The sequence below is a fragment of the Petaurus breviceps genome, unplaced genomic scaffold (assembly GCF_028583685.1).
Source record: "Petaurus breviceps papuanus isolate PSGF00001 unplaced genomic scaffold, PetGlider_PUasm1.0 84, whole genome shotgun sequence".
NCBI classification, from domain to species: domain Eukaryota; kingdom Metazoa; phylum Chordata; class Mammalia; order Diprotodontia; family Petauridae; genus Petaurus; species Petaurus breviceps.
The window spans coordinates 141061-285239 of NW_027186645.1; the positions used below are offsets into that span (position 1 = coordinate 141061).

The following is a 144179-nucleotide window of genomic DNA, read 5'->3' on the forward strand; positions in this document are numbered from 1 at the left end:
TATTCTATTCAGCTCTGGTCTTTTCATTAAGAATGTCTGAAAGTATTCTATTTCATTGAATGTCCATTTTTCCTCTGAGGGATTATATTCAGTTTTGCTGGGTAAGTGATTCTTGGTTTCAATCCCAGCTCCTCTGAACTCCAGAAGATCATATTGCAAACTCTCCTATCCATTAAGCTGCTAAATCTTTTGTTATTCTAATTGTGTTTCCACAATACCTGAACTGTTTCTTTCTGGTTGCTTGCAATATTTTCTCCTTAACCTGGGAACTCTGGAATTTGACTATAATATTCCTAGGAGTTTTCCTTTTGGGATCTCTTTCAGGAGGTGATTGGTGGATTCTTTCAATTTCTATTTTATACTCTGGTTCTAGAATATCAGGACAGTTTTCCTTGATAATTTCTTGAAAGATGATATGTCTAGGCTCTTTTTTTTATCATGGCTTTCAGGTAATCCAATAAATTTTTAATTATTTCCCATGGGTCTATATTCCAGGTCAGTTTTTTTTTCCCAATGAGATATTTAACATTCTTTTTCTTTTCTTTTTTCTCTTTCTTTTTGCTATTTTTTAGAGAGGGGAAGGTAGAGCAATTGGGGTTAAGTGACTTGCCCAAGGTCACATGGATAGTTTTGTGTTAAGTGTCTGAGGCCACATTTGAACTCAGGTCTTCCTGACTCCAGGGATGGTGCTCTATTGACTGCACCACCTGGCTGACCCCTCTTTTTCTATTTTTTCATTCTTTTGGTTTTATTTTATAATTTCTTGATTTCTCTTAATGTCATTAGCTTCCATTTGCTCTATTCTGATTTTTAAGGAATTATTTTCTCCAGTGAGCTTTTGGATCTCCTTTTCCATTTGGCCAATTTGGTTTTTTAAGGCATTCTTCTCCTCATTGGCTTTTTGGGCCTCTTTTGCCATTTGGGTTAGTCTATTTTTTTTAAGGTGTTATTTCCTTCAGTATTTTTTTAAGTCTCCTTTAGCAAGCTGTTGTCTCATTTTTCATGACTTTCCTGCATCACTCTCATTTCTCTTCCCAATTTTTCCTCTGCTTCTCTTACTTGATTTTCAAAATCCTTTTTGAGCTCTTCCATGGCCTGTAACCAATTCATATTTTTCTTGGAGGCTTTTGATGTAGGAGCTTTGACTTTTTTGTCTTTTTATGGTTGTATATTTTGATCTTTTCTGTCACCAAAGTAAGATTCTAGAGTCTGAGTTTTTTTTCTGCTGTTTGGTCATTTTCCCAGACAATTACTTGACTTTTTAACTCTTGTTAAGGTAGGACTCTGCTTCCAGTGTGAGTTTGGTTCCGGCCTCAGACACTTAACACCCACACCCACACACACACACACACTAGCTATGTAACCTTGGGCAAGTTACTTAACCCCAATTGCCCTCCAAAAGGCAAAACAAACAAACAAACAAAAAAACAACAACACCTCTTTGCAAAATCTTTTACATTTTTCTTTTATCTATTATCCTTCCACTCTCATCCTTAAATGCTTCTGAAATGACTTTGTTTAGGAGGGTCTCTTGCTAAGCTTTCTTTAAACTAGTTTGATTCTTCTCTGCTTGTCTCCATTTAAGGAGGTGACACTACTCATAATCTTCCAGTATCCTTCTGTATAAGATGCTACCAATGAATCTATGTTCTGAACTGGTGTTGTCACTGACTGCCATCTCTCTCTCTGCTTTCTCTGTATACCAAGGTGGCTAAATATTTGGTGACTAAGGCATTTTTGACCTCCTTATCATAACAATAGTTTAAATGTATTATGAAATCATCATAATCTATATTTATGTCCTTTCTTTCATCCATGACCCATTTTGCATTTTCAATAACTTGTTTGAACAGGTAAAGATTGAGTTGTTTCAGCTGCACACTCTATCTTCTTATTTTCATTCTTCTAGTTTCATACTAATTTTGATCTTTGCTTTAACAAATGTGATACCCACATTTGTAATGAGCATTTTCTTGTCTGTTAGAATGTAATCTATCTCATTTTTTTGTGATGTTATTTGGTGGTCTCCATACTGAGTGCCTACCTATTTATTCTCATCTTGAATTAAGTATTCATGATATATAGGCTATAGTTTCTGTGTAACTTGTTGGTCTTTGACCTGTTTTTCCTAATCCATATTTTTCAACATATTTCTTGCCATTTTCTCCTATTTTTAAAATCACAGGCATTTTACTGACCATTAGAAAAATAACCACAGTAATCACTTTTAGTTCATTCCTCTAATAAGTCTGTTCATCTGGACTTTCCTGTTACCAGCATCTCCACTTTTCACAAAATATTCATTCTTTTTTTCCTATCCACCCATGGAGAAAATTAATTTGAAGGGCCACAGGAAGTTGTTCACAGCTTTGGAGTGCTTGCCAAAAGTATAACTCTCATGGGTCAAGGCCTCCATGGAGATTTACCATGAGATTTCACGATATTTACTGTGAGATTTTGCAATACAGGTATTATCATTCAGGACCATTCTGTTTTTCAATCTTGACATAATCACATTTGTAAATCTTTAGTCATTCATAGATTTCTATTTTGGATAATCCCATGAAATGTATGATTCCACAATCCTTAGCAGGTTAATTGAAGCCTTTTTGAGTTTAACATGCCATTGAAGATTTTTGGAAAGATGTAAAAACTGCAATACCTTACAGACCTTTGTACTGATACTGTTGGTACATCTAATTCTAACCACCCTGACTAATGTGGATTATGTCACTTCCTCTGGTATCATTCGGCAGCATCATGGGGATAGTAAGTCATACGCAGTGATAGAATAAGGGAGCAAGGAATTTAAGAGTAGAAGACAGTGTGTGGTTGGACTAAGTAACCATAGGGCCAAAGTTGTGAAGGACGGAAAATGAAGCCAGAGCAGGAGCGACAGCCTGGCACAACACTGCAGGGTAAAAGGTGTGGAGGGCAGGTTTTGGAGGAGTGAGGTGTGTAAAGGGGTGGAATAAGATGATATGGTCAAAGGAAAGAATTTCAGATTTCTTTATAACAAAAATAGAATAACTGGCAATGGTGGTGATTCCTGTGGGAGAGTGAGGTACAAGGAAGGATTAGGTCAGACAGGCAGTGGAAATTGATGAACTGGGAAGTGAGGGTGATTGAGGAAATGTCAACTTGTATAACGGCATCCCTTAGTATAAGGGCAAGAGGAATGAGCTAAGTACTGAAATCCTTGAAAAAGGAAGAATGATGGGGAGTCAGAGAGCCTACCCATAATATTTTTGGGTTAGCTGCCTCATCCATTTAATTGGTATGTGCTTAGGAAATACAAACTCATTTCAATATCTGTGTAAGCAAAAGTAATTAGAAAAGTAAATATGTAGCAAAAAAGTTAATTTATTGCATTATGAAGCTTTACATATACACACAAATTATGTATATTTCCATTGTTCATTGTAAGTTTATCTGGACTAATGCTCCCTTCTATTAGCACAGATAATTAAGAGTTACCAGTAAATCTAATTTTACTGGGGGAAAAGTGAAAATTTTTAGTGTGCCCTAGAAAGCAATAGTTTTAAAATATACCTTTACCTTAAGTTTTTTGGTCCTTACTAGCAGCTTATAATGGCATTGTGAGGTTTAAAAGATGCATTCCTTGTAAGAATCCTGTGAGTTTGCCAAACGTCATGTTTAGGTTTGATGTAAGAAAATTCCAAACAATTAAAGTTATTCAAAAGTGGAAAGTGCTATAGGAGGTAGGGGGTGCCCTCACTAGAGATGTTCAAAGTAGATGACTAGATGATTACTTATCAAAGATATTCTAGAGGGAATTCTTATGTAGGTATGGATTGGAATAGACAACATCTAAGGTCCCTTCCTCCTCTGAGGTACTGATTCTATATTATCCCCATTTTGCAGATGAGGAAACTGAAGTTCAAGGTAAGGAAATCTGCATGGTCACTACTAACGTCACAGTGGAAAGGTGGACCTCTTGACCCCAAGTCCAGAGTTCCTTCTACCACATAGCATAGGACTGGGAAAATGCCATTAAATCCCACAGTACTTTGTATTTAGAGAATATGCGATTTAATTGGTGGTAGTGCTCCCTTCATCAGTGTAGGCCATCACTTGTCCCTGCCTTAGTAGATAACTTTTGAGTTTCTGGGGACAGGAAAATAAAGTAGCATCTGGTCACCAATCTAGAGTAATTCATCAATCTAGAGTAATGCTTTATCACGATAACATCAGAAAAATACACAGTGAAAATTTTTTTTGTCAAGTTTGTCGGCTCTAGTCAGGAGAGGCAGTGTTAAGGTTCTGAGTGTGACTTCTGGCAGCAGAAGAGAGAATTAGCCCTGGAAGTTGGGAGGAGTCAAATTTCAGAGAGGACCAAGCCTAGGTAAGGTAATCTAGGAATCTATCTAGGATAGATGCTGCACCCTGGCCAAAACAGCTGGAGAACACCAGCCGGTAAGAAGGAACATGGGGGCCCTCCAGTGCTGAAGACGTGAGTTGCCTTGTCCCATGTTGCCTCAAAACCAGGCAACTCTATGTGTGTACCCATTCTTCTCATTGATAATGTGTGTTGTTGTGGGAAAGTGAACTCTAGGCATTATTAGTATTATTCTTAAGCCATCCCAGTAAATGCCTTTGCTTTAAACTAAAAAAAAAAAAACACACACACACAGTAAACTCATTCATTATTCATAAAATTAATATGGTAGGTGAGTTGATTAAACAAGGTGAACAATGTCATTTAAACAAAAACTTTACTGTAGTGAAAATTAGATGGCTCATGTGTCCGGGTCTGAATGGGGCAGGGGAAGATTGCACATGTTAAAAATGGTCTTTGTGAATAGTAAGTAAAGAATGTAGAAAACTGATTAGCCTGGCCTAGAAAGAACAGGGGTGGGTGGGTGGGTGTCAGTCTGAGAAGAAAGTGGGGGTATTGTTCTCCACACAGTCACCGTTTGTGTGAAAGCAATGCTAACTGGTTGTAGTTGGAGTTGTTCCAAGGAAAGAAAGAAAGCAGCCCCACGTGAACTAAAAGCCTTTTGCCTTTCTCAGTCATTACTGCTCAGTAATGATCTCCACCCTATTCAGCTCCTGTTCTCAACTGATGACATTCCTATGCTTCACAAGCCTCACTTGCCATGGAAATCAAGACCTGGCTTGGATTCTCACTCTGGACTGTTGCATTGTGGGCTTTATATAAGCTAGTTTACACATGATTTCATAAAGATTAGCTGTTAAGCTTTCACTCCTTCTCAAGGCTGCCTAGCTCATGAGTCTGGAAATTTGTTTGCCTACTCAAACGAAACAAAGGAAGATGAAAGTTAGATAGGAAACAAGGAAGACAGGACAAATCGCTTAAAAAAAAAATTTATGGCTCAAAGTCTCCTTTATGGGAGTATGGTAGCTGAATGAACGATAACTGAACAGTAACTAGGAAGAACTTCTAAACTGTATCCTGAATCATCTGGGTGAGCTCTATATAGAGACTAACCGTACACTACACCCAGAAGCTGCAGCATGTGTTAGTGGATAAAAGGCTGTCCTCAGTCAGAATGACCTGGGTTCAAGTCCTACCTCTAAGGCATACTGCCTGGGTGACCATGGGCAACTCACTCACTTAACTTCTCTGTGACTCCACAACTTTCTTAGGATGCAAATTCCTGATGAGTCCCCAATCTGCACTGGTGAAGGAAGTTACCACTTGAGAAGTTCCTCAAATAAAACCACAGGTCCAGGCCAAAAACCTCTCAAAAACATATGCATTAATAATGCATCAAATGAAGTTGATCTGCCCCATAAATGGGGATTTAACGGTATTTCAGTCACCTTTGACCAGTCACCAGAAAAATCTACTTGATCAATGTAAATTTTCCTTTATTAGAAAGGATGATAGAGAACCACACAAAAATCTATACTTACCTATGGGCTTTGTTGATTTGTCTCATCTTCCCTTTGTCCTGTTTTCTATGATTTGTTCCCAAGTTCCTAAGGTTAATGGTAGCATGTAGGGTATGACCTGAATTATTATGTATCAGCAGCGATTAGAGTAGAATAAGCTATTCATTATTTCATACCACCATAAAATGAGATCATAGTTACTTGGTCTTGCTTGGGGACCAAAGGATCATATACTACTTGGTCTCCAAGTAGGTCCAAGTAAATGTATGATTTCATTTTATGGAGGTACAGATTCTACTCTGTATGGGTATACACATACTTAAATGTTATGTAAACATGCGTACATGTCTGTGCACACATATGCACATATACATACATGTGTATACATATATTTATATCCTCACAAAAAAATGTTAAGACTGCCTTAGATTCTTAATTTCCTTCCCTACAAATTTAGATTTGCATGAGTACTGACACATTTTACTATAGATAAAATACTTAAGTTCTTTTAGACGATACAGCTAAGAGAACCCCAAAGTTAAAATACAGTGTAATGAACAATGGACCCAGAGTCAGAAGGTGAGCCAGCTAGGGAAACAGGCTTGACTTTTCTGCTTAGCTACGTGACCATGGTTGTTGCATAATTTTTCTGCACTTTAGTTCTCCATCTGCAAAATGGGAATAAATACTTGTACTACGTCTTTTGTAGAATGGTTTTGAGCAAAATACTTTGCAATCTGTGAAAAGCAGGGCATATGGGGAGCTAGGCATTATAGTGGATAGAAATGGGTCTGGAATCAGGAAGACTTGAGTTCAAATGTGACATCAGATACTTCCTAGCTATGTGACCCTGAGAAAGTTACTTAACCTCTGTTTGTCTCAGTTTACTCATCTGTAAAATGAGGATAATAGCAGCATCTACCTCCCAGGGTTGCAGTGAAGAACAAATGAGATAATTGCAAAGGCCACAAAGTGGCCTGGCACATAGTAGGTGCTATTTAAATGTTAGTTTTTATTGTTGTTAAGCTAGAAAATCATAGGCTATTACTATAGATAAATACTTGATTAGTAAGTCCAAAGAAGGAAGGAAAACCTGTTATCATTGCTAAGTGCAGTCTGAACTCTTCAGGACAACAGATTTTCCAAAAAGGAAACAAAGATAACAAAGATAGTTCAACACGAGGTATTTTTGCTTCACTGATTTCTCATCATGTGCTCATTATTGGGGGGGCAGGAACAAAAGAGACCTTCAATTTACTTCAACAAACATAAAATCATAGAGCCCATTTCCCTGTCATTATATAGCACACAAACTTCTCATCCATACTCCATTTCAGTTAATCACATGGTTCATTAACACAACTGAAAAAGAAACAGGCATTGACCCATTTGCTTAATTTTAGAAATGACAGAAAAATCAAACTGGAACATAAATGCAACATGATGCTAGCACAGCTAATTTATTCCTTCGTGTCTTTTCATGTCAGAAAACATGTTATTTTCCATTGCCAGCCATGGCAACATCAAAGTCACTGGTGACCAAAAATACAACCGTTGGTATGGACTCTTGGTATTTCTAGTTTTTTCTACCTTTCCCACCCTTTATCTTTCTAAAAGTACCTGTCTCTAGGGAAAGATTCCTCAACATAAAAATACCTGTTATAAAAATTTTACCTTAAACTTGTAAAAAAAAAAAAAACAGCTACCCATTTACATCAAGCTAAAAAGACCAGTCATGGGGTGGCTAGGTGGCACAGTGAATAGAGCACCAGCCCTGGAGTCAGGAGGACCTGAGCTCAAATCCCGCCTCAAACACTTAACACTTACTAGACGTGTGACTTTGGGCAAGTCACTTAACCCAAAATGCCCTGCCTTCCCCCCTCCAAAAAAAAAGCCCTGTCACTGTAGAATTCTCTAGCATACTGTTACAGAAGCTTTTGTACAAATAAGGAGTGATTCAAAAGCCCTTTATGCTGAAAATGTCTTACTTGTCTGCTGAACCTTACTTGACTTTTGACAAACAGGTGATTCTAGATGATGGAATCATTGCTGTACTTAACACTTCCCAAGGGTCATTCATTGTGACTTAAATACAAATGAATTTATATTTTATGTGTAAAGCCTCTCGAATTACAGGGGATGAGGGACTTTGGACTCATTCTTCATGTATCCCACCTGTGTTAGTTGTCATTACAAACAGTCTAAATAGTTCTTCACTTTATTGCTTCTGGTACTTAAATGTTTTCAACTCCTATGGGTAGTAAAAATCCTTGCTGTTTCTTTAAGGAAATACTAAATCCCTAAAATCACTAACTTAATCCAAGACAATTTCTCTTACTGAAACCGAATATAACTGCCATTTTACCTTTTTGTCCCATCCAGACCAGTAATTTCATCTATGCATGGAACTCTCTGCAAGGAAACCTCCTCTACCAACAGTAACTATTCTAAAATTAAAGTGTCTGCAGAGAGTTGTCAGAGGGCACTGAGAAGTTATGGGGCTTGCTCTGGGTGACACAGCCAGTACATACCAGGGTGGGGCTGGAAACCATGTCTCTATTCAGTCAGGCAATAAACATGAAGTGCCTACCTACTGTGTGCCAGTCACTGTGCGGATACAAAAATAGACAAAGACAAGCCCTGTCCTCAAGGGGCTCACAGTCTAAGGGAAGACAAGATACAAATAATCATCTCCAAACAAGATATATATAGGGTAAATTGGAGATAATTAACAGAGAGAAGGCACTAGAATTAAGGAGGTTCAGGAAAGGCTTTCCATAGAAGGTGGGATTTTTAGATAAGACTTGAAAGAAGCCAGGAGGTGGATGGGGATAAGGATGGAGAACATTCCAGGCATGGGGGACAGTCAGTGAAAACACCCAGAGTCAGGAAAAGGAAGATCTGGAGACCCAGCAAGGTCATTGACACTGGACTTCAGAGTACTTGGGGGGTGGAGGATGGACATGGGTGGGTGGAGGGAGGCTCGAAAGGTGGGAACGGCACCTGATCTTGGCTCTGAAAGAAAAATGAAGGTCTTCTTGATTCTGAGACCAGCATCAGACTCACTATTCCTCAGACAGCAGTGCTCTTCCCCCCATGCCTATAATACTTTTTCCTTCCTCATTACTGGTTTCTTTCAAGATTCAAGAGGCCAGTCACTTGTCTTCCCCCTCTAAGCCTTCCTTCTACTCTGTATGAATCCTTGTGGTTAACTACTTACTGACATGTTGTCTCCCTTGTTTTTATCTAAACTCCTGAAGGTAGGGACTCTTCATTTTTGCCTTTCTTTGTACTCCAAGGGTTAGACACAATGCCTGGTATACAGGAAGCACTTAATAAGTGTTTGTGGGTTTACTGACTACTCCTCTCGGATGTCTGTGTATCAGTATGAGTGTGTATGTATGTGTGTGTTGTAAAGACACACACACACACACAAAATAAACCAACCAATTTTTTGTTTTCAATTTTAGTTAGGATCTCCAGAATTTGTACATTTGTACAAACATTGCAAATTATTGATTTAAAGCTAATAAAATCTTAAAAAAAATACAAACAGTCTTTTGCTACAAATGATCAAAACCCACATGGGATTTGCACAGTGAGCCAGGCTGCTGCCACTTTCCCCCACATTTGGATCTTCAGAGAGAACATCAGCGGAGCCAAGTAGTATTCAGCTGTGTCTGGTTCTTGATACTCGTATCCATTTTTAGTACTTCTCGAATGGCCATTGTTGCATATGTGGAAGGAGGGAGTGAGAAATCCATCTTCAGGGCCCTGTATTTGCCTTCTGTTACCCAAGAAAGAAGAGAAGAGTCAGGCAAACAAAGGCAGCTGTAAATGAGCTGGAGGGTCATATAATCTCTACACACAGACAAACAAAAAATGGTAGCCATTCCCTACTCTTCCAACCATCAGAATGCCTTATTGTACTGGGGCAGCCCTCTGGTGCTTCTGTATGAAAGAGAAGCATGGAGAAGAGATCTGTAAATGTATACTCTTAGGTAAGTATCTACAGTAATTCTACCTCTGAACTTTCTTGGCACCTTATAGTGCCAGAAGATCACGGAATAAGTAGAAAACAAGAGTGTGAAGATGATCTTTAAGTGAAATAAGTTTTTCTTTTAACTGGGGCATAACAAAAAAACAAAAAATTAATTCAAAAGGGAGAGGTTCAAAGAGAGTAAATTTTGATGTCAAGAAATTGAAAACCTGTGTTCCTGACCTCCCACAAACACCTGTTGCTTTCTAGGGTAGATAGAATTCTACCTCCTGTATCACTTATTTGTCCGATGCTACTCAACTCCTTTCTCACTGGGTTTTGTGTTCATTCCAAACAACTGCCTACTGGTCCAACTCAGAGATGCAAGCTGCCCTCACACATGAAGTACTGAACAAAAGGCCCTGAGAGAATATGACCCTGCTGACTATACTTACAGGATGTTGTGGAGATTCTGACTCAAGAGTGTTATGAGTTAAATCAGAAACTTGGTCCGTGAACATACTATGGCAACTTTGTTCTTTGTTTTGCCATGACGGCCCATTATGAGCTAATGGCTAAGCAGTATAAAGATGGAGAAAGAGCTTCCCAGTGATATTCACACCCACATCAATCGCTTATTATTCCCCATACTTGGCACTCATCACTATTTTTTGCTTTGTGTTTCTAAACCACCAGAAAAGAGCCCCCTATTTTCAAAATGGTGACTTCATCTAGATAAGCACGCACCTGGGTCCAAATGACTCCATCATAGATAAAATGCTTTTGCATCTTTTTGTTTAGTAGCACAAGCAGCAAACATTCCAGGCTTTGGCAAATCCAACTCTGAAAACTTGCGTTCCTAAGCCTCCCACCGCTCAAAGATTCTAAAATACAGATCTAGGAGTGGTGGTAAAAGATAACTTTACTTCTGCTCCACTGCTTCAGAAGCCCTGGAACAGCAAATACAGCTGGCTGGCACACTTCAGAAAATGGATTCATCCCACGTAAAAGGGGAAATGTGGGAAAGCCATTTTCAGAATTGTTACATGCTTAAACGTCCCAATAAGTTGCAATCAACTCTGACTCTGAAATTTGCATTATCTACATTTTAAGCCCTCTTGAGGCCTCGTTCAGCTGTAAATAATATCCTTCAAGAAATCTTATCTGGATATAAGGCACAAGTTTTGCACATGGGTTCATTGTCCTCTTCGCTCCATCGTATAATATGTAGCTTGACCTGAGGATCACTCATTCAGAGAGGGATTTGCCATTTAGTGTATGAAAGAAAATCGTACAAATCTAGAAAAAAAATCACTAAATCAATTCTGTGTTTCAGTTACTGATGTCTGGCCAGAATTATGACATCAAAATAGAAAACTGCAGAAGAGAAGCTATCACACAGGCTGACAAAAGCAGGAGACATCTTGATCATTTCACAGACACTTTCTAAACTTGGCATGGAGAAAGGAGAGGCACCATTTTAAGGAAGGTAACCATGACACTGAGAGGCAGCTTAGGAGAGTGGAAACAGCCAGGGACTTGGGTGTGAAAAGACCTGCATTCAAGTCCTGGCTCCAATAATGTATGACTAATGTCAAGTTAATTAACTTCCCTGAGCCTCTGTCTCCCCATCCATAAAATAAGGATAACTCTGCTATGGCATGAGGGTCACCAAGGGAAAAGGCTTTGTAAATGTTAAAGTTTTAATATAAACAGGGGTTCTAATAGAGACATTCTGTATCCAGCATAGCCAGACTGTAAGCAGAGAAGGTGTAAAGTAGAAACCTAAAATTAAAAGCCTTAAGCCACCAACATAGAGAGCTAAAAAGGGGATGTTGGTAAGAGGAAAAGAATTTGAGCAAAGCTCCTTGATTTAGAACTGCAAGGGCCCTCAGAGAGGGATTCTGCACTCTGGTGACAAACGGCCAGACTTGCAGAACATTGTGCTGGCAGGTGGGCTCCAGTGAAGTGCCCCAGGAGTCTATGCTCAGCCCTGTGCTGCTTAACACTTTTTATCAATCATTTGGATAAAGGCATAGATGACAAGCTGATCAAATAAGCAGGAGACACAAGGCTGGGAAGGCTGACAGAGTGAGGCACCAACAAGTGATAGGGTACAGCACTGGCCGGATCCAATAAGATGAAATTCATTGGAGGTGTAAATGTAAAAGTCTTATTACTCTTTAGTTAAAAAAAAAACTTCCAAATTTTGGGAGAGAATGGGTAGACAGTAATTTGTATGAAAATGATCTAAGGGTTTTAGTCGATTGCACATCCAACAAGTCAGCAGTATGATACAGCACCAAAAAAGAAAAAGAAAAAAAAATTCTGGTGGGGCAGCTAGGTGGTGCAGTGGATAGAGCACCTGCCCTACAGTCTGGAGGACCTGAGTTCAAGTCCAGCCTCAGACACTTGACACTTATTAGCTGTGTAACCCTGGGCACTTAATCCTGATTACCTCAAAATTAAAAAAAAAAAATTCTGGGCCGCATTAAGTGAAGCATAACTTTTAGAATGGTGAGAGTTCTTCTGCTCCCTGCCTTGGTCAGACCATATCTAGAGTATTATGTTGGGTTCTGTGCAATACAGTTTAAGGACAATGATAAACTGGAGAATACCCACAGGAGGTCAATGAGAAAGAGGAAGGGGTCTTAGTTCATGTCATATGAGGCCACGTTGAAGGAAAGAGATGCTTATTCCGGAGAAGATGAGACTGGGGGGACATGCTAACTCTCTTCCCATACCTGAAGGGCTACCGTGTGTCAGAGGGATTAGACTTATTTTGTTTGGCTTCAGGAGTAGAATCAGTGGCAATGGGTGGAATATGCAGAGACCAAATTAGGCTTGATGAGGAAAAAACTTCCTAATCCAAAAAAATGGACAGGCTGCCTTGGAGCTAGGGGTGGAGGTGGGGGGATGCTCAGAGTTATCCTCTCACTGGAGGTCTTCAGGCAGAACCCAGATGACCATTTGTCTGGGATGTTGTTGCAGGAGAGGTTTGACTACATGGCCAATGAGATTCTTAAAAGGCTGCAATTCTGTGAAATTCCTGTGGTTCAACTCCTAAATTTTGTGAATGAGAAATTATGTCAAGACACATTAAGTGACTTGCCCCAAGTCACAAAGAGTAACTGCAACAGGGGTATTGAGAGGTTTAACTACACTTTTTCAGACTGCTATTTGTTAAAAGAAAGAGAGTGCTTTGTATTCAATGCTAGTATTGATGCTGTTTATTAGATGTGGGTGCTATTATTATTATTACTGTTTAATGGGATCTAAGATCTTTCCCAACACATACACACACACACACACACACTCTCTCTCTCTCTCTCTCTGATTAGCATTTTGCTTTGGGGCTCACTCATTAGAGAAGTGTTCTTGTGATTTGACCAGATGAGACTCTGGGTAGCTGTTAAAGAGCCCCCTGCCTTGAAAAACCCAGATGTTGGTACGTCTCTCTCTGGTAACTATGTATGTATTGCCTTGGTCAGACAGTTGGATGTGTCTGTTGGTCTTAATATTTCTCTCGTATTTCTATATTTTCTTTGTTTGGATTTTCTCTGTTCAAGTTCAAGGTGCTGACTCTTCCCCTGAACTAATGAATTAAATTAAAAAAGACTGCTGACCTCTTGAACAGCTATCTTTCCTAGTAAAGCAGATCTAAGAACTTGTGCTAGTAGCCATCCTGGGTATGCCAATGGGGTTGCTGCTATATGCAGTTTTCATTTACAAAGCCATAACAAGAATATTAAATGTATGGGGAGGCAGGAGTTGGCATCAGAGTTAGGAAGACCTAGGTTTAAGTCTCGACTATGACACATACTGGCTGTATGACCCTAGCAAATCACCTAACTTATTATTCTCAGGTCCTTGGGACTTTGAAGATGCACAATAACTGCTGATTGGTACCTGCAAAGTGAGTTTTTTGCCAGAAGTTCCTATGCAGACGAAATCAGGTTCAGACGAAGTAAGTATATAATTTATTGGTCTTTTGATTTGGTCTCTTTCAATTTATATCATTTAAATCAAGCCTTCCCATATTTCTTTGAATTTTCTTACATTGTTCCTTATGGTTTATAATGATAATACAATTTACAGAGTACTTTCAAGTTTGCAAAGTACTTTAAATGTTATCTCATGGAACCCTCACAACAACCCTATGAGGCAGGTCCCATGATCATCAGCTTTTTACATAAGGTACGTAGTGAGCACCAAGGCAGTATTCAAACACAGGTCTTTCTCACTCTCTACCCACTTTTTGGCTCTCTACCCACTAGGTCAGCTTAAGTCATATATCACCAACTAGTCAGTCCTTTTCTAATCACTAGGAAAATAGTTTCCAACCTTTTGCTGTTACAAGTAGTGCCATTATTGACTCTTTATATAGAAAGGTATTTTCTTTCTGTCAAACTCCCTGGGTATAAACCTAGTACTCATATTGCTAAGTCAAAAGGTAGTAAGAATGTTGAATCTTTTCTTGTACAATTCCAAACTGTTTCCAAAATGGCCGGACTCTTCTTTCAACCGATAACCCTGGATTTGTCTAGGAGAGGGAGTGAGAACGTTTTCTTTATCCCCACCGGCGCCTTCAGACCTTTTTACCACCATCATATCACTGAGCACTCTCTTCTGTGAAGTTCACAGTATCTTAATTCTCCATCCAAACTAGCCTTCAGGGAGGTCAGCACCTGACCCACCATTTTGCTCTCCTTTCCCTCATACTATATGATTTCAGCTTCCATATTATGTTCCCTTACCCACAGTAAGCTCTCAATTCTTCATTCTCTATGACCTACTGCTTTACTCCACCCCAACCACAGATGGGGATGGTCACATACTGGATGACACTATTACTTAGAAGTGTAACTCCTCCCTAATGAAAAACTCTAACACTCCTTTTTCTGACCCTAATTCTGTCTTTTGTTATGTCTCACTCACCCCAAAACCACTCTTTGTCCTCACTGGGATCTTCAATCGCAAGTCCCCCCACTTAGCTCCTTTTCAAGACATTACCTCTGCTCTGACTTACTAATCTTGAACATGTAGTTGACCCGTTCAATTCAACACTTTCCTTTATGCTTAAATCCCTCACTCCTTTATCCTATCTCCTCTTCAAACCTCAGCCCTGAATTACTCCTACCATTTGCCTCCTCTGCTCCTCCTCATGGCATACTGAATGGAACCAGAGGAATAAACTGATACTATCTGACTTCAAATGGGCCCTCACTACAGCAAGACAATTCTTCTCTTCTTCCCCGATTCCCTCATTCCCCGAAAAAGCTTTTTCAAACGTTCTCTTCACTCAAGTCTTCTATATTTCCCCAACTTTCTTCTCTCTCAGCTAAAGACCTTTCCTCTTATTTTTTGAAAAAAAAAAATTGAAGCCATTGAACACAAGCTCTCTCTTCTTCCATTCCACTCATCTCTCCTTTCCCACAATCTCTAACTATGAGGTAGCCCTTCCCTTTGCCAAGGCCAACTCCTCCATCTTTTATCTCTTTTCCTCCTGCTTTCTCTATAAGACTTGAAACCTCAATAATCTTTCCCCTCCCCCCTTTTAATCTTCAGCTTTTCCTTATCTACTACTGCCAAATCATGCTCAAGTCTCTCCCATCCTTAAACATCTTTCATTAGTTACTATGATCTACTAAGCCATCGTCCTTATATCTTTTCTCTCTTTCTCAACCAAACTACTAGAAAAAGATGCCCATACTCACTGCATCCACCCCCTCTCCTTCCACTCCATTTGTAGTCTGGCTTCTGACCTCACTGCCTTTGCTGAAGCCATAAGTGATCCCTTAATTACCAAATCTCCTCCCAAAGCCCTAAGTAATCCCTTAATGGCTAAAATCTGGTGCTCTTTTTTTATTAGTCCTCTTCCCTCTAGGCCTCTCTGCTGCATTTGACACTGCCGGCCATCCTTTCTTCCTGGGCTTTCCTCTGATTATGCTCTCCTGGTTCTGTTACCTAACCATTCTTTCTCAGTCTCTTCGGCTGGTTCATTATCCCAACCACACCCTTAAGCTGTGGGTATCCCCCAAGGCTCTGCTCTAGGTTCCCTATTCTTTCTTTACACTTTCTCTCAGTGACCTCATCAACTTCCACCCGCTTGATTACCCTCCATAGGCCATTAACTCTCAGATTTGATTTCAGCATAGAGGACAGTGTTGAGTTGAACTGGCTAACTACAGACTGAAGATAAGAGAAAGTGGGAAGGAAAATCAGAGCAGGGGTAAAGGCTTGAGAAGGAACTAAGGGGAAGACTCAGGACTGAAGGTGAGGGCAAAGAATGGGTTTGGGGTGAGTGAGATGGAATGACAGGAAGTTAGTGACAAAAAAAGGAATGATAGTTTTTCATCAGAGAGGAGTGGAGCATTTATTTGTAGGTATTAGTGAGATCCATATCAATATATCTTGTACAGTCTCTCCCCTGAACTTCAGTCCCACAACAACAAATGCCTAATTGACATTTCCAACTGGTGTCCCAGGGACAACTCAACATGTGTAAGATAAAATTCACTGTCTTTCTCCCTGAACCTACCCTGCTCCCAAACTTCCCTAGGTACCCTCGATCTTCCAGCATCCCAAGTTTGTACTCCCTTTACCCCACACAGCCAATCGCTCGCTGAGCAGTCTCTTCTACCTCCGTGTGTCTCTCATATCCAATCCTGTTCCTTCATTCACAAGCTGGCACCTTGTGCTTCTGCAATGGAATCCTACTTGGGTTCCCTAACTTAAGTTCATCCTCCTCCACACAGCTCCCAGTGAGATTTTCCTCATGCAAAAATCTGCCATGTTATTTTCCCCTACTCAATAAACTCTAGTAGTTTCTTATTGCCTCTAGAATCAAACAGAACCTCTTCATTATAGAGTTTAAAGCCCTTCATAACAGTGCCAATACATCTTTCCAGTCTCTCTGCAATCCAGTCAAACTAGCCTCATCTCTGTTCCTTACTCATGACACCTCATCTCCCACATCTGGGTCTTTTTACCTCATCATGTTCCATGCCTGAAATGCAAACTCCTTAAGGGCAGGCATTACAGTGCCTGGGTCCATAGCAAGAACTTAAAAAAATACTTGCTAACTGCCTGAATTAACATGCCTGTTTCCTTTCAGCACTGGTTTTTCCATCAATCACCTTTTCCAACTTGACTAGAACAAAGGGAGACCTCAAAACTGTATTAATTTTATTTCTTAAATGAAATTCAATAGCCTTTTCTTAGTCCTTGACTCCTCTACAATTTATGAATACCTATCACCCATTTTTCCCTTGCCTTTCATGACAGTAGTCTCCCCTAGTTCTCTTCTGTACCTGACTACTCCTCAGTCTCCTTTCGTGATTCAACATCTGTTTCCCACCCCACTTAGTGTGGATGTCCCCCTAGACTCTGTCCTGTAATATCTCCTCTGAGGACAGCATGAGCTCCCACGGGTTCAACCACCATATCCAGAAAGTTCCCAAATCTACACATGCAGCTATACTCTCTGTCTTGAATATTAGTCCCATATCATCAACTACATAATGGACATAAAATAATAGCTTTAGAGCTTTCGTAAGGGACCACAGAGGCAATCTTGTCTAAGTCCTTCACTTTATAAATTAAGAAAGGGGCCCAAGAGAATTTAGGTGATTGGCCAGAGTCACACAGCTCCTAAGGGTGTGAGGCAGGATTTTAACCCAGCTCTTCCTTGTCTTAAATCCAGCACTCCTTCCAATACACTATGATGTCCTGGATGACTAGCTCTTCAAATCTAACATGCTCCACACCCAGATTTCACTACTTCCACCCCCTCCTGGCCCTCCTCCAAACTTCCCTATTTCTATTGAGAATCACATCCTTTTCCTGGTCACCCAGATCCCAAACCTTTAAGTCTATCTGACGCTTCCTTCTCTCTCGCCTCCCAAATCTAATCATTGCCAAGTCTTGTTATGGAGGCAGAATTGCTGTCTTTTGCATTCATCCTCTCTACTCACACAGCCACTACTCTAGTTCAAAGTCTTTGATTACTTTTCCAAGACAGCCTGTGAGCTATTTTGGCATCCAGCTCTACCTTGCTTAGGCTTCTGCTCTAATTTATAAGAACCTCGATGTTAAAACAGTTTACTTCCTTTAGCTAGAGACCTGTTGGTCTCTGAACAAGGACCTTTTATTTAGAGTTTGTTTCGTCATATCAATATGTATCCTATTCTTTGTGGGGTTTTCCTGGCAAAGATACTGGAATGGTTTGTCATTTCCTTCTTCAGCTCATTTTGCAGATAAGGAAACTGAGGCAAACAGGGTTATGTGACTTGCCAGGGCCACACAGCTATTAAGTGTGTGAGGCCAGATTTGAACTCATGAAGATGAGTCTGCCTACCTCCAGGCCTGGAGTTCTATCCACTGTGCCACCTAGCTACCCCTAATATTTTGAGTACCAAATATTAATGATATTTACAAGTGGTTTAATAAAACTGTGTTATTCATATCACTCTTTTTCTCCTTTTATGTCACTTCTGTCACCATCACTGCACAAAGAATGGTCTAAATCAGGGGTGGGGAATCCGAGGCCTTGAGGCCACAGGTTCCCCACCCCTGGTCTAAATAGAACCGAGGGCCATTTTGTCTTTTTCTTTTTTCCATTTGCTGCCAAGAGTTCATCACCATCTACAGGTGATAAGCCACTTAGCGGAACTTACGAAAGGCTTCAGGAACACAAGATGGCCTCCATATCACAAGCAAAGAGAAAAGGAGGATTTTTGTATGGAAATAAATTTATAATTGGAAGAATTCCAGTCAATAAAAAGTAAATTTTGGGGGGGGGGGTAAGGAGGGAAATGGTAGAGGGGAGAGGAAGAGTCTTCCCAGAATACTATCAAAGAAGCAGCCAGTCTGAACACATATTTTCTCTTCTCCTCTACCCTCTATCCTCACTGGGTTTTGGGCAACATTCAGAACAGCTGCCTCCTTCCTTCTCCACCTCTCTGGATATTCCCAATCACAGATCCCCAGCCCTTGTCTACTGGCTCAGCTGTCACTCTGTTCTGCTACCCTCTGGGTGATTTTAGTTCCAGGAACACTACTTCTAGTCCTAGTCCCACTCAAGGTCAGCCTCACCTAAGCCACAGCATTTATCCCTTGGGAGCTCAGGTGGGACAAGATGAGTTGTGCTTTTAGCATAGTGAATGCCCACCTCGGAGCCACTAAGTAATTTCTATTCACATATGAAGCTGACCTCATAATTTGCAGCAACAATAATAAAGCAACTGTTATCAAAATGCTCACGATTTAAAAGTGGAGGTAACCCTACTTACCAGCAGCAAATACAGGTGGTGGTTTTCCTTCTAGGTTGTCCAAATCTGTGTTGAAAAGTGGAATTCTAGGATCATCGTATGAAACAACCTCCCTTCAAAAATACATACACAAGGTCATTAATTTGAATACAGTCTTATCTGGGATAAGAAGTACCTTAAATCTTCAAAGTAACCTAGTGGCTGAATTTAAAATACAACATGAAATTATAGATTTTCAATAACAGAACTGGGCTAAGTTTCAAATATATCTCCATTAAACAACTAGCTGGATAATGACAGGCATTAAAGTATTTTAAAATGAATTAAAATACAAGAGGCATCTTCTACCCCCTCTGTCCCCTCTCACCCACCAGTCTATGAAAATATGTTCTAAGAAATAAAATCCTCCTCCAGGTTTCAAGTTCTTGCATCTAGATCACATTACTTAATTACCAAGATACAACTGCTGAATGTTAAGTTGCATTTTTAAATGTCTGAGATAAAATTTAACCTAAGCATTTAAAATTTTCTTCAATGGGGAAAACCTCACTGGAGAGTACCTCTCTCTGAAACAGCACAGGAGGAAGTAGGCCTTAAACAGTGGCATGATCTGGACATTAGTATTAGGTCTTTGACCTCAAACTTTCAATAGGCAATATGGAGAAAGTAGAAATAGCCAGTGTTTTTTGAAAAAGTAGGAAGCACTGCTTTATTCTATCTAGTCAATCCCAAATTTCTAGTGACCCGGAAACTAGAAATTCAAGATTTCAATATGCCAATTACTTGAAATATAGCTTTTGACAATAACAGGCATTTAAGCATTTTTAAATGTATTAAAATACAAAAGGCATATTCCTGATTCTGTCCCTTCCAACAAGGGGTACCTAACATGAAAACTACTAGATGAGTTCTTAAAACTGTTTTAACCAATCTGGAATAAGAGGATTCTTTTTCTTATAAATTATTAAATCAAATTTAGGTTTTCCACAACAGGGAAAGACTTTATGCTCTATACACCTCTCTTACACATAATTTAATAATGTCATTCTATTAAGTAAGTCTCCTTTGCATCTGTCTGTCATTCCAAATAAGTTTGTTTCTAGGTTTATGTAGAAACATTAAATCACAAAAAATATGAAAAATTCTTCCAAGTACTGTCAACATTACAAACTGGACACAATTCAATTCCATTCCACTCCAAAATATTACTCACCAGCTGACATCTTGAGGGCGAATGATGATCTTTCGGTAGGCACCTGATAAGGAATAATCTCTGATTTTATGTTTCATGTTGTCAATATTTAGATGGTCTGCAGCCAGCATTTCCTTATAAGTCTCACTAACTAAAGAAAACAGAAAAGTATCAAATGGAAAGTGGAGTAACACGTTAAACCAGTATGTGTAGGATTAAAAATAAGTTTTGTTGGACCCCCACTTTGGACAAAATCCACCTCCTTATTCTGTAAACATTAACATATTCTTAGTATTGCATAAAAACGTGTCTTCAAACTACCAGAATGAGAACACCTAGAATCACACCACTCCAAAGCAAGAAGAATGAAAAACTTATTATTGGTTTATATTCAAAAGATGGTTGTTGGTGAATTTGTTGGAAATTAGAACACATTTTCTCATCCACATGCAGGTTGAACTAGATGGCTTCTGAGTCAGTCTAGGTCAGAGCTGCGGCTTGAACCCACATGTTGTTGGTTTCCAGACTAACTCTCTTAGACCCTAGAGCACATTCCCTCTCAACCAGGTTTATCATAGCTGTGTATTTGGGCCTAATAAGCCACCACTGATCATATCTGATGCCCTATGCATATGCTGGCAGATCCATATCCTCCAAACTAAAAAAATTCAGCAGTGCTATCAAAGAGTCAATATTGGGACCTAGCCAATAAAGTGAGTAGGAAGCTGGCCACCACCTTTTCTCCTCTGTTCCCCTCTAGTTTGATGGTACATTAGCTAAAACTCCATTAGACGGAAGATGGAAGGGCTGTCAAATGAGCTTTTGGTCTTTTTTTCAAACTAGAGTACCTTGTGGTCATGGAGGGACAAAGGATGGGGAGGCTTTTCTGTATAACCAGAAGCAAAAGTAAGGCTTTCTGACCTTGAAAATAAAACAGCATCCTCAGCAAGCAGCATTAAGCTTGTGACTGTTATTTCAATCATTTAAATGGCATTTATAAAAACGACAGTTTGCATAGAGAGATTCCTGAAGATATTATAACAGTATAATCAATAGCAAAGGAAGACAACTTCCATTAGGAGTAGGGAATATGCACTCTGGAATATAGCAAACAGTCATGTTTTATTCATCTTCTATCACTATCCGGGGTATCCCAGAAGTCTTCGTGCAGTTTCAATCTTTAATAGCATTAAGACTTCTGGAATATCTTGTATATGCTAGCAGAACCCCCTAGTGGTGAAACTACCAAGTATAAATTCCTGTGTCACTTGTATTGCTTTAGAGAACAATAGTTATTCAATATTTTGTTCAAATTCCTTTTGTTTTTTAAAAACTCTTTTTCTTCCATGTTAATGGAATCATAGAAGGGACAAGGAAATTAAGACTACAGAGCACCAGGGATGCAGGCTGAGGTATTTAGGACTGAAACTCAGCTCTGCCCTTGCAGATCAAATCCCATGTCCAAGAACTCCAAACACTTCAGTGGCACCCAAGTTTAGTCACATACTAAGCCTCTGGGGTAAAGGATTAAAGTAGATCAGCAGTTTCCATTTAGTGGTTCTGAGTCCCCTTGGGGTTTTCTCAATAATGGTCCAAGGGGTTCGTGCTAAAAGTCTTTAATAACACCTTAAGCAGTAAATTATTACACAATATTATAAGCAGCACGTTGAATATTCCCAGGGTTTCATTGAACAAAAAACAACTGGGATCCAGTGAGGTAGTTATAACATGTTGACTCTTAGAAGTAACATGCTCAGATCTCTACATTTATTCCCTCCTACTTATCCTGTGGATTGCTTGGTTAGTCTATATTTGTTTGCACCCTTGAGGGTGACTGTCTTTTGCCTCTTTTTCTATGGAACCCCAGCATTCAGCACAGTGCCTGGCACATAATGTCACTTAATGAATGTTTTTTAAAGGAATGAATGAATTCTACAGAGGAATAGGTTAGGGGAGCACTTTATTTCTAAATAAAGACATATTTTAATGACTTTAATTCATATTTCAGCAGAAGCTATCTTGTGATAATTCTCTCTGCCCTTAAAAAAAAAGTCCTTGAAATGTAACACATTAAAGAAAATCACATGAGGATTATTTGCTTAGTCCTTAATAATTACTTTTTTAAAATACAAATTTTCCTACTCTTAATCTGCTCTGGTAAACTACAAGAATTAGAAAATCCCCATTAGCTAGTTTCTGATTAACTTTACTTAACTGAAAATCGAATCTGTAACATAAAGGTCACAAACATGCTGGTACTTAATAAATACTTCATTCATTCATTCCCACAAATATTTACTTAGTAACTTTGTAAACAATGTTATCTTAGGTCTATTTGAGTTTGAAAGAGATACTAATCTGGGTCCCCAAATCAGCATATTAAAGTTAAAAAAAAAAAAAACAAAGGCAAGTGAATTTCTTTTGCCCTTAGTTTCTGAAAATGCTGCAAGTGAGTAAGAACTAAGAAAGCCTAATCATTTCTAAACACATATTTTTAATTTCTTAAAAATTAAACAAAAGAAGAGCTTACTTTTATGTTTAGGGTAAAGAACATCAAAACCAGGTAAAGGCATCACCACATCGTGGATGGAGTAGGAATTAACATCTGCTTCCTCAATGTATGTGGCTGTAGCTACAAATTCACAAATATTCAATAATTTAAGCAAACAAGAAATATTCTCATCTCAGGATGAAATTAGCTATTTTATGGGTAAGCTTGGGAAAGGGTGTTTTGCGAAAGAGGATCAGAGCTACTTTTCTTTTTTTTTTAAAAGAACCCATCTGGAGACTGGTTAATGATTACAAGGCATCATAAAAGCTTCAGGAGGAAAGGAATGTTTTTGTGGCATTTGTTCAATGGCAGTTTTAAATGACTACTCTTTTAAATCAGTAATTTTAAAATAGAATCAAATTGACCAAAAATCTGTCACAGAATTCTGAAATCATTAAAATGAAGTTTGATAATAAGTAAATAATATAAAAGGGCCCTATATGTAAAGTTGTACCAGATGAATGTAATGGGGGAGCAAAGGAGGGGCTAAAGGAAAGTCAGCTTGTCTTTAAAGGATAAAATAAGAACCTGCCTCCACATTCTAAAATCATTTTACATAAGAATAAATCACTTCATTGAGTAGGACTTGAAATTTGGCTCTTTACTAGTTATGTGGAGATAAAATGTCTATCTTAACAGAAAGGGGTGTCTGATGTTGTATAGATCAGAGGTCTCTGCTGCCCCCCATACCTGCAGCCATCATGAGATGAGCAACATGAAGGGAACGCTCCAGCCTGAGTTAGTCTACAAGTCAAATCTAGAACCAGAGACTGTGCCACAGTCATTATTAGTCAGAAAAAGTCAAAGTGTTTGATACTTACACAAACCTGCACTGCATAAAATAGTCTGCACACCATCAGACTTCGTGTTTTTAAATACCAGACTCATGCCTCCTTAACTCAGTTGCCAGGCTCAACCTAAAGCTACTTAGTGGTAACCTAGCAACGGTATATTCCAAGGCCAGGAGCAAAAGAATGAAGCTGACAGCTCTGCCTTTTTACCTCCTTTAAGCACAAGATCTCCAGGAACAGGTTTCAGTCCATATTCTTCAATTCTTTTGCTCACCATGTTATTCCACACATAACTCTGATAACTATGAATATACATCAAACGATTATTTCTTGGTATCTGTAGAGAGGAAGAAATCAGCAAGACACAAAAATGGGTGAAGAAATCAGACATGGAAGGCATCTTTCAAATCATCTTAAAGGTTTTTAAACCTTTTTTTATGTCATGGACCCCTCTGACAGACTGGTGAAGCTCAGGGACCCTTTCTCAGAAAAATGTATTTAAATCCATAAAATAAAATTAATAAGTTTAAAAGTAAGCCTATTATCCTGAAGTAGTTACCAGGATAGTTAAAGAAATAAGTTCAGAGACTACAGATTAAGAACTTTTGAGAGATGATCATAATCATTCATTGTTTATTGTTTGCTGTTCCTTATATACTAAATTCTTCAGGCTGAAAAAAGTTCTCAAATTCCCAATTCTCACTACACCCTACAGAAGTCTGCAAACAATGAACATTAATCTTTTCATAGATGGAGATGTAGCAAAGCTGAAATTTTACAATAGTCATTCTTATCAACTAATGATAAGGATGATGAATTGTTTGTAGATTACATTCAAATATACCAAAGGCTAGAGTGATTCTTAAAAAAATTTTATTTATTTTAATTTAGTGATTTTAAGAAAAAGAACTTGTAAATGTATGGGAAACCTAACAGGGCTTTCATCTCCACATTCTAAGGTGTTCCTAAGTGAAAAAACACAAGCAATTTCACAAATAATGAGTTCGGTGAGGCAACCAAATGGTTTTCTGTTTGCCATGCAGGGAAAAGAAACACCACTACTCAAATAAGTCTAGTCTGGATTAGAGAACTCTCAATGTCAGGTGAAGTTTCATCTCATAAAGCTCTCATAATTATACCAGATGCTTAACATACAAAGCAAGAAGGGGGAAAAAATATGCCTTTAGCTTCATTCATGACAAATATCAATTTGTTTAGTTTCAGGCATATGTTTTTAGTCTACCAACCATCCCTCCCCTTTTTTTGTTCTAATAAAGGAAACATAAATGCCAGGGACCCATCCCCTCAATGAGAGAATGTCTGGATTTTGCAACTTTTTTTTTCTAAATTGCCAAGAAATTCTAATAGTAGAAAGCACATGAAATTAATTAGCTGTAAAATGTCCATTAGTATAGACTGTTTATCTATACTATAAGTCCCATGAAGCCAAATGGTACTCTGTTTAGCCCCTGTATACCTAGTTCCTAGTACACTACATTTTATACAGTAATATTCTTAAAGTGTTTACTGAATTGAATTACTGCTTTCTCCTGTTAAAATCATTTTAATTATTTGTATTTATAACTAAAAATAAGTCATATAAATTCACCTCCAGTGAATTTTTCTTCTTTACCTCTTGTCCATAAAAAAAAAACAAACAAACCTGCCCCCCCAAACACCAAAAAAAAAAAAAAATCCTGACAGTCAGCACCTAAAAGATTTGTTATACCTCTTAAAGTCATCACCTAACTTCACAAATCACACTCACTATGCCAAATGCAGACACAATATTCTTCAGTCCATATTTTGAAAGTCCACGGAGCAGCTGCCCTTCCACACACCTTTTGACAGGTAGTTTTTTGAGGGCAGCATCAGGATCTTTGGTCTTGGCCCATTCTTCTCGGCATTTGACCAAGTACCCCTTTTCAGCTGCAAAAACATGTGAACAGTAAACAATTTAATCGATATGAATCTTTCTGAATTCTAAAACAAAATGCTCATCACAAAAAAATATATTTAGGAATTTCAACCCAAAATAGAGTCCTATGGAAACATACCCATTTTACAGGACTAGTAAACGGAAGTATATGGATTTTCTTAAGTGGCTGAGCAGACCACTGTTCTGAGAGCTAAAAGAAACTGGTACTCATACCCTACCTGACTAAACAGTGATGTCTGCTTTTCCTTCTCTCTCTGCTCTTTTAATTCAGTACTATTGAACTCCATAGGGCAAGTTTTCTTCTAATGAAGTGACTAAGCCTTCACAGGATCTATGCCCAAAGTTCAAAGGAGACTCAGAGGTTTTCTAGTCCAACCCTCTCATTTGGCAGATGAGGAAAGCAGAGTCCAGAGAGGTTAAAATCTGGTCACGCTTATATAGGTTATAGTAGCAAGTTGGCAGAGCCAGAATTTTAACTCGTCTTTATCATTCCAAGTACCAAGATCTTCCATCTTCTTTAGACCAGTACTTGAACAAGCAGCAAAAACGTTAGCACTGTCAAAGTAATTGTAAATTCAATCCTTTTTTACAAAGCTAGTTTTAGGAACATTTTTTTTTACAAAAATATTTTGAGATATTCTTTTTAAAAAATCCCCAGGCTTTACAGAACCACAAGGAGTCAAAATAATGAAGTTTCTCTGTATTTTTTCTTTTTTCTTTTTTGGAGGGGTTAAGTGACTTCCCCAAGGTCACACAGCTAGTAAGTGTTAAGTGTCTGAGGCCGGATTTGAATTCGGGTCCTCCTGACTCCAGGGCTGGTGCAAGTTTCTCTGAATTTTTAATAAATGTTTGTTAATTGACCTATTGATTTTAAGACTTTTTGTTGTTCTTAGATCTCTTTGTGCCTGAAAATGGACAGGCAGGTTTCACAGTTGATGCCTAACTATTCCTTCAAGATGGCGGCCAAATTTGTCCGAGAGTCTTTGGCTAGAGGTATAGAGGGATGAAACACTTCTCAGTAAGCAGGCCTTCAAGTTCATCAGCACTGAATTGTGAAATTCTCCCAAATGAGTGTACCATTGTGCTCAGAGCTAAAACAAACTTGACCTTCTGAAAGCAAGGGAACATATAAAGGGAGTTCTGCATATAGAGGCTTTATGTAGCTCTTCATTGTTCTAGATGTTGGCCCAAATGGCCACCGTGATTTGGCCAATGAACATGCAGTACACAAGGACTTCTCAAATAAATTCCAGGTGCCTTGTCTGTAACCCATGGAAGAGAAGGTGGGGAAAGGCACAGAAGTCATAGCAGGGTAAGCAAAAGGGGTCTGACCCAAGTTTGGGAAATATCTCCAAGATCCCTTACAGAATCCCATATAAAGAACAAGGTATATACACAACCAAAAAGAGCTGTTTTCTACAATCACTGGCTATTGATTGAAATAGAGCCAGTCAGCTTAATTAGATATGAGGATTCCAGTACTAAAAAAGTTCTTCTACATAGCATATGGTTAAAAGGAGACAGACTGAACAGTATTTTATAGGAAACCATGAACTCCTACAGAAAAGTCCTACTCTAAAGCATCATCATGGCATGGGATGACCTGAAAAGCTAGGCCTGTTGAGTTGTGAGCTGTGAGAAGTCCTAACCAAGCTGGAAATGCTTCAATAATAGCAAAACTCCAGTGACAAACTACCTTTGTCACCTAAAGGATAGCCTGGCTAAGTTTGGAGAGGTTCATCACCAGACTGGTTGACTATAGAAACTCTTGGAGATCACGTGCTAAGTCTCAGAAGGGTTTCAATCTGTGATAACAGAAAGAGTATATAAAATCATAGATCTTTCCATTTTAACTATGAATGGTAATGCTTATATAAATGGATATATAATGAAATAAAGTAGTTGCTTTTTTTAAAATAACAAAAGCTTATTTGCAAAAATGCCTTACCTCCAGGACGAGGTTTCAATATTAAATCTACGACTTCATCCCAGCAGTTTTGTAAAATGGCTCTGAAATTAAGCAGATCATTTACTTAACTAAATTTTGTATTATAATAAATTTCTTTGCATTCAGATTATGTGAGTGTTGAGGTATTTTATTTCCTTTGTTATAATATATAACAGTATGATAAAGGATAAACATGTAATGACAGATTCTAACAAAAAAAGGAAAAGAATAAAATAAAGGAAGAAATGGTTCTAGCTGTTTAGTTTTCACATTTGGCTTAGTTCTCATTAGTATATCATAGATTTAAAAATTAAAGAACATTTATAGCATGCATCACAATTATTTGATATCAGTAGCTACATGAAACTTTCTGAATAAATGGGAGGAATCAGTGCTGACTGTAAGACATACTCTTAAATTTATTTATTTCCTGGTGATGTAACCATGATTTCTTGCCATTTACTTCATTCTCATCAAAGACGTCTACAGAATATGCAAAGTAACATGACTCCTTTCTGGGAAATTAGTCATTAAATTAAAGGATGAAAACAGCTTTCTCACAAATTTTTTTTCTTAAAAAAAATCACCACCTCCACTTTTCCTTATTAGTGTGCTCTGACATTTTAGCACATGTTTCAAATGTTCTTTTTCAGTAATCCCTGCATCCTCTTAGTCTGTTTCAATTCATTCTTTACTTATGTTGAATAAACTTCATGAGAAAGACTGACTACATACAACATTTTATGATATTGCCACTAAAAACCATTAAAGCCAGATTTTGTTTTTTTACAACCAAAAGAAAAAACTGTATTCTGTATCTTTAACGTCTTAAGCACCTGTGACTGGATATGAAGAGATCTGGCCTTAAATCCTAGTTCTGCTACTAACTAGCTCATTTCTAAAGTGAAAAGGTTACCCTTACATCTAATAGTAACACTACTAGGCCTATAACCCTGAAGAGAGGGGAAAAAAAGTAAAAAGATAAATTTTGTGCTATACGCACAAATATATTTATAGCAACTCTTTTTGTAGTGGCAAAGAACTGGAAACTAAAGAGAGATACATCAGCTGTAAAATGGCTGTATAAATTATGTATACAATGTAATGGGATACTTGTATAATAAGAAATTATGAAAGGGATAGTTTTAGAGAAGAAACCTTGGAAGATTTGTATGAACTGATGCAGCATGAAGTAAGCAGAACCAGGAGAACAATTTATACCATAACAATAATGTTATAAAAATGAACAATTGTTTGGAGGTGGCCAGGTGGCTCAGGGGGGCGGCCAGGTGGCTCAGTGAGTAAGTGCACCGGCTCCAGTGTCGGGATGACCTGGGATCAAATCTGGGCTCAGACACTTAGCACCCACCCAGAAACACCTGGCCGTGTAACCTTGAGCAAGTTACTTAACCCCAATTGCTTGGGGGCAGCCAGGTGGCTCAGCTGGTAAGAGCACTGGCTCCAGTGTTGGGATGACCTGGGGATCAAATCTGGGCTCAGATACTTAGCACCACACCCAGAAATAACTGCCTGTTGTAATAGTAACGGCATTTAAAGATTCCCCTGTATTGGCTTGGTTTTTGGTTTGATTGTGTTAAAACCCAGAGCTTGTTAATCCCACCTGTGGGATGGACTTGTTGACGTGAAAAGAGAATGCTGAACTGGGAGGAGCTGGTGACGTAGATTTGGAGAGACACAAGACAGAGGCAGAAAAATTTTTTGGAAGCAGCACCCTCGTGGAGGCAGAGAGAGACTGAGAGGATTGCTGAAGGCCACTTTGAATTGCCCTGGACTTTTGAGACCTGTCCCCGGAGCTGCCAAGGACTGAGGAGACATGGCTGTTTTGCTGGTACTTTGTCTGTCTGTTTTGATGTTGTTTTGCCAGATTTGTCCACTGGTGAAAGACAGTCCTGTTGTTGCAGAAGTTCTGGAACCTGGCTGTTGGTTAAGAGCTCCTGAGACTGTTCTGCAGACAGAGAGTGAATACTGTCCACTGGTGAAGGACAGTGCTGTTGTTGCTGAAGTCTTGGAACCTTGCTATTGGTTCAGAAGCCCTGAAGAAGGATTTTCTTGTTGTATGTTTACAGAAATCCTGGAAGAGGGTTTTGCTAATGTTTTCAGGGGTCCTAGGACTGTTCTGCAGACAGAGGATGAATTAATGAAGAAACTGGCAATGTATCTTGTGGCCTTGCTAAGCCTTGTCTCCCCAGGAACAAAGATTGCTGAGAACTTGCCTCTTGTCAAGATGAAGAAAAGACCTCCATTTGGGTATTAAGTGCTGTGCTTGAACTTGTTGTAACTCTGGGGTAGATTCAATTGTGATCCAGGGGTGGGGAACTTTTGACCTTTTTGTGTTCTATGATTGAACAAATGAATGTACTTTTACTTATGATTGGAAACTGAATCTCCATTTGAGAAGAGGGGCTTTGTGATGGACTAAATGAAGGTACAGCCTAGGGGTGAAGTAGTATTTAGAACAGGGACTTGTAATTGATTGAATGAATATAAGGTCCTGGGGTGGGGTAGTTCTTGGAGATTATTTAATCACATTTAGTAAATGCTGTATTTTGAATGATGTCATATTTTGATCTTCTCTGTTCTTAATTTGTCACTGAATAAAATGGAGAGCACCTATGCTAGTATTTTGAACCTTGGGAAGTTGCCTTTCCTTGGCATTACATTACAGCCGTGTAACCTTGAGCAAGTTACTTAACCCTGATTGCTCATAAAAAAAAAAAATGAACAACTGTGAAAGACTTAAGAGCTCTGATTAATGCAACAATCTATGATGAGTACATGAGTACAGAAGGACCCATGATGAAGCATGCTTACCCACCTCCTGATAGAGGACTGATACATTAACCATGCAAAATGGGACATGCCTTTTTAGATATGGTTAATACAGGATTTTGTTTTGTCTAACTATGCATATCTGTAACAAAGATTTTATTTTTTGGGGGGAGGAGGGGTTGAGAGGGAGAAAATAATACTTAATAATTTTTTTAAATTTAATTTAAAAAAAACACTAAGAGACTATAAGAGGTCCCTTCCAGTTCAAAAATTCTGTGATTTTCAACAGTTGTCCCATGTAATGTATTATTCTCATTTTTTTTTAACTAATGAAGAATCATGAGTCAAAGTATAAAAAGGATTCTCAATCCTGGTATTGCCATATTCTTAGCTGTCAAAAATTATTTCGAGGGCTGTATCCCAAAGAGATCATACAAGTGGGAGGAGGACCTGTATGTACAAAAATATTTGTAGCAGCTCTTTTTATGTGGTGGCAAAGAATTGGAAATCAAGGGAATGCCCTTCAACTGGGGAATGGCTAAAAAAGTTGTGGTATATGAATATAATGGAATACTAGCATGCTACAAGAAATGAGGAGCAGACAGACTTCATAATAATTTGGACTTATATAAATTGATGCTGAGTGAGAGGAGCAGATCCAGAAGAGCTTTGTACACAATTACAAACACATTGTATCTGTGGAGACTAACTTTGATAGACTAGGCTCCTCTCAACAATGCAAGGTTATAAGACAAATCCAAAAGACTCAAGATAAAAAAGGATATCCATCCATATCCAGAGAAAGAATTACAGAGTCTGAATGCAGATTGAAGCAAACTACTTGCTCACTTTCTCTTCGTTTTGTGTTGTTTCTTCTTTCTCACAGTTTATTCCATTTGTTATAATTCTTCTTTACAACTTGCCTAATGTTTAATGTGAAGGTATATATAGAAACTATATTGGATGGCATGCCGCGATAGGGGGGAAGGGAGGAGGAGGAGGAGAAAATTCAGAACTCCAAAGCTTGTGGAACTGAATGTTGTAAACTAAAAGTAAATAAGTTTAAAAGGAAAAAAAAAGAATACAAACCGATTCAAGTCTAAAAAAAATTATTAAAAAAATTTCTATATAGCTATTTCCCAAATGATAAATGGTCAAAGGATATGAACAGGCAGTTTACAGAAAAAGATATCAAAGCACTGAATAGTCATATGAAAAAATGCTCTTTCACTATTGATTAGAGAAATGCAAATTAAAACAACTCTGAGATACTACCTCACACCTATCAGAGGGTCTAACATCACAGAAAAGGAAAATGACAAATGCTGGAGGTGATGTGGAAAAACAGATGCATTGTTGAGGGAATTGTGAATTGGTCCTACCATTCTGGAGAACAATTTGAAACTATGCCCAAAGGATTATAAAACTGTCATACCCTTTGACCCAGCAGTATCACTACTAGGTCTGTATTCCAAAGAGAGTAAAGAAAAAAAGGAAGGGTTCTGTATGTACAAAAATATTTATAGCAATTCTTTTTTGTGGTGGCAAATAACTGGAAATCAGCTGGGGAACGGCTGAATAAGATGAGACACATGATTGTGATGGAATACTAATCTGCTAAAAAAAAAAAAGGCAAAGGGCATAGTTTCAGAAACATCTGGGAAGATTTATAAGAACTGATGCAAAGTGAAGTGAGCAGAACCAGGAGACTATTGTAAATAGCAACATCAATATTGTAATGATGAACTAACTGAAAGACTCGGCTGCTTTGATCAATACAATTCATGATAATTCCAAAGGACTCATGAAATATGCTATCCTCCTCTAGACATAGAATTAATGAACTCTTAGTACAGAGTAAAGCACATTTTTTCACTCTATTAAGAAAATTTTTTTTGTAACATGGCTAATATGAGAATATGTTTTGCATGACTTGGCATGTATAACAGGTATCATATTACTTTCTCAATGGGTAGGAGAGGGGCTATAGGGAAGGAGAGAATTTGGAACTCAAAAATGTAAAAAAGGAATGCTTTAAAAATAATTTTGGGGGTGTCTAGGTGGCACAGTGAATAGAGCACTGGCCCTGGAGTCAGTATGACCTCAGTTTAAATCTACCCTCAGACACTTAACACTTACTAGTCACTTAACCCCAATTGCCTTCCCTTCCCCCCTCCAAAAAGCAAAAGAAAAACAAAACAAAATTCTTTTTTTTTAATGTCCTAAGCATCTAAAAATAAATTTTGATTCATTTAGGAAAAAAAAAACCACATGTATTCCATATAACACTTTTAGGGAAGGAGAGGGGACAAAGAAAAGATTTGTCAAAACTCTAAAATAGTTGGCATTTTTTTGATTTGATTGTTTGATAAGAGTGTGTAGGCTACAGAGGCAAAGACCTCCGACAAATGAGAACGCTATTCAAGATCAGGCTTGGGGAGATCAAACAGTTAAGTGAAGTGACCAAGGTGACAACGAAAACACGAAGCAGATCCATGAGAAACATCAGAAGTTTCTATCATTTCCTCTTTCTAATATTTTCCAAAAGGACATTAAAACACATTTTACAACAAAGTACCTTTTAAGATAAACAATGCGAAACAAATGAATATGAATCACAGACCTTCCAACCTGATATGTAGGGACAGCCGTAGTCCCAAACCGCTGCATCCCATAATAGTTAATGAATCCAATTTCTTTGAGAGAGTTCATTGCTTGCTGTACTTGATGGTCAGTTCCCGTTATATTTCTGCAAGGATTTGAATTACCCAAAGTTTTATTCCAAGAACAGCTTCCAAGACCAGTTCACCATAAAAGTCCTGATCTGGTCACTATTTCTCTCCTTTCCTTCAATTCTTTTCTTACTTTCTGACTTTTTATTCTAACTTCTTCCTTACTTAATATATTATTAAAAATATGTTAAGTAGTTCTAAATTTTGTACAGAAACTATAATTTCTACTGAAATCTTGTTTGCTTTTTTTACAGGAAGGGCATGATGGCAATTTTTAAAACAGCACCAACTTTTCTGGGTCATTTCCCTCCTTATTATTCCTTTTTTCCCCCTTGAATCTCTTTGTACCAGTTAACCTAAATATGAGTCATTTTTTCTATCACTCATTGAACACAATGACCAGGTAAGTATCTCTCTTCCTCCTGACAAGAGCTTTTTACCTGAGGACAACAGTGAACTGATTTCCTTGGAGTTCTCCCAACTTCAGAGGGTTTTTTTGATAGCTGAAGTTGCCCAGCTTGAAGTTCATTAAGCATTTGTTCAAATGGGCAAGTCTTTGAGCAGTTATTCTAAAAAAAGAAAAGTGAAGAGAAAGTCCTTGTTTCATCAGGAAATTCTAGGACAGATGATGGGGAACTGAAGCCTAACCAATGTGATCATAGAAGGAAGAGCAACACAGAATGAAAGAGAGGTTAGATTTTTATTTGGGATATAGACCTCCCTGTAAATTACAAGGCCTATAGCCCAGGAGACTTAATTAAACTGCTGTCTGTACTAAAAACCCTGGGCTTCAGCTATAAACTGAAATATACTGAAATAATCCCCAAATATTTTTCTAAATAATCCATTTAGATCATCTGGATCTAAACCTAAATGTATCATTCAGAAAAATATTGGAGGATTATTTTAAGGAACAGTTTGTCATGACTGAAGAAAATGTAAAAGAAAATGATTGATTTCTTTCCACAGAGAATATGATTTAATGACCAACTGATTACAGAAGACCAGTAATAATGCATGATAACTGCTGCCTGACAGAGAGGTGGGAGAGTTGAGGGGTAAATCTGATATACATTTTTAAACATGTACAATGTATGGATTTGTTCTGCTTCAATATACCTGTGTAGGAATTTTGGAGGGGGGGAAGAGACAAGAGACAGAGATGCCAAAAATAAAAAAGAAATGGAAGGTAGCATAAAAAAAAATCATACAAGAGAACAGTAGGAGATTTAAAATCAAGTCAGATAGCTCTGAAACAAGAATATTGAATTGATTATATTGTTGAAAATTATGCAAGCTGTGTATTAGAGATTTGTGGTTTCATGTACAATCCTGTTTCTGTTCTGTGTATGTGGAAATGCTCATGTTTGTATGACTGTCAAAGTCAGAATAACCAAGAAAAAAATTTAAAATGCAAGTAATACAACAACAACAAAGAAAATGCTTCATTATTTGCCAATGTCCAATCCATCCAAGTCAGTATTTTCAAGTTGCTGTTCCTGATGTTTACTCCTTATGGTTCACGATAGCAGGTGCAGCAATATCCCAACTCTACCTGAGGGCACAGATCTCAAAAGACATTTTATCAAATGTGTTTTCTCTATTTGGCAGATGTCCAATTCTGCCCCCCAAAGCTCTAATGCAGAGTCAGGAAAGCTCAAAAAGGCAGATGGAAAAACAGAACGAGACTCATGAAAGTATGTATAACCCTGCTCTGAAGGGCCCTAATCTCAACATTTCACACCAAAAAAGTATGAAATTTGTAATATGAATTTGCCAATATGTAATATATAAAATCAAACCCTAAGTATGTTGTTGTTCAGTTGTTTCAGTCCTGTCCAACTCTTCATGACTCCATTTGGGGTTTTCTTGGCAAAAGTACTGAAGTGGCTTGCCATATCTTTCTCCAGCTCTTTTTTCAGATGAGGAAACTAAGGCAAACAGGATTAAGTGACTTGCCCAGGGTGACACACAGCTAGAAAACATCTGAGTTTCTTTTTAAACATAGTCTTCCTGACCTCCAGCCCAGAGCTCTATCCACTGAGCCACCTAGCTGCCCCTATGCTTGAAGAAAATAACTTTGGCATCTATGTGCAGGGAAGATGGATTGAAGAGGGGAAAGACTTGAGGTTGGGAAAACAATTACTCCAATAATCCAGATGAGAGGTGATGAGGGCAATTTGGTGAAGATAAGCAAAGACAGGATGGAAGATACATGTAGAGGGGTTGACCTAGGCAAGGGGAAGGGTCACCTCTTCATCAGAGACTAGAGGGATAGTGGAAATAATGGGGGATGATGTCAGAGGGGTACAAAATGAGAAAGGGAAAAGAGGGATTCACAGTGAATTGCTTTAATTTTTTCTTAATTATATGAGGCAAAATTGAATTATTTTATATTTAATGAAAAATAAAGAGAACCCTTTCCTTTTTTTTTTTCCTGCTTAGGGGCCAAGAATCATAATTTATGCCAACAGTGGCAGCAATTATGCAGAACATCAGCTACCATCCCTTTCTTCCTGCCCAGGAGAGGATGGGGCTGCCACCTGCACAAAGGAAAAACAGGAGGAAATCTAAATTCAAAGCCCAGGTGGAATGGGAATAGGAATTTAAAGATTTTTTCCTGTCCCTTAATAGACCTAGGGGGGAGTTTGAAGACCTCCACTGCTTTGAAAGTAAACTCTGCCCCATAATAGGCTGAATGTAATCACGTGGAGTCTGTGATGGAGGGAGTTTGCTGAAGGGAAGCAGAGCCCATAGGAAGCTCATTCAGAGCTAGCCAGACATTGGGGGAAAGAGAGGATGCTCATTAAGGAGACAGAGAGGTTTGTGAGTAAATACTGATCTCGTATTGGTTTGTGGGAAGGCTGAAGGATGCTGCGGTTCTCAGCGTTATTATGGCTTCTGAATATCTTTGGTACTATGATGGAATCGGCTTACTGGTTTGGGGATTCGGTTTTATGGTGTCTAAATAAATCCTTCAGTTCTATCCTCTATCTAGACAATCTGGTACATTTTGCGATCGAAAATCATGAGATACTTATAGTCATAGTCTTTATCATAATCATGGGCACTGTAAATATTGCATTGGTGCTACACCAGGAAAAATTCCTTTGGAATCAGTGAAAGAGGAAGGAAAAGAGAAGAGAAACAGAAAATATAAAAGGACCCTAAGAAGCCTGTATGTAAAGATATATTACTCAACCACCACAAAATATGAGAATAAATCAATGAGAGAGTAAAGGAAAACTACAGAACAATAGCAGAGGGTAAATCTGAAAAAAAAGCATCAAGTAGTCTACATTTAACAATTATTTACCACAAAAATATAAGCATCATTAATCTACACTTACTTAAGAACAGCAATCTCTTGAACAGTTATAGCTCTTTTGTCTTTGGTTCCCATGTAGGAAAATATGTTTGGTTTAACTCTGTTCAAAAACAAACAAAAAAATTAGTTAAATAACCAATATTCATGCTAAAAATTATATGCATATGTTCCAAAATTTGTCTAATCATTGCGCAGTTAACTTATAGACATCTATACTTTTGTAGTTGTTTACCACCACAAAAAAAATGTTGCTATGAATGTAAGACCAATCTTTCTTTCTCTGGCTTCTAGCAGTGGGATCTCCAGGTCCAATTCCGAACTGCTCTCCCGACTGGCTGGACCAATTCACAACTCCACTAACAGTGTATTTCCATGCCTCTCTTCACAGCTCTTCCAACAATGACTTTCCATCTTTGCCAATTTGTCTGGTAATAGGTGAAACCTCAGTGTTGTTTTAATTTGTAATTCCCTCATTATTAGTGATTTGGAGATAGGTTTTATATAACTTGTAATATTTGGAATTCTTTTGAGAACAGAATATTCATTCATGTTAATTCTCTATAAAGCTTGTCTATATGGCTCTTATCAGAGATATGCTATAAAGCTTCCTCTCCTTCCCCCCCAATCAATAGCTATATTTTTATTTACGTTGTGTTGATTTTGTTCATGCAAAGGCTTTTTAATTTTACGTAAGTGAAATTTATCTATTTATCTTCCATGACTGCCTCTAGCCCTTTTTTGTTAATAACTTTCCCTCCAGTCATAGGTATGAAAGGGTACTTCTAATTTTGTTAGAACTGGATCTTTTCTATTCTGTTCCTCCATCTACTGTATAAGATTTACTACAGTTTTCTCCATAAGGTATTGGTCTGAACCTAAATTGTGTCAAACTGCTTTCCCATACTTTTAGCAATTTTTGCCAAATAAGGAGGTCTTCCTCAAGTAAATTATATTTTAAGGTTTATCACACAATGAATTATTTAGTTTAAATGTCTTATTCTTCCATATTTGGTCTGTTTGCTGATCTGCTATTCTATTTTTTGAAACCAATACCAAATTAAATTATATTATAAAGCAGCAATTATCAAAATTAATTCCACAACTGTGATTTCTCCCTTGAAATTCTAAATCTTTTGTTCCTAAAATGAATTGTTGTTATTTTTCATTGTAGCTCTAAAAAGTATTCCCTCAATTTCGAATTCTTTTCCCCCAGAAAAGTGCTGCTATAAATGTTTTCTGGGGGCAAAGAATCAGAAACTGAGGGGATACCCATTAATTGGGGAATGGTTGAACAGGTTGTTGGTATGTGGTTATGATGGAATATTATTGTACTATAAGAAATGGTGAGCAGGAAGCTCTCAGAAAACCTGGAAATACTTGCATGGGCTGATACAAAGTGAAATGTACTGTGTACAAAGTAATAGCAATATTATAAGATGATTGTCTGTGAATGACTTAGCTGTTTTGTGCAATACAATGATCCAAGACTCTGAAGGAATTATGATGAAAAATTTTATCCATCCCCAGAGAAAGAACTGATGGTGTCTGTATACAGATTGAAGCGTACTTTTTTTTAACTTTCTTTTTCTTGAGTTTTTTTTTGTCTATGTTTTCTTTCACAACATGACTATTATGGACATGTTTTGCATGACTACACATGTATAATCTATATTGAATTGTTTGCCTCCTCAATGAGGGGAAGTGGGAAGGGAGGAAGGGAGAGAATTTGGAATTCAAAGTTTTAAAAATTAATGTTTAAAATTGTTTTTACATGTAACTGGCGAAAAATAAAATACTAAATAAAAAAGGAAAAAAGTATTCCCTTAGTAGCTCAATGGCTGGCACTAAATCTGTAAATTAGCTGTAGCATCTTTTTAATTATACTGACAAAGCTCAACCAGGAACAATGACTATCCTTCCAATTATTAAAATCATTCTTTATTTCTTTAAAGAATGTTTTTAAATTATGCTATAGGGGAGGCTAGGTGGCGCAGTGAGTAAGAGCACCGGATCGGTTCCAGACTCAGATACTTAATACCCACACAGAATAACTGGCCATGTAACCTTGGGCAAGTTACTTAACCCCAATTGCTTTAAAAAAAAAATTATGCTATAACATTGCTTCTAGGTAAGAATGAATTTTAATTTTTTCAAGAATGTTATCAGCAAAAAATTTGAGAGTTTAAGAAATTAAATTTCTACAATGTGAGTCATCTAAATAGAGATTTTTTTTGGGGGGGGTAAGGTTAATTCATATCATAAGTGGTATGGTAATGCTTAGTAGATTATCCATTTTCTGAGAGAGTTTTTATATCAAATATATGGCATCTACTACAAACTATATGACCTTGGGCAAGTCATTTAACATCTCTGGGTATCTGGTGGAAGTTAAGTGACTTCCCCAAACTCACAAATGTAGTTAGAGTCAGAATAGGATCTGAACCCAGGTCCTCCAACTCCAAAGTCAGTGCTCTTTTTTTTCTATTATACCTCAATGATATAGATGTGAATGTACTGTTCAAAAAGCTAAGTTTTCATTCCAAATCAAAAGAGAAATGATTTTTCTATTATCTATTATCGGACTGCCCCAACATATCCCCTTCATAACGTCAGCTTAATTTAAAATTATGCACATTTTGACAGTAGATAAGAACTAGATTAAAAAAAAAACTAACCTCAAAAATTTGGAAAGTACATTAATAGCATCCATGGTGTCCTTGTTTTCCTTGTATAATACAAAGTGGCAGTAACTTCCCCTAGATTTTGGCCAAGAATGTTTTCTTGGATCTTTAAAAGCAAACAAACAAAAATAAACATATTTAACCATAGCATGGACAGGCACTATTGCTTTGAGTTTTCTTTTTTTTTTTATGATACTATGAATGCTCAATTACTTGCTCCTGAATCTTGGAAGTAAGAAATAGATCTAAATAGCCAGCTAACATAGGCTGTTGGTTATAGTTTAAACTGATCTCCTGGGATCTTCAAAGGATTGTTTAGTGGCTTTGGACAATCACTTAACTTGCCATAAATGCTATGAAATACGAGTGCTGGGAAGAGGTCTCTAAAATGATCAGTGACCTCCATCTGCAGGGTACTTTTAGAGGCAGCATAAATTCTGGGAGAGTCACTTTATACAAAGTGTTTCTGGCATCTGAGTACTAACACCCTCAGTTCCATAGGAAGCCACAGTTAAGATGGAATATGTAACAACAGGCTTTCCTAACATCCACTGGTCTGTGTATTTTCACAAGGGCTCAATTAAGTCTTATACTTTGTAATAACAAAAGAAATAATTCAAAAATGATGTAATACTGGCTTTTTAAAAGACATCTCCTTCCCTTTCAAAAGTTTAACACCATTACCAGATAGATATGCTGTATGTCAATCTGGACCTCACAGAGAAATCTTTTTGGCACATGAGGTCTGTTTACCATTTCTGGAGAAAAAGAAAGGCTGAGAATGAAACATGTCTAAATACACTTTCAGGAGCTGCTGCTCTAAATGTTCAAGACATTTTTTCTTACCAGAGTGACATACATTTCATGAACTGCTAGAGCCCAGTTTTTGAAACACTCAAGCAATAAAACTGTATTAAGCTACGTTTAAACCCATCTTAAGATCTAGGATTAAATATTTACAGGTTCTGGTTTGAGCTGTGCCTCAAAGCCGAAATTTCAACAGTACAGAAAAGGTATACTGAAGTCTGGAAAAAATCAACCAATGAACAGGCTACACCTATATATAACAAATGTTGTATAATATACATTGGTCTTATGTAATATTTTATTATCTATGTTCCCAGAGGAATCAGGAAAAATGTAAAAGGATGTAAAGTAAATAATCACTTACTAATGGTTATTCTTAAAAATGTCACTCATTTGCATGTTGTTATAGATTTGTGTTCTTCCAAAAGTCAGATGCTTCTGTTTGCTAAAGTTATAAAAACTATTCTGCCAAAGAAACAAATTCTTACAGACTTGTGGTTTTAGCTGAGAAATCAGGAACACAGGAATTATCAAATAAATGTCCTGAATACTACCCTAGAAATTAAATGAAGGGATTTATTAACTAAAAGCAACTACATGAATATAGTAATACCAGCATGAAATGTTGCCTTATTGAGAAGTATTTAAGAACATTTTTCTACAGGTCTGCCACTCTTCAATATTAGTTCCTGGTCTGGGTTCTCCTCCAAAGCTTTCTCTTCCCAATCCCTCCCCAACCCAAAAATCCCTCTGAAAATCTGAGATAGAAACATTGTCTTAGTCTTTTCCTTCTGACTTAATGTTACTGAAGAAGAAATTTCTCTGCTTTTTATTAGCTTTCTAGCCAGCAGATCTGTGCATGAGAATCATTGGCATTTCATTTTATCTGCATGGAATGCCAACATCTCTTACCTGTGGCGGTTCTGACCTCTGTCCAAACGCACAGCAAAAAGAGCATAAGAGAGCAACATTTAATTTACAGACATATTAAAGTGCTTTAGAGGTGAACATGCAAAAGTTATGTTTGGATGTAGATTTCTGCAGCACCTAGCAGTGGTAGTGATAGCACGTCAGACCACAATGCAATGCAATAACACAGCAGCGGCAACAGTAAATGTGTGTGGGGCGAAATAAATTACAGGCATAACAAACCTCCCTGAGGACAAAATAAATTGGGCCTCAGTAGCTTATTGACACTCAAACCCTTCACAAAAAGCTTGTGTGTACTTGAGGGTGCGTGTGTTCCTGGCCACAAAAACAAGGAACTCTTCCTAAGCTACAGTAAAAAGTTTAAGATGTAAAATAAAATAAAATGATCCATAGTTTTGCTTTCTTGCAAATAATTATCATATAATTATCAATTTTTAAAGTGATCAGTGAGGAGAATTCCTGAAATTTAATTGAATGGTCTCTTCCCTAGAAATTCTACATTTCCACTTAGCTGTAAGGAATGAATACAAAGGGAGAACCAAGAGATAATACTATATATGTCAAAAGAAAATTAACCTATTGGGATTTAAGTTTTCATTTATACACCTGCATGCTCTAATTAATGTAATGGAAATGCAAACTTAAAGATCTTCCCTGCCCCTAGGCCCTTTGATAGGCTTAAAGACTCTGAGAACCTTCCTTGATTTGAAAATATATTCCGCCTCCTAATAGGCTGAATGTGGTCACATGGAGCCTGTGGCAGGAGGCCTGGTTTTCAGGAGTGTCCACACCTTGATGCTGTGTGATTGGGCAGTGGGTCAAGAGGGTGGTTACATTCTCTGAGCCAGGAGAAGGCTATATAAACCCTGATTTGAGGCTTTGTTTTGGGACTCACTTTGAGAAGTGTTATATGATTTGATCAGATGAGACTCTGGGAAGCCGTTGTTGAGAGCCCCCCAGCTTTGAAAAACCCAGATGTTGATTTGGTATAGATGTAATGGTTGGACAGTTTGGAAACCTGTCTACTTGATCTGTTTCTCTGTCTTGATAATTCTGTCTGTATACTCTGAAGTTCGGGGTGATGACCTTTTTCCCCTGAACTAGGTAAACAATATAGATACTTGACTGATTAAAGTAAGCTTGTTAACCCATTTTGAGTTGCTTTCCTTTAGCAAAGCAGATCTAAGAACCTGTGTTGGCAGCCACCCTGGGGACGCTGGGGTGCTTGCTACACAGGCATCATAGTCGAAATAAATACTATATATAGAAATTAAACTTTATAAAATTGTGTAGGAATTTAATCTAATAACTTCAAGTTATTTAGAGTTAAGAAATATACTTAATATGCATTTTGTCTTCATGACATTCCAATACCTCCTTCTAAAAGTGACAAGGAATTTCTAAATCCAAGAATAAATTATTATTACTATTTGCTTAATTATTTTATATTGGTAACTAAGAATTGCTAGTGCATAACACTTACTATGTGCCAGGGTACTGTGCTAAGCCCTTTACAATTATTATCTCATTTGCTTGTCATACAACAACCCTGGGAGGTAAGGTTCTTATGCCCACTTTACAGATGAGGAAACTGAGGCCAAAAGGGAATTAAATGACTTGCCCAACATCACCACCCTAGCATTTGGAATTCAAGCCTTCCTGACCCTAGGCCCAGTACTCTGTGAACTATGGCGCCATCTAGCTGCCTCTGTTCTCAATTCAAGAAAGAGGTATGGGAATGTGACAGTCCCATGATTTCATTTCATTCATACTGTGTTTTCCCAGATAATAAGACCTATCCTGAAAATAAGCCCTCCCCTTACTGTGTAAGATTCCTCTAAAATAAGCCCTCCCCCGAAAATAAGCCCTACACACGCTACATTACGGTACCCTCTGTATGCACCATTCCCCTCCCCCCGTGAAACACACGCCATGCTCTGAGCTGCAGCAGTGAGCGCGTCATCCTGTTCTTCCCCAGTTATTTGCTTATTAAATAAAGGTACATTTTTTTGTTCACATTTACCTGTTTATTAAAATTGCTGTCAATGTTCATTAAAATAAGCCCTCCCCTGAAAATAAGCCCTCTGGTGTTTTTCTGTCCAAAAAAAAATAAGACAGTGTCTTATTATCGGGGAAACACGGTAGGGGTTCTCAGGTACAAAAAGGCCCTCTGTCAATTCGGGGTCTGCACCTCCTCATCAACTTGAAGTATTAGAGAATCGCTTTGAACACTGGGAGGTTAAATACAAACACTATATATCAGGTGGGACTTGAACCCAGTTCTCCCTGATTTCAAGACCAAAGTTCAAGCAAATAAAAAAATTTTCCCCAGGGTTTTAGGGAAATTTCTATGACACCTCTTCTACATTAAGGGCACCCTTTGGGATCCATTAGACAGTATGGCATAAAAAGAATAATTAATGAATGACCTAAAAGCTAATCTGAGTTCAAGCCCCTAGCTTGGACTTTCAAGACGTACACTGTCACTTAACCTGTCTAAATTCCAGTTTCCTCATGTGTAAAATAGGAGTGATCCTTGTACTTGTGTTGGAGAGGTATGGGTATCAGAGTGCTTTCTAAGCACATACAAAATAATACTATAGGTTATTATTAACTGAACTCTGCATACTTCTTGTTGTTCAGGACACAGCAGCTCTATTTAAAATTAGTTTTTCTTAGAGATAATATATACTACAGATTTACTAAGTAATGTATTTATATGGACAGAAAATGCTTTAGTTTTTTGTTGAATTTTTCAGGACTTAGAAATAAGTGCAGTTCTGGGACCATAGTAAAGGCTTACTTAGTTTTGCAAAAAAAAGAAGGGGGACAGTAAGGTGAAAAATATTTACATGGGGGCCTACTATGTACCAGGCACTAAGTTAAGCACTCATTAAAATGTCACTGAAAATGTACAGGGTTATCCCCCCCGCCTTTGGGGTTATGGAGGTACTGCCATTTGTAAATCTATTATGACCACAAGCCTACTGCTAACCAGCTTTTACTACCCCCATATTTCTGCTTCTATTACACATATGGTATGATATCCAATCTTGTGTTACTAGTTTCTACTACCTTCTGATAGCACTGCTTTTCTGTTCCTAGACGTGTAAGACATAACATTTTGAATGAAAGAAAATCAGAACCTGTACTCGGGGAGTGGCAGAGGGATTAAAAAAAGGACAGAGGCAAGAGATGCTGCTGAGGAATAATGGATATGAATTGTTCAATTATTTGGTGTGACCACTAATTAGCTATGGTAAAAAGCAGTGATTTGTTGGGAGTACTAGTTGGACTAGACAGCCACCAAAGTCCCTTCCAACTATGAAATAATTCTGTGATTCTCTGTGAAATGAAGAGATGGATTTGGAGTTAAAAGACCATGGTTCAAATCCATCCACTGATACTTATTACCTATATGACCATCCATGGTCAAGCCACTTAAATTTCTTGGCCCTCAGTTTCCTCATCTGTAAAATGAGAGGACTGGACCAGATGACTTCTGAGGTCTCTACCAGCTCTAGATTAAAAGATACTATGAAATGAAACAAAAAACAAAGCTATGGGTTATGTAAGAACTTCTGGAAATGCATGAAAGGCAGAAGAAATACAAAGGGAATGGAGAGAAAATTAATTTGACTTAAGCAAAGGAAATGGGTAAAAAAGGTGCAATGACAGTTACATGTAGCACAATTCAAGACTAGATATACTTTCCTAAGGAAATGCTCATTTCTAAGAAACAATCATAAAAATACCAAGGGTTTGATAGGTTTTTTTTCTTGGTGCTTTAACAGTTAGACTAAGACACCCTTTATTGATACTTTTGTTTTTTTTTCCCTGTTAAGTGTCTGAGGCCGAATTTGAACTCAGGTACTCCTGACTCCAGGGCCAGTGCTCTATTCACTGCGTCACCTAGCCGCCCCTTACTGATACCTTTTTCTAATTTTATTACTGGAGAAGGGTGCTATTGACTAAAAATACAATGAACTAACCTCAATTTTAGATCTATCTCTTAAAAAAAATATCTAAAATGTCTCATTTTGATCCAGAAATTTCTCAAAATACTATCTAAACAATTTGCTTATGGACAGGAGAAAAGTCAACATTTGTCTTTTTTTTTTCACCAGACACATATTTCATTTTCTCAGCACATTATTTCATTACCTCCTTTTAATACACATTATCTTGTGCTAAGACAGTTTATCACTTTCACATGAATTCCCTTAGTACAGAGAAACACCCCTCCTACTTTTTTATGTAAAAGGAGATTCAAAATATATAAGAACAAATTTTCATTTCAAGAAAGCCTGTATAATAAATACTATGCATTGCGTTCAGAGCTACCTATCTTTTCTTTGCTTCCTTTTAAGTTATCTTTTATTCTCTGCCATGCACTTTCTACTTTGTTCTTTTTTTTCTCTTCTCTCCCTCCCTGCCCAAGAAGGCATTTTCTTAATAGACTGATGCCCAACCCTCTTCAGATTATATTTACCAAAAATTATTCTAGAAAATACTAAGAATTTTATAAATTCTTTGTCCAAAAAGACAAGGATCTTGGCAAAGAAGATCATTTATTTCTAGCATTCTGACTCTGAGTAACAATCCACACAATGCTGTGCCTCCTACAGGACAATAGTCACCTTCTCCGAAGGACTGACATCTTGAATATCATTCACTGAATAAAAATTAAATAGTCATACAGATGAATGAAAAATGAACAAGTATCAATCGCCCCTTCCCTGGAAAACTTAAGTGTCAAGGTTGAACATACACACACACAATCACACACTCACTTACTTGCCAAAGCCTTTTTTCCAGCTGCATGGTAAGCCACGATATATTTTTTTCCATCTCTTTCCTCTGTTTTTGTCTCTAATCCGGGAAACAAAGATTTCACTGCTTGATGTATAATAGTTCTTTTCTCTTTGGTGTCTTCAAAAACCTACAACAAAAATATTAATCTATAAGAATTTCTTTTTTTCCTTGATAGTTTAATATTTTTATTTAAACCTATACTCTTGTTTTAGGATTGTAATGAATTAAAGAAATGACAGATGACCGGCCATGAACACACACACACACACACACACACACACACACACACACACACACATCCTGCAGTTATAAAGTGCAAAGGCAGTAGTAAAGCGGAAAAGAAGGCATCATAGCAAATACTCATGTTCTTTAGACATGATTCCAATTTCTGTTTTCAACTGCAAATTCAGGCCAGAAATGGGAAGTACACATTTCATGTTCTGAGTGATGAAGTGACAAAATAAGAATTTCTTAAACACCTAGAATAACAGCAGATACTGCATAAATGCAACCTATTATCATCCTCATATTTTAATGAACTTTCCACCCAAACTGGAAGTGTTCAAAATACTAATAATATAATAACATAGCATTTGTAATAATAATAATAATATAGATAGCTAACATTTAGATAGCACCTACAATGTTCCAAGCACTGTGCTAAGTACTTTACAAATATTATTTCATTTGATACTATAATAACCCTGAAAGACAGATGATATTATCATCCCCATTTTCCATATGAGGAAACTAAGGCAGACAGGTTAAGTGATTTGCCCATAGTCACACAGCTAAGAAATGGGAAGACAAAAGAAAAAAGACAAAAAAAGAAAGTCACTATCATCAAGAAGTTTACATTCTGTTGGGAGGAAACAACATATATATGGTCAAGGAAATATACACTATATAATACATGCAATTTTTGGAGGGGGGAGACAATAGTCACTAAGGGGTTTGGGGAAAGGCTTCATTTGGAATTGGCATGTGAGCTTATATTTGAAAGAAGATAAGGATTTTAAGAGGCAGAGGTGAAGAGAACATACATTCCAGGCATGGGAGATAGAGATGGAAGATGGAACGTTACATAAGGAAGAACAAGACAGCCAGTTTGACTGGCAGGTCAAATGAAGAGGAATAATGGAGAAGCCTAGAAATGGAAGCAAGAGCCCATTAAGCAACCAATCTTAATTAAGTGGCTAGTGCGTGCCGGGCAATGTGCTAAGCACTGGGGTAAGTCTGGAAAGGGACACTGAATGCCAAGCAGAAGAATTCATATTTTTACTAGAAGCAAAAGGGAGTGATTGGGAGCTTTGTAAGTAGGGAAGGAGCATGATAAGAGGCGTGTGCTCTATGAATGTCATTTTGGCAGCTGCTGGGAGTGGGGAAATAGTGGAGTCTGGTAGGCCAATTAGGAAATTATACAAAATAGTTCAAGGAAGAGCTGATGCAATGTTTTTGTTATATACTTTTTTTCTTGCGTGAACAGCAAGGCAAATTTCTTCCAAACAACTAAGGATTTTATTGAAAAGGGTTTGTAGTATTCCAAGGTTTGATCTCAGGGCTTCTTAAACTTTTTCCACTCTTAACCCCTTTTCAGTTTGGGCAACATTCATTGACACTGTATGGCCTGAGGGCATGGACGGTGCAAAGTGTGAAGCTGCATGATGCAACACAGCCAAGCACTGCCAGAAATACCCTGGATTCATTACCTTTGATTTTTAATTAATTTTTGGTCACTGCATGTTCAGAAACCTTTTACTCTTGCCAGATTTTTCCAGACCCACAGTTTAAGAAGCACTGAATTCTAAATTAATATAACTTTAGCTGAAAATAGCATTCAGAAGATTTGATGATGATGATGATTATAATAGCTTGCATTTATAGTGTGTAGTATGTATCAGGCACTGTGCTAAGTGCTTTAAAAATGTCATCTCATTTGAGCCTCACAGCAACCCTAAGAGGTAGGTACTATTATTATCCCCAATTTACAGTAAAGGAAACTGAGGTAGAGGTTAAGTGACTTGCCCAAGGTCATACAGCTAATAAGAGTCTGAAGCTGGATTTAAACTCGGGTATTCCCGATTCCAGGCCCAGTGCTGTAACCACTGAGCCATCTAGCTGCCTCTACATAAATATATAAAAATAAAATAACAATATAAATATCAGCTAATATTTACACAGCAATTAAAAGGTTTGCAAAATGCTTTTACACATTCTTTTCCTTGATGTTAGAGACAAAAAGCTTCAATAAAATGTATTTTTAAAAGTCATTACAAAATTTAAAAAGCAGTGAAATGGGCAAACAGTTCCAGATGTCTTCCAAGTCATTCTTTTTGGTTAAACTGCCATGCATGAGCACTTCCCAAATGCAAAAAGACGAGGCAGTTGGACTATAGAACTTCAAGAAGAGACTTCTGTTTCTAAATTATATGACTCGCTTTCTCCAATATCTGAATTCTCCCCCTTTTTGAGATATCTTGCAAACTGGTCCCTGGATGCCTTTAAAATTATATCCCATGCCCATCCATTGGGGAATGTCTGAACAAGCTGTGGTATATGAATGTAAAGGAATACTACTGTTCCATAAGAAACGAGGAGCAGGTGGACTTCAGAAAAACCTGGAAAGACTTGTACGAACTGATGTGGAGTTCAGAAAACCAGGAGAACATTGTACACAGCAAGGGCAGCATTGTACTTTCTAACGAACTCTCACAGACTTGGCTCTTCTCAGCAATGCAAGGTTCTGAGACACCTCCACAAGATCCATGATGGAAAATGCTGACCACATTCAGAGAAAGAACGACAGAGTCTGAGTGCAGACGGAAGCACACTATTCACTCTTTTGTTGTTTTGTTTTGTTTCTCCTTTCTCATGGCTCCTCCTAATTGGTCCTAAGTCCTCTAATGTGAAAAGATGTTCAACATGAATGCATATGTAGAACCTATATCACACGGCACGCCACCTTGGGGAGGTGGGAGAAGAGGGAGGGAGAGAAAATTTAAAACTCAAAAACGTGAGGAAGTGAATGCCGAAAACTAAAAACAAATAAATTTTCAAAAAATACACACACACACACACACACACACACACACACACACACACATCCCACCCCCAGCACACATTTCATATGTATTTATTTGGCCAGGTCTAGCTATTCCTAACTTCATTTTAAGATCAAAGACTTAGATCTGAAAGGAACCTAAGAGATCACCTACTACAACGACTTCATTTTTATAGATGAGGAAGGAGAAGTAACAGAAAAGTTAAGTGCCCAAAGGTCATATAATAATAACTAACATTTACAGAGCATCTGCTATGTGCTGGACACCAAGATAAGTGTTTGACAATTATTATCTCACTTGATTCTCACAACAACCCTGAGAGGTAGGTGTTATTATGCCCATTTTACATATGAGGAAACTGAGGCAAACAGGGTTAAGTGACTTGCCGGGGGTCACACAGTTACTAAGTGTCTTAAAGCTGGACTTGAACTCAGGCATTCTTGACGCCAGGCAGCTAAGTGGCTCAGTGGAAGGAGCACCAGGCCTGCTCCAAGTCAAGAAGATCTGAGTTCAAATTCAGTCTCAAACTGTGTGACCCTGGGCAAGTCACTTAACCTCTGTTTGTCTCAGTTTCCTTAATTGTAAAATGAGCTGGAGAAAGAAATGGCAAACCACTTTGCCAATAAAACCTCAAATGGGGTCACAAAGGGTCAGACACGACTGAAACAACCCAATAAGAACAATAAAAGAACTGACCCCAAGCCTGGTGCCTCATTCACCACTCCACCCAGATGCCTCATGTAAGTATAGCAAGCAGCAGAGCCAGAATTTGAACTCAGTTCTCCTTCCATTGCACCATGATTTTAAACACCATTCCAGTTTTTGCTCACAGTCTATGACATGCTTAGGTGGCAAGGATGAAAAATGCTAATCTCATTATCGTCACCAATGAGAACAGATCACTATAGAAACACTGGCAGACTTGTTTTACTTCCTGCCATTTGAGCTATAAATGCTCATGGGTTGCTCTGGCTCAGCTAGGTCTCACGCCAGGCTCTCTGTAGGCTTGTTTTCACTTCTATCTGTTTTAATTGTTTCCAAAGCAATGCTGCTCATAACCTTCCATCTTTCTCGGCTATAATATTTTGCACAAGTACTCTAAACTGCTACCAGTGGCTGCTATGTTTCTCAGTTTAGCAAAGAAATCATATTTGCTGGCTGATGCTGTTTTAGATTTCTCCATGGTAACTATTTTCCACTGGTGAAAAGGGATGGAGACAGGGACCTGTGATTTTATCGGTAGAGGGAATTCCCAAGTGAGGCAACTATCTCACTGCAGGTCAGTACCTCCACTGTAAATCACAGACTTAGAAAATCACCCCAGCGCACTGAGAGGTTAAGCAATTTGTCCAGGGTCACAAAGCCAGGGTGTGTCACAGGCGAGACTTGAACTGGGTCTTCCTAGCTTTGATGCCAGCTTTATGCCGCGCCTCGGTTAAAAATTTCTAAGAAGTGATTAGGTTAACATTTTTATTTCTGTCTATTCCTCCACTTGCACTTTCAGAGTTGACACCTTGTCTGAATAGACCAGACTAAAAACAGCTCTCTTCAAGCACAATCTCTTCTCAAATATATTCTTCTAATTTGTTACTGATTTTGACCTTTGCTCTAACCATTTAAAACTAAACACAGACTGTACTCAACTCTGGGACACAAGGATAAAATCAATTTCATTTTCTGTGTTCACTATGTCCATTAACTTCTGATTCTGTCCTTGAAGGAAACAGACATATCACAAAGGCATGAATGAAGGAGGCAGCCTCTGAATTACCTATAGGCCTTCAGTCTAAGTTCTTGATCCTAAAGCATATCTCTTTCTAGAAAGTTCACTCTTTTACCTTGTACCCTACCTGCACACTGAAGTCACTAGGTACAAAGGTGTATATTGACCGAGTTTACGGAACTTCATTAAATCCTTCAAAAAATTTCTCCATTTTCATCTTCTGCAACATCTGTTGGCATGGAAGTTACCATTTTCATGACAGAGTGTTTGGTAATACACGCCATTAGCCCTCTGAGATAATATTACCAACTGTCCCACGAAATACATACTATAGGGGGTGGCTAGATGGTGCAGTGAATAGAGCACCAGCCCTGGAGTCAGGAGGACCTGAGTTCAAATCTGGCCTCAGACATGTAACACTTACTAGCAGTGTGACCTTGGGCAAGTCACTTAACCACAATTGCCCTGTCTGCCCCCCCCAAAAGCCAAAACAAAACAAAACAAAAAACAACCCAAATACATATATTAAAAAAATACATATATTTGTATTATTTTATATTTCTATATTTTATTTGATATCAAAAATAAAATCTTGTTTTATTTTTAGCAAGAATGTCAATGTGGCTATGGTTCAGTATATCCAGTAATGGAAGTGTGGTGTACAAGGCAACAGTAAAAAGACCTGGGCTCAGGCACCAACACTCAGCACTCCTACTTATTAGCTCTGTAATACTGGGCAAAAAAGTCACCCCTCTGGGACCGACACTGGGTCTTCCATCTCGAGGTGCCCTCCACTTAAATTCATTGTATCCATTCACCAGTTGCTGAATAGATTGCACACTAACTTTACCAATAGGTTAATCAATGCTTGTAGATAATCTGAGAATTCCAGGACTCAATGTTTTCAGTCATTTAGAAATAAAGGGAGGGAGGGAAACAAGGTGAGGAGGAGCCACACCCCAAAGCATGCTGTTTTCTTAAGTCTCCACGGCTGAAAACAAATTCACCATGCACTGGCCAAATGAAGGCTGAAACCACCAACACAGCCTGTCCCTGAGCCCAGACCTGAGGCCTTTCTAGCTTGGTAGAAACTGTTAGAAAATTTGAACTTAGGAAGATGAATCTTCCTAACTTCAGGCCTGGCCCTCTATTCACTGAACCATTTAGCTGCCCCAAAGAACATTTAAGGAATCTAAAAGGAAATAAGTCCAAAGGGTCAAAGATTTTTGTTTTGTTTTCAAATCAAGGAATGTCCTTAAAATTTCAAGGTGAACATAAAGTAACTTTAACACTCACATAAACATTTGAAAATAGCTAGCATTTACATGAGTACTTTACAATTTGTAAATCAATTTACAAATATCTCATTTTATCTTCACAATGATTCTGGATTTAAGGGTGTGGGAGGAGGGGCAGCTAGGGGGCACAGTGAATAGAGCTCCAGCCCTGGAGTCAGGAGGACCTGAGTGCAAATCCAGCCTCAGACAGTTAACATTTACTAGCTGTGTGACCTTGGGCAAGTCACTTAACCCCAATTGCACTGACTTCCCCCCTCCAAAAAGCAAAAAAAAAAAAGGGTGTGGGAGGAACACAAGCATTTATTAAAAGCCTACTATGTGCCAGGCACCATGTCTTCACAAATATTATCTCACTTGATCCTCACAACAACCTTGGGAAATAGTGCTATAATAATTATCCCCATTTTACAGATGAGGTAGCTGGACAGAAAGAGGTTAAGTAACTTTCCCAGTTAGTGTCTAAGTTCACATCTGAACTCAGGTCTTTCTGAGTTCTAGACCAAAGCTCTATTCACTATACCACTGAGGGCCAAAACATATTCATAAAGAGAAACTGCCAGAAATTCCAATGATGCTTCATTGTAAAGTGGTTATGCTGATGATTTACAAATAACATGATTTATGTTAGCTATATTAAACTCAATGGAGCCCTAATCACATTCTACGCCAAAAAGATAATACAAAAACAATGGTAAACTTTTTCACATTTTTTTCTGTTACTTACCTCAAGAGCTACACTAGTTTCTTTATTCTTAAAAAGCTGAAGTTCTTCCAAACGCTGCTTATTTTCTTCTGTCAGAACTGTAAATACATCGTCAGAAGAATCCTTTAAAATGACCAAAAATAAAAGATAAATTAAAAAAAAAAAACAGTACTCACAAACAGAATTCCAAACAGGAAAATAACATGATCTTATTGAAATCGGTAACTTTATTAAAGAATTCTACAGCTACCTCATCATCCACGGGCACAGATAAGTTATCCAAATAGCTTATACGGCCATCTTTCCCTATTTCGTGAACAATGAAGTCGGAGTATCTAATAAAAAGAAAATAGGTAAATAAGCATTCAATTTTTCATTAAATGTCAAGATTGCACTTGCAAGCAGTTAAGAATGTCAATAAAAGCCTTGAACAGGCTAAAACTGTTCATTTTTTCCCCACCTTCATTATTAAGCTACAAGGAATCATTATTATGATAGTGGTGTTGTTTTTTAATGAATGCTGTCTTGTGTAAGGTATGAGCCTGGCACCATACTTAACAGAGAGGTTTTGTGGACTTTTAAGGTAATTCTGCAGAGAAGTACAAAAACAACAGTTCATGATTTTTTTCCTGGCCTATACAAGTAAGAATCAGCATTAAATAAAAGGTGAAATAGAGTAAAACTATATTAATTTAGGTCACTCTTTTTTTGAAAAAATCACAATAATTTCAACAAGAAGTAGTGTAGCTAGGAGTAATGGCCACAGGTCCAGTCTTGGAGTCGGGAAACCTGAGTTCATTTGAGTCTTTGCCTCTGACACCCATCAGCTCTGGGATCTTGGGCAAGCCATAAACTTTTAGTGCCATAGTCAACCTTCTAAAGCTACAAAGCTACATATTCATTACTGAGTTGAATTCATGTAAAGAATTTTCACACCCAGAATTCTCTAAGAACAATTAAATGAAAGATCCCAATCAAAAAGGAAAAAAAATTCCAACAGGCTGAAATTTGCCTCAGTATTCTCTGTGAAAACATGGGACAAGAGGAGCTAAAGAAATGCAGTTATAAAATTCCAGAAGAAAACTTTAACCTATTTAATAAAATAAATTATTACAGAAATTATCAGCAGCAGTATTTGCATATTAATTACAAATTACGTAGTTTGTAACAGGACTTCTACTTGACAGAACAACCCAGAGCATGTAAACGAAGCCACCAAGCAAGCAATCAAAAAGCACTTACTAAGCACTCACTATGTGCCAAGAACCATACTAAGAACTGGGCATACAAAGAAGGAACTCCAGGGGCTTAAATACTATCACGAATAGACAGGTACACACAGAAACAAGACGATATAAGAACTGAGGGTACAAGCAGCTGGGGGACTGGGGTTTGAGTGGGTTGAAGGGGTGATAACACTTGGGTTAAGTCTTTTTTTTTTTCTAAAGCAATTGGGGTTAAGTAACTTGCTCAAAGTTACACGGCCAGGTGTTTCTGGGTGGGTGCTAAGTATCTGAGCCCGGATTCGATCCCAGGTCATCCCGACTCTGGGGTCAGTGCTCTTACTCACTGTGCTACCTGGCCACCCCTTGAGTTAAGTCTTGAAGGAACTAGGGATTCTAAGAAGCAGAAGTAAGGCAATCTGTTCTAGGCATGAAAGCCGGTACAAAGGCCTGGCTTGCCACTATAATGGCTTGGTTTACCATTTCAATGAGAGTGTCACATACGAGGAACAGCAAAAAATTCAGTTTAATAGGGCCACAGGGTATATGAAGGGGAATAATGTATGACTAGATTGGAAAGATAATTTGGGTCCAGGTTAGTGAAAGTTTAAATGTGCCAGAGGAGTTTACAATTAATCCTAGCAGTAACAAAGAACCATTGGAATTTACATAGGAACCAGATTAAATTAGGGTGGTGGTTACATGGGTGGAGAGACAGGGGCATATGAGACAGAGTTACAGAGGCTGAAATGTCAAGATTTGGCCAAATGTAGATATGTGGGTTAAGGGAGAGGGAACAACCAAGGATGCCACTGAGGTTGCAGACCTAGGTAACTGGAAGGACAATGGTGCCCTTGACAAAAAATAAGGAAATTATAAGGATGGGGTACATTTGGTGGGAAAGATCATGAGTTTTGTTTTGGACATTTTGAGACTGAGATGCCGACAGGGTAATCCAGATTAAAATATCCAACAGACATACAAACAACAGTTGGTGATATGAGATTGGAACACAGGGGAGAAACTAGGGCTGGCTATTTAGAAATGGGAGATCCTAATTAAATCCAACTAACAAAATACCATTTCCTTAACTAATATTCTACAGTACAGACTGGCTGACTTCTCTCTTTCCCTCCTCCAAAAATGTTCAAACATTTCAATCTTAAAACTGTCACATTAAACAGAAACAGAGTGCTTCAGAGATGAATTTCAGCTCTGCACACAGCCTTTACAAATAAACTATATAAAAAATGAAGATACCTCTCCTTTAAGATTCCTGAGAAGCCTTGATGAGAACTCACAAACTTTGTGATGCCAACATCAACCTCGGTGAGTCCATGCTTCATCATATCAGCAAAGCTCTCTCCATCCTCCTCCTCCTCCTCCTCCTCCTCCTCTTCCTCTTCCAAAAGTCCATCTTCCTCCTCCTCTTCTTCCACAATCTGGGCCTCAAGGTTGTTCCTACCTTCTCTCATAGTTGTGGTTTCTGTCTCTGTGGTCACAGTCTCATTGCTCAGGACACAAGCATTATCCAGAGTCCCTTGATCTTTGGCCAAACAGCATTCCAAGACCTTCTGTCTTTTAGCTTCATCAGCTTGGGCCAGATCATTTTCATCAATGGAAAGAGAACGTTTCATAGATACTCCAGTCACTTCCACTGTCTCCATTTTTAAGGTCCCAAAAGAGCATCTAAGGTAGTCTTTGGAGAAGGGAAAGAGAATAAGAAAAAAGATAAATATTTTAGGAGATATGCTTCAATTCAATTCAATCAGCATGTCTTAAGAAGCTACTATGTACCAGGCATCATAATAGGAGCTTCAGTTACAATAACAACAAAGTAGTCCCTGTCCTCAAAAAGGTCATATTCTATACAGGAAAAATGCACATAGAAAATTAGATACAAATTTTAGAGAAAGGTGGCACTTGAGCTGAATTCTGAATAAAACTAGGCTATTCTCTCACGTGAGAAGTTTTCATTCCAAATATGGGGGCAAGTCTGTGCAAAGGCATGTGGATGGGAGATGGAATATTATGTATGGAGAACAGCAAACAGGCTGGTTTGTGAAAAAGTAATCTGCAATAGGTCTGAAAAAGCAGGCTTGTGGCAGGCTGTAAAGAATTTCAAATAGTTTGTAATCTGTCCTAGAAACAATAGGGAGTCACTGAAGTTTACTGAGTAGGAGAATGATACAGTCAGAACTGTGCTTTAGGAAGTCACTTTGGTAGGTGCTGGAAGATGGATTGTAGTGGGGAGAGTAGAGGGAGAGAGACCTCTTAGGAAGCTATTTCACTAGCCCAGAGGAGAGATGATGAGGACCTGTGTGAAAGGACAGAGAGGGACGTATGCTAGAGATGCTGTCTCAGTCGAGGCTGTTTTTCTCTTCCTTTCCTTTTTGTTCTTGGTAAAAAGCATACAAACAGCTTTTCTGGAGAGAGAGAAGGAGAAGGTTTTTAAAAAGGTATTGTTTTCATCTGTTCACCTAGCACAAACTCTGATTAGTGCTAGAGTCTGAATGATTGTAGCCAAATAAACTGTACAATTTGATTGTGCCCCACACACCCAGAAGCTAAACATGTGTTCCTTTACCAGAACTGGACAGTCAACTCTTCATTTTCTACCAGCTGCTCTGCTTGGAAACATCATACCCCAAGTTCAGGGTAGCCTCTAGTGGCCTTCCCACACCCACCCAATTTCCAGCTTCCCTTAAGGTACCGTCTTGCCCCCCTAGATTCTAAGCTCCTCAAGGGCAGGAACCATCTTTTTTCTTATCTGTATCCCTAGCACTCAGCATAGTGTCGGGCACAGAGTAGGTGCTAAATAAATGACTATGGAAAGAGCACTTTGGAGTCAGAGGACCTGAGCTCAAATCCTGCTTCTGTCTCTTACTGCCTGGGTTACCAGGGAGATGTGATTTCTCTCTCTGGATTCAATTTAACCACCTTTAAAAAGAAAGATTGGACTAGATGGCTTCTAAGGTTCTTTGTAGTTCTAAATCTGCAATCACTGATACATCCTCCTCCCAGGAATCACACATGGGTTTTACATGGCCCTAGCTAGTCTACTGCCTGTTCAATGAAAACAATACTAAAATAAGCCACTAGTATTTATTTCTTAGTATTGTACTCGTATCTCCACAAAGTGTTCCTCCTTCTCTTCTGACCTGTTACACTGACCTCAGGTTCTTGAAGGTGACCTCTAAGTGGAGCAAAAACTCTTTCAGGTTGAGGAAAGGGTTCAAGGTATAGTTCGGGGAAAGAGATTCTATTTTCTAAGGTCAACAGCAGGTCCAATGAGACTTTATCAGTTGGTTAGCCCACTTGACAAATTCTTTGGCCATGGAAAATCAAATCAAAACAAAATACAAAATAGCCCTTAGTCCTATGCAAAATGGCCCACAGTAGTCAAGTGGCAAAGAAGGAGGGAAAGTTTTGCTACGCATCACTTCATTTTCACATTATATCTATCAACATTAACTTAGCTTCTTGTACTCTAAATGTGAGGTTCTTGTTCAGTAACCAAATCTTCAACATACATCTCTCTTGATGTTATAATAAAAGAAAGACTAAAGAAAGTTGGAGGGATGATTCACAGGTTTTCCTTGAAGAGGCAAATAAAAGAGTTGGTTTTATCATGTATCCACAGGCAATAAGAAACATTTCGTAAGACATGGTCACTTCAAATCGCAATGTTCCTGGTTAACATTTGCAAAAAAAGACCACCACAAGAAAACTGTAGCTTGTAGACCATATCTGTTGCTGAGAATAAGGAGGTAGAGAAATTCCAGAAAGAACTCAGTAAGACCTTCTAAATTAAGCCAACATATACTTTAATACTTGGTCAATTTGATGCAAAGGTGGGTATGGTGTAGTAAAAAAATATGCTGAAAGCATAGTTCATCAGTAAGAAACAGAGTATGGGGCTAAAGACTTCTAGACCCACATCTGAGAGGCAGCTTGCTGTGGAGAAAACTGATCCTGGAGTCAAGAATATGTAGGCTACAGTCTTACTTCTGACACATATTGGCTGTGTGACTCTGAGCAAGTAACTTCTCAGTGCCCCGAGGGTCCTGAAAATTAGTGTCTAGGGTCTGAACTGAGGTCTCAGAGATTTCAAGTCCAATCCACTGCTTCCTAAGGCTAAGTGGCAAAGCAAGTATGAGCAGGGAGAGGAAGTTGCCTTATTGAGATTTCCCTATGAGAATAAAATCATGGGTCCAGTCTTTAAAAAAAGAAAAAGGCCTTTAACCTAGGATCACAGAATTATAGATCTGGAGTGGAAAGGAACCTTAGAAACCATCTTGTGACAAGCTGTGGCATGTGAATATAATGGAATACTATTGTGCTACAAGAAATGATGAGCAGGCAGATTTCAGAAAAACTCGGAAAGACTTACATGAACTGATGCTGAGTGAAGTGGGCTGAACAAGGAGAACACTGTACACAGTAACAGCAACATTGTGGGATGACCAACTTTGACAGATCTAGCTCTTCTCAATCTAAGACAATTCCAAAAGGCTCATGATAGAAAATGCCATACACTGCCAGAGAAAGAACTATGGAGTCTGAATGCAGATTGAAGCATACTATTTTCTCTTTTTTGTGTTTTTTTTCCTGTCATTCTGATTCTTCTTTCACAGCATGACTAATGTGGAAATCAGTTTAATATGACTGTACATGTATAGACTATATCAAATTGCTTGCCATCTTGCGAAGGGGAGATGAAGGGAGAAAAAAAATTGGAACTCAAAATCTTATAAAAGTGAATGTTGATGGGGTGGCTAGATGGTGCAGTGAATAGAGCACCAGCCCTGGAATCAGGAGGAGCTGAGTTTAAATCCAGCCTCAGACACTTAACACTTACTAGCCCTGTGACCCTTGGGCAAGTCACTTAACCCCAACTGCCCTGCCTTCCCCCCTCCAAAAAAGCAAAAAAAAAAAAAAAGTGAATGTTGAAAACTATCTTTACAATGTAAATGGAAAAAAATAAACTGCTATTAAGTGGGAAAAAAAGAAACCATCTCATTAAACTTTCTCATTTTACAGGAGAAGAGGCCCAAAGAGATTCCCTAAGGTCACACAAATAAAAAGTGTTGGAGTGAGACTTGAACCCATGTCCTCTAAGACCTATATAAGTATGAATATTTTCTTTTTTTTTTGTAGGGGGGAAGCTAAGGCAATTAGGGTTATTGGGGTAAAATGACAGGGTCACACAGCTAGTAAGTGTGTCAAGTGTCTGAGAACACATTTGAACTCAGGTCCTCCTGATTCCAGGGCCAGTGCACCACCAAGCTGCCCTGAATGAATATTTTCTTTTTCTTTCTTTCTTTTTTTTTTTTTTTTACTATTTTCTTAAGGAAGAGTCAAGAGGCACTGACACATGGTGAGTACCAAATAACACCATAAAAAAGTGAAAGTGATACTTAATATTCAGAAAATGACTGTTTACTGATATCTGTTATTTTCAAATCATCTTGTGAAAGTTCAGTCAGACCACTAAATTGTTAGAACAGAGGTTAGAACCAATATCAAAATAGAATAAAAATGAGATATGAATTGCATTGAATATGCATTCAATCCAGGTAACTTCAGCTAGACTTGATATAAAATGCACAAAAGAACAATGACATAAACTATGACTATTCCCTAAGGAAATTCACTTATATAAATCAATTGCCATAATAAGGAAACCAAAAGAGTCTAGAAACTACCTCAGTCAGAAAAGATGTGATCTCCTTGCCAGGTGAAGAGAAATGACAGACAAAGATAACAATGGTTTTAGAATATAAATTCATTTCTAAGATTTTACAGAGGATAGAATGTAAGCTCCCTGAGGGTAGGATTATTTCTTTCACTTTCGTCTTTATATTTTCAGCATTTAGCATAATGCCTGGTACACAGTAGGGAATTAATTGCCGACTGACTGAGAAGATAGTGTAAGATTATGAGCACTACTGCCTCCTAAAACATCTAAAAACAGCAGAGAGAAAATACAAATTTACAGAAAGCTTGGCATGAAGCCCATCGGAGTAAGAGCATTTAAATGGTATTTAAAGATGAAACTAGAAGGAAGACAACAAACATGAAAAAAGGACATAGATTCTAGTCTAACAAACTCTTCTCCATCATTGACAACTACACAAAGATTTTTGGGACAAAAAGCCCCTAGTGTGACAACTGGGAGGACATTGAGAAATTACAGGCTCATAGATTCTGAACTAGAACTATCCTTAGGTGTCATCTCATCCAACAACCTCATTTACAGATATGATTTTATCAGTGAAAGTGACTTTTAAGAAGTATTTTGCTGCTGCAACCTATGGACCAAGGGATTTTCTATCTTATTTTTAGGTGAAACCTTCCATATATGTTCTCTCCCCCATTAGAAGAACTCCCAGAGGGCAGCCACTGTATTATTATTATTATTTTTTACTTTTTGGAGGGCAATTGGGGTTAAGTAACTTGCCCAAGGTCACACGGCTAGTTTTTGTGTTAAGTGTCTGAGGCCAAATTTGAACTCAGGTCCTCCTGACTCCAGGGCTGGTCCTCTACTAACTGCGCCACCTAGCTGCCCCAAAATGATCTTTTTTTTTTTTTGCTTTTTTTTCGGAGGGCAATTAGGGTTAAGTGACTTGCCCAAGGTCACAGGACAACTATTATTTTCTATTTGTGTCTCCATGGTTTAGAACAGGGCTCTGCATATACCAAGCTTAAAAAATTTTTTATTCATTCATTAATATGATAATGAGGATGACAAAGAAGAAAGAGGAACAGAGAGGTTAAGAAACTTGACTAGGGTCACAAAGGTGAACTAGAGCAATAGCTCAGGTTCTCTGACTCCAAATCCAGAACTCACCAGTCAACCTGACCTATATGTCTTGCCACTGGAGAGTGAGGCTGATGACTTTTCACAGTTCTGCCTCACTTAAATCCAATTCACTTGCAAGTCAAGACATCACCCTCCTGAGGTCATTGGTCATCTTTGAGAAGGAAGGATGAACAGTGACATGCAGTTAGATGAATAGTTCATATTATCAAGATGTGTATTTTAAACAGATATTCCTGATGGACAATGACTTGGGTCAAAAATTGACTAAAAGGAAAACCACCTGGATTACCTTAGAAAAACTATGCAATGCTTTTTAAAGACCCTAACCTTCTTTCTGAAACACTCTTTTTTTAACATCAATATTCATCTGGAGATGCTATATCACCCTCAGTAATTAAATATCACATTCTCCCAAGGACTAAAGCTACACGGTGCCCAAAGGACTAAAAGGTGACACACAGCATTTATGAATATGCTGCAACATGTTACCAACAAAGAAGCATGAAAACAGAAATAAGATGCATATTATATATGTACATAAATACATATATTCACATACATGTGTATATACTGGAAATTGGAAAAGGACAAATGTGCTACCTAGAGAGTAAGAATGAGTAATATACTAGTGAACAGCCCATGTATTCTTTATTACTATCCATGTAAAAGTGAAGAGATCTATCAGAAGGTCACCCAAAAGTTACAGAGGATTTACAGGATATGGACAAGAGGTCTCCAGGACAGACAGGTCAAGGATGAGTGGCGATCTTCATTAGGAGGGAATACCTACAGCTCCATTAAAGTATATCCTCCATTCATCCAGAAGATAAATGTTTGGTCATGAAGCAAAAGTAGGGGTAACAAGGTCACACGCCAAGTGTCACCTGGTTACTCAGAGTATGTTAAAGTACCTTGACTTCCAACATACTGGTGATTACCCTATGGCAGCTCAGCATACACATAGATCAGATTCCCAGATCCATTCCTATACACTTCAGGCCTGAGTCCAATTAGAAGACTAAACCATACAATTCTATTACCAACACTATGTAACTTTATCCATGTATTCCTCCTGCACAGTGGTAAATAGTAAATTAGGCTATATCTATTGTTTTTCTTTCTTTTTTTAATGAGGAGGAAGTGGGAAAGAGGAAATAATGTCTGTTGATGGAAAAAAATTAATTTCTTTAAAAAAAGTAAATCACACACAGTTCACAGAATCACAGAATCTTGAGAGTTGGAAGGACAGAAAGCATCTTGTCCAACTCCCATCTAGAGCATGTACTTTCTATAGAATTATTGACTAGAGGCTTGTCAAGTCTTCTCTAATCACCTTTCTGTTGTTGGTGTTCAGTGGTGTTCGACTTGTTCTGATCTCATTTGGGTTTTTCTTGGCAAATACCGGAGTAGTTTGCCATTTCCTTCTCCAGCTCATTTTACACAGGAAGCAACTGCGGCAAGTAGGGTGAAGTGACTCATCCAGGGTCACACAGATATTAAGTGTCTGAGGCTGGATTTGAATTTAAGAATATGAGTCTTCTTATCTATCTATGCAGTGCTCTATCCACTGTGCCAGCTAGCTGCCCTTAATCACCTTTAGTGAATTCACTTCGATGAAACTGCTAATCTAGAGGGGAAAACCTATTCCACTTTTACATTGCTTTTAACAGTTAAAAAGCTCTTCCTCATTTTGCGCATTTCACCTGACACTTGAAGAAACAGGAAAGTTTGGAAACCGAAACCGTTTAAGGAATACTTAGGGAAATAAGGTCCTAAAAATCCTGATTATTTACTGACTGCCAGCCTCAAGGCCTAAACATAACCATTCAGGAGTGGGTGCTCCTGCCAAGAGATTCAAAAGACTGCTCAAATCCTTTTCAAAGGAGAGATGCCAAGTCAGGGCTTTGGAACACAGGACTAATAGTTAGCACTCATATAGTTGCAAACACCTCATTTTGTCCTCACAACGACTCGGGAGGTGGGTGTTATTATCAACCCCATTTACAGATAAGGAAAAGCAGACCTGTTAAGACACCGTTAAGTGACCTGTCCAGGGCCACAAGGCTAATATGAGTCAGAGGTCACATTTGAACTGGGCCTTCTGGACTCCTGGTCCGACCCCAACCTGGGCTTCCCATTAGAGGGACATAATCCGTTTTCATTTCTGATCGATGCTTTTTTCTCGGGCGGATTCAGAAACCATTCGGCGATGCACCCCGCTCCCCAAAGACGGAGCAACGACGTGCCCCCACCACAATTCCTTCCTTGTCCATATTTATTTCTGCAAATAATAACATAAGAATGTTTCCAGGAAGCGCCAGCAGTCTCCTGCCAAGCACATGGAAGGGGGAAGGACCGGGCCGAGCTGTCAGGCAAGAGAGAGGGGTGCGTGGGGAGGCACGCACCGGGCCGAGCCCAGAGAAGGGCGGGGCGGGCGGACCCCAAAGCCGAGAGGAAAGCCCAGAGGAGGGTGGGGAGGTGCCGGAATGACTCAGGACACGCTCCCGCCGACATAATAGCTAATGGAGGCAAACAGGCCGAGGAGCCGGAGCCGGCGGCGCGCGTAGAGCCTACTCACCAGACGGCGCGGGCCCGGGGCTCTGGGCTCGGGGGCTGCGGCCCGAAGGCCGGTGCGAGGAGAGAGACTCGGGAAGCGCGCCGGCTGAGGCCCGAGCCCTTCCTGGGGGCCCGGAGAGGCGGAGGAAGCGCCGCCTGAGGCCGGGAGGAGCGGCGAAGCAGGACCGCAGGAGCCGGCGGCCGAGGGCGCAGAACATCTACTAGCGCCGCCGCCGTCGCCGTCTGCACCTCCCCCCCTCCCCGACGGACACCAAGCCTGCCGCCTGAGCTCGCACACGTGCGGCGGCGCAAGCGACGCGCCGAGGAGGCGGACCCTGCGCAGGGCACGGCCCCGCTCCTCCGCGCCGGCGGCTCTGCTCGCGCCCGGGCTTGAACGGCACAGGCGGCTTCTGGCCCAGAGCGCGCGTCGGGATAGCCCGGACACACCGAGGCCGGCCCCGAGCCCCCGGCGGACCGGCCCGCCCGAGACCTTGCACTTGTGCGAGCGTGGCTGGAAGGCCTCCCCTCCCCCACCAAAGCAAGCCAAACCCGAGAGCATCTGTAAAATGCTTCCAAACGTACCTAAAAGCACCATATTAATGCTAGCTCTTTATTAGTCATAATTATTTTCTCTCTTTCGGCTTTACATGACATGTGCATTACATATGTTTACAGAGGACCCCCATCTCACGGGAGGTCTCTGGTAACGAAGTCAAAACAGTTCATTACAACTGATCATCCAGTGACCTCATATAATAGTAATGGAAGGGTAATGGGAATTTATGCAGAGATAAGTAGCCGAGGCAGCCTGACTCAGCGGGCATCGCGGTGGAATGGGAAAAAGTCGGATAATTTCTAAGGGGCTGCTGCGACTCTTGCAGTAGCCCCGGCGAGGGGGCAACTGGCTAGACTTTTGGGAGCTGTTAAGGGAAACCCAGGTTCAAACCCAGCTGCGCGATCCCGGCGAGGCTAGTGGTTTAAGCTCTATGAGTCTCCAGGGAAGCTCCCCAGGACTTATTAAGCTACTTGGGGGCATTGACGAAGTGTATTGCAACTGAATTATGAACCTTTAGTCTTACCTCCTCCACACCGCGCTGGAAGTGAGAATTTATTCAATAATAAAAAATATTTACTGTAATGGGGATTGTGTTTAAATGGAATGGGAAAAGGGGGGCAAGATTGTGGATCTGAAAAGAAAAATTTGTTTTAATTTTTAAAACTAATCCTGTTATTACTTATATTGAAGATGTAATTCCTTTATATATCATAGGGACAAGAGGTGGATTCTTCCATGTTTCCACCCTTCTTAACAGATAAAACAGCCATACCAAGTAGGGCTTTTGTCAGAAGCACATTTGTGGCAGGTCTAGACTCAGTGCTCAGCACTGAACAGTGTGTAGAGAGACATTTTTAAAAATATGAATTCCTCCATCATCCCATATTTTTCAAGAAACACACATTTTCTCAAAGCCATGGATGGTCAGATTTTAAATTCAATTCTGCAAACTGACTATTGACTGACTGCAAATATGTGTATGGCACTGTTAGGCCCAGGTCTGATTATTGTTCTCATTTCAAAACCAAACAAGGATTTATTACCCTTAATTTTCTAGCTGTTGCATTACTTGCAGGGATTCTTCAGTTGATTAATACCTAAATTATTCACACTTGAGAAAGGAAAGGGCAACTAATTAAAATTAAAAGTAGTTTTTGTCTCTAATACTACAAGGGAGGAGAATGTCACAGCTCCAGTTTTATTAAGATTAAAACACGGGTATCATAGCACTTTTCCTAGGGCTATTGTTGATTCATAGATAATGTCACAATGAGATAGATTGCAGTATGTTTGGAGCCAAAAGGACCTGAATTCAAATTCTAGTTATATGTTACTTAACTTGTGTGACCTTAGGCAAGTTATTATTTAACCTTCCTGGCTTTGGTTTTCTCATCTAAAATAAGTGGGCTGGACTATACTATCACTCAGGCCCTTTAAAACTTTAAATCTATGAAAACAGGGGAGCAGGTTGAGAAGTGACTGCAAACTATAGTCAGGGTACCCTTTGACCCAGCAATACCACTTCTAGGTCTGTATCCCAAAAAGATCATAAAAAACAGGAGGGAGGACCCCCATGTACAAAAATATTTATAGCAGCCCTTTTTGTGATGACCAAGAATTGGAAATTAAGAGGATGCCCATCAATTGGGAAATGGCCAAACAAGTTGTGGTATAGGAATGTAATGGAATACTATTAGGCTATAAGAAATGATGAGCAGGCAGACTTCAGAAAATCCTGGAAAGACTTACATGAACTAATGTTGTGTGAAATGAGCAGAACCAGGAAAACATTGTACACAGTAACAGCCACATTGTACAATGACTAACTTTGATAGACATCTCTTTTTAGCAATGCAAGGATCCAAGACAACTCCAAAAGACTCATGAAGGAAAATGCTCTCCACATCCAGAAAAAGAACTGTGGCATCTCAATGCGGATTAAAGTATATTATTTGCTCTCTCTTTTTTTCTTTTTTTGTTCGTTTCTTCTTTCTTGTGGTTTCTCCCATTGATTCTAATTCTTCTTTACAGCATGACCAATGTGAAAATAGATTTAATATGAATGTATAAGTAGAGCCTATATCAAATTGCATGCCATGGTAGGGAGGGGAGGAGAGATGGGGAGAAGATTTGGAACTCAAATCTTATGGAAGTAAATATTGAAAACTAAAAATTAATTAATTAATGAAAAGAAAAGGAAAATATAGTCAGGGTGGCAGTTCAGGAATAACCTCAAATTCCAATATTAATTTGCCCTGAAAAGCACATCTTTCCCTAGCACAACAATCAATAGAACAACTCTTTGTTTTAAGAGAGGTTCACATATATTTCTTCCCAATGGTCAAGACTATGAAAGAAGAAAAAATAAGATGATGGTTGATAAGGGCGACATATTGAAAGAGCAGGTAGGGTCAGAGTGACTAGAAGATACAATTTCTGTTTTGGAGGAGAAGGAGAGGAGAGGAGCATAGGCTCAAACCGGCATACCTGTGGACTACCAGATAACCCTCATCTCTTTCTTTCATTCTCATCACCTTCTTCATCAAGCCATCTGACAACCTTCTCCATTCATCATCTTATTCTTGTTCTTTACTCCCAAAGTACTTGTAATGTACTCTGGTAAATCATGCATCCATTCTGTTGTTTCACTCTGATTTAACTTTAATCCAAGGGGAGACTTGCTAACCTAGTTCCCAACTTGCTGCTGGTAGCTGGAAATTTCACTCTGGCCAAAGGAAGAATGAGGAGTGAAGCTAAGCAGTATATTGATTACACTTTTACTGTTGGATGGAAAATGGCAGCTAGAGGATAATAGATCTAGAGAAAAGGTCACCTATTCTAATCCCTAATTTTACATATCAGGAAACTGAGACCCAGGGATATTGTCCAAGGTTGCACAAATAGTAATCTTCAGGGTGGGACTGATCTCTTGTATTACTTCTGGAGATTGAATTAAATAATTCAGCATGGTTTGAGTTCTTAAAATTTTGTCATTGACATGTAACACAAGACACATTGATGGCATATATTCTTGCATCAACACACTGGTTAAAAATATACGAAAAGTTCATTCACATTGAAGCAATATAGCATAATTAGTTTGATTCAAAGTCTGGAGCAAGTGATGCAAAATAATTATACATAATGACCTACATGTGAACCAGGAAACCATTTTTTTTTGTTCGTGTCTTAAATTTTCCTGCATATTATTAAAATGCATTCTTTAAGGCTCCTCTGACTTCATCCTCATGGGTAGACTCCGCCACCTATGATGATTTCAACCCCTGCTAGACCTTGGTAGTTTCATGAGTCTGTAATCAGCCTTCCCCTGTTGATTATCTCTAAATCTGATAAAATAGTTCTGTAATGCAACAGACTCAGTCTATCAATTTATTAAAATTCAAGTAATTTATAGTACTACTGGTTTACGTCCTTAAATGGAGAAGAAAAAAGAGTACATTTTCTTGCCTCTTCACTTTATTTTTTTAAGTATTACACTACCAAAATCATAGTAGTTGTTAGGTGTCAGTAACTGAGATCTGAATAAATGATAGATGAAAATGACTAGGGGAAGGAGTGAATTAAGTCAAGATTTCAAATGCACATTTTAGAAAACAAATAAATCCCAGCAACTGAATAAACCCCCACTCATTCATCCCTTGCCTTGTGTTCACTTTTTTTTAAACAAAGCAGTTAAAAGTAAGATCCTAAATAAAAAGTCTTTTTAAAAAAACCCCACTTTTCTAGCCGTTATTTGATAACAGGAACTTCAAATGCTGATAACCTCAGATGATGTTTCTATCATTGCACAGGAACTGAACTTTTCCTAGTTCCTAACATTCCTCTTCCTAACCTCTATTCCTTTGGAATTCCTAGTTAATCTTGAGCCCATCTTTCTTGCTGAAGAGTATCCAAGAGAATCACTGCAGGCAAAATTAGACAGCAGAAAATTTGGGAAAGATGGCATAAGAAATTGTGTTTGCCTTGGGACTGTCAAAGTCTCAGATATAATACTTTCCTTCAGAGAAATGTGGGAGGGGCTGCGAATATTTTAGTTGTCCTAATCAAGTATTGAAGGAGGTAGAGGGAGAGTCATGGAGTTATACATCACTAAAGTTGGACCTCAAGAGTTTCAAAATGCTTTCCATGTTATACTGGATCTTCCCCACAACCCTGTGAGATAGATGCTACTATTATGTCCATTTTACAGATGAGGAAACTGAGGATGAGAGAGGTAAAATGACTTATTCAGCAAGGTTCAAATTCAGGTCAGCCTGACTCTCCACTTTGTCACTTCCATTTGACTTCATACAATATGAAGGCTTATAATTAGTAAATATAAATGTTATATATAATGCTACATAAAGGTTAGTTAGTATTGTTATTGTTTAGTGCTGCTACTCCTCCACCTCCTCCTCCTCCTCCTACTTTTTAGGGACATCTCTACTTTAAATGTCCTTTTGTGCTGGACCTGTCATGGAGACTTCCAAGTTCCTATTGGTCTGATCAGCCACAGTACACACTGTCCCTTGATCTTGACATAGTGATGTCATTTTGGTCTTTTTCAAGCATAAAGAACAACAACCAACCAACTACTACTAGTACTATTACTACTACTATTACCCAGGTTCCTAGGAAGTGCTTAGAGCATCAGGACCACAATCAGTTTAGATATCAAAACAAGATCCGGGCTCTGGCCTCACAGTATGTAGGAACTGCAGCACGGCCTCCAGCCAGGTGATGGCGCCACAGCTTAGTTTTCGGGGCCGGGGAAAGCGAGGAATGTGTTCCTCTGGGAGCGAGGGGAAGAAGTCAGCGAGTTCGGGAAAGGAAGTGGCGTTGGCAGCCACCTCGGCATTCTCCGGGGTGAAACGCCCGTCTCTGCCTCTGCGAGTCCGGCCCTGCAGAGGCTCTCTCCGCGTACCGCACGGGCTGCTCCAGGCAGGCGGGCTGCGCATGGAGCCGAGAAGACGGAGAGCAGGAGGCGGCCGGAGCTGAGCTGAGGTCAGGGAGAGCTCGGGAGCACAGACAGCCTCCTCCGGGCGGGGACGAGGGACGGGACCTTTAACCGCCCTCCTCCCCCCCCCCCAAAAGAGGAAAGAAGCCCGAGAGAGCAGCACCGGCGGGTTACACTCTGGAGGGTTAGGGGTGTGGTGTCCTGGGTTCGAGTTCCGGCTATGCCACTTATTATCTTTTCTTCCCGGGGCAAGTCTCTTGACCTCCCTCAGCAGCGGTTTTCCAGTCTGCACGATCGAGGAGGACAGGGCTGTTTCTTGGGGTCCACGGAGCCCATCCGCGGTTAAATTTCTAGGGAGTGAAACTTACTACTTTAATTGAGTTTTTAGAAATTGTAATAGCTATTGTTAATAACTGAAAATTGTGATAGTTTTCTATGTAATTGTTTTCCCGTAAAGTCCTATGTACGAAAAAAGACCAAAAAAAGTGTTCTCAGTCCAATGGGGGCGGGGCGGGGAGAGAGAACATGCAAACAGCTTTGTAAAAACAAGATGATTTCTTAAAAAGTGTTTAAGTAATGAGAACAAACACGACCGGATAAATTGGAGATAAATTAACAGATGAATAAATAATTCCTAATGGAGGGAAAACACCATGATTAAGGAGAATTGATAAAGGCTTCTTGCAGCAAGTGGCACTTTAACGGAGACTTGAAGAAAGCCAGGGAAGCTAGGAGGCTGTGAGAAGGGACAAAGCTCCATGCATGAAGGAGAGCCAGTGAAAATGCTAGAGAGAGAGAGTGTTGGGTGTGAGGAAGAGCAAGAAAGGCAATGTGTCCTGGGGGTGGAATACAGGTGGAAGGGTAGGAGGGAGTCACGTTTAACTGATGATTTTCTGTTTAATCCTGTGTTTCAGACAGCTGCTGGAGTTAATTGAAGGAAGGAAAGAAGAGGTTGCCATATACTTAGGGAAAATCAGTTTGACAGTTGAGTGGAAGGTGGACCAGAGTGGAGAGAGACTAGTCAGGAGACCAATCAGGAGCCTGTTGCAATAGCTAAGGCTTAAGTTTCATGAAAGGAAAAAAAACAATGATCTCCAACATTATTTACCCTGTCTGGTGATGATCCTTTTCCCATATAGTCTTTTGTGTATGATGAATCTTTGTTAACCCACCTATGATTTAGTAGCCGAATCTTATAGTTACTTGAAGCACGTAGAGGTTAAGGGACTTAGAGCCCATAGTCTTACCAAAGTGTCAGCTTAATAAATACTTGTGGATTGTTTGAGTGATTCCAGCATGCTGTCTTGTGTATGTTCTGTAGCATACAGTTGTTGTCATTGAGTGAATATTGTAACTTTTTGCTGTACAATTTAAAAAATTAGGTGATCTAAGAATGGCAGCTCTCGTCAGAAAAGAACAAAATAACCAAGATGTAGATACCTGTGATATTCCTTCCTACGTGTCCGAATTTGTAGAAAAGGAAATTGGAAATGATCTTAAGTCTTTAAAGAAACTTGGAAAACTCATAGAACAGCTGACAGAAAATAAAGCAAAATTAGAAGAGCAAGTAAGTATTAAACTATGTTTTTATTTAAACTATGCAAATTTGTATAGAATGAGTAACTGTAGATAAAGAGAGGAAAAACTGTTCCTGGCATTTTGTCTTTGGGATCAGGGAGAGTTAGGTAATGGTTGTATAACTCTTAAATTTATTAAGCATCCACCATCTATTAAATGTTTTGCAAAATAAATAAAAGACAAATTTCCTACTTGAATGACATGTAAGTGGAAAAATGATGTTGGTAATGTTAGTATGTTATAATTATTTTAAAGTGCTTTTACACTTAATTTTATTATTGTTTCTTTTGCAAAGATTAAGAGATTTTCTTTTCTGACTACCAAATTGGTAAAAAAAAAAAAAATAAATTTTGTGTCTATATTCTTCCTTCCCTGAACAAGGTATGCTCTTTTTAATGTATTGTTGCTTAAAATGTATTTTTACCTATACCACTGGGAAAATAGATGTAAGAATTACCATTCCTAATCTCTATATTTCCATAATATGGGAATCTGTAGTAAAGCTTTAATAAGTTAATTCCTGTTCCAACTTGGGTTCAACTTCTGGACCCTCTACTTCTCACCTGTATGACCTTGGCAAAGTAGCTGGGCCCAGTTTCTCATCTGCAACATGATAGGGGTTAGCATAAAGTATTGTTAAGATTCTTACCAGCCCTAAACCCATAATTCTGAAAACCTGTTAACTCATGGTGCCATTCTATGTTGTCTTTTTTTTTTTTTGAGGGGGGGAGGCAAGGCAATTGGGGTTAAGTGACTTGCCCAAATCACACAGCCAGTGTGTCAAGTGTCTGAGGCCACATTTGAACTCAGGTCCTCCTGACTCCAGGACTGGTGCTCTATTCACTTCACCACCTAGCTGTCTCTCATGGTACCATTCTAAATATAGGAAGAACTCTTCTCTCTTCTTTTCTCTTCTCTTCTTTTACAAGTTTACAGCTAGGGATGACAAAGCTAGTACAGAGCTGTTTCATTTCACCTTTCTATCTTGTTGGAATTGGGGGAGGCGGTAAAATTTGAAGAACTGCAGTGATGTGCAGCAATACCTTTTTGCTGATTTCCCTCTAGTCTTCTTAGATTCTTACATTTTACATATAAACAAACACAGTCCAGAGTGGGTGATTTACTGGTTCTGTGTGACACAGAGAATTTGGTTGAGTCTTTCAATCCCTAGTTTAGTTGTTCACAGGGCTTTCTCTAGAATCCCAAAGTCCCTTGTCCTTATTCTGTTTTTTGAAAAGCCACAGTTAAAGTGAACTGTGTTTTAAGTGCCTCATAGGTTATTGAGGGTTAAAACATTAGCATGATAAGAACTTTTAGAAGTGATAAAATCTAAGTAAAAGTTTGAAATTATGAGTTTGGTGTACATAGGTTATTTTTCTGATTTTTTAGTTCAGTACCATGTTAGGATAATATGAAATTGTATTATTTTCTACAAGTAATAAAGAACTTAAAATATTTTGGATATAAAAAGTAAGATTGCAGGGGCAACTAGGTGGAGCATTGAGTAAAGCGCCAGCCCTGGAGTCAGGAGAACCTGAGTTCAGTTTCAGCCTCAGACACTTAACACCCACACACAAAAACTAGCCATGTAACCTTGGGCAAGTTACTTAACCCCAATTGCCCTCCAAAAAAAAAAAAAAGTAAGATTGCAAATATTTTTACATTAATCTCCCTTTTTGTAATTTTGTGTCTGTGTTTTCAGGTACTTACAATTTCATCAGAAGTCCCTAAAAGAATTCAGAATGCCTTAAAAAATGCTGAAGATTCAAAGAAATTTCTTAGTCAGCTTCTAGAAAAAGAAACTCTTCTCTTTAGTTCAATCAACAGCCATTTGTTGACAGCACAGCCATGGATGGATGAACTTGGAGTATCGATTAGCCAAATAGAAGAGATTGAGCGGCATCTCGCCTATCTAAAGTGGATTTCACAAATAGAAGAACTAAGGTAAAAAATGCTTCATTTATTATATTCTTACTTATCATTTCCCTGGAAGCTTCTCTTTTGGTTGTCATTAAGATAGTATAATGGTAATTTTTTCATGTATTGTGAATTAATGTTAATTTTTTAGGGAGCTTTATTTCTATTTGAAAGAAAATTAGAGTTAAATAGTTAAAAATTATTTAGTATAGACAGTTTTCTTTCAATAGACATTTATTAAGGGCCTACTATAGAAGGTACTAAACACTAGTGATGCAAAGGCAAAAAATGAAATAGTTCCTTCACAGCCCTTACATTCTAATGATGGAAACAATATGCACTCATGTAGACAGATATAAAAGTCATACAAAGCAAATACAAAGTAAGCAGGTACATTGTAGGAGGTAAGACACTAGCAGACAGAAAACCCCAGAAAGACTTCATTTAGAAGTTATCTTTTGAGCTGAAGCTTGAAGGAAACCCAAGGATTCTTTGAGGCAGAGGTGAGGAAGGAGTTTTTGGAGAATAAAGGATAGCCAGTACAAAGGCCTGAAGATAGAAGATGGAGTGTTGTGTATGAGGAATGACCAGTATGTCAGTGTGTGTAATGTAATGCCAAAAGAAAGGCAACTTCCCAAGGTTCAGAATACCAGCATAGGTGCTCTCCATTTTATTCAGTGACCAACCAAGAACAGAGAAGATCAAAACATGACATCATTCCAAATACAGCATTTACTAAATGTGATTAAATAATCTCCAAGGACTACCCCACCCCAGGACCTTCCAATCATTCAATCAATTACAAAGTCTCTGTTCTAAATACTTCTCCACCCCTAGGCTATACCTTAATTAAGTCCACCACAAAGCCCCTCTTCTCAAATGGAGATTAGTTTCCAAACATAAGGTCAAAAGTTCCCCACCCCTGGATCACAATTGAATCTACCCCAGAGTTACATCAAGTTTAAACACAGCACTTAATACCCAAATGGAGGTCTTTTCTTCATCTTGACACAAGGCAAGTTCTCAGCAATCTTAGTTCCTGGGGAGACAAGGCTTAGCAAGGCCATAAGATACATTGCCAGTCCCTTCATGAATTCATCCTCTGTCTGTAGAACAGTCCTAGAACCCCTGAACACATTAGCAAAGCCCTCTCCCAGGATTTCTGTAAACATACAACAAGAAAATCCTTCAGGGCTTCTGAACCAACAGAAAGATTCCCAGACCCCTGCAACAACAGCACTGTCCTTCACCAGTGGACAGTATTCATTCTGTCTGCAGGACAGTCTCCAGACCCCTGCAACAACAGCACTGTCCTTCACCAGTGGACAGTATTCACTCTCTGTCTGCAGGACAGTCTCAGGACTTCTTAGTGAACAGCCAGGTTCCAGGACTTCTTCAACAAAAGGACTGTCTTTCACCAGTGGACAAATCTGGCAAAACAACATCAAAACAGACAGACAAAGTACCAGCAAAACAGCCATGTCTCCTCAGTCCTTGGCAGCTCAGAGGGGCAGGTCTCAAAAGTCCAGGGCAATTCAAAGCGGCCACCAGCAATTCTCTTAGTCTCTCTCTCTCTCCACGAGGTGCTGCTTCTAAAAAAGATCTTCCTCCTCTCTCTTGTCTCTCCAAATCTACATCACCAGCTCCTCCCAGTTCAGGACTTTCTTTTCACATCAACAAGTCCATCCCACAGGTGGGATTAACAAGCTCTGGGTTTTAACACAATCAGTTTGAAAACCAAGCCAATACAGGGGAATCTTTAATTGCCATTACTATCACAGTGTGCTAGCCTGTGGAGTTGTGGAGAGGAATAACACTTAAGAACTCTAGGAAAGTGAGAAGGAACCCACTTGTTAAGAGTTTTAAATACCAAACACAGGAATTTACATTTGATTCTAGAGGTTGCAGGAAGCTTCTTGTTCAGTTCTTTCAGCTGTGTCCGACTCTTTGTGACCCCATTTTGGGTTTCCCGGCAAAGATACTGCAGTGTTTTGCCATTTCCTTCTCCAGTTCATTTTACAGATGAGGAAACAGGCAAACAGGGTGAAATGACTTGCACACAGCTACTAAGTGTCTGAGCTGGTGTTTGAATTCAGGTCCTCCTGATTTCAGCCAGGGACTCTAACCACTGCAGTAGCTAGTTACCATATAAGGGAGCTATGGGAGTTTATTGAGTAGGAGAGTAACATGATTTTACATATGCTGTATGGAGGAGCACCAGGCACATGTATATCCTCTGTTTAAGTGTCTTCTGAATTTTGGTACTATCTATAGAAGAATAAAGATAAAGATTTTTTTATGGTCTGTGTCACCTGCCCAGTACTTAGTGGGCAAATTTCTTGACTTGAGACCTACTCAGTCCTGCACACTTAATGTTTCAATTCAGTTTCCTTGATCCTTAACTCTTTAGCTTTTCTACCTCATCCTCTGCCTTATCTTTGCTGTTTATTGATGTTTGCTGCAATTGCCTCAAATTAATTAGTGGTGTATATACTGTTGCTAGGAAATATTACAGTGTCTGAAAGGCTAAAGAAAAAAATAATCAAGAGGGGAAAAATAGCATTTCAAATGGAATAAAGTTAAAGTATACATTCTGCTTCAATTGAAAAACTGTCTCAATGACTATAAGTTGCTCATATTTTTCAAAAAAAAGGAAGTTATTTTATATAGTATCAATCATCAGGCTTGTATTAAAGCACCTATAATGGCCCAGCACTTTCCTGGGTGTATAAGTAGAAAGAATGAAACAATCCCTGCTCACAAGGAACTAGCATTCTAATGGGGCAGACAAGTACACATGGAAATCTGCAGCACAAATGTAAAAGCAATAAATGCAAAAACATATTAAAGTAGTTGAATATAAGATTGATTTGAGGGAGAGCACAAGCATTTGGAGGAATCAAAGGCTTCATTCAGAAGACAGTACTATCTTAAAGGAAGTGAGGGCCACAGGAGTAAGGAGGGAGTGTGTTCCAGGCATGTGGAAGGCTAGTACAGAGGAATGGAGATGGGAAATGGAATATTGCATCTGGGGAACAGAGAGAAGGCCAGTTTGACTGGATTAGGAGTGGGGGGAGGGGGAGGGAAGTACGGTATGAAGATATTTGCTTTGTAGGGTTTCAATTGATAGAGCTAGTAATAAGCCAGTGGTAAAGTTGAGGGTTCCAAAACATCTCATTCCTGTTTAAATTATATAAACTGAGATGATCAGAATTCCTCTTTTACCTATTTTGCCACATACTTGTTTTCTAGGAGGACGCCAATAAGATTCTGGTGAACGGTTTATAGGAAATGTCTCTCTTAAAATAGTATTATCCTGTATCTGGTTTTTGCAATAATCCTTGAAAGAGAAATGTATCCTAATGAAAGACTGTGACCTCTTCTTGTCAGTTGACTACAAGAATCAAAGTGACAATGAAATGGACCCTGGACTTTTAAAAAAAAGCTTTATTGAGGCGCTTTGTCTTTATATTACAAACATTTCCAGATTGCCCTTGATCTGTGAAAGCCTTCTTCTAGCAAAGTAAATTTGTTAACTAACAATAATATAGTGGCCTCATCTGAAAGTGTGGCACCCCATTACTATTTTTTTAAATGTTCTTTTTAAATAATAGGAATATTTTTTTGTCTCTCTCTTACCCAATACCTTATGGAAAAAAGAGAACAGAAAAAACAAATTCATTGTAACAGAGATGCATAGTCAAGCAGAACAACATTCTTTCATTGACTGCATATAAAAATACCCTTGTCTCATTCTGTACCTACACCTATCACTTTTCTAACAGGAAGTGGGTCATAGGTTTTCCTCAATGATACTCTAGAATCATTGATGGTCATGTTATTGATAACAATTCTTAAAGCTTTCAAAGTTGTTTGTCTTCCCAGTGTTGTGACTGATAAATTGTTTTCCAGGTTTTGCCCATGCCATTGTTCATAATTTCATTGGTCTTCAAAACAGTGTTACAGAATTGAATAATATAATTCTTTCTTCTGGTTATGCTTATTTTACTCTGCATCAGTTTATCTAAGTAATAAATATTTTTGTACATATGGAACCTTTTCCCATTTCTTTGATGTCTTTTGCGTATAGACCTAGCAGTGGTATATAGCACTGTTTAGTAACTTTTTATATGTAATTCTTGGGAGTCCCTGAAATTGAGACTTTTATAATATGAAATAGCTTTTAAATATTACATTCTTTTTAAGTAAATGAGAATGCATTTATTTTAAAACTCAAAAATTTGAATTCAGTAGTAGATGGTATTGAATTTGAGGTTGTGCTTTTTGTCTCTGTTGGGTCCCTTTCTTTCCCACTTTTTTTTTCATTATTATCCTTGAAATTCATAACCCTTTTGACTCTATATGACTTTTGTTATCATTTCTTTTTTGTTGTTGTTTTTGCTTTTTGGAGGGCAATTGGGATTAAGTGACTTGCCCAAGGTCACACGGCTAGTTTTTTTGTGTTAAGTATCTGAGGCCGGATTTGAACTCAGGACCTCCTGACTCCAGGGCCGGTGCTCTATTTACTGCGCCACCTAGCCGCCCCTGTTATCATTTCTTCTAGTTCTATAAAATAATCCTTTGGTAGTTCAGTTAGCATGACAGTGAATAACTAAATTGCTCTAAGTAGTATTGTTATTTTTATTACATTTTCTGGTCTTATTCTTGAGAAATTAGTGTCTTGGCACTTTGGGGACTAAGCTGCAGTTATCTGGAAATCTTACTTAACTGGAACACCACACAAATAATAACTCAACCATGTGAGGTAATGGAGCTGTTAATGTAGAATCTTGTTATCCAATTATAGAGTTACAGTTGAAAAGAACTTTACAGGTAATCTAGTACGACTTCCTCATTTTACAGATGAGGAAATGGAGTCCCAGAGAGGTTATGACTTGCCCAAGGTTACACAAGTAGTAAGTAGCAGAACCAAGATTCAAACATGGGTCTTCTTGACTCCAAAGTCTGTGTTGCTTCTACTCTGCCACTAGGTGACATATAATCAGGGTCTGCCAGACATAGTAGGCAGTAGGTTACCTATGTGGTAAGACTGAAGGATTGCTTTGTATTGCAACAGTGTTTGAAATTCTGCATTGCTTTGATTAATAACATTGAAGGCCTCTGATAAAACAGAAGGAAGAGTAAAGCATTATGGTATTAGCACTATATCTAGAATCAGTCAGAAAGGTTGGCTAGTCACCTAACAGGGTCCTGAAAAAAATGGGACGTGGGTCAGGTAAGTTTTAATGGTGGAGGAGAGGGACAATGACATTGGGCAATGGAGAAAGAGATCTGGAACTTGAGGTTCAAGTAAGGAAGATCCTGCCTTGGTGGGAGGATGGGGAGAGGGTTTGGGGCAGCAGATGGGTATTAGATAGTAATTAAAGGATTACAAATGAGAATGGAGGAAAGGTAAATGTTGCCTATATCATTATTTTGTTTAATCTAGGGCTATATTCAGTTTTATCTAAAAGTCAGTGGGAAATTTTTTTCTGATTTTAAACAGTTTTCCTAATTTTTTTTATTGTACTATGTGCAAATTGACTTTAATCTTTGCTTTACAGTGATAATATTCAACAATATTTAATGACCAATAATGTACCAGAGGCAGCTACTACTTTAGTATCCATGGCACAACTGGATATTAAGCTTCAGGAATCATCATGTTCTCATCTCCTTAGTTTTGTTAGGTCCACTGTTAAATTCTGGCATAAAATCCTCAAGGACAAGCTAACATGGTAGGTAACATACCCATGCTAAATATTATGGAGAGTTTATGTAGATTTCTGTTTTAACTAAAATATACTAGTATTAATTTTCTATTACAGTGACTTTGAAGAGGTATTAACACAGCTTCATTGGCCATTCATTGGACCCCCTCAGCCTCAGAATGTTGGCTTAAGTAAAATAACTGGCACACCAGAGGTATATAGTAACTTAGAGACACTGTTCTGTCAACTTCTGAAACTTCAAACCTCGTATCTTTTTGGAACTAACATTTTTTATGCAGTCAGTATGTGATTAAAGAGTGAAATCTTTTTAAAATGCACTGTATGTGTGTGTGTGTGTGTGTGTAAGAGAGAGAGAGAGAGAGAGAGATGAACTTAGAAATTATTATATTATTGTCATTGGATTTGGACCTGATCTTCATATGCCCTTGCATAAAATGTAATGTCCTCTTTTAAAACAATGTTTATAGGTCGAGTAAGAATTTCAGAATGTTTGCTTGACCCAAGAGACTTGTATTTCCTTCAGAGAGAAAATGTTACTTTGTATCTGTTATTTTTATCATACCTATAGGTTCCTTGAGACAAATATTAGAAATCAATCAGGGGCGGCTAGGTGGCACAATGAATAGAACACTGGCCCCGGAGTCAGAAGGACCTGAGTTCAAATCTGGCCTCAAACACTTAACACAAAACTAATCATGTGACGAAGGGCAAGTCACTTAACCCCAATTGCCCTACCTTCCCCCCCTCCAAAAAGCAAGAAAAAAAAGAAAAGAAAAATGAACTTAGATTCTCATGTGGGAGGGGAGACACGTACATATAAAAGTATCTACAGCGTAAATTAAAAAAAAAGAAATCGGTCAGTAAATGTTTTACATGCCTGCTGTGTTAATGGGCTTTCTGCTAGGCACTGGAGACTTAAAAGCAGAAGAAAAGTAGTCATTGCTTTCAAGCAGCTGACATTTTATTTATTGAGATATGGCCATACGTAGGTACAGAACATACTTGTGGCCCATGGGAATCGTTTTCAGAAAAGGCTTATAACTGTATGTGCTGGGATCTTACCCAAGGGAGTGTGACCCTTCATTCCCCACCCCACCGAGAGGGAGTCATAGTTTTTGTTTTTTTCTTTTTTCCTTATTCTTTCTGGTTCATTATGTCCTCACACTAGAGTAGAATTCAGTCTCTTAATAGGGGAAAATCTAAGTTTTTTTTTCTTGAAAGACATTTTGTGAATTTGTTTTCTCCTCTGTAATCTCATTACTGTCAATACTCTTGTTTATTCTGTTCTCTTTTTTTTTTCTTTTTGGAGGGCAATTGGGGTTAAGTAACTTGCCCAAGGTCACACAGCTAGTTTGTGTGTTTGTTAAGTGTCTGAGGCCGGATCCGAACTCAGGTTCTCCTGACTCTAGGGCCGGCACTCTTCTCATTGCGCCACCTAGCCGCCCCTATTCTGTTATCTTTAGAGGAAAAACTGACAAATTGGCTCTGTTGGGCAAGTTTTGAATACATATCTGCTCTAGACCTATTAGAGTATAAAATGAGAGTTCATATTGAGAATAGGAAATATTTCTAATATTTACACAGTACCTTTCTTGTACACAGGCATGAAAATAATTTTTGAATTACTGGGGTATAGTTGAAATAGCATTAAACTTGAGACTCAGAAGAGGGGTTTAGATCTGATCTCTGACAGTTGCTAACACTGTAAGCCTGGGAGTCAGTCAGTCAGTAAACATTTATTAAGTGTCTGCCATGTGCCAGGCTCTGTCCTAAGCACTGGGGATACAAAGAAGGTAAATAACAACAGTCAGTCCCTACCCTTGAGGAGCTGACAATGGGAGAGACAATGTGTAAATAACTATGTACAAACAAGCTACATGCAGTATAAATTGGAAGTAATCAATAGAAGGACAGCCCTAGAATTAAGAGTCATCAGGAAAGCATTCCTGTAGAAGATGGGATTTTATTTTATTCTATTTAATTATTTATTTATTTTTGCTTTTTGGAGGGTAATTGGGGTTAAGTGACTTGCCCAAAGTCACATGGCTAGTGTGTCAAGTGTCTGAGGCCAAATTTGAACTCAGGTCCTCCTGACTCTAGGGCCGATGCTCTATTCACTGTGCCACCTAGCCGCCCCAAGAAGATGGGATTTTAACTCGGACTTGAAGGAAGCTAAGAAGTAAAGATGTAAAGTAAATTAAATAAAAATAAAAATAAAAAAAAGTAAAGTCTAGAGATGGTGTGTCTCTTGAAGAACATCAAGGAGACCAATGTCACTGTGTCATAGTTTGTGGGAGAGAGTAAGGCATACGGAGGCTAGAAATCTAGGAGGGGGTTAGGTTAAGAAGGGCTTTGAGCTCCAAAGAGAGGGTTTTAAATTTGATCCTGGGGATTATGGGAACCACTGGAATTTATTGAGCAGTGGGGAGAGACATGGTCAGAACTTTGCTTTAGGCAGATCACTTTGACTCCACTTTAAGTGGAGGATGGTTTGGAGTGGGGAGAGGCTTGTGGCAGGCAGAACAACAAGATGGCAGTTGCAGTAGGCCAGGTCTCAGATGATGAGGTCCTATAGCCAGATGGTAGCAGAGTTGGAGGGTGAAAGGGAACATATGCAAGAGGTGTTAAAAGGTGAAATCGACTAGGAAGGGTGAGTGAGAGTGAGGAGTCAAGGTGACGCCTAGGTTTTGAGCCCGGGGTACCTTTCACAGTAACAGAAAAGTTTGGAAATGGGGAGGATTTGGGGTGGGGGAGGTGGGGAATGAGTTCAGTTTTGTACATGATGAGTTTAAGATGTCTATAGGATCTCCAACTTGAGATGTCTAATAGGCATTTGGAGATGAATTTGCTGGAAAAGCAATTTGAGAATCAACAGCATAAAGATAATAATTGAATCCATGGAAGCCATTGACATCCCTAGGGAGAAAAAAAAGAGGATATGGTTAGAACTCTGTGGGACAACCATGGCTAGCAGGTCTGATCTGGATGAAGATCCAGCAAAGAGACTGAGCAAGAGTGGTCAGATAGGTAGAAGGAATATCAAAAAGAGGGGTGTCAGCAGTATTAAATGCTGCAGAAAGGTCAAGAAGAATGAGCATTGAGAAGTGGCCATTAGATTTGGCAGTTAAGAGATCATTGGCAACTTTAGGGAGAGTGGTTTTGGGTGACTGATGATAGCCACACTGTAGAGAGCTAAGAAGAGAATGAGAGGAAAGGAAGTGGAGGGTCCGATTATAGAAAAAAATTTAACCTCGATCCTCAGTTTCCTTATCTGTAAAATGAGACTAATAATGCCTGCAGTACTTATGAGTAATGTTGGGAAAAGCATCATAACAGTTGGACCTTATCATCATTGTCATCTTCCTTATCATTATTGACCATGATGCTTTGCATGATCTATGAGTGAACAAATGAAAAATGAATTTATTAAGCTCTTTTATGCAAAGCACTGGGGATGAAAATAGAAAAGTAATACAGTGCCTGTCTTACTTTCAAGGATTTCATATTCTAATTGTAGAGACATATGAAAGATTTTATCTGTAAATCAGATGGAAAGGTCCCCTGATCCTTAGGTTGCAGCAGAAAAGCAGATGTTACTGTCTCTTCTTTAATGTTGTTTGCTCTGAAAAAAGCTCATATGAATTTCTGATCTGGGACCATTTGACAGTGCCAGGGACTTTGGTAACAAGTCCTAGATCTTCAGTAACTATGGCTTTAGCACAGCTAAACCTGCAAGAACAGTTGCCAGGATGTGTTTCCACAGAAACTGCTTCTCAGTGTAATGACTGTAGACACTGAGCTATGTTTCAAGTGAAATTTAGCAAAAGGTAAATGGACAATTTTCTGAGCAAGATAACATTTTATTAGCAGGGTCATGCTGCTGTAAATAAATGGGTCAATGGCTTGCCTCCATTTATGACAAGAACCCCAAGCAAAAGTTCAGAGTTCCCCTTATATAGGTTTTGGGGAGTGCAGAACAAAAACCAGAACAGGGGAGATGATATCATAGGATCGAGGGTAACATGATTGGTTACAGAATTAAGGTGCAGGGAACAATGTGATTGGTTAGACGTTTGGTAGTGAGGGCTAGCAGTGATCCCCTCCTCTCCTGAGAGTTCAGATGCAAGATGGTAAACCAAACGTCATTGAAGGATAGCTTGGTGGTATAAAGCTATTAGGGCTGGCTCCCTTGTGTTCATCAGCATTCCCCAAGGTCAGTTAAATTCCTTGAGGCAAGAATAGATCTATGATTAGCAAGAGAATTGGATTTTTAAACTTAACACATTACAGATGAGATGAACTCTGGACCAAGTTCAGAAACAGAGAACCATGACTTAAGACAAAAGCAGTTAATTGTAAATAGGATCAATAAAAAAAATAACACAGGATCAATTCACTCTTCTGAGCTGGAAGCATTACTTTTCCCAGGGCTCTTAGGTTCAGAGTCCTGAGCTATCTCCATCACGGTTTGAAAGGAGATAGTGGTCAAATTAGTGGTGATGGTTTAACTTGCTTGGCACAGGCTGCTTCCTTTCTCTCTCTCAGGGTGTCTTACTATTTCTACTAGTCTGATTTGCCTGCCTGGTGGGTAGCCTGGTGGTGATGACTGGTCCCTTCCCACAACGATAGCTATGAAGGCTGGGCTAGAAGAAGGACTGATCGTCTATTCTGGGGATGCTACCATTCCCAGGACTCTTTTGCTTATCTACCTTTTGGGGGCAGAGAGTCAGCAGTTGCTACTTCTGGTGGTGAGGAAGCTGAGCTTCTCCACAATGATTTTTCTCCTCAAAGATGCGTGCAGTGACTGAGCTGGAAGCATATCTGAGCACCATTATTCCCAAAACTTTGGGGTTCAGAATATGAGACTGTCGAGGTTTGAGGGAAGAATGGTGGTCAAGCTGGTGGTGGAGGTTTGATTTGCCAGGCAAATGGTGATCACCCACTTAATGAAAATTCTAACCCCTCCATATTTCATGTTGTTGTAACTCTTAATCATAGTATACCGTAAATCCTTCATAAAGGATTTACCAAGATTAATGGAAACTGTTCTTTTTTCTTTCGTATTTTTAGGATACTAAGCTACTGCTTGAGTTGGCTATGAATGTAACAGTTGAATAATTTAACTTATTTCAGTATTAATTTTTTTAATTTAATAAACGTTATATATTTTGTGTTTGTTTTTTAAAATAAATTCTTGATACTTTTATATCCCCCAAATTCCCCTTTCTCCCTCCCAGAGAACCATCCCAAATAAAAAATAGTATTTTTAACAAAAAAAAAAAAAGGAAAAATAAAGGGGAAAAAATTAGGAAAACTGATCAGTCTTTCAAAAAAGTCTGAAAATATGTGTAGTGTACTATGCCCATGGATCTGTTACCTCTCAAGGGGGTAAGATAAGCTGTCTTCTCCTATCTTCTTTGGAGACATGCTTGTTCTTTGTAATCTTGCATCGTGCACTTTTGAGAGTTCTGTGATTGCTTCTATTTATGTTATTGTCATTCTATATCTTGGGTTTTGGGGGGTCTTAATTCATTTTACCTCAGTTTATATAGATCTTTTGCTCTTCTGTAGTCATATTTGTCATTTCTTAAAACACAGTATCATGCCATTACATTCTTTGTTTAACCATAAATTACTATGAATATTGTGGTGTACATGGGGGTCTTCTTATCAGTGACCTCCTTGGGGGTATGGAAGCTAGTAGTAGTAGAATCTCTGAATAAAAATGGTTAAAATTGGGGAGGCTAGGTGGCGCAGTGAATAGAGCACTGGCTTTGGAGTCAGGAGGATCTGAGTTCAAATCCAGCCTCCCACACTTACACACACACAAACTAGCCATGTGACCTTGGGCAAGTCACTTAACCCCAACTGCCCTCCAAAAAGCAACCAAAAAAAAATGGTTAAAATTAAGTTCATGTTACATTCCTCCTGGCTCCAAGGCTGGGGCTCTATAGTTCCATCTAGCTGCCCCATCATGTTACATTCCAATGCTGAATAGTTTTTTATAAATTTATGATTTGTAAGCATATGATTTTGGGGACTTTTACCTTGACTTAATCATCTCAGAGATGAATTACTGACTGAACCAAAACAACTTCCAGAAAAATATTCTCTTCCAGCTTCACCTCTGGTCATCCTTCCCATTCAGATTATGCTGACTCCCCTCCAGAAGAGGTTCAGGTATCACTTCAGTGGGAATCGACAAACTAATGTTATAAGCAAGGTATGAAGTTGTCATCTTTTATATGAGATTTTTCTTTGCATCAAATATTATTTGTATGCTTTAGTTGTTTTAAATGAAAACATGACTCCATTCAGAAACCTTTGGGGTTAACATTTTGTTCTTTAGAAATCCAGATTCCTTTAGTCTGACTAGAAACCTACCTTAGAAAAATGCATTTATGGGACTTGTGATGTGCATGAGTTGGGCCATTTATCCCATTAATATGATGCAACACTATTGCTTGCACTGCAACAAACTCTTTCTACTACTTAATTACCTTTCTTAAAACAAGAATACAAGGATGTTTTTATTATGTCCGTTTTTATAACTGGATCCACATACATTTTAGCGTTTGGATTCTTCCAAGGTTGGGAGGGGGGAAGAGGAGGAGGAGGAGAAGGAAGAGGAAGCTGGAAGATGCAGAGCAATGGATTTTGTGCAGAGGTTGAGCCTGAAAAAGGTAGGTCAGTACAAGGAGAGGGCAGAAAAATGGGAGATAGGGAAGGGCTTTGGGATAGAGATTACTGTCAACCGTGTAACTTTCCATTTGTTGCCCATTGGCTAACTTTTTGTTTAGGAATTTCTTCTGTTCACACTACATGCATTCAGGCTTTCTTCAACCTGAAGAAATGGGAAACAATCTTGCATATGCTTGTTTTCATAAAATAATAATGATGTTATTAAAAACCACACCGTTCAATGCATTGTTTATTCAATAGTTAAAATATAGTTTGCCTTTCTGTAATTTGAAAATAAATAAGGATTTAATGAGCATGGGAGATATACTGATTTTTTAAACAATGATTTACTTTTGTTTGTAATGAAACTTCTTTTTTGGAGGAGAAAAGAGAAATAGAGCAGGGCTGAACAGAGAGAAGTCTAGAAGAGGACAGGGCTATGGAGTTGAAGTCATGGAGGGACAGCAAGGAATGTTTGGACTTGTGTCAAGTTTTTTATCAAGCTCAGCCTTTATTTTGTGGGGGGGTTTTTTTAGTTATTGTTTATTTATGTATCTTTAGGCTTAGCCTTTTTAAAACCAGTATTCTGCTACCAGCTCTTTCCTCAAAAACTGTTTGCCCCTCTCAGCCAGAAATACTGTCATGAATAATTCTCAGAGACATGTATTCTAGGTCCTTGGGGAAAGAGTGAAATTCGAGGGGGAAAGACCATCAGAATTCAAAATGGTTCTTTTATTTGTTATCAAACCTCATTGTATATAGTTAATGTAGCTCCAATCTGGAGAGGGTTCTATTGGATAATTTAATTAATTGCCTTTGATTTTAGGCATTGAACTCTGATATTAGAAAGATGAAGGCATAACACAGACTGGCTTAAAATAATTTCTTTTTAGAAATTATTTTAATTTCTCCTTTAAAAGGGAAAAAAAACAAAGTCATATTTTTAAGTACCCATTCCAAAATTTCTCATTTTACAGACTGTCATAGTCATTTTCTTTTTCTGTGTACCCTGAGTATTTTTTAAAAGTATGTTACTAGGGGTGGCTAGTTGGTGTAGTGAATAGAGCACTGGCCCTGGAGTCAGGAGGACCTGAGTTCAAATCTGGCCTCAGATTCTTAACACAAAACTAGCCATGTGACCTTGGGCAAATCACTTAACCCCAATTGCCCTACCTTCCCCCCTCCAAAAAGCAAAAATAATAATAAATAAAAGAAAATTAATTTTTAAAAAGTATGTTACTAGCTTTTAGCACCATTTTTTAAAGTTGTGGATATTGGAATTAGTTTGATGTATATTTGAACACTTTAATGCCAAATTCTAGTTAAGTATAAAATATAGGACAGAAATACTACTTTTTCAGATAGAAGGATTTTCAATTGACCTCAATGAGGTTAATTATGATATTGTGTTAGGCAATGAAATAAATGTATTTTGTAAGGTTAATTTTAATCCTGATTTTGTAACACATTTTTGTTTTGTTTTCTTTTTCAGCCTGAGTGGTACCTGACTCAGGTACTTATGTGGATTGGAAACCATGCCAGGTTTCTAGATGAGAAAATTCAGCCAATATTAGATAAAGTCGGCTCTTCTGTAAATGCAAGGGTAAGAAAACCATTATCAGAGTGCCCATTTTAAAGCTTAAGTGTGTATTACATAATACTGACATGTTATTTATATATATGTGCTTCTCTTTCTTCTAGCTAGAATTTTCTCGTGCTCTTATGATGCTGGTTCTTGAGAAATTAGCTGCTGATATTCCTTGTCTTTTGTATGATGACAGTCTCTTCTGTCACTTGGTGGATGAAGTACTTCTGTTTGAAAGGGAGCTACAAAGTGTTCATGGATATCCCAGCAGCTTTCCTAGTTGTATGCATATTCTTTCAGAGGAGACCTGCTTTCAAAGATGGTTAACCATGGAAAGAAAATGTAAGAAGCTGTATTGTTATTAGGCTTGGGAGGGAGACAAGGTGTGTACATATATGGTTTATTGTTTTTGTGCTTTTCCCCTGGCCCAGAGAGATCAGAAGCAGGGAAACCAATTAGGAGACTATTCTAATAGTACAGATGAGAGATGATGATTAGCTTGTACGTACTAACATAACGGCCATGGGAGTGGAGTGAAGGCAGCATGTATAAGAGATGCCATGGAAGAAAACTGACAGAATTTGACAACTATTTGGAGATAGGTAAGGGAAATGAGAGGGAAGCATTTAAGGTGCCTTAGGTTACAAATGTAGGTGAGTAGGAATACAGTGGTATACACAACATAAATAGGGGAGTTTGAAAAGGAGGCAGGATTAGAGGGAAAGATCCTGAGTTCTCAGGTTTAGTGCCATCTCATTCATTTCCGTCTTGCCATGAGAGCTAGGTGGAGAAAGAAACAAATATATAGGCAAAAGGAAAAAGAGGAGGCAGATGTTTAAGAAGGGTGATTGTGTTGACCCAGAAGCTACAGGAACAGAGATGAGAAGTGCCAGGTCCTTGTACACAACTGACTGAAGTCTTCTGAGAACTTGTCACCCTTTCTAGATTCCAAAGAACTCTTATCTCTACTATCTAATGATAAAAGACTCTTACCATTAGAATATTCCTTCATATTGGACATTCTGTCCTTTAATGTAAGACCTACATGAGTGAAATAACTTATTTTTGGTCTGGGGTTTACCAGTTGAATTACTTCCTTTCCTTTTCCTCTTGTGGAATTTTACTACTCCTAACCATTGTATAGTTTATATTTTTATTGGGGCGTGTACAAATGTCCTCATCTGTTAAATGCAAGGGTTAATTGAATTAGATCAGGGGTTCTTAACTTGGTCTCCATAAAATTTTTTTAAATTTTGATAATTATTTTAATAGAATTTATATTTGAAAATATATTATATTAAAAATCAATATTTTGAGAAAGCATCCATAGACTTCACCAGACTGCCAAAGGGGTCCATGATACAGAAAATACTATGATTCCTGAAATCTATTCTAACTCTAAAATTCTGTGATTCTGAGAATGGCATAAGAAAAATAACTATAGGTGGTAGATATGGACTTGAGGTCAAGAAGACCTGAGTTCAGATCCTGCCTCAGATACTTAATTAGCTTTATGATCTTGGGCAAGTCACTTCTGCCTGCCTCAATTTTCTCGTGAAATAAAGGGGTTGGACTTGATAGTCTCTAATGTCTTTCCTAGCTTTAAATCTATGATTCTATGACTCTTTGGCTTATAGTATTTACAATGTCAGAAGAATCTTCAGTAATAGCATATGTCAATTAAATACATAATTATTTTAGGACACCTTCATTAGGAATGAGTATTTTAATGTTAAAATAAGAAGGTCTGATGTAATTTAGACAATGGAAAATGGCAGGTGTTTAGTTTCAGAGTTTTTGTTTCTTTTTTTTTTAAATCATGATCCTTCCTAAGAAACTTGAGTTTGAAGATGGGTGGTATGAACACTTCAAGTGACATAACTTTGTATTCATTTCAGTTGCTCTTCAGAAGATGGACTCGATGCTTTCATCAGAAGCTGCCTGGGTCTCACAGTACAAGGATATTACTGATGTTGATGAAATGAAAGTTCCAGATTGTGCAGAGACTTTTATGACCTTGCTGCTGGTTATAACAGGTAATTATGTTTTGAGATTTGACTACTCAAATGTGTATTTTCAAGTAATTGGAAAATCTTACTTCAGTTAAAATGAAGACCACACTCTGTAATACAGAGCCATCTTAAAAATTTAGATTTGGGCAGATTATGACCCAGTGTTCTACTTCTGAAATTTTTTAATAATTCAGAAGAGACCTTAGGAATTTATATATATATGGAGAAGATTGCTGTACTGCTCCAGATAAAAGCAAATGAGTAGAAATTTCATAAAACACAGAGCTTGGGAATCTTAAGTCTCTCCAGTAAATACTTAATAGTTGGTTGGTTAGTATATTCTTGACTATAAATTATAAAAATAGAGGAAGATGTTATTCTTTTTGAATTGGTATAATAATGAGAAATGTTCTCCCTAATATTTATATATGTCAAAGGGAGACACCATAGTCTCTGTCCATCTCTTCTCCAGATGCTCTCTCAGGTCCTCCACCCCTGTCCTAGCTGTCCTGGCTCTGTCCATCCACTCTCTCTTAAGTTTCCATACTTGTCTGCTGGCAGTAACAGTTCACAAAAAAAGGGGCCATGATTGTGTATTGTAACCAATTTAATAATTTTCCTGTATTTTTAGAAAACAAATGACTTGAAAAGAACACTGAAAATTTCTAATTTGGAAATATCCGTTAAATCAAATTCCCAATGTTGTTTTGACTTTCTGTGCAGACAGGTACAAGAATCTTCCTACAGCTTCTAGAAAGCTTCAGTTTCTGGAGTTACAGAAAGATTTAGTTGATGATTTCAGGATACGATTAACTCAGGTTATGAAAGAAGAGACCAGAGCCTCCCTTGCCTTTCGATACTGTGCAATTCTTAATGCTGTCAACTACATTGCTACAGTACTAGCAGACTGGGCCGACAATGTTGTAAGTGGATGGTTTTTTTTCTGTTAAATAATTCAGTTATTTTAAGTAAACATTATTCTAGACTATTTCATTCTTTCAAAAGTTTAAATATACAAGGGATACTAACTTGATAATTTTGAGACTATATGACCAAAGTATAGGATTTTCTCAACTTGAAACATCAAATGTGGTAAGTAATCCTGGTATTCTAATTAACTGAATCATTGGAGAACAAGAGAGTCAGCCATCCCACCAGTACAATTTATAAGTGATGGCACAAACATTGTCTCTCGGGATAGTTTTTCTTTCAGTTTTATTCCCAAAGGACATATACAGGAGTTTTATTACCTTAACTTTAAAATAATTTTTTAGATTCATTAATTAATAATTTTAGAATTACTAGGAGTCACTGCTTCAGTTCTTTGGCTATAACTTGGTAGATGTTTTGAACTTGTTAATACCAACTGTTTTGACAGAGATTTTATATGATTGTTATTTTTATCTTAATGACTCACTTCAAGAAAAATGTCATATTATTGTGGTTTTTAAATAATTTAAAAAAGTTATTCAGGAATGGCAAGGGCAAATTATCTGTGATCTTTTTATTTTGTAAATTATTAAGGTCAACACAATCTTTTAGTGAATAAGGTATCCTCTCCATTAAAAAAAAAGTTTTTTCTGATAAACGATAAAAATTAGCAAAAAAGTAGAATGAAATTCCAGATAAGACCATAAAATTAAGATACATTACAATTTTATTTGCTCTAGCTCCTTCTTTTCCATCTGGGTATTTAGTTTTGCTCCTATTGTTGTATCTAAGTATATGTGTATAGTCTGCAGACTAAGTAATGTAATCATCCTGTAGAAATTCAGCCAATTTTTCTTCTGCTGTATTCATTGCCTTGCATGACTTTGTATAAATATTTCCATATTTTTAATCTTCATATATAATTTTTTATGAGGCAGTAATATGTCATTGTGTTGATATACCACAATTTATTCAACCATTCTCCACAAGAGTCATTGAAACGTAGACTGGTTTCCAGTTTTTGTTTACCACAAATAAAGTGGCTGAAATATTAATGAGAGGAAGCATCTGGTCAGGGATAAAGCTGCTTGTGGAGTCAGGAAGCTCTAGAATCAAATTCAGCTACTTAACCTCCCAGAGCCCCCCAGGAAGCCTCTCCAGAAGTCCAATAGTCTTTTTTTTCCTTTTCTTTTTTTATATTATATTTCCTTTGTATATAATATATTGATTATATAATTAGTATATATTTATATATTACATATGTCCTTTTTGTCATATTATATATTTGTCCTTTCATTTTGTTTTGAAATCACAGAAATTAGGTGAAGGAAAAAACCCAAAGTTCTCAGCTTTACAGGATAGTTGGTCTGCATTGATCAGGGAGTTTCCATACTAGTAGTTCTCTATACTGATGAAATCAAAGATGCAGAACAACAACAAAAATTTGTGCTGGTAGAATAGAGAGTATGATCCACTTAATATCTCATTGTGTATGTTGTAAGATAGCTTCCCAGAGACATATGCACATTGGGTACAGTTCCAACTATAATGTGTCCAAGTGCTTCTTTTTCAGAAAACTTGGAAGTTTTTTTTATTTGCATTTCTTTGGGTATTGGATAATTTATTTTATTTTATTTTTTTGCTTTTTGGAAGGGGGAATGCAGGGTAATTGGGGTTAAGTGACTTGCCCAAGGTCACATGGCTAGTAAATGTTAAGTGTCTGAGGCTGGATTTGAACTCAGGTCCTCCTGATTCCAAGGCCTATGTTGTATTCACTGCACCACCTATTGGATAATTTAAAGTATTGTATATAGTATATGTTATTATATATATCATTAAAGTATATAATAATTTAAGATACAACCCTGTATTGGATAATTTAAAGAAGTTTTTAGCTGATTATTAACAATTTATTTCCTCCATCAAAGACGTCCTATCCTTTGACCATTTTTTCATTGGACAATTGACATTTTTCATAAATTTCGAAGTGGAAGGGACCTACACTTGAATAGGAATCCTCTCTATTGTATGTTTGACAGGTTGCCTTCTAACCTTCCCTTAAAGACCTCATTCCAAGACTTGTCATACTTTAGTTCCAGCAGCCTTCTTACCCTCAGAGGATACTCTACTTCTACTGCCTTTTTCTCTGATTGATCATTTTTCCTCCTTGAACCTCACTTTTAAGGAAAGTGCCCAGGCCAAGTCATGTCTTTGTTCTCTGGATTCTATTCCTGATTCTCTGGACATTCTCTGCCATGACCCTTTATGGGCACTTTTTCCTTCTCCCTGTCACTTCTGCTTTTCATCTTCTTTTATGTATTGCCTTCTCTCATTAGAATGTAAGCTCCTTGGTGGTGGGGACTGGCTTTCTGTTTATAGTTGTATTCCCAGTACAGTGCCTGACATAATGCCATAATAATAAAAAACATGTTATGCATAAATACTTGTTAACTTGACTCACTGTACATTCTAGTTTTAGAAAGTTTTGAGTCGATAAAGTTTTTCCTTGCTCTTCGGAAAATAGACTCAGGGCTTTCATCAGAATCTGCCAGTGTCTTGCAGTATTAGTAGCCCAGAATTTTTCTGCAACTACCACTTGATTTAGAAATGTTTAAATAAGATGGAGAGGGTTTTTTTTTACCTAAGAGCCCTTCAAAACTTGAAGACAACTATTATGCCCCCCTAAAGAATATTCTCTTACATTGGCTAACCGTCTTTTCCTTTCAACCAGTCCTTACTTTGAGATTAGGTTTTGTATCCCCTCATCATCTTGGTCACAGTCCTCTAGCTTTACGATGGCCTTGTAGATGGCACATACATGTTTTATAACATATATTTACTATGAAGATAAGTTTCTAGTGTATTTCTTTTCATTTTGGGAATTGCCTTTTATTGTGCAGAATCTTTTTTTTTTTTAATTAAATGATCACATCTGTCAACTCTGGACTAACCTGGATAGAATACAATAGGACTATAATTTCCCTTGTTCTGGACACCTTACTGTTTCTGAACTACTGTAGCCCAAGATCCTGCTACCTTCTTTGACTTCCATGTTATACTTGACTCATTTTGTTTTGCAAGTCCCAAAAGCTATTTTTACATTGTATTCCACCATTCTATGCTTGTGCAATTGTTTGTTTTTTTTAATCCAAATAGAGAATTTTACATTTTTCCATTTTACAGAGTTAAATTTTAAATGTTAATGTTGGTCTTCAGTGGAAATGTAAGTGAACCTAGGCTTAATCTTTCTTAACTTCCCTTGATTTCTATAGACTTTTTAAATTTTCTTATCATTTCAAAGTAGTGGTTTTTGCTCCCAAAGTCAGCTCTACTTGAATCTTCTCATTTCTTTTCAGTGCTAGCCTGGATTGCGCTACATCTTCATTTCTAATCTTAAGTGGGTTGTATAGTTCTTAGGTCCTTTCTACCTCTAAATGTATGTTCTTATGATCCCTTTTGGCACCTCTTTCTATTTCACTCTTGTAGCAGCAAGCACCCTAGCATACCCAGGATGGCTGCTAGCACAGGTTCTTTGATCTGCTTTTCTAAAGGAAAGCAACTCAAAAAGGGGTTAACCATCTTACTTTAATCAAACATATATCATTTACCTAGTTCAGGGGGAAAAGTCAGCACCCAGAACTTCAGAGAAAATACAAACATAAGTCACAAACAGACAAAAAATACAGACAGAAAAACAGACCAGCAGACAGGGCTTCCAGCTGTCTGACCATTACATTCATACCTAGTTAGTTACCAGAGAGAAAAGCACCAACATCTGGGATTTCAAAGCCGGGGCCTCAATGGCTGCCCAGAGTCTCATCTGGCCAAATCACACAACTCTTTCCATGAGTGAGCTCCAAAGCAAAACCTCACATCAGGGTATATATAGCCTTCTCCAGGGTCAGAGAACATCACAACCTTCTTGACCCACTGTGCAATCACAAAGTAACAAGGGGTGGGCGTTCCTGCAAAGCAAGCCTTCCACCACACCTCCATGTGTGTGACCACATACAGCCTATTGGGGGCAGAGTATATTTTCAAATCAGGGAAGGTTCTCAAATTCACTTAAGCCTATCAAGGGGCAGGGAAGATCTTCAAATTCCCATTACCATTACAACCCTCATTCTCTCTTGTTGACTTCTAGGTGGGAAAGTAAGAGCCTTTTTGATCTAGTTATGATTTATATGCATCTTGGGAAATTCCAGACTACTACTTATATGAAAGCCAAAGTCATTAACTTACATTCCTGTTTCCCAAATTGTTTTGTCAGCGCTCTGGCATTCCTCTGAGTGTGAGTAGGGGATATGCAAAAGAACTTAAGTATTTAGTATTATTGTCTTCTCAAATATAAAATCATTTGTTAAAAAACACTTCTTTTATGTGAATATTTTTCACTATCAAGATAGGCTTAGTTTCCTTAATATTCCTTTAAAATCTCCTCATTCTCTGTTTACCCTTGGGGTATCTTCTAAATTAACACAGGTTTTATCAGTACCTTTCAAATGCTGTATGGCCACATTGGCTTGAAAAATGCTGCCTTACATTATATTTATCCTTTTATTATGTGTTGCAGGGTATTTTTAGCTTTTATTAAAATGTTCTCATGCTATACCATTTATTCTGGTTGTCTGCTTGTTTCTAGGCCATATGCACACAGACACACAGACAGACAGACACAGACATACACACCCACACAAACACACACCCCTCTACTTCTGTAATAGAATATGAAAGTTTTTAGTTTGGATTTGTATTTTAGATGCCTGAGAGTTTACTGTTAAACATCTAAAAACCCAAGTCCTATTATAATTCATATTTTATTTAATTACAGCCAAAGAATTTTGTAAAACCAAAATATTTGCAGTGTATTAGGGTGACATTTATGACTTTGCTATCTGATTCACAGAGTTGTAAGGAAAATGCCTTACAATTTACCAAATATTATATAAAAATAAATTTATTATTACTTTGAGGCCAGCAAAATACCTATTGCTCTTAAAGAAGTTTATGATGATATATTTATTGCTTAGTGCTTTCCTGAACTTTAATTTTTAAAAAAATAATGAAGTTATATGGGCATTTTTGACTAGAAATACATGTATGTTTATGTATATGTGTGTATGTATGTGTAGCTCTACACACATGCATATATATATAGACACACATGTACATATATACAGAATTATTAAAAATTTTACTGAGCTTAAAGAAAATCTTAGTTTCATGTATGACATCTTATGAGTTTCCAAAAAGTGTGAGGCTTTTTTGTTTCCATTTGTTTTTATATCACCTTGATCTCCAACTATACCACCTTCATTTCCAACCCAGTGAGTCTTCCTTTGTAATAAAGAAATGGAAGGAATGCCTATCAGCAAAACTTAACCACACATCAGCTGAATCTGACACTGTCTGCCATATTCTGGACCTATAAGAGGGAGGGACATGTGTTTTCTCACCTCTTTTTGGAGCCAAGCTTGGTTCATTTTAATTACAGGATTTTTTTTAGGTGAGGAGGGTTCAGTTCATTTGTATCGTACTCATTGCATATATTATTTTTCTGGTTCTGTGAATTTGACTCTGCATATGTCTTCCTGTGCTTTTTTGAATTCTTTACATTCATTATTTGTTACAGTACAGTAATAGGTCTTTATATTCATGTCCTACAAGTTTTTTAGCTGTTCTTAGTTCATGGACATTTACTTTGTTCTTTGCTACCACAAAAGGTGCTGTAAATATTTTGGTGTATGTTGAAACTTTCTTTTTATATTTGATGCCTTTGGAGTATGTAAAAAGAGACCAATAAGAAAAGTTTTATTGGTGTCTCGTTTTTACAAAATCACAGTCATTTCTGGATAGACCCCTTACCCCATCCCTTGCTCTAGACAAAGCAAAACCAAAGGTACACCTCACCCGTGATTGACAAGTATAGCATTTCACACTCATAGGCCCCCACCTCTTCAATGAGGGGTGGAAAGTATATTTCCTCAGGAAAGACATGTAAACCAAAAGAATTACCTTAGGGAAAACTCAGCACATTTCTAGTGGAAGCTCATACTGTTTTAGTTTTTTCTTTTATGGCATATGGGAGAACAAGATGGTAAGATGAAAATGAACTATATGACATTTTAATTATCAAATAGTCTCCATTAGAGCAGTTTAAAAAAATAACGGTACTCCTAATACCACCATAAAAGTCAACGACATTTTTGGTTGCATTCTTTAACTTCCTATACAGCTTCTACTACATGATTCTCATAGGAAAAAAAATCCTTATAATAGTAGTAGATAAATATATATATATATATGTATATAAATAAAAATCACTGTTAGAATATGTAAATTTTTTTTTTACTTTTAGTTCTTCCTGCAACTTCAGCAGGCTGCTTTGGAAGTTCTTGCAGAGAGTAAAGCTCTCAGTACATTGCAGCTAGGACAACTAGCCTCTATGGAGAGCTCAGTCTTTGATGACATGATTAACCTCCTGGAGCGCTTGAAACTTGACATGTTGACTCGTCAAGTAGACCACATCTTCAGGGATATCAAAGATGCAGCAAAATTGTACACAAAAGAAAGGTGAGTTTTCTGTGGCCTCATTTCTAGGTATCTTCTTAGTTTAAGTAAATCCGAATTAAGGTTTTTGTAATAAAGACTGTTTAAAATCAACATCCAGGAGCACCAGCCCTGGAGTCAGGAGGACCTGAGTTCAAATCCGGCCTCAGACAGTTAACACACACAAAAAAAACTAGCCATGTGACCTTGGGCAAGTCACTTAACCCCAAATGCCCTCCCCCCCCAAAAAAAACAGCAAATAAAATAAAATAGAATCAGCATCCAGAATCATTAGAGAATGAGCTGTCCTGAATAGCAGAGGCTTAATTACTCTTTATACTCTAATCCCATTTATTTGAAATCTTCTAATTAAATCTTTTTAAAATATAGTTTATATAATTCTTGCCATTTTAAGCTGAGTTTATGGAATATAACTTATTTTCTTAATGATTGTCATGATCATTTATGGAACCATATCAATGGTTCAGCTGATAGAGCTGAATGAACTTTACTACTGTATCCTCTCCCAACCACTCTTGTTAACTAATAAGGCATCTCAGTGTCCACCCCAGGAGCTTGTAAATGCAGACCAAAGATGTTCAGAACTTTCAGCTTCTCTAGTGGTTCTTCCTCTGTTCTTGCATCACAATGTTGGTTGCCTTTGCCTTCGTGCAGATCCTGCTTCCCTGACTGCTGCCATTTCTACTATCATCCTTCTATCAGAAGCTTTTCCTTCTTGTCTTTTCTATATTTTTGCTGCTTCTTTCACACTTCTTGAGTTTTAGCTGAAAAGGATGATCACTTATAGACATCATCACCCGTCAAGCCAAAGCTTTCTTTTCAGTGATCTGACTGGTCACAGCCTTTTTTATATCTTTGGTCCTCTTTCAGCTGTTTTTGTTGCTGCTGAAAAGTTTTCTTCTCTGCCACAAATGCTGTTTTCTCCCGTCCCTTTCTGGGTTTTTAGTTCACTGTTAGGAATGCTTGACGGTGCCTGGAGGCTAGCCGCAAAGTAGCTGAGATTTTTACTGTATTTAAAATCTATTATTAAACAGTTTGAAGCTTTAAAATATTCTTTTGGGTATGAAAATGTCACTACTCCTACTTATTTCATTTTGGGAATCAGTACAAAAACTCAGCATTAACTTTAAATATTGATCTGTTAACCACGTAGCTGATTCATCATAACCAGTATCAATAAGCCTTAAAATCTTTAGATGTTTTCTTTAGGATTTGTGCTATTTTAATTTCATTCAGCTGATAACCAAGGCTTATTTTTTTTTAATTCAAAGTAATGCCCATATAGTTTGAGTAAATTTTGAAGCGTGTTGTTATAGTTTTTTTTTTAATGTAAAATAATTTTTACTATATAGATTTTTTAGCAGTGCACTGTGGTTTTGGTTCTTTCAGGTGGTTGTCCTTGCCCTCTCAGTCAGAGCAAGCAGTCATGTCCCTGTCAAGTTCAGCTTGTCCATTGTTGCTTTCTTTAAGAGATCACCTACTTCAACTGGAACAGCAGCTCTGTTACTCCTTATTTAAAGTTTTCTGGCAAATGCTTGTAGAAAAGCTGGATGTGTACATCTATCAAGAAGTAAGTAGATTGCCTAGCTGGCCTTGGGCTGTACCTATGAAAGAATCTCTTACATGAGATAAATTGTTCTTTATTTACACAGATAATTCTTGCAAATTACTTCAACGAAGGAGGAGCAGCTCAGCTTCAGTTTGACATGACTCGGAATCTTTTCCCTTTGTTTTCTCACTATTGCAAGAGACCAGAAAACTATTTCAAGCAGTAAGCAAATTGCAGATTTGTTATATTTCAAAAAGTGTTTCTATAACAAGTTAGTTGGATTAGGTTGATTCCTTTTTAAAAAAAAAATTAAGACTGATAGTGAAGACTGGTAGTGGTAGACTCATGTATGGTAAAAAAAATTATAGGCATATCAATTAAATTCAATAAGTATGATGATAATAATGAAACTCATTTAATGTAATTCCTTTAACATTTTTAAAATGATTTCCTCACAGTAACTCTTTATATATTTACTCTACATACTACTAAACATGGTAGTATGCTCAGCACTATGGGAGACACTTAAAAAGTACAAGAACTTAACAGAAATGAAAAGGAGCTCAATCTTGGCTTTTATCTAACAATTTTATTGAGTATTTAAATTTTTCATGATTCTATATGATAAAGTATAAAAATAACAGCTCATACATTTGCAGTGATTTACAAAGTGCACTTCCCACTATGTTGAAAGCAAAACTCAGTTCTGTGAAATGCATATAAATGTAGAATTAAGATGGCAAAATGTAAAATATTTCATATTGAAGGTTAGGCCAGACCTTAAGTTTACTCATCACCTACTTAAACTTGATAGTTATCTTGGTTATCATTATATCCTGAGGTCTAGACCTCAGAATTCATTGGTACAGAGAAACTCCTTCCCACCAACATAGTTTAGCAACTTTTTTTTGGAGGGCAGTTGGGGTTAAGTGACTTGCCAAAGGTTACACGGCTAGTTTTTGTGTTAAGCGTCTGAGGTCAGATTTGAACTCAGGTCCTTCTGACTCCAGGGCCACTGCTCTATTCACTGCGCCACCTAGCCGCCCCCAGCTTTTTTTTTTTGTCATGGCGTTAGTTGCCTGGGATACTTCAAGTTTAAGGGCATTGCTCAGGATGACTCAGGCCTCCATAGTTTTGGTTCAGCTTGCCTTCTCAATTCTTTATCATTCTATCACAGTCTTTCTTATATGAAGCAAATTCATGCAAATGCTTTCAGGATTGGTTCTAAAACTGAATATCTTTTTAAAAATCAAATCTAAATACAGAGTGGCAGGCTTTTTTTTTTAAGCACTGCTTGCTTCTGTTAGATAAACAGTCAATACTGCCCTACCTACTTTCACTTCAGTCTTTTTTTCTCACTGCTTCTTAATTTTTCTCCTTCCTTATATCCTAACTCTACCTTTATATATGCATGAGATCATGCAAGGGAAATAGATACAGCAGGAATAGATAAACTATTGAAAATAAAAACATAGAAAATTCCATTTTGAAGGATTAGAAATATTTTTTGTAGTTTTAAGAGGGCTAAAACTTTAGCAATTCATATAAAAGATTTCAAATGGGGTGGCTAGGTGGCACAGTGAATATAGCACCAGCCCTGGAGGAGGACCTGAATTCAAATCTGACCTCAGACACTTAACACAAAAAACTAGCCATGTGACTTTGTGCAAGTCACTTAACCCCAACTGCCCTACTTTTCCCCTCCAAAAAAGCAGAAAACAAAACAAAAGGTTTCTAAATACAGACTAAAGCATACTGTTTTTCCCTTTTAATTTTTTTTGTTCAAGTTTTCTTGGCACAAAATGACTAATATGGAAACATGATTGCACATGTATAACCTATATTATATTGCTTATTGTTTCAGGGAAGGGATAGAATTTAGAACTCAGAACTTTAAAAAAAAATCAATGAATGTTAAAAATTGTTTTTACATGTAATTGGGAAAAGTAAATTTTTTTTTAAAGATCATTAAGCTACTAGTGAGGGATGCTTAGTGTCTCAAAATGAAATTGCTTTGTAACATTATAAAGGATTTTTTATTTGCTTCTCCTCTTAAAAATAGTATCAAAGAAGCCTGTATTGTCTTGAATTTAAATGTGGGATCTGCCCTACTTTTGAAGGATGTGCTACAGTCGGCTACTGAAGAATCTACTGCCACAGCAGCATTAAATGAACTTGGGATTTATAAACTAGCTCCGCAAGATGTTGAGATTCTTCTTAATTTAAGAACGAACTGGCCCAACACAGGAAAATAATGCAAGTCCTTTTTCAGAAGGCTTTTCTTTTGATTCTGATTTTTTTAAAAAGCTGAATAAACAAGTCAAACTATTTAAAATTGCTTAATGAAGTTCTGTCTGCAGTATTTCATCATTGGCTGCACTATAGTAAGTCATTTTTTTTCCTATGTGAGGTTCAGCATTTACATACTGTGAGCTCATTTACTAAAAAAGAGCTGTTTCCTTTCTATATTTGTTGAATATACACCTCATTGTTTCATGTACTCAGTGACCTTCCCAAACACTTGTTGAAACTCAAGTTTTTTGGTCTAGCTGGCTTTCTTCTTCTGAAATTAAATGTAAAATATCCATACAATACTTTGACCAGCTGATTTTGTTTAATTCTCCTCATAAAATATGATATTAGTCATTCCTTACCAGAAATATCATCTCTACCCAGTAATTAGGATTTTTGGAAGTATTTTGTGAGTATTGATCTTAGAAACCACCAGTTTTCTCAATGTAACAAAACTGGAGCTAGCTCACTTTAATTAAACGCAATGTGGAGCCCTAAGAGAGAGGCTTTCTTTACATTGAGTAAAGCTAGTGAGACCTAGAGTCTTGTGCTGTGAGAAGCTTGTGGGTAGAGAGAAACCCTGCCCTGACCTGCTTCAATACACAATAATCTCTCAGAGACAATATGTGAAGACTCTTGGGCCTTAAGATGAATTTGAAAGTTTGGCAAAAGGTTACTGGCTTTCCCTGGAAGTGGAATTCAAAGTGGATAGGGGTGATGTGCAGCCTTTAGGTCCCCCACCCACCTACCCCAGAATTTGCTTCAACCACCATCACTTCTCTTGTTTACTGGAGTCTGTCATCACCCTGAAGGGGTATCTGATGGCTGAAGCGTTCCAGTGTGAGGTTCATATAAATGAAGATTTACATCTCATGGACAGTCACTTGACATCTGGCATGCTATGGTTAGAGAATAGGGCTTTTCCCCAGAATGAGCATCCTGACATGTGCATGTGTTTATTAGACAGTAAACGTGATGATAAAGGCTGTCTGGTAAAGACTTGGTAGGGAAATCTTCAGAGTTCATCTTGGTAGCCCTTGCACAGGGCCTATACTTACTAGATGCTTAAATAAGCAAGCTCTCTTCATGAAGGTCATGTGCCCCTCACTTTGTTAAGAACTTCCTAAGGAAACAGAGGGATTTGTGGAATAGATTCCTAATAGCCTGGCTGTATCTTAATGTAAATGCATGTGCTTATCTGTGGAGTCTTAAACTCTGCTCATCTTCCCCATTGCAAAAGGGCCTTCAGTAAATTGGGAATAGAGAGATACAAGTGTTTGCCCCAACACAAAAACAGGAGTACAGCAATACAGCAAATGTTTCCCCAATAGAATTAGGTTAGCTGATGGAGCAGAGGATTTCCTTGTCATCCTCCCTACCCCCCCTTACCTGAGGTCTAGATTAAAGACAAAAACTGATACTGAAATAAAACTTTCCATGACCTTTTTATTCTAACAATATAAGTCATTTAATATAACACATTTACCTCATTTAATTTAACATATTATAGTGAAAACACTAATCTTTAGAGAGAAATGCATTTAATATCTAAACTGGATAACCATAAACTTTAGGAACCATTTTGTTCTGGATTCACGGCATTAAAAAGCTGACCAAATCTTCAAGGTCCTCCTGTTCCTAAAATGAACAAAAATAAAAATTCTGTTTAATCACACTTGAATATATATGCTAATGGTAATTAAGGAAAGAAAAGACCTAAAAATATAAATTAACCAGTCATTTTTTTGTACTATTTAAGGGAGTGTCTGGACAATCCAAAACCACAAATAACCCAAATCCCACATTTGTCTCATTATGATGCATATTTATGCTTATGTGAATATAAATGTGGTTGATTTTTATATTATTCATGTTTCCGATAAGAAAATGAAACCACATTTTGAGGTTAAATTTAGAAAGAGCTGGAAAGCTGTCCATTTACACTCGTTTTCCTAAATCAATTTCTTTGTGTTCTACCAGTAGGGAATGTTCTGACTGAAGCAGATGAGGGCAAACCGGAGTAATCTTGCTCTTCACATGCTTGGCCTTTTTGTTGGGGGCTGGGATAAAAGTGGGGACTGTAACTGGCCTTTCCTAGAAGCTGAACTTGAATACAGGGAATTTCAAATGCCCTTTCAGTTCTTGTCTAGCTATGAACCCTATTGTGACCTAGACTACAAAACTGGGAACTACTAGAGGAAAAGATATCCATTTCCAGAGAGCTATGTGTACAACCTCCTATAATTTCTATTTCTGGGAGTGAATTTGTTGTCTTGTGATGTATGAATTTGCTACTGTCTTCAGAGTAAATGGAAATGGTAATCCTCCACTAAAGCCCTACTTCTGTCTCATCCTTGTTAGGAGGTGGCCAAATTTTGTTATCAGAGTGACTGAAAACTCAGGAAGTTCTCACAAGTTGGGCAGGCTTCAAGAACAGGCTCCATGACTGGTTACCAAAGTGAATCTGTAATTCATTGATACAGGTGGACTATCTTTAATAACTACTAAAATATTAGATGGGGCTCAGGATCAAGGAATCTCTAAGTTTGTTGTCTAACATTTCTAATGTCTTTGGCTAGCCATACACGTTACCCAGGTCATATATTTCTCTACTATCCATTAAATACTTAGGATCACATGCCAAGCACAGAAAAACACAAATAGGTACACAATGACACCAGTGTCCATGTCAAGGATATAAGAACTGCATACCAAAGAATGGACCCGGAGCTCACCTTGGTCACGGATATTAATAATATTCATAACTAATATTTAGGTAGTGCTTACCATGTGCTAGACACTGACATATAATAAGTGCTTTACAATGATCTCATTTGATTCTTACAACAACTCTTGGAGGTAGGTGCTATTATTAGCCTCATTTTACAGTGAAACTGAAACAAGTTAATTTATTTGTCCAGTATCACACAGATCATAAGTGTCTGAGGTCATATTTGAACTCAGGTCCTTCCTGACACCAGGTCCAGTGCTCTATCGAATGGGCCAGGGAAGCACTTGTATAATTGGCATCTCAAGAGAAGATTTCATTCTATGGCATGCACTGGATGTGCTTTTGATCTTAGATGGAATGACTATTGCACAAGTAACTGTAATTTGCCATTGTAACAGGAGCCAAAATTTTCTCTTGGGCAAGACATCTCTGAAATGTATGTCTCTCTGAGAAAATGTGATTTTTTTTCCCCATAACTTTGGACTATGAAAACATTCAGCTAATACTTTTCTTAGTGTCAACTTATTTGTCAATTTGAGTCAAATAAATGTCAGCTATCCTACTGGATAAAAACCCCAAATGAAAAACAATGCCTGCTCTTGAGGGACTTATAAAGTATTTAAGTTAAATATTAAATACCAACTAAAGTTCTACTGGTGTGCCTCTCTGTGGCACAGAGGTAACCCTGTTTTTTTGAAGAATGTGTGAGCAAAGTACAAGTTTTGGTAGGTTACGTTCCAAGATGGAAAGGCTTTGAGGATGGTTATGTGAGGACTCACCCAACTAAATTTGAAAAAGCTTGTTACCAAACAAACCAGTCACTAATTTCTTTGGTCACAGGTACTCATGAAACTGCTGAATGGCTGGGATATAAACTGGTAGGAGGAGTATATATAATAATGAAATTATACTGAAGAAATTGGCATTAAGTAAACATATATAATTATACATTTATTATATACAATGTAGATTTAATATTAGCGTTTAAACATTGTTCTTGATGTATTTATTCTTGCTATTCTAGTTTAAAGGAAAAAAATCATTTTAACATTTATAAAACATACCCCAAAATACAAAAGCACTTCTAAATTCTTTCAGCCATCAAAGATGAGAAGCTACTAATATCTCAAAGGCTCATCCAGGGGAACATGGCAAATTGTCAAGACCACTTCTATGGGACTGCCAACTGGGACCCTTGACTTTACTGTCTACTAAGCACTTCTGCTCAGGCCCTTTTAGTGTCCACACTGTCCTCATTACCTCCTGCGTAAATCAAAGGTTTCTCAATGAAAAGTAGTCCTTTGTCACAAAAAGTTGGGGGACTTTCTCTAAGCAACACTCATTCTACTTGAAGATCACTTAATATTTTCATTTTAAATTAAATAAACTTACACATCTTTCCTGAAATCATCCTTAGTGATAACTTCTCCGTCTTCACCTATTACTTCATCTGGATCTAGCAGACCAAGGTTCTTTAGGGCTATACATGTGAAAATGAGGAAAGAAATTAATAAAATGTAAATTATTTAAACCAAAGTGAGTTCTGGAATGACTATGAACTAGTAAAGAGTTACTAACCTTCTTTGTACTGAACAGGAGTTATAAAACCTTGATTTGTAGGGTCCATTATTTCAAACATGGAAATCAAGTTAGAGTCATCCATGAGATAAGGATAGTCTACAGCAGTTATTTTTGCGATCTTAATTCTTGCTAACATATTTAGCAAAAAATCTCTTGGTTTATCTGTAACAGAATAGTTTGTATTTTCGTAAGACACCATAAAATTAAAAAAACAGGTATTCCAAACAAATATTCTCAAAACACACAAACGTTAAAAGATAATTTAGCTAAAGCACAGAATCCCAGAATTCTTAACTCTAAATTTTACAATTTAATTTCTAGCAAAAGCAAAACTGTCTATATGGAATGACTTATTACATGAAGTGAAAAATCATGTAACTCACACTTTCTGGAACACTGCTGAAAGGATAAGGTAAGTAAGAACTAAAGAAGATAGGAGAGGGATGCCTAGGTGGCACAGTGAATAGAGCACTAGCCCTGGAGTCAGGAGGACCTGAGTTCAAATCTGACCTCAGACACTTGACACTAACTAGCCATGTGACCTTGGGCAAGTCACTTAACCCCAACTGCCCTTCCTCCCCCCCATCAAAAAGCAAAAAACCCCAAAACTTATGGATTTAAAGAAGCAAAAGACTAACATACCAGAAGGAAAATATGCTCAAATACTAATAGAAACACCAGAAGAAAAAAAAAACAACTAGAATGTTATCAAAGTACAATTAAATGGAACACTTTGAAGGAATTATGGGAGAAAAAATTAGCAAACTACTATTAAGTGAAATTAAGAAACCAAGTATATGTTATTAAGAAATCTCAAGACTTTCTAGTAGCTCTTCTTGTAGAAGTAAACTGAAAAGAAAGGCACTGTCCATCAATTGGGGAAGGTTTAGATGAGTTATGGTATATGGATGCAATAGAATACTATTGTACCATAAGAAATGGTGAAAAAGATGGTTTTAGTGAACTTAGGAAACCTAGTATGAATTGATGCAAAGTGAGCAGAATAAGGAGAATAATTTATATAACAACAACACTGGAAAACCTTAAAAACTCAGATCAATGCAAGGACCAGCTACAATTTCTGAGAACCAATGGTGAAGCAAATGCTACCCAACTTCCTCAGAAGTGGTGGACTCAAGGGGCAGAATAAGGCAATTTTGGTAAATAGTCAATGTGGACATTTGTTTTGCTTGACTATGCATGTTTGTTGCAAGGATTTTTGTTCTTTTTTTTCCAATAGTAAGGGGAGAAATTTTTTTTTGTTTTTTGATTACTGAAGCAAAATTAATTTAAAACATTAAAAGAAATGATGATCAGATCAATTAATTGTGTATGACGTTAAAAAAACCCTAAGAAAATGACAAATTGGAAACCCCCAATTAAACACCAAATTGGAAATCCTAAAAATTAAAGGTGAAATTAATAAAATTGCAGGTAAGAAAACTATTGAATTAATAAAACTAGGGGTTGGTTTTATGGAAAAAATAAAATTGACTGGAAAATATGGTTTAAAAAATAGAGAAGAAATTTGAACCAGTAATGTAAAAAATGAAAGTGAATATAGCACTAATGAAGATGAAATCAAAACAATTATTAGGAGTTATTTTGCCAATTATATGCCAACAAATTTAACAATTTAAGTGACATAAAAGTCTATTTATAAAAATACAAACTGCCTAGATTAATGGAAAAGAAAATAGAATATCTAAATAAACCCATTAAAAAAAAAGAAATTAAACAGACCATAAATGAGCTTCCTAAGAAAAGTATCAGGAACAAATGGATTACAAATGAATTCTACCAAACATTTTAAGATTAACTAATTTCAATATTAAATAAATTATATGGAATAATAGGTAAAGGAGTCCTACCACACTCCTTCTATGAAACAAATATGGTGCTGATACCTAAATTAGGAAGAGCAAAAACAGAGAAAGAAAATTCTAGACCAATTACACTAATGAATATGGGTGCAAAACGCCCAAATAAAATACTAGGTAGGAGATTACAACAGTATATCACAAAGATTATATATACATTGTGACCAAGTGGGATTTATGCCAGGAATGTTGGGATAATTTAATATACAGAAAACTATGAACCCAATTGATTATATCAATAACAAAAGTACAAATATCATATGATATCAATGCATGCAGAAAAAAAGCACAACGGAAACACACGAAAGCATAGGTATAAATGGATTTTTCCTTAAAATGATAAGCACCTATCTAAAATCACCTGCAAGTGTTATCTGTAAGGTGGAAAAGCTAGACGCATCAGAACTGAGAATAGGCTACAGAATTTGGCAAATAAGAGGTGAATGGTAACTTTGAAAAGAGCAGTATCAGCTGAACAGATAGGGCTAGAAGCCAGCACGCAAGAACTGCTGAGACAACTTTGAACAGTAAACTTTGATAGCTAAGAAAGTGGAAAGTTCTTTCCCTCAACCCCTTTCCCCCTAGTTTGGCTCTAAAAGAGCTCTGAAGGCATGAGAGCTGATTGGTTGGTTGGCAGAGTCCTGAGGGTTTGGGTGGGTGGGGGGGTGTTTGTTTTCTTATGATGGAGAAGAAGACCTGAGTATGTTTGTTCATAGCAAATAGATGGGATATAGGCAGACTGAGGAATTGTGAGTTCAGAGTGAGTAAACAGCAACATTGTTGTTCCCCAATTTAAGGGAAGTGGTTAGGAGACGTGAGACAGGTACTCTTGAGAAAGGAGGGAGAATGATTGGGTAATATGTTTGGACAGAACGAACCTCAAAGGAAGACACGTTGCTGAATGGTGGCAGAGTGAGTCTGAGAGGGGCAACGAGAAGTAAGGCGGAGGCTATGCTCACCATTCCCCACCACGTAGTGGAGTAGAGGGGCGACAGATTACTCCGAGTGCAGGACAACGAAGAAGGGGAGGAAGACGTATAAAAGTAAGGAAAATGCATCGAATACAAAGTTGGAAAACACAGTTCCAGCTCACCAGGAGTTTGTAATCTGGTCGGAAAGTGCAGTGAGTTACCACTTAGGGTCACAAAAACCAGGACTAAACCCCAGGTGTCCTGGCTCCCAGACGCTACACCACATTGACCCTACCTGCTGCCATTAATTGTCTGGAGAAAGAGACGAGAGACTGGGGAGTGTTTTGTAGGAAGCGGTGTAGGGATGCATGGGGGGATGGGGGGTGTCCCTGCACGGGAATCCAAGGGGATTGCTAGGGGAAAGTCGGACTCTCTGCTCCAGGGTCGCGGCAAGAAAAGCAGAGCACAAAGACAGAGGGCAGGAGAAAGCCTCACCGGGGCGACGATAGAGCAGCTGACAAGTGAGGTAGCTCAGCAGTTCCATGATATGGTGTTTTTTCAAATAAAGTATGGCATTCTCCTCCGGGGTAATGGAAAGACGATCCGCCATGGCCAAAAGATCTGCAATTTAGCTGTTGCTAAGAGACACCCAGCCGCCACACAGGCTCTGTTAGCTCACTTGCAGTCCACTCCCCCGGCCCCCCGTTTCCCCTCCTGAGTGAAGCCACGCCCAGGCCCGGCTATTAAATCTGTGGCAAAGGATGATGCATGGGCTGCGGCCTCGGCTCGGGCCAGAGGGCCTCTTCTTACCTAAGATTTTAACTGCGGTCCCAAAGTTTTGCTGCCAACTGGGGGGTGAGAGGGTCTGAGATCTCCCGAAAGGGCAATGGTCACAGATGGTTGGCGAAAGCAAAACTTCTGCTATTACTTCGCCAGCACGTGAAGCCGCCTAGTCGCCAGGTGGTGTGGGAGGGCTGCTTTGTTAATTAATTTCCCAGGACTCACGAGCGAGCTCCGCAGCGCCCTGGATCAGACCCAAATGAGCTTACTGTTCCTCAGGTCAGAGAATTCTAGAATTCTAGTTAAAGCCCGAACCTTAGAGGCGCCTTAGAGGTCATCAGCTCCAGCCTCCTCGAGATGCAGTGCCCAAGGTCACGTGCTACTAAGTAGCAGAGTTTTGATTGAAACCTCCATCTTCTGATCCAAGTCCATTTATCTGACTTTTCTCCTTTCCTTCTTTCTTTTTAACCCTTGCTGATTTGACGTGTTGGGAAAAGGGGCACGGAAGAAACTATCATACAGGGTTTACGTATCTCACCTTTAGATCCCTTCAATTAACTGGCCAACTAAAGAAATACCTTCTGCCTCTGGCAAATAAAACCTCCAGCCCAAGCTCTTCACAAGCATTTGGAGGCCTTGCACACCAGCCAGTACAAAGCCCTGTGCTGGAGCCCACAGCACCTGGCAGTTCAGAGTTCTCAGTAAAAGCAACTTCATTCCCAAGTAATGGTCACAGGTAGCTTTGACCCATGAGGCAGCTGCACTGGCACCAGGTGGTTTTTCCTGGGGAGAGAGGGGTATGGTCATTTCAGTCCAGAGGAGGTTAGTGATGTATAACCAAGAAAGACCCTGTCCTCTCCAGGGTGGAGAAGAGATCTGGGTCTGGCCAAGAAGAATGCAAAGGCCTCTCTCAGCTTTGGTTTTCAGCTCTGCCTCCCTTGGGGCTGCAGGGGCCACTAAATCAAGCTGGGACAACTTCAAGGTTCCAGAGGCAGTGCTTTTATTAGAGGAAAAGCGCTTGCCTGGGATTCCAAACAACCTGGGTCTAGTTGTGGCTCTCGTATGACTGTCATCAAGTCCAAAGCAATACCTCTCCGTTTCGGGTTCTTGTCTATAGAATGAGATGGAAGGTTCCATGACTCTTAAGAACCTTACAGTTTTAATACTATGAAATGGGAGGTCAAGTCCTGGGGTGGAAAAGGAAGTTGAAGAGGTTGGTCATGGCCCTAAAGCACACAGTCTTATTCTCTCTGTGCCACTTTTCCCCTCACCCCACCCCACCTTCCACATGCCTATATGTCTGGGTAGGTATGTTTCATCATTCTAAATGTCTATGTATTTCTTGTAGAAATGTTTCATCATTTAACCAATAAAGAAACCCTTAATATCTTTCCATGACCATTATTCTTTCAAACATTAAGGTTAACTGTCTATATAAAGCATAGTGTCTAGACATAAGGCAAAGTGTTGTCATGTTAATAGCAGCTGAAGATCTTACCCAGCCATTAATAGGCCTCAAGTGAAGCCCAACAAGAGAAGCTTGATTAGGGGAGGCCTGTTTTTCAGGAAGGCCTACACCTTTTGTTACTTTGTAATTAGGCAGTGGGTCACAAGGGGTGTGATGCCCTCTGACCCTGAAGTGTGTGAGTGTGTGTGTATGTGTGTGTGTGTATACACATTTTGCTTTGGGGGCTTACTCATTGGAAGAGTGTTTGAGTGTGATAGTAATGGCAATTAAAGATTCCCCTGTATTGGCTTGGTTTTCAAATTGATTGTATTAAAACCCAGAGTTTGTTAATCCCACCTGTGGGATGGGCTTGTTGATGTGAAAAGAAAGTCCTGAAGTGGGAGGAGCTGGTGATGTAGATTTGGAGAGACAAGAGAGAGGCGGAAGTTCTTTTTGGAAGCAGCACCTCGTGTAGAGGGAGAGACTAAGAGATTGCTGGTGGCCGCTTTGAATTGCCCTGGACTTTTGAGACCTGCCCCCTGAGCTGCCAAGGACTGAGGAGACATGGCTGTTTTGCTGGTACTTTGTCTGTCTGTTTTGATGTTGTTTTGCCAGATTTGTCCACTGGTGAAAGACAGTCCTTTTGTTGAAGAAGTCCTGGAACCTGGCATTTGGTTAAGAAGGCCTGAGACTGTCCTGCAGACAGAGAGTGAATACTGTCCACTGGTGAGGGACAGTACTGAGAGTGAATACTGTCCACTGGTGAGGGACAGTACTGTTGTTGCAGGGGTCTGGAGACTGTCCGGCAGACAGAATGAATACTGTCCACTGGTGAAGGACAGTGCTGTTGTTGCAGGGGTCTGGGAGCCTTTCTGTTGGTTCAGAAGCCCTGAAGAAGGATTTTCTTGTTGTATGTTTACAGAAATCCTGGGAGAGGGCTTTGCTAATGTGTTCAGGGGTTCTAGGACTGTTCTACAGACAGAGGATAAATTCATGAAGGGACTGGCAATGTATCTTATGGCCTTGCTAAGCCTTGTCTCTCCAGGAACTAAGATTGCTGAGAACTTGCCTCGTGTCAAGATGAAGAAAAGACCTCCATTTGGGTATTAAGTGCTGTGTTTAAACTTGATGTAACTCTGGGGTAGATTCAATTGTGATCCAGGGGTGGGGAACTTTTGACCTTTTTGTGTTCTATGGTTGAGCAAATGAATGTATTTTACTTATGTTTGGAAACTAATCTCCATTTAAGAAGAGGGGCTTTGTGGTGGACTTAATTAAGGTATAGCCTAGGGGTGGAGAAGTATTTGGAACAGAGACTTTGTAATTGATTGAATGATTGGAAAGTCCTGGGGTGGGGTAGGCCTTGGAGATGATTTAATCACACTTAGTAAATGCTGTATTTTGAATGATGTCATGTTTTGATCTTCTCTGTTCTGGGTTTGTTACTGAATAAAATAGAGAGCACCTATGCTGGTATTTTGAACCTGGGAAGTTGCCTTTGCTTGGTATTACATTACATTGAGTGATATAACCAGATGAGACTCTAGGTAGCCATTAAGGAGTTTCCCCCTCCCCCCCAACTCTGCTCCCTGCTGCCCCTCACCCTGGCTTTGAAAACCCAGATGCTGGTGCTTCTCTCTCTCGTAACTGTATGTATAGCTTTGGTTAGACAGCTAGAAGCCCTGTCTGTTGATTTATGTTATTTTCTCTATATTTTTTCTGCTTGTAATTTCTGTTTACATTTTCTCTGAAATTCAGGGTGCGGACTTTTCTCCCTGAATTAAGTGATTTTTTATATGTGCGTGTGTATGTGTAATTAAAGTAAGATTGTTGAACCTTTAAAATTGCTTTCCTTTAGAAAAGCAGAGCAAAGAACCTGTGCTAGCAGCCATCCTGGGTATGCTAGGGTGCTTGTTGTTATAAGTGTCTAGAGTACAATCGGGGATAGGGAGACGTGGGTTGGAAAACAATTAGAAAGACTCTTTAGGTTGTCATCATAGACCATCCCTCATTCTTGAAGAGGTTCAATGACATCACAAGGGTAATGTCTTGACTTTTGAGTGAAGTGGATTTAAGTGAGGCAGAGCTTCAGAGAATCAACAGCCTCATTCTCAACTCCAAAGTCATCCGAGTCCACTAGCAAGACAAAACTCAAGATGGCTGGCAATGGCCTAGGATACATTGGGTGACCCTGGCCTTTTAAAATTAAGGTCTTTTTCCAGGTCTTAGTTGTCTGAGGCAATGCCCATGCAATGACTAAAGATCTTTAGGGTAAGAAGGTTCAGGAGCATAAATCCCCATAAACCAGAGCTGAAGTTATTTTATTTCCATGTCTCCAAAACCAAGGCTGAGGCCAACCAAGCCAATCAGGCTCCTTTCTGAAGCATAGACGTACTCTATGGAAACACATATAGGGCAACACTAAGCAATGTTCACACAGTGGAGTGGTGAGTCTAACAGGAGAGGCAACATGATATAGTTCAGTGTTGTCAAACTCAAATAGAAACAGGGCCACCAAACCATATATAAGGATCTCTGTATTGACTTTGAAAACCACATATTAACATTACCTATATTCTACTTTGTTATCTATTTTCTATTTTGTTACATATTTTCCAATTATACTTTAATCTGGTTCTGCTTCAGCTGTTATGGGCTCATGTGTGACAACTCTGGTGAAAGGGAAGGAATGTTGGACTCGGGGTCAGAAAGACCTGTGTAATCCTGTCTCTGATGAATCCTAATAGAATGATCATGGGTAAGCCTCTTAACTCTCAGTGTCCTAGCTAACCCTCTAAGGCTATATAAGTAGCAGCAATTTCATTAAGCTGCCTTGGTACAAAGAGTTTCCAAACAGATTCAGAAAGTTTCAGAAACTGAGTTGCTCGTTCCCAATGAGCCCTTCCTCAGCATCCTCCCTGGGTAATTAATCATCCAATCAACAAGCATTTATTAGGCACTTACTATATGCAAAGATAAAAGAAAAAACAATCTTTTCTCTCAAGGAGGTTATTGTCTCTTGGGAGAGAAAACACGTACATAAGTGGTAGGAACTAGATGTGTATAAGGCAGTGGTGATTAGGTAGTAGAAACTTGGAGGATCAGGAAAGATATCATGAGTCTTGAGGAATAGTAAGGAGCAGAGTTTGCCTAGAACACAGTGTATGAAGAGGAGGAATGTGTAATCAGGGTAGAAAAGGAGGTTAGGGCCAGGGTTATGAAAGACTTTAAAATGAACAGAGAAGTATACGGTAGAACCTGGAGGTCCTAGGGAGCTGGCGGTGCTTACTGAGACAGAAATTGACAAAGAGGATCCATCCTAGAAAGACAGATTGGGAGCAGCTGTGTGGCAAGGGGAGGGACTGAAGGCAAGGAAACCAATTAATTAGGAAGCTATGATGATGACCCAGGCATCCTGATCTGTATCTTGCTACTGGATCCAGATGGCTCCAGAGGAGAAAGTACTTTGCACACTCTTCCCTCACTTAGATCCAATTTCACTCGTTAAGTCTTGGCATCACCTCCCTGAGGTCATGGTCTTTTTTGAGAACAAAGGACAAACAACCAAACAGAACTCCCAATATAGGGAGTTTCACATGTAGATGAAATCACAGGACTAGAGAAAAAGAAAAAAAATTAAATAGACAAATATGAATACAAATAAATAGGGCATATCTTAAAGTGAATCAGATTGAAGGAAGGATTATATAGATATACACATATGTATATTGACTACAACTACTTAATAATAAAAGAACAAAATCTTGAAAAATACATAGAAGAAATTGTTTAAAAGAAGACTCAAAAATGTTGTGTTAAACTTAATACATGGATTAAAAACTTTTAGACAAATACTGTAAGCAGTCTTGGAAAGCAAGGAATAGTTTACCTATCAGATTTGTGGAGAGGGGAAGATTTCATGACCAAACAAGAATTAGAGAGCATTATAAAATGCAAAATAGATAATTTTGACTACATTAAATTGAAAAGCTTCTGTACAAACAAAGCCAATGTAACCAAGATTAAGAGGGAAGTGGGAAATTGGGAAAGAATTTTTACAACCAATATCTCTTATAAAGGACTTATTTCTAAAATATACAGAGAATTGAGTCAAATCTATAAGAATACAGGTCATTCCCCAATTGATAAATGGTCAAAGGATATGAACAAGCAATTTTCAGAGGAAGAAATTAAAGATACCTATAAGCATATGAAAAAATGCTCTAAATCACAATTGGTTAGAGAAATGCAAATCAAAACAACTCTGAGGTACCACATCTCACCAGTCAGATTGGCTAAGATGACAAAACAGGAAAATGACAAATGTTGGAGAGGATGTGGAAAAATTGGAACACTAATGCATTGATGGTAGAGTTGTAAACTGATTCAACCATTCTGGAGAGCAATCTGGAATTATGCCCAAAGGGCTATAAATAATTTCATACCCTTTGACCCAGCAATACCATTTCCAGGGTTGTATCCCAAAGAGATCATAGAAGTGGGAGGAAGACCCATATGTACAAAAATATTTATAGCAGCTTTTTTTTGTGGTGACAAAGAATTGGAAATTAAGGGGATACCCATCAATTGGGGAATGGCTGAACAAGTTGTGGTATATGAATGTAATGGAATACTATTGTGCTATAAGTAACGAGGAGATGGACTTCATATTTACATGGAGAGGCTTATACAAACTGATGCTGAGTGAGAGGAGCAGAACCAGGAGAAATTTGTACACAATTACAGACACAACGTATGTGTGACGACCAACTTTGATAGACTGGACTCTTCTCAGCAATGCAGGGCTATAAGTCAACCCCAAAAGACTCATGATGGAGAGAGATGTCTACATCCAGAGAAAGAACTGAATTTGAATCCAGATTGAAGCAAACTACCTGATCTTTTTCTTTTTCTTGTTTAGTTTTGTTTCCTCTTTCCCACTGTTCATTCCATCTGATACAACCCTTCTTTATAACCTGACTAATGTCTAATGTGAAAGTATTTGCAGATCCTATACTTGATTATATGCTGTCATGTCGGGGAGGGGGGCGGGGGGGGGACAGAAAATTTGAAACTCAAGGAATTGTGGAACTGAATCTTGTAAACTAAAAGTAAACAAACAAATTAATAAAGACCAAAAAATTAAAAAAAAACTTTAGACAAACCAATGGAAGTTTATGGTTTCCTACAATTAAAAAAATTTTTTACTTGCATATTTGAATATTTTATTGATGTTTACTAAGTAATAAAACTTATAAAAGCCAAAAAGGTGTTTTATAAAACATTTATACAAATAGAAATCAGAAAGGTAGAAGTTGAAAAGATGTTAAGCTAAATGTGAAAGGCAGACAAAAGAAAAAAAGTAAAAGTAGAATGAGTACATTACATATACTGACTAATATAAAATAAGTTTATATATTAAAATGGAAAAGGGACAAAACTGAAGGTGATACTTTTTATCAGAATATATAAAATAATTTTCCATTTTTGCAGATTACATTTTTAAAGAAAATCTTTTTAACTGCTTCAACTTAAGGAATTTTCCATTTATTTTAAAAGCAGAATTGTTGGTATTTGAGTCATTAAATGTTAAAGCTAGAAATGACCTTAAAGATAATCTGATTTGATCTCCTCACTTTATGTGTAAAGGGAATTGATCAGGGGAGCCCCTCGTTAATTTGATGAGTTCCCAAATCAACTTAAGGAGGCTATAATAGGGTTTGTACATTTGTCCAAAGGGCACCTTCCAGAGAAGTATGTACATGAAGAGGACTGCAGAGGAAGAACAGATTCTTGTTGAAGGACTGGCCTTTGCACTTTTCACTATAACAGTGAGCTGTGAGCTGGCCCGACCCTTTCCTTTTCCTGTGTTCTCTCTCCTTTGTACTCTCAGAGTAGAGTTAGGGTGGAGGAGAATTTCTCTTCCTTCCCAGGCTCCCAAGAGTCAACAAGAAGAAGGAGTTATTAAGAACCTATGAGCAAGCAACGTGCTAAGAACTAGTGATAAAAAGAAAACTAAAAACAGCCCTCAAGGAGCTCACATTGTAATGGGGAAGACAACTTGCAAACAACTATGTACAAACAAGATGTATAATAGGAGATAACTGCAGAAAGAAGGAACTGGCATTAAAGGGGACCAAGAAAAGTTTCTTAGAGAAGACAGGATTTTAGTTGGGACTTGAAGGAAGCTGGAAGAATCTAAGAGGTAGCACGATGAAAGAGAAAATTCCAGGCATTAGGGTGAGTCAGTGAAAAGGCACCAAGTTGGTAAGAACAGCAAGGGTGTGTTCTTATTACATTCGGCGCCCCAAGATCTTTCATGCCCATAGCATAGACAATTTACTTTTAAATTAGCTCTGAACATTTCTTAGGTCACATTTTCAAAGTACAGAACTAAAGTTACCAAAGTGGCCACTGGCCCTTAAACAAACACAAAGTACATAGCATTATCACCATTATCACTTCACTTCAAAACAAGAGTTCAAATAAAGTTCTGGGGGGAGGGGAGTGTCCTTCCCCTCACACAGCTCCAGCCCCAGCTTCCAAGCACAGAGAGGGGGCTGGGCAACAAAACCAACAAGGTGGGGTCCCTGGGGATCCAAGGCATTTCATCCCACCCCCCATAGTCACAAGTCCATCCTCCCCCAGGGTCCCAAACTGTGGGATGCAGCCAGGAAACACATTCAGTGCCCCTGCTTTGCTGCTCAGTTCTTATCTTTTCCAGTGGCTGAATTCCGAACTCCTGGGCTCCTTCTCCTCCCGCAGGCGGCAGCCGCTCCTGGCTTCTGCCCAGGTCCCCATGCAGGCAGCTCACCATTCCCGCTCTCAGCTCAGCGAAGTCTGCATGCAGGCCATTCTTCTCTCCAGGTCCATGGCTCCACAGAGTCACAGCTACCACAACTGGGAAACAAACAATTATCCCAGCCCCCAGTAATGCGAATGTAAATTTTAAAGATCTTCCCTGCCCCTAGGCTAAAGTGCACCAGAAGCCTGGGGAGGGAGGCTTGTTTTTCAGTAGATACTTTTTGATTGGCCAGTGGGTCAATAAGGTTGTTACATTCTCTGAGCCAGGAGAAGGCTATATAAGCCCTGATGTGTAGCTTTGTTTTGGGACTCACTTTGAGAAGTGTTCTGTGATTTGATCTGAATTCTGGGAAGCCGTTGTTGAGAGTCCCCCGGCTTTGAAAAACCCAGAATGTGGAAACCCAGATGTTGACTGGGTATGGATGTAATGGTTGGACAGTTTGGAAATCTGTCTACTTGATGTTTCTGTCTTGATAATTATGCCTGTATACTTTGAGGTTCAGGGTGCTGACCTTTTCTCCTGAACAAGGTAAACGATATATGTCTGACTGATTAAAGTAAGCTTGTTAACCCATTTTGAGTTGCTTTCCTTTAACAAAGCAGATCCAAGAACCTGTGGTAGCTGCAAACCCTGAGGACGCTTGGGGTGCTTGCTGCTACACCTCCATACTTTCCTTTTACTCTGCAGATCCTGTTCGTGACGCCATTTTGTTGCAGCAAGCACCCCAGTGTCCCCAGGGTGCCTGCTCACACAGGTTCTTGGATCTGCTTTGTTAAAGGAAAGCAACTCAAAATGGGTTAACAAGCTTACTTTAATCAGTCAGACATATATCGTTTACCTTGTTCAGGGGAAAAAGGTCAGCACCCCGAACTTCAAAATATACAGACAGAATTATCAAGACATTAACAGATCAAGTAGACAGCTTTCCAAACTGTCCAACCATTACATCCATACCCAGTCAACATCTGGGTTTCCACATCTGGGTTTTTCAAAGCCGGGGGACTCTCAACAACGGCTTCCCAGAATGCAGATAAAATCACAGAACACTTCTCAAACTGAGTCCCAAAACAAAGCAACACATCAGGGCTTATATAGCCTTCTCCTGGCTCAGAGAATGTAACAACCTTATTGACTCACTGGCCAATCAAGGAGTATCTACTGAAAAACAAGCCTCCCCCACCCCAGGCTTCAGGTGCACATTAGCCTAGGGGCAGGGAAGATCTTTAAAATTTACATTCTTATTACAGGGTGCCAGACTCACTAGCTGGTAGACTATTTGGAAATGAGAAAGGTATGAAAAGACTGGAAAGGTAGGAAGGGGCCAGATAATGTAGGGATTTAAAAGCCAAAGAGAAAATTTCATATTTGATTCTGGAGGCAACCAAGAGCCAGTGGAATTTATTGAAGGGGAGGAAGGGAGAGTGTGACATGGTCAGACCCGTACTTAAGATATATTTGACAGCTGAGTGAGAGGGAGATGAATCAGAAGGCTGCTGCAATAATCCAGGCATGAAGTGACGTAGGCCTGGACCAGGGTGGTGGCAGTCTCAGAGAAGGTGTGGTAAATGCTGTGAAAGTAGAATTTACAGGACTTGGCAAGAGATTGGATAATGGAGGGAAAGGGAGGAGTCGGGGATGACCCCTGTTTTGCCTGGATGACTGAGAAGATGGCAATGTCTTCAAAGTTAGGGAAAAGAGAAAGGTTTGGGAGAAAGATATGTTTTAGATATGTTTAAGTCTAAGTGGCCTCCAATCTTGGAGCTCAGGAGAGAAGTTAGAGCTGGATAACTGTATGTGAGAATCATCTGCATATAGATGATAATTAAATCCATAAGAGTTGTTGAAGTTGTCAAGTGAAATAACAAAGATGGAAAAGTGGATTCCCAAGACAGAGACTTGGGAGACACCCATGGTCAGTGGGCAAAGGCTGGAGGAAGTTCTAGCAAAAACAGCTAAGGAAGAGTCAGAGAGGTAGGAGGAAAATGAGAAGAAAACAGTGTCAAGAAAACCCAGAAAGAAGAGAAGATGAAGGAGAAGAGGATGATTAACAGTGTGAAAGTCTGCAGAGGAATGAAGAGGATGAGGATTGAGAAAAGGCCACTGGGTTTGACCAATTAAGAGACCTTTGATGACTTTGGAGAGAGCAGTTCAATTGCACGATGAAGTCAGAAGCTAGTCTGCAGAATTAAGAAGAGAGTGAAAGGAAATGAAGTGGTGGCACCATGCATAGATGGCATTCTCTAAGAGTTTTGAAACAAAAGAGAGGAGAGGTAACTACAGGGAATGGACAGATCAGGTGAGGGGTTTTTGAGAATGGGGGGAAATGGGTGTATTTCTTGGCAGGTAAGTAAGCAAGCAGTCAATAGATAGGTGGATACTGAAGATTAGTGAAAGGGCTGGGGTAATAGAAGAGGCAAGGGGGCAGTCTGCTGGAGAAAACAGGGTTGGAATGTGATTACTTCTGCATGTAATGGGGCTGCCTTGGCAAGAAGATAACCTCTTCGTGTGAGACAAGAGTGAAGGAGAGATAGCAGAAGGCATCTGGGTGATGTGAAATGAGGAGTAGAGAGAAGAGGGAGCTTATGGCAAATGGCCTCAATTTTTTTCAGTGAAATATGAAACAAGGCTAAGTCAAGATTAAACAATGGTGGCTGGCAGGAGAGGCACATGGCAAACTGCCTGTGCTTGTCTAGACAAACTCAAAAGGAGACTTCCTAGATATGTCCAAAGGGTAATTGGGGTGAGGACTGGAAAGGGGAAAACTTTTGATCCCCTTTTACATCATTCCATATATAAAGATTCTCTCTCCCCCATCTCTCTCTCTCTCTCTCTCTCTCTCTCTCTCTCTTTCTCTCTCTCTCACACACACACACACACACACACACACACACACACACACACACACGATTTTTAGCCATGTTTTTTTCTTTCTTGTCACAACAGGACAAGAAACACTTACAACTATTAAACCAGATGATGTAAAAAATGTTTACCAAAAACTTAATGATACTTTATTACATTAAGCCATAATTGCCTGTCATAAAGTCTCAACTACAAAGAAGAAATCTTCCCAGAATCACAGGGCCTAAAAATTGGATCAGACCTCAGAAGCTTGTCTGGTTTAACCTAAACCTGAACAAATACCACAATTACTCCAGTCCCAAGTGAGTCATATAACTAGTCCTTAAAGAGGTGTGGTCATCAGGAATCTACTAGCACTTCCTAAGACATCTCTGCACTTATGGTCAACTCTATTAGAAAGATTTTCTGTATATCAAGCTTAAATCTGACTTCCTATTTCTACCCCTAGGACCAATGAGAATAAATTTAATAATTGTTTCAAATAGCAGGCTTCTAATATCTGAGGTTCTGTCATGATACTTGCCATACTCTTCTTCTCCAAGAAAAACACTTCCCCAAATCAATCCTATTACAACAGAAGTATCAAACATATTGGCCACAGGTCACATGCAGCCCACGAATACTCCTGAATGTGGCTGAAATCAGATTAAAATGTAATTGAGGAATGTCTAAGAAAATAAAAGTACAATAAAATATATAATTTTACTATTTGTTTTTTTTTTTTTTTGCCTTTTTGGAGGGCAATTGGGGTTAAGTGACTTGCCCAAGGTCACACAGCTAGTTTTTGTGTTAAGTATCTGAGGCCGGATTGGAACTCAGGTCCTCCTGACTCCAGGGCTGGTGCTCTATTCGATGCACCACCTAGCCACCCCTCTCTTTGGTTTTCTAAATCAATATGAGGTCCACAGGCCTTGTAGTGGCCATATATGTTGTATGTGGTAAATGGCCCCCATTTCTATTTGAGTTTGACACCACTGTTGTACAGCATGTTTTCTAGTCCTCTTATAATCCTGGCTGCCTCTTTCTTTTTTTATTTTACTTTTATTTATTTTTTTAAAAGCAATCAGGGTAGTTGGAAGCACCCACTTTTGAAAAGGGACAGGATCAAAGTAGAGAATAGAACAAGTGGGAGGTGGGATAGGAGGGAGGGAAAAATAGTCAGTCTTTTACAATACATCTACTATGTTATTGTTTTGCATTAGCCACACATGTACAACCTACACTGAACTGCTTGTCCCCCCAGTGGGGGTGGGTGGCAGGGGGGGGGAAGGGAATGAATCTGGAACTGAAAGTTTTAAAATCAAATATTCAAATATAAAAAAACAAATAAATATTTATACAATTAAAAAAAGTAAATGAAAAAAAAAAATAAAAGCAATCGGGGTTAAGTAACTTGCTCAAGGTTACATGGCCAGTTATTTCTGGGTGTGGTGCTGAGTGTCTGAGCCCGGGATTCGATCTCCAGGTCATCCTGACACTGGAGCATTTTGCTTTGGGGGCTTACTCATGGGAAGAGTCTTGAAGGGATGTAGCCAAATGAGACTCTAAGTAGCCACTAAGCAACCTCCCCCTCCCCGCCCCCGACTTTGAAAACCCAGATGTTGGTGCTTCTCTCTCTCATAACTATGTATGTATATAATGATCAGACAGATGAATCTGTTGATCTGTGATGTATGTATTATCTGGTCAGATAGTTAGAAGCCCTGTCTGTTTGTGTTTATGCTATTATTTCTGCCTGTAATTTCTGTTTGTATTTTCTCTGAAGTGCAGGGTGCTAACTTTTTGTCCTGAACTAAGTAAATATATATATATATATATATATATATACATACACACATATGTATTACATATGATTAAAGTAATATTATTGATCCCTTTTGAGTTGCTTTCCTTTAGAAAAACAGATCAAAGAACCTGTGCTAGCAGCCAATCTGGGTGTACTAGGGTGCTTGCTATTGTAGTAGGGTAAGGGGGTACCACCATTGGAGGCATGAAAACAGGAAAAAGGGTAAAAATAAAACAAAAATTTGTAGTGGATCATAATTTTATGAGTTTCTCCAGCTCTATTCAGCAACAAGTGAAAAAGAGGAAAGGCATCAGAAGGTAGTATTTCAAGGTGGTTGGTTTTAAAAAAAAATTTTCCCCCAAAGCATGAGTGGAAATAAGGGAGGGGGGGGGCAAAGGATCCCAATCTACAAGAAGTTTGCAATCTGGACAGAGAAGTGAAATGAATGAATAACTCACAGTCATGGAACTGGCTAGCAAAACCAAGACTAGAACCCAGGGCTCTGAATCCCAGCCACCACACCTTTCCAGTCTTTTTGCACTTGACTCTAGGAAATCTGCTTTCTAAGATCCCATGACACTGACCAACCAGAAGTCCCTCAGATATGACACTGCCTTTCCCATTTCTATATCTATATATCCCAGAGGTCTGGAATGCTATAGTCCCTCACCTCTGGTTTCCCTGGCTTCTCTGAAGGTTTTTCTTGATAATCTAATGCCTCTCCCTCTGAGATCACTTTCCTTCTAGTTTGTATATATCTCTTAGGTGACTAGTTGTTGTGTCCCCCATTAAAATGCGAACTCTGAGAGGCAGGGACTATTTTTTTTTTTTTTTGCCTTTCCTTGTATTCCCCAGTGTTTGGCACAGTTCCTGGCATACAGTAAACATTTATTAGTTAACGCTTAGTAATCAATGCTGACTGACACCAATCCACCATTATAATGGTCCAGGAGCCCAGCTTCGAAGTGGGCAGCGAGGGCACCGACGCCAGTACAAGGAAGTGATGGAGAAGGGGGTTGAGTCCAGGGGAGGAGGGGCACAAAGCGGGACTGCTTTACCTGGTCGGTGAAAGAGGAGGCTGCTGGTGAGGTGGACCAGCAAGTCCATGATCCGATGTTCTTCCAAATACAGCAGAGCTTCCTGCTCCTGGACACTGGTCAGCTCTAACCCCCTCGTAAGAAACTCAAAAGCCATGGTCAACTGTTTGGATGCACGCCGTTGCTAGGGTCCCCGGGAGCAACTGCAAAGATTCTGGATTCCCAGATTGTTCTTTCCTTGATTCATGCGTTTGTTCACAGTTGACCCCGCCCACCCGCCTTTTCTGGACACGAGCATTCCCCCTACCCTCCTCGGCCCCGTAGCAAAGGAAAGCAGGATCCCAGAGGTGCTACCATGACTTCGACCTTGGCCGAGATCTTGGCTTTTTTGGCTTTTTGACCTATCCCCTTAGAGCCCATCAGGCAGTTGAGGGAGGCAGACCCGAGAGGATCTGGCCCCCCCTGGGCCTCCGGGGCCGGGACCTGGAGAGAAGGCAGTGGACTCAGGACTGATCCTCCAAGAGGGAGGGTGCCTTGGATGCACTGACTGCCTAGAGCGCCTGCGTGGGAAGGAGGGCAGCCTCCGGCGGTGCGGCAGTTTTCTCGGCTAGCCGGAGCTTTCAGCTGCGGTCTCCAACTCTTCCTGCAGGTTGGGGTTTTGAGGCTGAGTGAGAGAAGGGTCAGTTACAGTTAGCCGAAGTAACAATTTCTGGTATTTGCTGCCTTGGCCGGTACGTTGGCTGGCTCGTTCGCTTGCTGCAGCTCATGGGGAGGCACGGGCTGCTGCTCTGTTCCCTTGTGCCTGGGGCTCAGCTCTGCGCCTTGTCGGTCCCAGAGCCTGCCCTGGAGGACTTTGCAGCCGCCTCCGCAGCCAGAGAATTCTAGGGCGTCTGAGCTGCTCTAAACTGACCTTAGAGGTCATTGGGGCTTCTGTCATCTGGTTCGCCTAAAGTCACAGGCCAGTGAGCGACAGAGCTTTGACTTGCATTCTAGAAACGTCAGCAAGCATTTATGCCAGCAGCTGTCTCAAGCGATGGGAATACAACTAAAGTCCATCCGCCCCCCCCCCCCCAAAAAAAAAACCCCAAACCAAAAACGTTCTGCTCTCAAGGTGTTCACAGTCTAATGGGAGAGACGAAGAACGAAGAATTATGTACAAATTTATGCTAGACTAAAAGTCTTAGCGTATCTTAAAGCTGCTAATAGCCTGGAAACTTGTACATTCCAAATACATCCAGTAAATTGGAAGTAATCTCAAAGGGAAAGCGCTGAATTAAGGGGAAAACGGGGAAAGGCTTCTTGCAGAAGGTGGGATTTAAAAGGAGGTGAAGGATTTAAAACCCAATTTTTCTGACTCAGACTCCTTTCTTGTTTTCTAGGCTTCTTTCCTCTCCCCCTCATTCCTCCCCCACCCCTTTTCAGCTTCCTGGTTACATTTGTCCGTCGAAGGAAGGTGAAAGAAACTCTCATATGGGATACATGGACCAGTGCTCAGGTCAGATCAAAATTAATAACAGTAATGGCTAACTGATACAGAGCTTTATGGTTTGCAAAGTGTGTTTCCTGTGTTATGCAAGTGCTACTTTTACAGATGGGGAAACGGAGATTGAAGTTGGTTGAGTGAATTGTCCTGGGTCACACAGCTAGGGTCTGAGATAGAATTCAAGCTCAGGTGTTCCTGATCAGAATGGAACCTTCTGGTCATTTGTGACACACAGCCGTCTTTAATTAGGAAACTAAGTCTCCTCTCTTTCTGACAAATAATACCCTCATCATAAGTAAGCTCTTCACAGATATCTCTGTTGCACACACAGGAGCAGGTCCAAATAAGTCACATGTAAGAGCCCCAAACTCTAAAAATTTAGCATCCCAGAAGGATCACAGTTTTCAATAAAAACAATAGTTAATAGAAGCCATTGTCACAGAAACACACAACTTAGTTTCACAGAAAGGGCCATAGTCAACTCTGACCTCGGAGCTTCCCTGACATAAGGCAGTGGGGGGTCATTTGAGACCAGAGAATGGTATAATCCAGGAAAGTCCCCTCTCCCCCTCAGGGTTGGAGGTAGATAGATCTAGGTCTAAGGAGGAAGAGTCGTTTGAACTGTGAGTCTACAGGCTTAGCTCAGTTTTGGTTATCATCTCAGCCTTGATACAATGAAGCACTACTACAATTCAAGTTGGGACTTCAGGGACTTTAAAGAGAAGTTGTGATACCAACTATTAGGAGAAGATTCTTTTCTGGGAGTCAGGCAGTTCTGTCTGAAGTTTTGCCACCACTTTGCCCCATGACTTAGGCATAGTCCTGCTCCCTTTCACTTTTTTTTTTTAAGCAATCGGGGTTAAGTAACTTGCTCAAGGTTACACGGCCAGTTATTTCTGGGTGTGGTGCTGAGTGTCTGAGCCCAGGATTCGATCTCCAGGTCGTCCCAACACTGGAGCCGGTGCTCTTACTCGCTGAGCCACCTGGCTGCCCCTGACCTTTCACTTTTTAATGCTATGTAAAATGGGTGACCTGAAAAAGGAACTTGATCAGTTTGGTCCTAGTGCAAAAAAGCAGAGACCTGCCATCTTGCTATTTAACCAGCAAAGAAGCTTTTAATTTGTTTTCATGGATATGATTCTCTTAATGATTAACGATGGCCATTAAGGCTAATGGGTCTAGGCAAGTATCTTGGGTGTAGTAGGAAGTGAAGAGAAATAGTTGGGAAACTGCCCAGCCAGGAGGGACTTTGGGGTAAGATGTTTGGGAGCCTTTGTGATTTTGTGTCCCAGAGCTGAAGCTGTCTCCGAAACTATGCTAGATAGTCAACCAAACCAAGAGTGTTTTTGAGATTCCTTTCCTCAGTAATGTGGTGCTTTGGGGAGGGACTTGTGAAAAAGACAATGATAGTGGGTTGTATCTAACAAGAAATGTGACATAATATAGTTAGAAGAGTGCTATGGGGGCGGCTAGGCGGCACAGTGAATAGAGCACTGGCCCTGGAGTTGGGAGGACCTGAGTTCAAATTTGGCTGCAGACACTTAACACAAAAACTAGCCATGTGACCTTGGGTAAGTCACTTAACCCCAATTGCCCTCCAAAAAGCAAAAAAAAGGAGTGTTGTACTTGGTTTCAGAAAGACTTAGGTTAGGATCCTGCTTCTGGCACACCCTACTTGAGTGACCTTGAGCAGGCTACTTAACTTCTCTGAACCTCAGTTTCCTCACCTGAAAAACAGGGGGAAAATGTCTACAGTACTTAGCTTGAGATGTAGTCTGATGGATTGATTGCTGCTGTAGAGTCAAGAGGACCTGGATTCAAGTCCGGCTATAATATATATTAACTCTGTGACCCTGTATAAGTGACTGTGTAAGTCACTTACCCTCTTAAAGGCCCAGGCAGACCTTTAAGATTATACATTGCCAAGAAGATGATCTGCATTGGTAAAGTGAGTTCTTCACTGGTAGCCCCCTACACCAATTGAAATCCTAGAACTAATTTTTTTTTTAAGTACTCACTCCATAGTTTGTGAGGACAAAGAGAGAGAGTATATTTAAGGGGTTGATTAGGGGAGTTTTCTGAATCAACTTGATGAGTTTTCAGGGTGATAAAGCTTTTTTTTTTTTAATTTTACTTATTTATGTAATTTTTTGGTTTTTCGAGGGGGGAAGGCACGGCAATTGAGGTTAAGTGACTTGCCCAAGGTCACATGGCTAGTAAGTGAGTTAAGTGTCTGAGGCCGGATTTGTACTCAGGTCCTCCTAACTCCAGGGCCAGTGCTCTATTCTTTGCACCACCTAGCTGCCCCGTGATAAGCCTTTCCTTGAGACTCTGGTTGTATCATATCTAGTGGCATTGAACTGATTGGTTATGACTCTTGTGGGTAAGTAAGGGCACACCCTTATACTGGCTTTTTGCCCTTTGTCCTTTTTGCCCCATTTCCCCTTTCCCCCTTTTCTGAGTGCAGTCTGGAAACCTAAGAGTAAATATTATTGTCATTGGTGGGGCTGGGGGTGCCTACACATTTGTGGAGCACCACCCCCAGACCAAATGAGCATTAGCACGTCATTCCAGTATGGTACCTTTTTGGTCCAACATGTGGCAGCAGCTAGAGGTGGGCGAGTTCCTGGATCTGATGGAAGAATGTGAGGGCTGCGCATGTTCTGCATGTTCTCATCCTTATGGCCCCAGGACAGGGGAGTCTTTGTGGAGAGCTATCTTTGAGTCTACTTGCTGACTGCCTATGTGAAACACACACTGTGTGAGGAGGAAAGTAAGGCACAGAAAAGTGGAACACTTAAGTGACTTTTTATGTGCGGTCTTCCCCGCTGGCTTATGAGTTAGTTCCCTGAAGGTGCTGACTATCTTTTGCCTTTCTGTGTGTCCCTGGTGCTAAGCATAGTGCCTGACTCATGGTAGGCACTTAATACATGTTTATTGACTAACTGACAATAAACAAGTTAGTGGCAGAGGGGATCTGAGCCCAGGTTCCTTGATTTCTGGTCCAAGACTGTGTCCACTACAGCATGCTGCCTTTAAATTTGGGTGGGGAGGGAGAAGGAAATGAGCATTTATTAAGTACCTACTACACACCAAACACTGTGTTAAGTACTTTACGGATGTGACCTCATTTGATCCTCACAACCACCCTGGGAGGCAGGTGGTGTTACTTTTCCCATTTTATAGTTGAGAAAACTGAAGCGGGCAGTGGTTAAATGACTTGCCCAGGGTCCCACAGCTACTAAATGTCTGAGGTCATATTTGCACTCAGGTCTTCCTGACTGCAGCCCTAGCTGTTCTATCCACTGCAACTCTAGCTTTCAGTTTTCCCTAAATTACATTGCATTCCAACAAATCACACATATTGACATGAAACATTTCTCCCTGGCATTGTAAATGTTTAGAGCTGGAAGAAAGAACATCAGGCAATATCATTTTGTTTGTCATCGTACAGATTTGTGTTTGTCCAGGAAGTCTGTGTTTCTTATTCCAAATAAATAAGTAAATGATCCTGTCTGAAACTTCACAGGATGTTCTATTGCCCCAGATCTTAAGGATGTCTCAGTGATCCCTGATTCCAGAGGGGAAAGGTTCCTGGAAAACAAGCTTTTTCGGAAGCTAATAAGAAGTGTCCGGATGCCATCTAGTGGAGCTCTGCTGGTAGGGGCCAAATGCTGTTTCACGCTGAACAGAACTAGCCCTCCCTCACTTCTGTAGTTGGTGGCTTGGGTTTGGGTTTTTCTCTTTAAATCCTGAATAACATACCATGGACAAAAAGAGAAAAAAATCAAGGAAAACACCCAGACAGTTAGGCTCTTGTGTTCTGCCTCAGGATGAACTTCCAAGTGGCTTGTGGTAGTAGTTTCAGACAAAAATCATCAAATCAGCCAAGTTGGGATGATGAAAAACATTAGATCATTTCTGCCGTACCAAGAGCTAAAGGTCAGTCTCTACTTAGAGAACTGTCTTTAAGAGTACTATGCCCAAAAAGAACAGATTAGACTTGACTTCATACAGTATGGCGGCCCCAACCTAAATATTGTGTTTATATGTATTTGCAATCATCCTAATTTGCAGATAGCCATTATACGGTTTCTGCCTACAAACACAATACATGTAAATAGCCACAAGAACCTAGGAAATAATAGGATATAGCAAAATAAATAGGAAGTGATGAGTTTTAAATATCTATTATCTATTTTTATTATAATTTAATTTCAGTTTTATAGGATTTATTTTTAATAACGACTGTCTGATAACTAGTTTGCAAGAACATATATATGTATATATGTATATATATATATATATATATATATATATATATATATATATAAATGTATTTTTTTTTTGTACGATTGGCTCTTGCAAACTTGTATGGGCTGACATACTGATGCTGCAGGTCTCATGTGATCCTGATTTGCTTCCTTTGTACTTGAACTATTTCTTTCTGGATATTTGCAATATTTTTTCTTATATATGGAAGCTCTGAACTTTGCCTTTAATATTCCTGGGATTTTTCCTTTCCCCTTTATTTTTTCTTTAAGAGGTGAACAATGGATTCCTTGCATCTTCGCTTTGCCCTCTGGTTCCAATAGGTCTTGACAGTTTTTATTTATGATTTCATGAAATACAGTGTCTAGACTTTTTTTTAAAATCATGCTAAATTATGGTTTTGTGGTTTCTTAAATTCTCATTGACCTATTTTTCAGATCAGTTGTTTTAAATATCAAATATCTCACATTTTCTTTTATTTTTCCTATCTTTTGATTTTATTCAGATATTTATTCTTGTCTCATGGAGTCATTGATTTCTGTTTGATCTATTTGGGTATTCAAGAAGTCTGCTACTTGGACTACTCTCTTCTAAGTTTTCTTCAGAAGTTTTTGTTTAATTTCTTCTAGATATTCATGTAGTTGCTTTGGAAAATCCATATTTTTTTCCTTTGAGTCTCTGCATGCAGTTGGTATGGAATCACTCTTTCCTTTTAAGTTGGATTTTGGGGCATCACTAGGTCTATAGTAATCTTTTTATACTGTTCAATGTCTTTGCTTCACTCAGCTCTACAGCTTTAGTTCACTTGGGGCTTGGGACTATGACCAGGCTTAGCCCCTTGTTACACTTTGGCATGAGATGATTGGCTCTGTTTGGTCTTTCATTGGGTCACCTAAGTACCTGTACTGATCTCTACCTCCTGGAGTAAGCTCCCTTGGGTCTTCGAGGTTCAAATCTCTTGTCTTTGGGGACCTCTATAGCACATCAGGACAGAGAGCCAGGGACCTCAGATCCCAAGATCTTGAGGGTCTTGCTTTGAGCATGGCCTTGCCTATGCTAGTCATCACCATTCCCCACGACTGCTAAGGTCCCTGCTGTAGGGGACCTTTCTATCACCCTAGGGATTTGGAGGAGACCTTCACTCTTTCTGCTTCTGGTCATGCAGTCCTGTAGGCAACATATATCTGTTGCTTGTGGACTTCTGGCTGACTTTTTTGTAGAGCTCTTGGGTGGAAAAAGTCTGTAGTGTCTCACAGGATTTCTTGATCATTATTAGTGAAGTATGTATGCAGGTTCTTGATGGACTTACTTCTGTTTAGGCAGCCATCTTGGCTAGAAGTCTCTGTATTCTGTTTTCTAATACTAGCTGCTTTTTGGGTACCTAGTGGGTACTTGATAAAATGCTTGTTGACTGATGGATTGATTGTAGTTAATGTGAATTCTAAGGTGGGTACTTCTCAGGGAAAAAAAAGTTTGAAAGAAAGAAAAAGAGACATGATACATTCTAGTTCTAACTTAATCACTAATTTAATTAGCCATAGTATCTTGGGCAAGCCATTTAACCTTTCTGAGGCTCATTTTCCTCATCTCTAAATTGAGGGGATTGAACTAGAAAACCTTGAATCATCTTTGTGAGTTAAAATCCAGCCTCAGACACTTGACACTTGGGTGACCTTGAGCAAGTCACTTCGTTCTGTTTGCCTCATTTTCCTTATCTATAAAATGAGCAGGAGAAGGAAATGGCAGACTGTTTTGCCAAGAAAACCTCAAGGTTATAGAGATAACTCTATTATAAACCCAGGATTTTCAGTGTAGCTTAAATTCTAAACTCAACGTTGAGTTTATCCAAACAAATTTTACTAGTGAACAGTGACAGATGGAAAATTTCTCAGAGGCACTAATTATAGCAGTTAAGCAGCACTATGCTTAAACCAACCCAGACAGTTGTGAATTTCATTCCATTTTAAAACCCTCCAGGGAAGAAAACAATACAATGAATGATCTTCTGTAATCCAGGCCAATGTTTAGTTACTTTCCTCTGGAAGGGCTTCCTTATATCTAACATGAATCTAGCATGACAAGATTTAATTTCAGCCCATTTTTCCCCCATTTCTGCTCAGTAGAAACAAAAAATAATTGCAGAGGAGCTTTGGTGTAGTAATATTTTATATTTTTTAAGATTTCATAAATGGACTTTTAGCTTTCTTTTTTCCTGGCTGAATAATCAAAGGTTTTTCTCTTCTAGACCTTTTGCCTCTCAATTATCTTTGACCCTGTTCTTAAGTTCTGGACTATGATTTTTAAAAGTTGGACAGACATAGTTTCTGGGTAATTAGTAATTAACAATGCTAACATATTATTAATATAAAATTTAGTGACACTCTTGAAAGACCCCTCAAGGGATCCATCCACTCAATGCTTATATGCCCTTGGAAGGGTGGATGTTCCTGAGAGTGGAAATCAACTCTGATTGGTTAATAAGTAATGAGAGAGAATGAATATTATAATGAGATGTAGATCTATTCTAAATGAGGGGCTGGGGACTTGACCTTGATCATGTCATTTACTTCCAAATCACCCCCAACCTGGGACAATTTAATCAAAGAATTTCCCTCCACCCAAACCTGAGTAGAGGGCATCCCTACCTGGGTAGAGTCTCAACAGGATGGTTAAGAAAGTTAATACAGTCTCATTATCAACAGTGTCCTTCAGAGACTCAGCAACCTACAGGCTTCTGAAAATATCCTGGTCCTAATTCAATAATTGGTTATTAATATGAGAGAGAAGAATAATCATTTCTCTCAGGTGTACATAACCAGCTGTAGTGCTCTTAGAAGGAATTGTCAAAGAAAGAGGTTGGGGGTTGATCCAAGTTTAATGCTGATTATAATGGGGAGGAGACCTTATGATTCCCATATTCTGCATTCCTGTTTATATAACCCAGTATCATGGTCTCTTTGAGCCTTGATGTCGCATGGCTAACTCATGATCAGAGCCTTTTCCTTTGACTGACCGGTGATTTTAGGACTGTCCTATTTATTCTGAGCATGTCCCTTCCTGTGATCCATTTATTTGGTTTGATTTTGTTCCCCAAGTACAGAAAACTGTAACTAGGAATTTTTATACCTTGGGCAAGCTGATTGAAAAATACCTTCACTTGGTGTTGTGGGAGGAAGGGTACCACACCAAAGGTACATATATGATGTTTAGAGTAGATGTGAAATAATCTGAGAAGGGAAGGCATTAATAGCTTTAGGGGATTAAGAAAGTCTCCTGTAGACTTCCTTCCTCGCAGCTCCGTCTTCCACTTCCTCCAATCCATGTAAAAAAATGACTCTAAACAAACTTTAGAGCTACAGAACCCACAGAGTGACAGAGAGAAACAAATCTCCCACAGAAGGAATCCCAGCAGGCAGACAGGAAGGGTCCATCAGAGCGAGCTGGGAACCAAGAGCAGTCCTGCCTGAGCCATGGTTTTAGCCCTAGGGTGGCCCTGACCAGAGGCAGCTGGAGTGGACTTCACAAGAGTAAATCACCAGCAGCTGCAGTGGTTTCCAGACTTCTCAATCCACAAATGCCAAAGACAAAATAAAAGGTTAGTCTGGAATGTTTTTGGAACAGGGGGAGCATGGTCCAGCTGCTACCCCTGGAGTGAGAAGCAGCAGAGGTGTGGTAGCTGCAGCTGCTGCTGCATGGCTGCTTTCACAGCTCCTGGCCTGCACACCATTCAGAGGGTAATCTCTCTTGCTTTGACCTGCTTGGATCCAGATTGAGGTCTTGGGTGGTGGTCCTGGGGTGTGTGACCAGTGAGCTAGAGCATGACGGGGCTATAGAGAGGGCACCCATCTAATAGCTATGGCAGCTGCAAAAACCCCAGCAATTTGGGACATAGCCCTCTCCATTCTGGAAGCAGAGTTCTACCATTGCAAAGAGCTCAAAAGCCTAGTAATTGGCTGCCAATATGAGCAAGCACAGGAAGAACAAACATATGATAGAATCCTTTTTGGGGGACAAGAAGGATCAAGGCATGGAGTGGGAGGAAGACAGCCAAGTCAGAACTCCTGCATCAAAAGCCTCCAAGAAAAATATGAATTGGTTACAGGCCATGGAGGAGCTCAAGAAGGATTTTGAAAATCAAGTAAGAGAAGTGAAAGGAAAATTGGAAAGAGAAATGAGAATGATGCAAGAAAATCATGAAAAGCAAGTCAACAGCCTGCTAAAGGAAACCCAAAAATACACTGAAGAAAATAACACCTTTAAAAATAGACTAACTCAAATGGCAAAAGAGCCCAAAAAGCCAATGAGGAGAAGAATGCCTTAAAAAGCCAAATTTGCCAGATGGAAAAAGAATTTCAAAAGCTCATTGAAGAGAATAATTCCTTCAAAATTAGATTGGAGCATTGGAAGCTAATGACTTTATGAGAAATCAAGATACTATAAAACAGATCCAAACAAATGAAAAAAATAGGAGACTGTGAAATATCTCACTGGAAAAACCACTGACCTGGAAAATAAATCCAGGAGAGATAATTTAAAAGTTATTGGACTACCTGAAAGCCATGATCAAAAAAAGAGCCTAGACACCATCTTTCAAGAAATTATCAAGCAAAATTGCCCTGATATTCTAGAACCAGAGGGCAAAATAGAAATTGAAAGAATTCCCTGATTGCCTCTTTAAAAAGATCCCAAAAAGAAAACTCCTAGGAATGTTATAGCCAAATTCCAGAGTTCCCAGGTCAAGGAGAAAATACTGCAAACTGTCAGGGAGAAACAATTTGAGTATTGTAGAAACACAATGAGGATAACACAAGACCTAGCAGCTTCTACATTAAGGGATCCAAGGGCTTGCAATACAATATTCCGGAGGTCAAAGGAGGTAGGATTAAAACCAAGAATCACCTACCCGGCAAAACTGAGTATAATGCTACTGGGGAAAATATGGCTATTCAATGAAATTGAGGATTTTCAAGCATTCTTGATGAAAAAACCTGAGCTGAACAGAAAATTTGACTTTCAGATACAAGAAGCAAGAGAAGCATGAGAAGGTAAACAGGAAAAAGAAATCATAAGGAACTTATTGAAGTTGAACTATTTATATTCCTACATGGAAAAACGATAATTGTAACTCATAAGACTTCTCAGTATGAGGATAGTTGAAGGAAATATATGTATGTATACATATGTATATACATATATGTATACATACATATATGTATACATGCTGCATACACACGTGTATACATACATATATGTATGTTTAGAAGGTTGTATATGTATATAAAATGTATGTGAGTGTGGGCATATGTATGTTCATGTATACATAGACAGAGGGCGCAGGATGAGTTGAATAGGAGGTGATATTTAAAAAATAAAATTAAGAGGTAAAAGAGGAATTTATTGGGAGACGGAGAAAGGGAGTGATAGAATAGGGTAAATTATCTCATATAAAAGAGGCAAGAGAAAACTATTACAATGGAGGGAAAGAGCAGGAAGGTGAAAGAATGGTTCCACCTTATTCTCATTGAATTTGGCTTAAGGAGAGAATAACATACATACTCAATTGGGTATTTTACCTTACAGGAAAATAGTGGGGTAGGGGATAAGAGGGGGAATGATAGAAGGGAGGGCAGATTGGGGGAGAGGGTAGTCATAAACAAACATTTTTGAAAAGGGATAGGGTTGGGGCAGCTAGGTGGTGCAGTGAATAGAGACCAGCCCTGGAGTCAGGAGGACCTGAGTTCAAATCCAGCCTTAGACACTTAACACACTTACTAGTTGTGTGACCTTGGGCAAGTCACTTAACCCCAATTGCCCTGCCCTCTCCCCTCCAAAAAGCAAAAAAAAAAAAAAAAGAAAAGAAAAGGGATAGTGTTAAAGGAGAAAATAGAATAAGTGAGGGGCGGGATAGGAGGGAGGGAAATATAGTTAGTCTTTCACAATATAACTACTATGAATATGATTTGGGTAACTACACATGTACAACCTGTATTAAATTGCTTATCTTCCCAGTGGGGTTGGGTGAGGAGGGAAGAAAGGAAAAAATCTGGAACTCAAAAGTTTTAAAAACAAATGTTTAAAAATTTGTTTTTAACATGCAACTAGGAAATAAGATATACAGGTACTGGGGTATAGAAACCCATCTTGCCCTACTAGAAAGTTAGGGGGATCATGGGGGAAGATATAAGAGAGAACAGATTGGGGGAAGGGGTATTCAGTAGGCTTGCTATTTTGGGGTGGGGGGTAGGGGAAAGACAGGGAAAAAATTGTAACTCAAAATCTTGTGGAAATCAATGTTGAAAACTAAAAATAAACAAATTTTAAAAGAAAAGAAAAGAAAATATCTCTTTAGCAGCAGAGCAAAAGAGGGATTGGAGAGGACAGATCCTTGAATGAATTGGAAGTCTATTGTGGCAGCTGTCCAGGTAAGAGGTGATGAAGGCCTGAACCAGGGCTGTGCAAGTGAAGAGAAGGGGATCAATGAAACTGAGGTTGAGCAGGAGGGGAGACGAAAGGAATCCAAATAGCATTGACTCAGACTGGCAGAGCTTGAGATCATCTTGTCCAGCCTTGTCCAGCCCCCGAGTCATAGAGGGGTAGACTAGCACCTCTGGTGTGACCCACCTTTAGTGTCTGCCTGTCACCACCCACCTCTCACTTGTGGTTCCAAGAAGCTGTGGCGTGCACAGTGGCTGCACTCGGGTGAACCATCTGGGCAGACAGGCTAAGCCAGGTTGAGGGTAACTGGCAGAACTCAAACCCATCAGTGAGTTAGGGGGATGTCTACCCCAAGCATGGGAAGACTTTCCCTGGGTAGAGGAGGGGAGCAAGAACAATTTGTTCCAGTGGCCACAAAGGCAGTTGGCACTGTAGATCACTGAGAGCTTGGTCAGCCACCGAGGACGTCAGGATCATCTGCTGCATCCTGGGTCGTTGCCAGTCCTTACTTTGTCTTGCTACTGCACTTTTATGATTCTGGAAGAGAGAATGAGGCTAAAGACTTTTCCCAGCTCCCTCACTTATATCCAATTCTTGTATGAGTCAAGACGTCAGTCACTCTGTGATGTCACTGATCCTCTTTGAAAACAAAGGATGAACAACATATGCACAAGGAGGATACTGAGTCCTAGAGTTAGTTGCAGATGGGGGACTGGAGCCCAGTTCTCTTGTATTGTAGGCCACTGTTGCTGTTAGAATTAATTGTCTTCCCTCACTGGTGAAGAGGCACCAGCCTTTCCTGAGGTGAGGTTTATGACTCAGGACTAGCAGCTAGGCAGGGAGGGGCCCCTTTCATCCTTCCAGGTACACCCAAAGCCCAAGCTTATTATCTCCCACCTCCACCCTCATTCCTCTGGGAAAGTTTCAGCAGATTGGGAGGGCAAAACTTCCAGGGAAAGAAAAAGTCCTGGGCATGGAGAGAGGAGGTGCAGAGGCACTCCCAGGAAGGGAATTCTTTCCCTGCTTTGCCTTAGTGTTTGGAATGTTCCCACATTCTGGTCCCTGCCCATGTGGAAGTTTCTACTGAAAAGCTGCTAAGAAATCCAGATCCTTAGCCCAGAAAGTGCTCCCAACAGTTTTTGAGTTGCCTCCTCCCCTCCATCATACACAAAAGGATGAAACTGCAGTCCAGACAAGGTCACACAATAAGTGATCAAGCCTGGATTCTCCAAATCTCAAGTCTCACTGCCCTCCACTGGCTTCCCAAGCCCTCTCCCAAAATGCCATCTCACTACAGCCAAGCTTCGATGGAAATGCCAGTTTTAATTGATGAGCCTATTAGCTTTTTTGTTATCGTTTTTCCATCTGGATCTAGCTATCTTGGGATGGCTATCTTTTTCTTTTATTGGCGTATTTGTGCTCTCTTTGATTTTCATATTTTCCAACCTGGTCCTCTCGATTGAGGTGTACGTTTGAGACGCTCAGGAAAGCAAAATATCAAGGGAAAGACCAGGTTCCTGGGATCTGGAAGCCGAGGCTATTGTTCTCATCTTTGCCCCCTTCTCCCTCTCTCCCAGTTCAATTCTGGGCAGGGGAGGTAGAGTACTTTTTTTTTTTTTTTGAGTCAGGATTAAGTGACTTGCCCAGGGTCACACAGCTAGTAAGTGTCAGAGGCCACATTTGAACTCCTGACTTTAGGGCTGGTGCTCTACCCACAGCACCACCTAGCTGTACTTAGGTAGGGTACTTCTAAACCCATGACTGCTTCTCCACCAGACCCTTCTTTGATATAGTCTTATTAACGTTTCTTTAATTGTTCCACCCTAGGATAAATTTTCCTTTCCTCAGGCAGTTATTAGCCTTTTGGGGCAAAGCTCTAATATTAACCTAATTATAGGTGTTATCATTTCTTTTGGCATTTGGAGTCCTTTATTTCTGAGCCTATTTCTAGCTTACCAAGATGGCTTTGAATCCTGATTCTATTTTCTGTGTTTAAAAAGCACTTTCTTTTTTTTCATAACAGATCATTGATGAAAATAGTGAAAGGCACTATGCCCAGGACTAGATAAGATAAGGACCAGGACCTGATATGTGCACCATTTATATACTAAAATGCACAACTACTTTCTGTGTATGACCCCATTCCCTCCTAAAGATGGTATAATCCTGATTTTCTTCCCTTCATTTATTGAATATATCCTGTGTTCAAAATTCTTAAGAATTAAGATGATAGATTATATCCAATATCTACTTATTTTTTCTTGTTTTCTGAAAAGTACCGAAGCTTGTGTTCACCTAATTTGTGACCTTGATTACATCAATGACTTCCCCTCAATCTACTCTTCTGTCATGGAACACTCTAGAATACAAGGGTTTTTTAGAATATGGGGCATCTCAGAAAATTAGTCAAGGAAGTGGGGTGGATGAAAGGGAAATAGAGATCCTATTTTAGGATGACTCAGGATCCCATTTTTCGAGTCAGCTCCATGATCCTGCTGTGTTTGCTAAAGGTGCAAAGGAAGCAAGGACTTCCAGGATAACCGCTTTTATGATTTTTGTTATTCAGTGAAGCATTAGAAAGTTATGAATGAAATGGAGCCCACACATAGAGCACTTTGCATAATAAACATTTAAGAAAGGAGACCAGCAGGGTTTGGGCCATTCGGAAGAGAGCACAATAAAGATCAATGATTTTGTTTTGTCGGACAGACACAATAAAGGCTGGAATGTGGGCCCCCTCTGCTTCGCCTAGTCTTTGTCCTTGCTTCAAGCTTCGTTTGCATGCCAGTCTGAGAGGAACGTGGACTGGGGTGGACCTCATTACATCAATCTCTGCAGCTTCTGTTTTTTTTTTTTTTATGGAAGACCCCAAAATGGGTTTTGGGAGTACAGGCTCACCAGGAGGGATTTAAAGGCAGTTATGAGGAATGTTCTCTCCTTTTCCCTTCCTTCTCCACCGATGAGGTGGTTGTCTAGAATCAAGATCTGAGTCAGAACCAAGGAAAGACAGTAAAAAGAATAGACACAGATTGGGACTCTGGTGTTTAACTCCTTGGCAGATAAAGTATTCACATTCAACTGTGGACTATGATTGTCTATCTGCCATCCTTAGGGAGAGTCTTACCATTATCTGTGTAGAGGGAACCAGAATTCAGCAGACAGCCTAATAGATGGTAGCAGAGAGCAGCTCGGTAACTGAGACCAGTGCCCAGTTGCTGCTGAGTAGGGACATAGAATTTTTTGGCCCTCCCTTTGAACTAGGGAAGTCTGGATTTTTTTCTTTATACATACATTTTATGCATTTCTGAGTTTCTAAACTTATTCTGTGTCTGCTGGCCTTCATGTGTCAATTGTGGCTTTCCCAAACTCCTCCCAAATTCCCATTTAATTTCTTATGCTGACCTGTGATACATCAAAACCCTAATATGGGGAAAGTCTTGATGTGAAAGGGATAATGGTAATGCCGAACAGAACAGCATGATGGCATCCTAAGAGGACATTGACAGAAGCGGGAATTGCCCTGGACACACAAATTCTTGCAGGCTCACTGGCTACAGTTGTTTTCTGCCTTTGTCCTTCAGTGGTGGTTTGGTGACTTGTGAGAGACTATATTCCAGGTGTGTATGGGGCGGGGGGGGGGGGCAGAATCTTTTATTGTCATTGTATTTGCTATTTGATGTAATTCCTTTTATTTTGAACTAATATGTCCTCTGGATAGCCAGTATAAAATTAAACATGTATGGCAATAGAGTGATGATTAGATTAGGCATCATAATGATAAGATCACTACCTGTATTTTTGAATCTTTCCTCCAAATTCTAAAATCCCAATTTAGGTGGCAGCTTTCTACTGTGGTTCTAAGAGGGAGCTGTCAAGACTGACTTGATTAGAAAGCCTTTTGGCCTTTTTTTTTTAATTTTTTAATCTCATCGACTTTTTTGGTATAATGGACATTGCAGAGAAGCAATGAATAAAAAAACGAACTAACTAAATATATTTTGGAGAACCTCTTTCTGAAACTTGGAACTATCAAATCTGTTCTGAAAAGGTCCAAAGCAAATCTAAAAACAGGAGATAACCTAATCAATAAACAAGCAGCAGCTGCCTAATGGGGAAAAAAAAATTCTTGATTCAATTTAGTTCAATCCAACAAACATTTATTAAGTGCCTACTATGTGCCAGGCACTATATACTAGTTCCTTGGAGATACAAAGACAAAAACAAAATGGTCCCTGCCCTCAAGGAGCTTACATTCTACTGGATGCATAGAAATAGTCAAAGCACAGAAATTGTAGATGTTACTGAAGTCTGAGTGAACCAACCGAGTTAGAGGAAAACTATTTTAAAATCCTTGTAAAAACACTTAGAGATAATAGATTACAAAGAAGAATCTGTAAATGGAGTTTAGATTACTTCTGCAGGAGACCAGGTGATGGAGAAGAAAGAACCCTGGAAGGGAAGTCAAGACCCCTGAGTTCTAGTCCCAGTTCAGCCACCAACCAGCTATTGGATCTGTTCTAGACCTGGGTTTTCTCATTTATAAAATGAAGAGCATTAATCCCTAGGTCCTTCTAATCTCTAAAATTCTGTAACTAGTTATATTGAAGGAGAAAGATTCTAAGGAGTGAAACACTCCTACTATTTCGTAGTAGAAAGATTTTCCTGACAGTATTTCCCAAAATGCTTTAGCATTACTCAACTACTATCAGGAAATCAGTGGGTGAAAAGGCGCCTCTGGTTTTTCTCCTATAATTCCAAACTTTTCCAGAAAAGTTGGACTAATTCATAATGCCATTAACTGTTAGTGTGACTGCCTTTCTGCATTCCCGCTAACACTGACTGCTTCCATCTTTTCTCACCTTTGTGAATCTGGGGGGGTGAGGTGAAACCTCAGAGTTGTTTATATTTGTGTTTGTCTTTCTATAGTTACTGGAAGTACTCTTTCCTATGATTGTTGATTGCATAGTCTGAGACCCAGAGTTTCCACTGCTAGGCATTTACCCCAGGAGGCCAAAGACAAAAAGGAAGACTTCTTTTGTACTAACAGATTCATAGCAACACTTTTTGTGGTTGTGAAAAATTGGAAGCAAAGTAGGTTTCCATTGACTGAGGAGTCAGTGAATGAATTGTGATATATTCATGTAATGGAATATTATCGTACCCTAAGAACCGATAAAAATTAAGAAACACAGACTCATCAATCAATGCAGTGAAATAAACAGAACTAGGAAAACAGTTTGCACAATTAGTACAATAATGGGCATGAAAAGCAAACAAAAATGCAGTTGAATGCTGTGTGATTGTAATGACCATTCTTGGCCCCAGAGAGGAGATGAGGAAAAGTCCTTCTCTATCTTTTCCTTGGAGAGGTGGGGGTCCTGTGGGGTCAGAACCTTCCATATTCTGTCAGACTCATTTAGGCTTACTTGTGCACAGTGAATGTTTGTTGACCGATTGTTTCTGTTGTAAGGGATCAGCAGAGGGGGAAAGGAAAGACATATGGAAATGACTGATACAAAAACAAAGGACATCCATAAAACATTAATCTTTATAAAGAAAGAAAAGAAAATGAATGCCTAGCAATAACATAGTCTCCCCCACCTTTTTTCTCCCTCCTGACAGCACTATATTGGCTGTTCGTGGTTTCTTGGCAAATCCTTTAAAATCTTGTTATTAGTCTTCCATTATACAAAATAGGGGAAATACTTATTGTATGGACCCCGGATAAAATGGCAAAATATAGTAGGTGAAATTTGGCTTTTGTGTTTTTTTTTTTCTCCTCTTTTAGTTCCCAGGGCTCTTATATTATATTACCTCTTGCCCAAAGTATTCTAATTGCCTCCTAACTGGTGTCTGTGTTTCTATTCTCTCTCTTAACTTCTCTAGACCTCAGTTTCCTCATCTGTGAAATGAGGAAGTTGGATTAAATGACTTTGAATGCCCCTTCTAGTGCTAAATCTTCAATCCTATGATCTCCATTCCAATTCCCTGTCAAAGTAATCTTCCCATAAATCCATGACTAACTATGTAATTATCCCTCCTAGGAAATCTGGCTAAAATATTCAGGATAAAATACAAGCTTATCAGCCCATGGCTTTGAAAGACCTTCACCTTACTCTTCCAGACGTATTTTATCTTCCGGCCCTTCACCTCCACCACCAGTAGCCTAACTGGCCACCTCACTATTGTTCGCCAAGGCTAACTTTGCCCAGGTTGTCCTTCCATGTCTCTAGTGCATAACCTCCTTGTATCTGGCCTTTAGACTTCTTCCTGGCTCAGCTTCAGCATCACCTCTTAAGTAAACTTTTCCTAGTTCCACTAGTTATTATAGCCTTCTTCCTCCTCAAAGTGTCAGGCATTTGTTTTGCCTTTGTTTGCCATTGAGTTAGTAGGCACTTTAATAAATAGTTGTTGAACTGTTCTTTGGTTGTATAGGATCCCCCTACTTTTACACTTCCCACTATCCCTTCCTACCCCAGGGGAAAGAAATATCTGCCATACTATCTACCCCTGATTATTTTCTACTGAGTTAATAACTAATCTAATAAACTGATTCATGCTAATGTATTAATAAAAGGGTTCCCTCGCCCAACGTGTGCATTTTAATAGCAAGGGGGTTTGTTAAAAATATATACATATATTTAATATATACATACATATGTACATACACACATACATACATATATACACATATACATACATGTGTATTTGCCCACATGATGCGAATCTGATTGAGAGAATTTTGAACTGCAAAGGGAGGGTGGGAATGAAAACTACTGTCTATATCTACCAAGCACGATACTACAGAGAATGGCAACTGCAATGAAGGAAGTACAGTAGGAGGGAGGGAGTCTCTGTAATTTAGAGACAAAAAAAAAATCCAAGAAAAGGATAGTGATAAAAACTCATGGCCTCCAATGTCTGCACAGTTTTCTTTTTTTGACTGCATTTTTGTAGGGAACTTCTTGCAAGGAAATTCTCTCTACCAAATGAAAATCAATACTTGCTCCACAATTTACAGCTTTAAAAAAGAATAGTTGGCAGGTGGGGAGGGCACGGGGAGGTTAAGCGATTTGCTCAGGGTCACAAAGCCAGCAAGTAATAAAGCTGAAACCCATTTCTTCAGGGCTTTACCCACTATTCTACACTGCCTCTCACATTTAGAAAGTATGGGTATTAAACATGTTGGATTTAGTGATCTTACTACAAGAGGGCAATTTGTCCATATAGGTCTCAGATTAAAAAAAAACTATTAAAAATGAATCTTATTTTTGCTGGCCTGCTTTTTATTTTTTTACACTGTGTACATTTTCTGAATTTCCCTCTCCCCTACTAAGTGAATCACTTCTTATAACAAAAATTAAGGAGAAAAAAGCAATTCAGCAGAACCAACCAACATACCAACTGTATTTGACAATATATGTAATATTCCATACCTACAGTCCCCCTTACATCATTTAAGATTTAGTAGGATGGGTCTCATGACTGAGAATATGGCTCTGAAAGGGTATAACTTAACAAAGAACAGACTAGATAGAAGGGCTGGTGGAGTAGCACTGCATATCAAAAATTATACTCACATGAGGAAATCCAGGAATGAGGGAAACATGATGGAAAGCTATTTTTGTAGAAGAATATAACGTGTCATTTGGACATGAAGAAATGGATAATTCAGAAACCACATATCATAAAGCTTGGCATGGAAAATGACAGAGTAATGATAAGGAACTTCAGTTCTGGACCTTTTTCTGTATCAAAAGCAGAGCATCTACTCAACTCTTGGTTTATCTCAATAAGCCTTCTAAATGTGTAGGAAACAGGGGAACTGGGGCTAAATCTGAAATGATGGTAACTTTGGAGGAAAAATAACCTTTTAAATTCATGATAGAGGAGAAGAGGAAAGCAGAGTACATTCTAATAATACACAGTCTAGATTTTGGAAATGTAGATTTGAACAGGTTCAGAGAAAGAGTGAAGATCTCATGAATTTAAATTCTCTTAAAGGAAGTCAGCACAGGAAGGACTGGAGATGCTCCAGAATAATGTTTTCAGATGGAAGGAAAAGCAGTTTCAATAAAGAACCGATAAAGAAATTGTTTGAAGGGACTTGATATGAATGTAGAGAGCACTCATTGATGAATTTAGATTTAGGATACATGGGACAGATAATGGAGACTGAATGCAAATAGCTGACACATTTACTTAAGGATCTTATAATAAGCTGAGATTGGTGATAAAAAAAAAGACTTGATTATCAGTATTAGGGGAAAGAGTGTAGAGTAGGAGTACTTGTGGGGGTTGAGGGCGCCATGATCAAGAACAGTGGCCTGCAGACAGAACTACACAATGCTGATTAATTTTGTTTTCTCAGTAAGGGAGCATGACCAGTCGGACTAGAAAGAACAGGATAAAACTGGTTATTGGAGAGTACAAATCCACACCAAGGAAGCAAATAGCAAGAGAGCAACTTTGTGGCCTTGACAAGTTCAGATGACTTGGCTTGGATAAACTATACCCCAGGGTACTAAAAAACCGCTTCCATTTGTACTCCTAGCACTTAGCACAGAGCCTGGCGCGTTATAAGTGCTCAATAAATGCTTGTTGCCTGACTGATGGACTACCATCAGTGATTTTTGAAAAAAAAAAAAACGAACAAGATACCTCTTTTTTTAGTTGGTTTCTTTTGCAGAATTGTGGGTTGCTACTACAGAGCAGGAAAAGACAAACCCAAATCCACAAGGACTAATAAAAAGGGTTTTTGGAAGAACAACAGCATCAGTTATGTCTAATTTATATAAAAATAAATAACAATAGCACATTTTTCTTACAAACATATAAATTATTTTATTTACAAAGCCATGTTACAAAAAAAGCCAACCCCCCCAAAAAAAACAAAACCCCAAAACAAAAAATACAATCCCTCACTAGAGAATATCTCCAGGCCCGGTGATGAACCATGGCAGTATCAATCAGATACATGTTTGTTCTGTTTTTCCTTTTTTTTAAACTGTAAGCCATAGAATTTACTATTTACACCTACTTTAGACATTTATTCTGCTTACAATTATCACAAGCATGGAATGAATTCTATCTGATAGTGCTAATACATAAAGGTGCGGGACAAAGAATGGAAATAGTGTTACAAAATATGGATCATAGAAAAGAAATCCACTCTACAAGTATGGCATATAATTTTTTTTTAGAATGATTGGACATGCTTTCTTCAAAAGTCTTCTGGAAAAGGTTCTAAAATCTGTAGTAGGAAAGCACAATAGAGCAGGTGCAAATTCTTTTCTGTGCAACAACAGTATTTAATATACCCCATGACTGACCAGCTATGCAAAACCCACAGAGTTTTGTTAAAGTGCCATGGGTCAACAGCATAACAAAATATAAGGTGTAAATAGAAAAATTTCTTTTTTTTTCCTTTTTTTAAAACAATAGTTCACTGAGAATCAGCAATAATAGAATATGCTGTATAAACTATTCTCTACAAAGGTTGATCAGCATTATTTACAATTGGTACATTGGTACAAAAGAAGGCATACAAGTTATCCAAGTCGCTTTTTTTAAAATTTTTTTTTTTATGGCTGACAGGTCTATGCATTGCGTATGTGGAACAACCAAAGCTTCGGAGCCTCTATTGCTGGAGACAAATCACAAGATCTTCAGGCAAATGGAGATGGAGGTGACTGGGGCGAGCAGTGACAGGACAGGCTGAAGAAAGTCGATGAGTGTTGGTGGGAAAATGATGGCTGAACGGATGCTACACTTAATAATGCTTTACAGACTGGTCCAGTTTAACTCCATTAAGAACCCAAAAGAAAATGTTTTCTTTCCATTTCTTTTTTCAGGCTGAGCATCTTAACATATTAGGAAGTAAACCACTGATTTGTTGTGAAGGAAGAAATACCATGGGTTTTCAGGATGCTCAGTTTTCCAGAAATGCCATCACTTAGTTCAGAGCTAGTTGACAAATGTAAGCAGCATTTGATGGAGAGTCTCAACATTCCAGCTTCCCAATGAAAAGATGTGTGGAAAGAGCTAAAAATGCGGTCAAACTACTGGTAATTAATTGCTCCTTTAGTCACTGTCAAGATTTTCTTTCTCAGAAGCAGCCACTGAATCTCACAACCTTTGCTTTCCCTCCAGAAGAAGCAACAGTCCATTAATCACAGAGGGTTACTTTGTTGTTGAGATTTAAAAACAAAAACTCCTGCAAGTTTTACAAATTAAAATAAATTATAAAAAACAAAACAAAACAGACTTCTGCTCCTAAAACTGAACAAGACAAAAAAATTGTGCAAAAATAACAAAGATATGTACACACTTTTCAGTTCGAAGAAATGTACAATAAAAACATAATTCAAAGAACATTTTAAAAATATAAACATTGCTTAAACTTTCCTAAGTTTCATATTGTTTCTGAAACTATTCTGGTCAGTTAGCTCTGTAATATAGTAAAACATAAATTATTACAAAATTAACACTATAAAAATTTACTTTAAGAATATTTTCTAAACTTTTTCAAAGGGTCTAGCCTTGTTTATTATAGTTGCTTAAACATTTATAAGTCTTAAAATCTGTCTTAAGCCTTTTTTTTTTTTAAAAAGAAAAAGTAACAATCTCCTTTCTATTTGCAGTCTCTTCTTTTTCTCCAAGACATAATTAAACCAGCATATAAGTGCACTTTTAACACTGTAGAAATAAAAATGAAATCCTTTGTACTAATGTCCTGGTACCTATTATCAACTCCCGATTAAAAAAATCTTTATTTTATATAT

General features: G+C 38.7%; 4 protein-coding genes, 1 long non-coding RNA gene and 1 other non-coding gene across 16 annotated transcripts in view; 2 read left to right on the forward strand and 4 right to left on the reverse strand.

Moving 5' to 3' along the window:
- Positions 1-6872: 6872 nt before the first annotated feature.
- PUS7 (pseudouridine synthase 7) lies at positions 6873-63319 on the reverse strand. The gene is made up of 16 exons (XM_069106966.1): positions 63049-63319; positions 54905-55343; positions 52672-52756; positions 52443-52544; positions 45618-45762; positions 39078-39189; positions 36425-36502; positions 33515-33643; positions 32966-33091; positions 27553-27614; positions 25434-25594; positions 23876-24002; positions 22854-22955; positions 20345-20474; positions 19153-19244; positions 6873-9667 (listed from the first exon to the last, which is right to left on the reverse strand). Exons 1-16 carry the CDS (start codon positions 63242-63244, stop codon positions 9531-9533), a joined length of 2223 nt encoding a protein of 740 aa, XP_068963067.1. The 5' UTR covers positions 63245-63319; the 3' UTR covers positions 6873-9530.
- On the reverse strand, positions 26948-27069 carry LOC138176301 (small nucleolar RNA SNORA70). Its single transcript, XR_011172209.1, has one exon. It is a non-coding gene; the product is annotated as a small nucleolar RNA SNORA70 (small nucleolar RNA).
- Positions 63320-68398: 5079 nt separating the features above from the next.
- Positions 68399-99428, forward strand: RINT1 (RAD50 interactor 1). Of its 2 annotated transcripts, XM_069106975.1 has the most exons (14): positions 68399-68586; positions 69922-70106; positions 71820-72061; positions 77599-77772; positions 77863-78012; positions 83833-83989; positions 85940-86050; positions 86149-86374; positions 87931-88068; positions 88768-88967; positions 95333-95547; positions 96934-97114; positions 97197-97315; positions 99156-99428. In XM_069106975.1, exons 2-14 carry the CDS (start codon positions 69933-69935, stop codon positions 99346-99348), a joined length of 2280 nt encoding a protein of 759 aa, XP_068963076.1. In that variant the 5' UTR covers positions 68399-68586; positions 69922-69932; the 3' UTR covers positions 99349-99428. The 2 variants fall into 2 exon arrangements, with proteins under 2 accessions (XP_068963076.1, XP_068963077.1); XM_069106976.1 differs by lacking the exons at positions 96934-97114; positions 97197-97315.
- A 1383-nt stretch (positions 99429-100811) lies between these two features.
- Positions 100812-107488, reverse strand: EFCAB10 (EF-hand calcium binding domain 10). 2 transcript variants are annotated; one of them, XM_069106978.1, is made up of 5 exons: positions 107299-107488; positions 106984-107126; positions 103695-103859; positions 103509-103596; positions 100812-101023 (listed from the first exon to the last, which is right to left on the reverse strand). In XM_069106978.1, the coding sequence occupies exons 2-5, from the start codon at positions 107096-107098 to the stop codon at positions 100987-100989; spliced, it is 405 nt and encodes a 134-aa protein (XP_068963079.1). In that variant the 5' UTR covers positions 107099-107126; positions 107299-107488; the 3' UTR covers positions 100812-100986. The 2 variants fall into 2 exon arrangements, with proteins under 2 accessions (XP_068963079.1, XP_068963078.1); XM_069106977.1 differs by lacking the exon at positions 107299-107488 and having other exon boundaries at positions 106984-107254.
- A 14126-nt stretch (positions 107489-121614) lies between these two features.
- Positions 121615-143125, forward strand: LOC138176236 (uncharacterized). 2 transcript variants are annotated; one of them, XR_011172192.1, is made up of 3 exons: positions 121615-121936; positions 122585-122700; positions 142993-143125. It is a non-coding gene; the product is annotated as an uncharacterized lncRNA (long non-coding RNA). The 2 variants fall into 2 exon arrangements; XR_011172193.1 differs by having other exon boundaries at positions 121615-121884.
- The window catches only part of ATXN7L1 (ataxin 7 like 1), a 271611-nt gene continuing 269645 nt past the window's right edge, over positions 142214-144179 (reverse strand). For 7 of the 8 annotated variants that reach the window (XM_069106970.1, XM_069106969.1, XM_069106968.1 and 4 more), the window contains one exon: positions 142999-144179. This exon is cut by the window's right edge. Coding sequence is in view for 1 of the 8 variants with exons in the window: in XM_069106974.1 (XP_068963075.1) it covers positions 142886-142954 (69 nt within the window). In the remaining 7 variants the exon portion in view is untranslated. Of the gene's footprint in view, positions 142955-142998 lie in introns of those variants that run through there. The other variant, XM_069106974.1, reaches the window with a different exon arrangement.

Excerpts from the sequence above, each read along its gene's own strand:
- EFCAB10 (XM_069106978.1), bottom strand. The coding sequence starts at position 107,098 with ATGGCGGATCGTCTTTCCATTACCCCGGAGGAGAATGCCATACTTTAT. Across the intron at positions 103,860-106,983 it reads GCTGCTCTATCGTCGCCCCG|ATAAACCAAGAGATTTTTTG; the intron begins GTGAGGCTTTCT and ends ATTCTGTTACAG. Across the intron at positions 103,597-103,694 it reads TCCTGTTCAGTACAAAGAAG|CCCTAAAGAACCTTGGTCTG; the intron begins GTTAGTAACTCT and ends TCACATGTATAG.
- PUS7 (XM_069106966.1), bottom strand. The coding sequence starts at position 63,244 with ATGTTCTGCGCCCTCGGCCGCCGGCTCCTGCGGTCCTGCTTCGCCGCT. Across the intron at positions 24,003-25,433 it reads TTGTGTCTGCATTTGGCATA|ATACCAAGAAATAATCGTTT; the intron begins GTGAGTGTGATT and ends TCCTCTCTACAG. Across the intron at positions 19,245-20,344 it reads CGCCCTCAAGATGTCAGCTG|GGAGGTTGTTTCATACGATG; the intron begins GTGAGTAATATT and ends GTATTTTTGAAG.
- RINT1 (XM_069106975.1), top strand. The coding sequence starts at position 69,933 with ATGGCAGCTCTCGTCAGAAAAGAACAAAATAACCAAGATGTAGATACC. Across the intron at positions 86,375-87,930 it reads GTTAACCATGGAAAGAAAAT|TTGCTCTTCAGAAGATGGAC; the intron begins GTAAGAAGCTGT and ends TATTCATTTCAG. Across the intron at positions 97,115-97,196 it reads ATGTGTACATCTATCAAGAA|ATAATTCTTGCAAATTACTT; the intron begins GTAAGTAGATTG and ends TTATTTACACAG.